The sequence below is a fragment of the Chiloscyllium punctatum genome, chromosome 44 (genome assembly GCF_047496795.1).
Source record: "Chiloscyllium punctatum isolate Juve2018m chromosome 44, sChiPun1.3, whole genome shotgun sequence".
Taxonomy (NCBI): Eukaryota; Metazoa; Chordata; class Chondrichthyes; order Orectolobiformes; family Hemiscylliidae; genus Chiloscyllium; species Chiloscyllium punctatum.
In genome coordinates this window covers 59,528,378-59,651,979 of record NC_092782.1, presented here as the reverse complement: position 1 = coordinate 59,651,979, position 123,602 = coordinate 59,528,378, and the positions used below count along the sequence as shown (strand labels likewise).

Below are 123,602 nucleotides of genomic sequence, written 5' to 3'. Positions count from 1 at the left end.
CCCCCTCCCCCTCCATTCACCCCCCCCCCCCTCCCCCCCTCCCATTCACCCCCCCTCCCCCTCCATTCACCCCCCTCCCCCCTCCCCCCTCCCCCTCCATTCAACCCCCCTCCCCCCCCCCTCCATTCACCCCCCCCTCCCCCTCCATTCACCCCCCCTCCCCCTCCATTCACCCCCCCCCTCCCCCTCCTTCACCCCCCCCTCCCCCTCCCCCTCCATTCACCCCCCCCCCCTCCATTCACCCCACCCCTCCCCCCTCCCTTCACCCCCCTCCCCCCTCCATTCACCCCCCTCCCCCTCCATTCATCCCCCCCTCCCCCTCCATTCACCCCCCCCCCCCCCTCCATTCACCCCCCCTCCCCCTCCATTCACCCCCCCCTCCATCCCCCCTCCATTCACCCCCCCTCCCCCTCCCCCTCCATTCACCACCCCTCCCCCTCCATTCACCACCCCCTCCCCCTCCATTCACCCCCCCTCCCCCTCCATTCACCCCCCTCCCCCTCCATTCACCCCCCCTCCCCCTCCAATCACCCCCCCTCCCCCTCCATATTCACCCCCCTCCCCCTCCATTCACCACCCCACTCCCCCTCCCCCCTCCATTCACCACCCCACTCCCCCTCCCCCTCCATTCACCCCCCTCCCCCTCCATTCATCCCCCCTCCCCCTCCATTCACCCCCCCCGCCCTTCACCCCCCCCTCCCCCCTCCCTTCACCCCCCCTCCCCCTCCCTTCAACCCCCCCTCCCCCTCCCTTCAACCCCCCCTCCCCCTCCCTTCACCCCGCTCCCCCTCCCTTCACCCCCCCTCCCCCTCCATTCACCCCCCCTCCACCTCCCCCTCCCATTCCCCCCCCTCCCCCTCCATTCACCTCCCCCTCCCCCTCCATTCACCTCCCCCTCCCCCTCCCCCTCCCCCTCCATTCACCTCCCCCTCCCCCTCCCCCTCCCCCTCCATTCACCTCCCCCTCCATTCACCTCCCCCTCCCCCTCCCCCTCCATTCACCTCCCCCTCCCCCTCCCTTCACCTCCCCCTCCCTCTCCCCCTCCCTCTCCCCCTCCCCCTCCCCCTCTCCCTCTCCCTCCCTCTCCCCCTCCCCCTCCCCCTCCCTCCCTCTCCCCCTCCCCCTCCCTCTCCCCCTCCCTCTCCCCCACCCCCTCCCCTCTCCCCCTCCCCCTCCCTCTCCCTCTCCCCCTCCCTCTCCCTCTCCCCCTCCCCCTCCCTCTCCCTTCACCTCCCCCTCCCCCTCCCCTTCACCTCCCCCTCCCTCTCCCCCTCCCTCTCCCTTCACCTCCCCCTCCCCCCTCCCCTTCACCTCCCCCTCCCTCCCCCTCCATTCACCTCCCCCTCCCCCTCCATTCACCTCCCCCTCCCCCTCCCCCCCTCTCCCCCCCTCTTCCCTCCCCCCCCTCCCCCCCTCTCCCCCCCCTCCCCCTCCCCCCCCTCCCCCCCCCACCTCCCCCTCCCCCCCTCCCCCTCCCCCCCCTCCCCCTCCCCCTCCCCTCCCCCTCCCCCTCCCCCCCCTCCCCCCCCTCCCCCCCCTCCCCCTCCCCCCCCCTCCCCCCCCTCCCCCTCCCCCTCCCCCTCCCCCCCCCCCTCCTCCCTCCCCCTCCCCCCCCCCCCCTCCTCCCCCTCCCCCCCCTCCCCCCCCTCCCCCCCCCTCCCCCTCCCCCCCCTCCCCCTCCCCCTCCCCCCCTCCTCCCCCTCCCCCCCCCTCCCTCCTCCCCCTCCCCCCCTCCTCCCCCTCCCCCCCCTCCCTCCTCCCCCTCCCCTTCCCCCTCCCCCTCCCCCTCCCCTTCCCCCTCCCCCTCCCCTTCACCTCCCCCTCCCTCTCCCCCTCCCTCTCCCTTCACCTCCCCCTCCCCCTCCCCTTCACCTCCCCCTCCCTCCCCCTCCATTCACCTCCCCCTCCCCCCTCCATTCACCTCCCCCTCCCCCTCCCCCCCTCTCCCCCCCTCTTCCCTCCCCCCCCCTCCCCCCCTCTCCCCCCCCTCCCCCTCCCCCCCCCTCCCCCCCCACCTCCCCCTCCCCCCCCTCCCCCTCCCCCCCACCTCCCCCTCCCCCCCCTCCCCCTCCCCCCCCACCTCCCCCTCCCCCCCCTCCCCCCCCTCCCCCTCCCCCCCCCTCCCCCTCCCCCTCCCCCTCCCCCTCCCCCTCCCCTTCCCCCTCCCCCTCCCCCTCCCCTTCCCCCTCCCCCTCCCCCTCCCCTTCCCCCTCCCCTTCCCCCTCCCCCTCCCCTTCCCCCCTCCCCCTCCCCCTCCCTCTCCCTCTCCCCCTCCCCCTCCCCCTCCCCCTCCCTCTCCCCCTCCCTCTCCCCTCCCCCTCCCTCTCCCCCTGATGACGTCCATTGGGGGTGGGGCGAAGTGCGGGGACCTCTCTGACGCAGGGAGTCCGATCGAGCGCCTGTTTATCGCGGTGTGGGGGGGCGGAAAAGGAGAAAAATTACAAAGTAAACGGCGGCGGCTGTTCACCGGCCGTGAGCCTGCTCGCCGCAGGGAGTGGGCTGTGACATCCCACTGCCCTCAGATGTGACAGGAGTGGTTCCTGTTTTTGTTGTGACCGTGTGCGGGAGCTGATCAGGCGGTTGTTGGGTCAGCCCGTGCGGGTGGGGTCCTGACAGTGTCACTGGGGGAGGGGGGGGGGTCGCTGTCAGCCTCAGACCCGCCGCCGCCTCAGCGTCTCCGCGTTCACCGAGCCGCGGCCTGGCCTCTTCCATTACACCCGGGAAACCTCCGGGAACCGGTAACTGCGCCTTTCCGCCGCGGGGACCTCCCCCTCGGTCCATCACCCTCCCCCTGTCCCTCCGGCCCCGGGGCCTGTGTCATCCATCAGCCGGGGACCAGGCTCTCACCAAATCACCGGCCCCCTCCCCCCCCCCGACTCCCCATATCCCCCCCCCCCGACTCCCCATATCCCCCCCCGACTCCCCATATCCCCCCCCCCGACTCCCCATATCCCCCCCGACTCCCCATATCCCCCCCGACTCCCCATATCCCCCCCGACTCCCCATATCCCCCCCCCCCGACTCCCCATATCCCCCCCCCCGACTCCCCATATCCCCCCCCCCGACTCCCCATATCCCCCCCCCCGACTCCCCATATCCCCCCCCCGACTCCCCATATCCCCCCCCCCGACTCCCCATATCCCCCCCCCGACTCCCCATATCCCCCCCCCCGACTCCCCATATCCCCCCCCCCCGACTCCCCATATCCCCCCCCGACTCCCATATCCCCCCCGACTCCCCATATCCCCCCCCCGACTCCCCATATCCCCCCCCGACTCCCCATATCCCCCCCCGACTCCCCATATCCCCCCCCGACTCCCCATATCCCCCCCCGACTCCCCATATCCCCCCCCGACTCCCCATATCCCCCCCGACTCCCCATATCCCCCCCGACTCCCCATATCCCCCCTCCCCCGACTCCCCATATCCCCCCGACTCCCCATATCCCCCCGACTCCCCATATCCCGACTCCCCATATCCCCCCTCCCCCCGACTCCCCATATCCCCCCTCCCCCCGACTCCCCATATCCCCCCTCCCCCCGACTCCCCATATCCCCCCTCCCCCCGACTCCCCATATCCCCCCTCCCCCCGACTCCCCATATCCCCCCTCCCCCCGACTCCCCATATCCCCCCCTCCCCCCGACTCCCCATATCCCCCCTCCCCCCCGACTCCCCATATCCCCCCTCCCCCCGACTCCCCATATCCCCCCTCCCCCCGACTCCCATATCCCCCCCTCCCCCCGACTCCCCATATCCCCCCCTCCCCCCGACTCCCCATATCCCCCCTCCCCCCCGACTCCCCATATCCCCCCTCCCCCCCGACTCCCCATATCCCCCCTCCCCCCGACTCCCCATATCCCCCCGACTCCCCATATCCCCCGACTCCCCATATCCCCCCTCCCCCCGACTCCCCATATCCCCCCTCCCCCCCGACTCCCCATATCCCCCCTCCCCCCGACTCCCCATATCCCCCCTCCCCCCGACTCCCCATATCCCCCCGACTCCCCCAACTCCCCATATCCCCCCGACTCCCCCAACTCCCCATATCCCCCCGACTCTCCCAACTCCCCATGCCTCCCTACATCCCTCTCCTTCATCCCCTCCATCTCTCCCTTCTCTCTCTCCCTCTTCTCCGGATCTCGCCCCTCCAGCACCTTCTAACCTATTACTCCAGCTCTCCTACCTCCCCAAGCTTTCTCTACCTCCCAGCTCCCCTAGTCCCTCCCCATCAGCTTTCCCTACCCCTACACCCAGCTCCTCGATATTTCAATATCGACTTCTTCCTCTTCATTCTAGATTTTTCCAGGCAAATGCCACCATCACTTGGCTGATTGACAGCATGTCTGTTTAATAAATGCTGCGGTTTATGGACTTTGAAAAACATGTACAGGGAAATATCGTAGTTTATGATCTCTACCCACCCCCACCTTTGGTTTTATATCAGCCATGACCGAATAGTCTAATTCTGATCCAGGGCTTTTGGTCTCCAAACAGAAACTGGCCCCATTCTGAAATCATTGATATTGATTTTTGGATATAGTGTAACTTGTTTATGTTATGGTGTTTTGTAGTAAATATTTAGGTAATAAACACATCCTATGTTTCCAGTTTCTCATATAATGAAGAAAAGTCAAATGAAACCAACTGTTAAATGTTTTCACTAAATTATAGCACAGAACTACTGCTACTGAAGATCAGGTTTGTGAGTGTCTGTGAAAAGAAACAGTTAATTTTTCGAGGGCCACAGGACTCAAAAGTTAACCTTATTTCTCTTTCCACAGTTTCAGACCTGCTCAGTTACTCCAGTACTTTCTGTTTTCTTTGTCTTAGTATTACTCATTGTAGTTTTAATGTAGTTATGACTGATCTGGGATTTTGCAGTAAAGTAGAAGTAAGGTTTAATTGAGCTAGCTTTAACTTTGAAATTAAAGTATAAACAGGAGATTTTGTTGAAAAAGTAATGTTGATAGAGATACATGGGCAGCTATATTCATTGTTCTGTGAGCAAATTTGTATTACTATTTATTTTAATCTATTTGTTGTATTTTGTATTCAAATGATAGTTATTTTGTGTGTTGAGGAAACAACGCATTAATCTTTCTATTAAAGTAGGATAACATTCTGAATTAAACAAAAGTAACATAATTTCTTGTCCTTGCAGAATTACAGTGAGCTACGCTGAGACGGCCATTTGAGCTATTGAGTTTCTTCTGAGGCTAATCTTGCGACTTAGTAGATACGCCTATATAAGGTATGATTTGATACCACAATAGTTGATGAGAAAACAAAAGTTGGGATCAATTGGAATTGACTCTGTTGTATTTCTGACCTCGTATCTGCGGTTAGTATAGCTGCCTTACAATGCCAGGGACCCAGTTCGATTCCAACCTTGGGTGACTGTCTGTGTGGAGTTTATATGTTCTGCCCATGTCTGTGTGGATTTCTGTTGGGTGCTCCGGTTTCCTCCCGCAGTCCAAAGATGTGCACGTTTGGTGGATCGAACATGTTAAATTGCCCATAGTGTCCAGTGATATGTAGGTTAGGTACACTGGCCACAGGAAATGCAGGGTTAGGTAGGGGGATGGGTGGGGTGGGATGCTTTTGGCCGGGGTGGGGGGGGGGGGGGTCAGTGTGGAATTGTTGGGCCTGTTGGCCTGTTTCCACACTGTGGGGATTCTATGATTTCTATTATACTTGGAAAACATCACTTACCTGGTGGTTGGTTAAAAAATGTGAAGTATCCCATTTGTTTTTAGAATTACAGAATTTTACTAAGCCTGGGAGGCTGTTCAGCCTGGTGTGCTGACAGTAGGAACTTGCCAACTGGTTCCATTTCTGCATACATCAAATGTTTTTCCTCATCTCTTTCAAATGCCAGTATGGATTTGGGTTCCACATTGTTTCTGGTCAGGCATTGTATTTCCTTACAATCCTCTACCTAAAATTTTACTCCTGACCTCCTCTGTTTTATTTGTGATGATTTTGAATTTGAGGCCTTTATGTTAAACTCACCAGTCGAAAAGGATGGCTCTGGAAAAGCAGAGCGGGTCAGGCAGCATCTGAGAAGCAGTAGAGTCGACATTTCGTCCATAAGCTCTTCATCAGGAATGCGGAAGGGGATGAGAGTTAAATAGGGGCTGGGGCTGGGAGAGGCAATAGATGGATGCGGATGGGGGATGATAAACTCACCAACCAATGGAAATTGTTCCCAGTCGTCCAAGTAAGACCTTTTTGAATTTTATGCATTTTAAAATTCTTCTGGGCTAATATTCTCTGGTTATAGGTATCCTTGATTTCTGAGAGATTTTTCTTTAATTACCAGGCGTTGCTTTTATAACATAAAATTATCCAACAACTGGAATGGTCTCAAAATTGAGTTCTTTGCATCATCACCACATTAAAGCAATTCTACTAAGTTATAACAACCAGAATCAACAGCCCTTTCTGCGTTTGGTTTGTTCTGATGCTAATTTTTAATATACCTAGAAATTTGTTTTGTCAAAGTTTGTGCTCAAAAACATTTTTGTGATTTCATAATGTGCATCACTGTGATTTTGCCTGTTTCCATATATGGTACCAATGATGTGACTATACATTGAAATTAAACTGTATTTTATAGTTTTAGAGCGCATTGGACTCCCTTGGATTTGGCAGCAGGCATCGTTACCTAATGAAGTGTATCTAGTTTACTGGAATGTGGAATTGAACATTTGAAGCTTTCTACCTTCTCCTGGTGAGTTATCTTCCAGATCAGATTCAATCCATACATTGACCTCGCAGTTAAGTTTGAAAAGTTAGTGGTCACAGCAATGTTCCCCATGTATCTAGCACAATTAAAGATGATTTTCATGGCATCTACTTCACATCTGCTTCCTTTACATTTAGGTGGAAGTGCAACTTGTTTCAGAAATAAATTGCTAAAATGTAGGACTATATCACGCCAGAATGTATGTCCTTTGAAAGCACTGGCATCTGGAACATAGAGTCAGGTGATGTGAAGTTGTGTAGTAATGAAAGTCAGTCTTTTTTTCCTTCTCTGATGTTTCAATTATGTGTTTTTCAGGGATAAACTGAAGACAATATGCTTAGGCCAGTAACTTCTATAATTGAATTGTGTCCTGCATTCCACTATTAGGAACTGTCTGGTTCAGTATGACTAATGAACTAACACTATTGCAACTGGCAGTGAGAGATCGCAGCTGCTGCACCCAAAAGAAAACATTCTTGTTTGCATCTAATGCTGACCCCAAAGTTAGAAGAAATTGCCAAACAGTTTAGAACATCTAACTTGATTTTTCTACACCATAATGTTTGTCCTAATTGCTGTTTAATGCACTTGTTATTCAATGCTATTGCAGAAACAGTGATATGCAGATGGAATATGACAGCTTAGTGAGGCCTCATTAAAAATGATTCAATGAAAACGTGAGAAAACAGGATGAATGAAAGGGAGAAAAAAGGCAAAAGGTAAGCAAGTGGTAGAAAATGATAGGAAGAACAAAGGCTAATGTACAGATAGTATGATGGCTCTGTGATTAGGTAATTTGAGATAGCATATGTTAAAACCTTTATCTAAATTACACACTCTTTAAATTAGCATTCTTTGCTATGATCCCTCAATTGTAATGAATTGGCATTCACACATGACATGCAAGACTACAGGGAATTTGTAGGTGTGAATTTTCTACTTTTTGTGAAAAATTAAGAAAAACTGAAGCAAATAAAATGTTTTATTTTGGGAAGTGGAAGAAATGAAGGGAATTTCTACTTCTGCTTCATTCATAATCTCATCTTGCCTTTACCAAAACAAAAGACATTCGGTTGATCAAGCCCACTCGCACAGATGGAACCTCTATAGGCATTAGTTTTCTACTGTGCTCACACTACCTCCCCCACTTTTGCTGTCTTTGCAAAAGATAAAATGAGATGGCTGATTTTGGAGGGGTGGGTGGAATCTGCCTTTTGGTGTTCAGAGAAGATGCCAACCAATGAAAAAACTTCGGGAGTCTGTAGCAACCCAAGCTGATTTTTAGCTATTCTACATCTAATACAATTGAAGATGTTCTCTACTCTCGAGCTTGCACTGAACCCCTTTGAAGGTCGGAACATTGCTTTAACCCTTTCAGATTCTCTGTGATAAAAATACTTTGCTATCTAACCTGCAAAAGGAATGGCTTTTGCCTTTTATTTTCTAATTTTCCCAATCTTCTGTTCCCGTCAATTTCAAGTATCTTATTGGAAAAGTGGTTTACTTTGGCAGGTTTTTACTTAAATGGACAATGACTGCACTCTTTCAGGTGCAAAGGTGTTTATATGTTCTAATGCACGAACAATGAATATGCAGGTTCAGCAAGTAAAAGGGAAAGAAATGCTGTGCTTTATTATGGGAGGAATTGAACATATTATCCTTTTTATGCTTTGATAAACAGGATTTGGAGGTGCCGGTGTTGGACTGGGGTGTACAAAGTTAAAAATCACACAACATCAGGTTATAGTCCAACAGGTTTATTTGGAAGCACTAGCTTTTAGAACCCTGCTCCTTCATCAGGTGGTTGTGGAGTATACGATAGTAAGACCCAGAATTATAGCAAAAGTTTACAGTGTGATGCAACTGAAATTATATATTGAAAAATATAATATCGCCATTCAAGATTATCATTGATCTGTGTGTTACATATTCCCATTTGATCCCTTTGTTCTACAAGAATCTATCTTCCCCTTAAACCTATTCAATAACTCTGCCTCCATTGGTTTTTGAGTCAGAAAATTCCAAAGTCAATCAACCCTGAGAGGGAATATTTTAAATTGAGATCTAAAACGGCAATATTATATTTTTCAATATATAATTTCAGTTGAATCACACTCTAATCGTTTGTTATAACTTCTGTGTCTTACGATCTTATATTCTACAACCACCTGATGAAGGAGCAACGTTCCAAAAGCTAGTGCTTCCAAATAAACCTGTTGGACAATAATCTGATGTTGTGTGATTTTTAGCTTGGTTAAACATGGTGCTGGTGAGACGATATTTTGAATATTGTGCGCGGTTTTCATCTCCTTTTTTAAGAATGGATTAGTATCTGAAATGAGTGAGATTTCTTAGGAGTTAAGATTAAACATGCTGGGCTTGTTTTCACTAGAGTTTAGAAGAATGCTCAGTGATTTGCTTGATGTGTATAAGATCCTGAATAGTTTGAAAAGGCGGACGTAGAAATGATTAGATTAGATTCCTTACAGTGTGGAAACAGGCCCTTCAGCCCAACAAGTCCACACCGACCCTCCGAAGAGCAACCCACCCAGACCCATTCCCCTACATTTACCCCTGACTAATGCATCTCACACTAGGGGCAATTTAGCATGGCCAATTCACCTGCCCTAGACGTTTTGGACTGTGGGAGGAAACTGGAACACCCGGAGGAAACCCACACAGACATGGGGAAAATATGCAAGCTCCACACAGACAGTCACCTGAGGCAGGAATTGAACCTGGGTCCCTGGCACTGTGAGGCAGCAGTGCTAACCACTGAGCCACATGATTACTCTTGTAGATGATCCCAAAAATGGCAGACAGCTTAGCGGCTTTTAGACCCTTTTTAGAATTAATATTCTCTCTCTCAGGGTTGATTGGCTTTGGAATTTTGTGAGTCAAAAGCCAATGGAGGCAGAGTTATTGAATAGGTTTAAGGGGAAGATAGATTCTTGTCGAACAAAGGGATCAAATGGGAATATGGAATACATGGATCAATGATGATCTTGAATGGCAAGCAGGCTTGAAGAGTTAAATGGCTGGCTTCTGCTCTGAATTTGCCTGATTATATGTATGGCACTGGTCAAGAAGCCATATGAGATGTTGCAATACACCTTTATAGATGGTATACAGTAGTTCATAAATCGAAAGTTAATTATTCATCCTGCATCTCGACTGTTTCTGTAGATGCTTTCTGGAGTCTAGCTCATTGCAATTTTGATATTGGATGAAAAATAGCCCTCCACTGGGAACAATTGGGCCCTGTTTGTGTTTGCTGCTTGCAATTGAATCATTTCCTCCAGAATTTCTTTTAGCTTCCTTGGGAGATACGTTCCATCAGAAAACTGAGTAAGGTCTCACAAAACAATCCTTTATATTAACAGCACACTGTATACAGTATAATCTTGACTAAAACAATTACTAGCAGTATCATCACTTAGGTTGGAGAAAGTGGGAGCAGATCTCGAGCAAAACTGGGCTAATAATGTAAATGAGAAAGTTGGAATTGTCACAGAAGAATGAGCTGAAAATTTATAAACCTCCCAGAAATCAACCTGCTTTGTTTTCCAAATCTCTGCCCAAGTCTGTTTTGCTTTATTTATTGAATTTGATGAGAAACTACAGTTGAATCCATTTTCAATATTTGTTTTGAAGTTAGTGGGATATCTTAATTTCAGGTAATAAGTCATTTTGATGTTTAGTTTGTATAATTTAGTTTTGTTCATATATAATAGAGTCATAGATTTGGCACAGTATAATTTCAGCCATTTGATCCATTGTGTTTCTGCTGGCTCTGCTAAGGTACAGTTTCATACTGCTCCTCCATTATGAACTCCCACATTCCTGCATATTTCTCCCTATCTCACATTTGGGGTATTTAGAAAAAGTGGGAAAAAAAATCACAACACGGAAGGAGGCCACTCAGCTCATTGTTTCTGGACTGGCTGAAACATGAACCATCCAGTCCCATCATGTTTTTCAGCACTTATCACTGGAGATTGTGATTTAAGGGGCATATGCAGGCATTTTTAAATGAATTCAGGCGATGTGTTTAGCTCAGGTCCTGTTTAATGTTTCGACCAATTACTGCAAATCTTGCCCATTCCCCACTCGGTACTGACCCATTGCTAAAGAAAATGGGACTGTCTCATCCAGGGCCCTCACGTCCTTGTACATCGCAATTAAGTGTCGTCTCAGCCTTCCCTGATCAAAGGAAAACAACTGCAGCGTATCCACTCTTTGCTAGCTGCAGTGATTTAGCCCTGGCAACATCTTGAAGCTTGAGAACTTTAATTCCTTTTTTGCTGATCATGATGTTGCTTCTATAGCCCACAAGTTTTCAAATAATGGTCCCTGAATTGTAAGCATCATTGGATTTCTGCATTTGCAGTTCAATTACTTTTAATTAGTGTTAGTCCTTTTTAGGATCACACCAACTCCAAGGTGGTGCATGTTCAAATGGAAAATTACAGCTGCTTTAATACCACTCCTGAACCAAGCAGGTCCATTGCACTCTTAAGATGCTGTTGATTGGCCAAATAGCCTGTCCAGTTTAACTGTGGTGATAATTCTGTAACATTTACTGTGAGTGATACTCATTTTTAGTTGGTCTGAAACCTGCAATATCCCTGAACACATTTGATGTCTTGTGAAGAGACGTGATGAAAAGTAATTGATTTAAAATGTTAAACTGTGTTTCTCTGCCAACAAATGTTGCCGAACTGGAGTATTTTCAGCATCTTTGCTTTAATTTTGTGTTTGCAGTGTCTGCTGTATTTTGTTTTTTCTAATCATAAATTCTATATAAATATAATCTTACTCCATATTAATAGCTCAGTTTAGAGATTATATACGTTGATGAACTTGTGCACATCAGACATTAGAGAAGAGCAGCATTTGCGTGGTTGACTTTTTTGTGTGTGTGTGTGTGTGTGTGTGTGTGTTTGTTTGTTTGTTTGCAGGGGACATCCCTATAGAAGAATTTGAAAGTCAGTTGACATTCCCCTTAGCTTCTGCAAACACACGCTAGCATCTTTCGAATTGTCAATATATAAAATGCTGCATCCTGTTTTTTAAAAATGATTTTAAACAAAATGTGGTTTCAATATATTAAGTGCAAAGATTCTTCAAAATTGAGGTATATTAAACAATCTCATACTTGAAAACTTGATAAATTTATATGAAAGACTATCAACAGCACAAGGATTATCATAGAATTATAGAGTTCCTACAGTATTTGGCCTAACAAGTCCATACCGACCCTTTGAAGAGTATCCCACCCAGACCCATTCCCCTACCTTATTACTCTACGTTTCCTCTGACTAATGCACCGAGCCTATACATCCCTGATCACTATGGGCAATTTACTTAACCTGCACTCCAGTGGATTAGGCCTAGTTTTGAGGAAGTTAGGAAGTTGGAAATGAGTTACATAATCTTCTTATTCTTGAGAAGGCTCATATCTCTCAACCAGCCTAAATTTACAGCCTTTTGTTTTTGTTTTGCTGCACATGTTGGATTGGATGTTGAACGGAGTATTGCATGCTGTCTCAGCTTTTTAGGCACTTTATTTGTCCTTATACATGGAACAAGGTTTATATATTTCTCACATGTCTGAGTTACTTTGAGGGTATACTTTACATTATTGACCAGTTGATTTGAAAATATGACAGTTAACCAATTCAGAGAAATTTGCCAAGTTTTATTTTTGCATTTGGAATATTTGGGGATCTACACATATGCAATGATGTCTTAGTGCATCATAAAATTGGTGTGCAATCACATGGGTGCGAGCATGTGATGATGCCTGTGTTTCTTGCAGACTCAGTGACATTGTGACCATGCAGGTACCAAGGTGCATGTGCGCAAATTGATCCTGGAAGGCTGGCAAATTTGTGGATCTGTTTTGGTGTTGGCCATTGCTGTGCATACATGGTGAGGTTGCGTATGCACAGAACACACTTGCCTGTGCTGGCATGGTGCATGTCGGAGAAATTAGCTCAACCATGCAGAGACTACACAAACCAGATCGGGTGAAATTGACAAGCTGTTTATTACAAGTGATATCCCTGGAAGAGAAGTTGACTAGGCTGACGTCGAACTGACAGCCTGTACAGGTAGATCAAGGGTACTCTTTCCCCAAGCTGAGGATGAAGCCAGGTTTTATAGCAATCTTGGACAATGAGGTTAATTAAAATGGGGAAAGATACAATGTAGTTGGAAATTAAGTAATCCAGTTACAATGATGATAATTAAAAATCAGTTATCGGAAGAATGTCCTGATTGCTGATGCAATGTAACATCCTGACAGTTTCAATGAGCTTTTCATGGCTCAGGAGACTTTTAAAATTTCTGTGCAGGTAGGTGAAGAAGTCTCTTTTGAAACAGTAAGGTGCTTCCATTGTTCCTGTCCTGGGAGCAGGGTCCTTTGGTACCTCTCTGTCTGACCTGTCCTTTGTGTGGCTTTGGTATTACTGTGTTATGAGGCTGCCCTCGGGGCTTCGGGACTGCTGTACTGATCTGGTATTGTTAGTGGGTTTTGGGAAGTGTATTCCCTTGTCTGCAAGTGCTGACTGGTTTCACTTGTCAGCCTATTTGGTTCCTGCTGTGGCATTCTGGATGTTTCTGGTATAGTTTGGCCAAGTTTGCTTTCCTATGTTCTGTGTGGGCCTACGATGGGTAGGCAGGATGGCAGATCTTTTCCCACAGTACACTTTATCAGTATTGGTGGTAGTCTGTAGGTCCCCTGCTTCACTCCTCCAAATCTGAGGTTACCAGGAAGGACACCATCAGAAATATACTAAGTTCACTTTTTTGTTCCACTCCTTCAAGCTGAAACAGATATGTTTGTGCATTTTTCAAATTGATGAACTATATTTGCAGATCACAGTACTCCAATTTGAAAAGAACAAATGCAGATTGGGTGATTGCTTAGCTGAACACTTTAGCAGGCATGCCTGCCGTTTGTTTTTTGTGCTGACATCCTTTGCCTTTCCAGTGAACCTTGAGGAACAATACCTCTTTTGATTAAGTACTTAATAACTTGGACTCAATTTAATTGAGTAGTTTTCAGATCATGATCACCACTCCCATTTTATGCCCCCAAAGGGGTGCTGGTAATGTTTCTGACTCTTCCAGACCCATGTTGGTTTCTTTATCCTGTCCTATTGCTACTCATTTTACTGTGATCATCTTTTTGACATTTAATCTCTCCTACCTTCAAGAAGTTAAAGAAGTGTTATTGGACTTGAAATGTTAACTTTGTTTCTCTCTCAACAGATGCTTGGAAACTTGCTGAGTTTGTCCAGCACTTTGTTTTTATATCACAGCAGACACCTTTCACCACCCACCACCCTTTAATCCTTGGCTTGCACATACTTAAAAAACAATTCTCATTTCTGCCCTTTGGCCAGATTTATATTTACTTTTTCTCTTGTCACAGATATTACCGGAGGGCTGAGTTTATGCAATATCTTCTGTTTTTATTCCTTATTTCATATTTTCTTTGTTTTTGACATCAGGCCATCGGGAGAGCACAAGAAGTCTGTGAGCATGGAAGAAAAAGATGCCACAGTTTTCAGCAATGAGACCAGAGGCATTAAAGACAAAGAATCTACTGACAGAAGGCTCGTCTCTAGTAGGGAGAAAGGGCGGGATGAACTTAAAGCCAGTAGCAGAAGGGAAACCATAAAAGCAGCCGAGGAGAAAAAGAAGAGGCAAGAGGATGAAAAGCGCAAAAAGGAGGATGAGAAACGAAAGAAAAAGGAAGAGGAGAAGTTAAAAGCAGAGGAAGAACAAAGGAAGAAGGAAGAGGAAGAAAAGAAGAAACTAGAAGAGGAGGAAAGGAAGAAACAGGAGGAGGAGGATAAAAGGCAGAGAGAAGAAGCAGCAGCTAAGCAGAGGCAAGATTTTGGTTTCAAAGATAACTGTAGTATTAACTTGAATTCTGAACAAACTTTTTTTTCTTGAATATGTAATTATTCTTCCTCCTTTTAATATTTTTATTGTATTAACCAGGTTTTCTAATCCTGAGTAGTTTTGGGTTATACTGAAACTCGGAGGAACAACTCTTGGGTGCAGAGTACCTGAGGCTGGAACTTCATTGCAGCAATGAGTGACTTGTGCAGTTGAACAAGCCATTTTGCAGGTGCAATGTTGTTCTTACAGTACAGCACAGGAATAGAACCTTCGGCCCAACACACGATACTTTTCTGAACTAAAAACCTTTTTGCCTCTACTTGGTCCATATCCCTCTCTTCCCTGCCTATTCGTGTATCTGTTAAGATACCTCTTAAATGTTGGTATTGTATCCATCTCCACCACCATGCTTACCACTCTCTGTAAAAACAAAACCTGCTTCTCTCACCTCCCTTAAACTTACCCTCACTTACCTTAAGCTCATGTCCCTGAGTAATTTACATTTCATCCATGGAAAAAAAAGACTCCATCAGTCCATTCTATCCATGCGGCTCATAATTTTGTAAACTTGATAGAAGTTACCCCTCATTTTTTCATGTTCAAGTAAAAGCCATCTGAGTTTGTCCAATCTCTCCTCGTAGCTAATATCCTCCAAACCAGGCAACATCCTCGTAAACCCATTCTATACCCTCTCCTGCCTCCTGTCGGTAATATTCCAAATGTGACCTAACTAAAATTCTGTGCAGTTGCAACATGACTTGTCAATATTTATACTATTTGCCCCAACTGATAAAGGCACACATACCAGGGGCCTTCTTGACCACCTTTATCCACTTGTGTTGCCACTTGCAGGGAACTGTGTGGGCTTGTGCACCCAGATCCCTCTGTATGTTATACTTTAAAGCATTCTACCATTTGTGCTTCTGTCCTGCATTAAATCTTCCAAAATGCATCACCTCCGATTTATCCAGATTAAACTGCATCTGCCATATTTCTGCCCAAATCTCCAGCCTTTCCAAATCCTGCGATATACTCTGGCAATCCTCCTCATTATCCATAGCTCCCCCAACCTTTGTGTCATCTGCAGACTTACTAATCAGGCTATCCATGTTCGCCTCCAAGTCATTTATATAAACTACAGACAGTAGGGGTCTGAGCACAAATCCCTGCAGAACACCACTGGTATTAGATTGAAAAAAAACACTCTTCCATCACTACTTCTGGGTCCAAGTCAGCTCTATGTTCATCTTAATATTTTGTTTGAAATGTACCATTCCCCTGTTTTAGGAATCAGTGTCTCTGAATGGACTGAAGAGCGACCTCCTTGCATCAGTCATGTGAATCTTTTATTTGTTCATATCTGCTTACATGAAGCATGTGATCAGGACCAATATCATGAAATAACATTCCAGTTTTGGATAACGAAATGCCATAAGCATTAAGGCAATAGTATGGTGATGGAGTTCAGATGAATAGAACTTTGAAATGATAGACCTCGGTCTCAGTCTTGTTTTTCTTCTATTTATTCTGTAGAGAGATGGAGGAAGCATATCAGTTGCATCAAGAGGCCTGGGAACGTCATCAAACAAGATTAGAACTCCGTAGTAAGAATCAGATAGCGCATGAGAACCGTCCAGAGGAGAGTTTCTTTACCAGACTGGACTCGAGTCTAAAGAAAAATACAGCATTTGTCAAGAAGCTCCGAACTATTACTGAGCAGCAAAGAGACACACTTTCCAGCGATTTCAATATGCTCAACTTGAGCAAATATATTGCAGAAGCTGTTGCATCCATAGTAGAAGCCAAACTGAAATTATCTGATGTGAACTGTGCTGTTCACCTTTGCTGCCTGTTTCACTTGCGATACGCTGACTTTTCACCATTGCTCCTACAAGGCTGGCGAAAGCACTTTGAAGCCAGGAAGGAAGAAAAAACTCCAAACATTAGCAAGCTGAGGACTGACATGCGCTTCATTGCAGAACTGACCATTTGTGGAATCTTCACTGACAAAGAAGGCTTGTCACTCATCTATGAGCAACTGAAGAATATCATTTGTGCCGATCGTGAAACTCACACTCATGTCTCTGTGATTATCAGCTTTTGTCGCCACTGTGGAGATGATGTGGCCAGTCTGGTGACCAGGAAGATGAAGCTTGCTTCAGAGAAATACAACCTGAGCTTCCCTCCCAGTGAGATCATCAGCTGTGAGAAGCAGCAGCCCTTCATGAACCTGTTGAGGGAGTACTTTACCTCTCTGACCAAACATCTTAAAAAAGATCATCGTGAATTACAGAATCTGGAGAGACAGAACAGGTGATTTTATTCTGTTTATTTTCAGAAGCTTTTGCAGTGATGTACTTTTTGCTGTAATATGTAATCAAGGTTGTGGACCTATATTGGTATTGATGCACGGTCTATAAATGTGAATTAACAAAGCTCGCAAAGCAGTTAATGGTACACTTAATGGTAAGGTCCTAGGGAACAAAGAGACCTTGGAGTGCAGGTCCTTGAAGTGGAGTCGCGGGTAGATAGGATAGTGAAGAAGGCGTTTGGTATGCTTTTCTTTATTGGTCAGAGTATTGAGTACAGGAGTTGGGAGGTCATGTTGCGGCTGTACAGGACATTGGTTAGGCCACTGTTGGAATATTACGTGCAGTTCTGGTCTCATTCCTATCAGAAAGATGTTGTGAAACTTGAAAGGTTTCAGAAAAGGTTTACAAGGATGTTGCCAGACTAGAGGATTTGAGCTATGAGGAGAGGCTGAACAGGCTGGGGCTGTTTTCCCTGGAGCGTCAGAGGCTGAGGGGTGACCTCCTTGAGGTTTACAAAATTGAGGGGTATCGATGGGGTAAATAGGCAAAATCTTTTCCTGGGGTGGGGGAGTCCAGAATAAGAGGGCATAGGCTTATGGTGAGAGGGGAAAGATATAAATGAGATCTGAGGGACAATGTTTTCACGCAGAGGGTGTTACGTATTTGGAATGAGCTGCCAGAGGAAGTGGTGGAGACTGGTACAATTGCAACATTTAAAAGACGTCTGGTTGGGTATATGACTAGGAAGGGTTTGGAGGGGTCTGCGCCGGGCGCTGGCAGGTGGCAGTAGATTGGGTTGGGCTATCTGGTCAACATGGATGGGTTGGACCAAAGGGTCTGTTTCCATGCTGTACATCTGTATGACTCTATGACTCAGTGAGAAATGGAGGAAACAAAGCTAAATTTTAGTTTCATTATGTTGTCATTGCCCTTTGCCTGGCCAAAGTTAAGAATCTCACAACACCGGGTTATAATCCAACAGGTTTATTTGGAAGCAAAAAATAATTTGGAAGCAATAAACCTGTTGGACTATAAGCTGGTGTTGTGTGAATTCTAACTTTATCCATCCCAGTCCAACACCAGCTCCTCCACACCATCCCTTTACCCGGTGACAGTAATTTTCTTAAAGTGACAGAAATTAACTTGATCTTTTTTTTCTATTTCTGATGTAATGATTAGTGCTTAAGCAACATTATTTACAATGACAAAAAAGTCACTGCACGCATGTTCTTGGCATAAGCATTGATACAGGCTACTGTTGGATTGTAGCTTCACTAATCTTATTGAAGATCAGTCTGTGTGGTCACCAATACACTCCATTGTGAATGGTGTCTACAGAGCAGAATCATGACAGAAAAGGTAGACTTATGGGCAATTGGTGTAAACTGCTGTGATCCAGTTTCCCCCGCCTTTTTTTCCATACATTCATCCAATTCCTTTATAAAATGTGTTTTCATCTTCACCTTGGTAACCATTTGTGATAAAAGTTGCATATTGTAATAACTCTTTATAGAAACAATCTTCACACTTGTCCTTTTTTAACTGTTGAATTTGAATTGTCAGTTCTTTTAATGTAGACTGGGCTTAGTACAACCAAAATTTCACTAATTTTGGCCTGGTGTTTACAATCAGTTGCAAATAATGGGTGCTTGCTACTGATTCAGAGTAAGCCTTGCTGAAAAATTGAGAAATCTCTGGGAATTTCAGCTCCCTCTCTGCAGTGCTGCAGTAACTCATGGCAGTGTTCATGACCGGGGGTTTCCAGTGCTTGAGCCGTACTGATCTTCTAAGTCTAAACAGCTGATCACGATAAAGAATTTTCACAAACACACAAACAGAACAAAGTAGTAACAAAATCACTTCTCTCAAAATATGACATACATGTGCAGTATAGGCAGAAGTTAAACTGCTTTTTCTTTTTACAAAGCAAGTTGTGTTTTTTTTCTGAATTTATTAATTAATCATTTAACAAGGTTCCACAAATATAAAATCTTTCAGGGGCAGTTCTGTTTATCACATTTTACTAATTACATTGCTGTTTGAAATCTCGTCTACCTGACTAAGTGTTAAATGTTTTGATACTTTTTAAATAATAATGTGAAGAGAGGGAACCCAAAAATCCTCACCCTGTTTTCTCATTCCTTCTGTTCAGTTATCAAATATTACGTCTGCTAAGTTCCAAACTGGGCTACCTCATTCAGTTTGGCTATCTAAATCTCGTTCTTGAAAACCTCTTTGGGTTCTCTTGATTTGACTGGGCAGGCCTAAAGTAGATATACTCAATGCCTCATTGTGCCATTACTTTGCACTACACTCAGTCACAACAGACATTCTCATTCTTTTGCAATAAAATGGTTGCAATTTTTAAAAAAAAATTTAGAATAATCAACTTCTTTCTAGAGAGAAATTCAGCTTTAGTTAATTTTGTTACAAAAACAGAAAGTGCTGGAGGAATTCAGCAGGCCTGACAGCATCTGCAGACAGATAAGCAAAGGTGATGCTTTGAGTCCAGTAACCAACAATAGACTAGATTCCCTACAGTGTGGAAACAGGCCATTTGGCCCAACAAGTCCACACTGACCCTCCAAAGAGCAACCCACCCAGACCCATTCTCCTACATTTACCCTTGACTAATGCACCTAACACTGCAGGCAATTTAGCATGGCCAATCCACTTGACCTGCACATCTTTGGACTGTGGGAGGAAACTGGAACACCCACACACACTGGGAGAATGTGCAAACTCCACACAGACAATGATCTGAGGCTGGAATCGAACCTGGGTCCCTGGCACTGTGAGGCAGCAGTGTTAACCACTGAGCCACCATGTCGAACTGTTCTGATGAAGGGTCACTGGGCTCGAAATGTCATTTCTGCTTATCTCTTAAATACAGGTGCTGCCAGACCTGCTGAGTTTCTCCAGCACTTTGTTTTTGTTTCAGATTTCCAGCATTCACAGTCTTGTTTTAACTTTAGTTTAAGTTTATTTGATTTGAAATTTTGGGATGATTTTCAATTTTTCTTGATGTCCTGATGTATATGTTCCCCATTTGTTATGCAACATAATAAGCACTATTCAATTCTAGGGTAGAGCTAGTCAAATATGATATCTTTATAGCTAAACTTACCAGCGTAAAGGTTTAAATCAGCCAAAGCTGTGATTTTTACTTGATGAATTTGCAGCTATCCCAGTCAGGAAATGTTGTAGTCTACTTCAGATCCTCTAAAATTTGTTCAATTTAAAATTGATTGGAACCTGGTTTCTTTATCAGCAAGATCTATATCTCTCATGGATATTTGCAGTGCTTCTAATGTCCATTAATTTGCCCCGTTCATTATGTACTGCCATGAGGAATTTAGCTTTTTACTAATGGCTAACTAAAATTACTTAGGCACTGCTATCTAATTGGAAACTGTGGTTTTGCAAGAATATGTATGTAGAAATCGACATTGAGAATTCATAATTGATCAAATGATTTAGCAATAAAAGTTTATGTTCCACACATAATTAACAAGGCAGTAGATTTGAGCCAGACTCCCTTTTAACTTCTCTATACATTGCTTTTTCTGGTAGGCGAATTTTACATTCAAAAGGAGAACTGAGTGAAGACCGGCACAAGCAGTATGAGGAATTTGCTACCTCCTATCAGAAGCTGTTAGCGAACACACACAGCCTGGCTGACTTGTTGGATGAGAACATGCCTGAACTTCCCCAGGATAAAACTGCCCAGGAAGGTAAAGTAACCACCTAGTTTTTATTTTAATCCACGTGTGACATGGACATCACTGGCTGGGCTAGCATTTATTGCCTGTTCCTAGTTGCCCTTGGTGAGCTGCCTTCTTGAACTGCTGCAGTCTATGTGCTGTAGATAGACCCATAATGCCATTAGGGAGGGAATTCTAGGATTCTGACCAAATGACCAAAATTCCACCTCTGACATGGCTAAAGCCCAGAGGAATCTCAACCTGGAAACTAAGTTCTAGTAGCAAGGCTGAAAGAAGGATCTAGGTGATCTGCTATTTTATCATCTTGGGACTGCCGTTATTTTGGAAAACTCCCATTTCTGCTGGTCACTTGATGGGTCTGCTGGTTCTAGCAGGCCCACCTGAAGGAATTGGTACAATGGTGTTCAAGACTCTGGAATTGGCAGGCCTGTGGTTGAGAGAACAGCGGAGCCTGAGTCTCCTTGGGGTTCAGCATTGGGCATTGGGTTGGTAGTCTGTTGAGCGAATAAAGGATGGTGCACATCTGTGAGTGGGAGAGGACCGTCGATCAATCTGTCATCATAGAGCCTGGCTGAAGCCAAATGAGTATATAAAATAGTAACACATTTCCAAGCTATTTGAAAATGCAAGTTTTAATATTTATTTGATGTATAATACTCAATTATTATATTGTGGGTATCGTTGTGTTGCCTTATTGCTATTTGATTTTATTGGAGTTAATTTTCAGGTGTTTATTAATATGTTCAGTCTGGGTGTTGCTATCAAGGACAGCATTTGTTGCCCATCTCTACCTGAGGAGGTAGTGACTTATTAAAAATAAATGACTCATCTGAAAATAGTTCATAAAGCATTGCCATTACCCTTTGCATTACTTCATGTTTTCAATCCAGCACTGGAATCCCCAGTGAAGTCTATTCATACCACTCATTGGAAGTGCCTTAGATGTATTTACACTTGACTGCAGATCGTTCTCCCTTGTCACAAAAATTTCCAGGCCTTTTTGTCTTCAACCATGTTCCTCCTTGGGGCCCACCAGACTGTCAGGGTTTTAGTGGAAGGGGATAAAATAAGAACACAATCATGTATTCCAGAATGCCGTGGGAAATAAGGGAGGAAATTGCGGGGCCCTTGCAGGAATGTTTATATCATCCATGACACCAGGTGAGGTACCTGACGATTGGAGGGTAATGTTATGTCTTTGTTTAAGAAGGGTTGTAAGGACAAACTGGGGAACTATTCCTGTCAGTCTGACTTCAGTTGTGGGTAAGTTTTTGGAGGGGATTACAAATGAAGAAATATTTATATATTTATAAATATTTAGAGGCAAAAATTGATAGCATGGAAAATCATGAATCAGAAACTTGATTGAGTTTTTTTGAGGAAGTTACGATAAAAATTGAGGGCAGAGCAGTAGATGTTTACCTGGGCGTTCATAAAGCCTTTGACAAGGTTCCTTATGGTCGACTAGTTAGTAAAGTTGGGTCACATGGGATTCGGGGAGAAAGTGAGGACTGCAGATGCTGGAGATCAGAGCTAAAAATGTGTTGCTGGAAAAGCACAGCAGGTCAGGCAGCGTCCAAGGAACAGGAGAATTGACGTTTCGAGAAGGGCTTATGCCCGAAACGTCGATTCTCCTGTTCCTTGGATGCTGCCTGACCTGCTGAGCTTTTCCAGCAACACATTTTCAGCTCACATGGGATTCAGGATGAGCTTGCCAATTGGATACATAATTGACTTAATGGTAGGAGACAGAGAGTGATGGTAGAAGTTACTTTTTGGATTGAAGGCCTGTGACCAGCGGTGTTTCACAGGGATTGGTTCTGGGTCCTCTTTTATCATTTATTTAACTGATTCGGATGAGCATGTAGAAAGCATGGTTAGTAATTTTTTGGGATGATGCCAAAATTGGCAGCATAGTGGACAGTGAAGAAAGTTTTATAAGATTACAAAGAGATCTTGATCAAAAGGGTCAATGGACTGAGAAATGGCAGATGGAGTTCAGTTGGATTAAATGTGAAATCCCCACGTACCCACGGGAGGGAGGGTGGGGGGGAATACGTTCCAAGACCTACTGCGGAAGGCCAAAACCATAGACAATACGGACAATAGCAAACCCATTCATTTAAATGGGAAACTTACCTCCTCGTCTGCCCCCAGTCCCTGGTTCTGGAATGCTCTATGTAATATGTTCAGGCTGTGGTAAACCACGGGTAACTGAAACCGCAGTAACCAACTCTGCAGGTATGACAGTCTCCCTGCATTATGTTTGGTACAACAATCAGGAGCAGCACCTATATGGTCGGGCCTTGGGTAGTGTTGTAGAACGGAGGGACCTAGGGGTTTAGGTACATAATTCTTTGAAGTTTGTGTAGTACAGACAGGGTGCTTAAAAGGCATTTAGCAAACTTTTATTGTTTAGTCCTTTTGAGTATAGGAGTTGGGAAGTCATGTTGAGGTTGTACAAGACATTGGTGAGACCTCTTCTGGAGTACTATAAATGCAGTTCTGGTCACCTGTTATAGGAAGGATGTTATCAAGCTAAAGAGGGTTCAGAAGAGATTTACCAGGATGTTGCTGGGTATGGAAGGTTTGAGTTATAAAGAAAGGCTGGATAGGCTGGGACGTTTTACACTGGAACGTAGGAGGTTGAGAGGTAACATGATAGAGATTTATAAAATAATGAGAGATATAGAAAGGGTTAATGGTAGATGTCTTTTCCCTAGGATGGGGGATTTCAAAGCTGGAGGTACAGTTTTAAGGTGAGAGGAGAAAGATTTTAAAAAGACATGAAGCAAATGTTTTCTACAGAGGATGGTTTGCGTGTGGAGTGAAGATCCTGAGGAAGTGGTGGAGGTGGGCATAGTTGCAATGTTGAAAAGGCATTGGATAAGTACATGAAAAGAAAAGTTTTAGAGGGATTTGGGCTCAGGAACAGGCAGGTGGGACTAGTTTAGTTTGGGATTATGTTCGGCATTGACTGGTTGGGCATGGATTGAAGCGTCTGTTTCCGTGTTGTATGACTCTGTGATCGTTCTCTAGTTCCTTCCACAATTCATATTCTTTTATATTTGGATAAGAGAAAAATTTGCAGGTCTTTTCCTTGGAAGATGTTTGTGTTAAAGTGTGTCTGTTATACTATTAATTAGTTCAATCAAAAATGTGTATTAAACAGTGAAGAATATGAATCTTGAGATCTAATACAAAAAGCTTGAGCGTCATAAATGTATTAAGTAAATTTGCATGAGTAGGCATGAAGTATTACTAGAGGATCGCTGTTCCGTATCATCCAACAAGATTCTGTAATTCTGTTTCAACAGAACATGGCACTGGCATAGACATCTTCACACCAGGGAAGCCTGGAGAATATGACCTCGATGGAGGAATTTGGGAGGATGAAGATGCACGCAACTTCTATGAAAACCTAATTGACCTGAAAGCATTTGTACCTGCCATATTGTTTAAAGATAATGAGAAGAACTCGCAGAACAAAGATTCGAGTAAAGAAGATTCAAAAGGTAACAATGTTTAGGTGTTAAATGGAAAATCCCTATCTACGTAGAGCATCTGGATTAAATTGGAAAGTGATGGCTGTATGTGTTTGAAGCTTGGAGTTTTATTGCATAGTCTGGCAATCTGGTTTGCTTTTGCATTTCAGAAATTGGAAAAGTAAAATGTATTTTTGGAAATTTTGGCAACATGCAGAGATTCACAATTCATGGGGTGACTTCTCTCCAAGTCCTTAAGTAACTTTTATATTCATAAACTGCATAATTCAGATGCTGATACTTTTTCAGTGAAATCTGGACTGTTGACCAAATTTCACCATCAACTTACTGTACATTCATGACTGATATATCTCAAGGACAAATGCACTCACTGTTACTTAATTGTAATGGATCTCTGTAGGATGTAAATAAGCTAAAACCACAGGAGGCTTCTACTTTGCATGGACTTGTTGGAATCGTAGTTGAAAAGATAAAACATCATGGATGTAACGAAAATTATGGTGTTCCACTCTGTCTTGATGACAATCTGCTGGTCCAAATATAAGTTACAAATCTTTTTGCTTAATTGCAAAAAAAAAGACATTTATTTTATTATTGAGATTTAAATTATCTAAAATATCTGGTAAAAACATATAGAAATAATACAAACAGAAGTAACCTTTGTAAGTAAATGTTGCAAGCTGGACTCCTTTATTTCATGCACTCATATAGTTGTTTTATATTCCTGGGGAGGCATGGGGAGTGTGAAGATGAGAGAACTAATGTGTGGACATTTTGGCCTCTTGCAAGTTTCACACCTAATACATGTAAATTCGCAGACCATTTTCAGTAAGAATGCCTATCTTGGTTTCTCAATACCATATTCCAGCTCTGAGCAGTGCAAAGGCCACGTCTAAATCTCAAACCCCTGTGTACAGAGGAGCGTTGATTATCCGGCATTCCATTATCTGAACATTGGATTATCCAGCAAGATCGCAAGGTCCCAATACTTGACTGAACTATGTTATCCGACACTCAGTTTTCTGGAATTCGATTAACCGATCGAAATACTCCCTGCCTGCATCCTTTGGATAATCGAGGTTCCTTTGTGTACTGACACACACGCACCCAATCTTAGCTTTTTTAGCCCATGCCAATTCTGTACTCTGTGTATCCTTAATGCCCTGTAGGATAATCTCTGTGCTCTCCCCTCTCCCAATGTTTCCATGGCCACTCACCGAATCTACACACTATTTCCTGAAAATTATCTACAGTCCATGAGGGTGGGGGAGTCTTCTCATCGTCTAATAAAAGTCTCATTTCATTGATAGAAAAAATAATTTTCTGGCATGTGAAAATAAATGACTGGACTCCTTCTCAAAGACACAGTTATTTTAATATAGAATCCCAACAGTATGGAAGCAGGCTATTCAGCTTGTCAAGTCCACACAGACCTTCCAAAGTGCATCTCACCCAGGCCTACCCCTACATTTCCCATGACTAATCCACCTAACCTGCACATCCCTGGACACTATGGGCAATTTAGCATGGTGAAACACTCTTGTTTTCCAAAGACTGACACATTTTGCTGAAATCAGTTAGCGTTTGAAACTCAGTTGAGCATTAATAACTGTCTGTAGCTCTTCAAACAATAAACTATTATCTAGGTAGAAAAGAACAAGTGTTTATAAGCAGATGGCCTGTCAATGTTGGGGGGCAGATGGTTAGAATTCTTCATGTGTCAAAACTGTCCATTTTTTTTTATTCAGGCAAAGCCATTTAAATCCCACAAAAAAAGCACATACTGACAGGATATTTTGATAAATTCCTAACTTTGTGATGCTACTTTGTCCACTTGAAGTACTGGTGAACAAATATACCAAGTTAGTCATTATAAGAATCAATGTAACCTTGAAATGACAAATCCTAGTGCTGAGTTCTGACATGGTCCATCACTTTTAATTGTGACACTTGGGTAAACAAATACATTTCTACTCTTATCAGAATATCCCTCAGCAGGTTTGCCATTTGCTTCTCAAACCTGGTGAGGTTTTAATCTATTTCCAAAATCTGTGTGATTAGCAAAAAGAATCTTCCTGCAATGAAATGTGCCTTCAGACATTGACCGAAATTCAGCATTAGAAGCAGCAACAGCAGTTTGCCATAGTACCTCCAAATGTATTAACACCTTGTTAAACTACAGAGAATTGTTTTGATGCTCTTTAAAGAGTGTTTTCTTTGCTCTTTTCTTCAAGTGATTTAGATCTAATCTCTACTGACAGTAATTTGGAGCAATGGTTCCTGAAAGATTGAGAGCAACAATCAATGCCAGTGTTGTCCTAAAAGAATAATTTTGCCCTATTGCAGAGTCGTATTACACAGTGGAGATTTCTCAAGTTCACAAATATTCTGGCATATTTTTGACTTGAATAATATTTTATCCCCACTTGGGCTAAGGTTATTTATGTTAATGAAATTTATGTTATAGTTCAGTGTTTAATTCTCCTAAGGGCATTCTCATAGTGGAGTACGGTTGAATTGATTGTTTTTGTAAGTAAAGGTTGCCTCAATGTAAATGTTTTCTGTTGAGGTTAGAGACCTAGCTCTCAGGAGATTGAATGAGTGGGATTAAATTATCTAGGTAAGGAAGTACAAACTCTGATTTCTGGATAATTCTGAATTTGCTGCTGTCGTAGGGAACAGTGCAGACGGCACCCATGTTCCAAGATTGGGCAAAAATAATTCAGTTTACTTATCTGACCACTATTCAGTACTCCTTCAGTTTTATGCAGCTCATCTGAACATATTTATTGGATTTAGCTTACCTGTAACACCTTGCAGTTGAATAACTTGTTAATAGATGAAGGGCAGATAAAGTTTTAAAGGATTGTGGATAGCTCACAGCTATGCCTAAATTGACATCCCCTGCCTTCAGGAAGAAGGAGAAAATGATGATATTCTGGTCTGTGACAGATTGCGGAAGGTGAAATAGAAACTGTGCAATCTGCTTGTTCCTACCTTGCTGTCTTAGATCATCAAATAAAGCACGGATGGTTAATTAGATATGCGAAGACTGATCTGTGCGCAGTTGGGAGTTTAGGCTGAAATGTCATGCAGCATGGGTCTTATGCCATGAGCAGGAGATCAATCGGTCACCATTCCAAATTTCAAGGCTTGCCACTGTCTGGATCTGCCTTTTTTATTCAGGCTCCAAGAAGTCAAAAACTGAAAACAAATTAATTTTCTGCCATAAAATCCAGCCCTGTGTTGCTATGGGAAATGTAGTAGATTTTCTCAAAAGCCAGAATTTGTAACAGTTGAAGCAATATGGAGGAATGTCTAAATAGGACTGTCACTGTTTTGAGTTTCTTCTCCACTTTGTACAATGAGTAATTGTTTTAGGGAAAAAAAAACAAGTCGATAGTTTTGAATGTCCAGATATGGGTCACATAAGAAGCTTGCAAAATCCACTGCAGATCTTAATTTATTGTAATTCACCTGTTTGTACCAGATTCCAAAGATGGGAAAGAATCCAAAGAGTTGGTTGCTACAGAGGAATTGGAACTAGAACTAGAGAATCTGGACATTAATGATGAAATATTAGATGAAGAAGGAACAGAAGAAACAGAAGACCTCAGTCAAAAACTGCTAGAGGAGCATGGTAACACTGTATTTTTAACTACTGGAACTAAACTGTCCAGTTTGATACTTTCACTGTGTCGTTGAGCTGCATCCAACCTCTACAACTTACTAGACTGCCTTGTTGCATTTTTATATTTTCTTTTCTATTTTTAGGAATTTGGAAAATACTAATGGGCTTAAAACAGTAGTCTGTTGTTGGCTGTATTGACAGTATACGATTACTAGTCATTAATTGTTTATGTACTGATAAATTATCAAATAGAATCGCTCTGAAGTTTTAATGTTCCTGTTCTGAAACTGGTCTAACAGAGGGCTGAATAACTTGTGCTGTACTTCCCCCAAATTAAAATATAAATGTCAGTCAGGTTGAATGTGTTTTCAGCTTTAAGGGAGAAAACATTGGGCAGTAGCTGTGAATTCTGAAATCATGATTCACTGTGGATTACTAAAACAAAAGCAACATCCGAAACCTTGGAGGACACAATGACTGGGGTTTCTTAAAAAAAAAACTACTTTTGTTTAAATTTACTTTTGCACCCAGCTATTGCCAAATTTAAATTTGGCAGCAGGATCGAGGAGATTTCACTGAGACTACTGCAACTGCATTTAGTAATAATAGGCTGTGCAAAAGTGAATGAACTAGATGACGTCCCTGGTTGGTAGTGCTTTTGTAGTCAAGTGTAAAATGACACATTATGTCCCAGTAGCTATCTAGATCAAAATGGAATGCTAACCTCAAAATTTAGTGAAATTTGACAACTTTTCAACAACTTGACATCATAATATCAAATCAAAATCCACTTACTTTGGTTATGGTATGTTTCCATGAGATGATTGAGATTTTATATCTCTTCACTTCTATTATAACTGGGCAACCCCTTACTCTGATCAGTATCTGATGCCTCTGATTGTAGAATCTCCCACGTGGGGGGACACCCTCTCAGCGTGCACTCTGTAAAGCTTCTTAAGAATCTTTTCCAGTAAAGTCTCTCGTTCTTCAAACTTCAAGTACCAACCCAACCTACTCAGCATCTCCTCATGAGAAATCCCTCCATACCTGAGATCAACCTTTGGACTGCCTCTAATACCAAGCTGCCTTTCCTGAGGTAGACTGTTCACAGTATTCTCGATGTGGTCTCATTTGTACCTTGTCTAGTTTTTGTAACACATCCCTAGTTTAGATTAGATTAGATTCCCTACAGTGTGGAAACCGGCCCTTTGGTCCAACAAGTCCACACCGACCCTCTGAAGAGTAACTCACCCAGACCTATTTTCCTTTGACTATGGGCAATTTAGCATGGCCAGTTCACCTGACCTGCACATCTTTGTGACTGTGGGAGGAAACGGAAGCACCCAGAGGAAACCCACGCAGACACAGGGAGAATGTGCAAACTCCACACAGTCACCCAAGGAGGGAATTGAACCTGGGACCCTGGTGCTGTGAGGCAGCAGTGCTAACCACTGAGCCACTGTTGCCATTTCCTTTGAAATAAAGGCCAGCATCAAATTTGTTTTCCCTATTACCCACTGATCTTGCATGCTCGCTTTTTGTGAACCGTGCACCACGGCCCCATATCCCTGTGCTTTAGCTTTCTGCAGTCTCCTTCCATTTAAAAGATGTTCAGCTCCTCTACTCTTTCTGTCAATGTGCATAACCTTATATTTTCCACACATTATGTTCCATCTGTCAAGTTTTTGCCCACTCACTTAACCTGTTTTTATTCCTTTGTAGATTTTCTATGTCACCCTCACCAGTTGCTTTACCATCTACATTTGTGACATCCATGTACTTGCTGATAATACATTCACTTTTGTCATCCAAACTATTATTATATTGGTAAATAATTGTGGCTCCATTATTGATCTCTGTGGCACTCATTACAGGTTCTCACCATCCTGAAAACTTTCTCCTTATCCTAATTCTAACTTCCAATAGTTAGCCAATCCTCTATCATACTACTCCAATACCATGAGCTCTTGCCTTGTTAAGAATGTCATGAAAATCAAAGTGACTTTACCTGGGGCTACCTTTTATGGAAATGCTGGCTTGGAAAGTTTGCTGTAATGTGATTGTGTTGGGGAAAAAGCCAGTAAGGTGCTCTTGGAACCCAACTGCACCCCCTGGCACGACTCCTGTTTGATGGGTTTCTTTCAATATGTTTGTGTTGTATTCAAGAGAATAAGCACAACATATTTGCTCACTTGCTGGTGGATATTGTTATTCCACAACAGTCTTCTCATATTGTTCTGACAACTTGCTGAGAGCTTGAGCTTGAAATTCGTCGATTGGCTGTTCTTGTGGGACAGGCTGGACAAAATTTGATTTTTGTTTGGGTTAAAGTAACTCTGGAATGGTGCACCTGGATTGAATACAAGTCACTTCCTTTGTGATGAGCTCTACAAATTTAAATCCAGGTCAGGGTACTGTTAATGATTGACCATCCTATCAGACTTATGAATTACACCTGGTGCTGTTGAACTGCTGCTATGAGCTGGAGTTCCTTCCACTTGCTCTTTGGTAATGGTGAAAGTCAGTGTCTGAGTGAGTAATTTTGGGCCTGGTTGGATGAAGTCTAATGATGAAGGTGATTGCCCAAAGTCTTGCTGGCACGGTTAGCCATGGAGATGGATATTCCCCAGGGCAAGATACTGAGCTGGTGAAAAGAATAGTTTTCTGGTTACAGAATAGTGTTGTCAGAGTTTTCACAATGTTAGTCCGACTGACCGTGGCTTGGTATTTTTGAACATCATTGAACAGCAAACTTTTGCCCCCTCCTTCAGCTAATGCTAAGCACCAGAGTTTTGTCAGTCTGATTTGCATTGTTAATAGTGTGTTACTTGTCAGCCATAAAGACACATCTGCTCTGACTTTTCTTAAGTCATTTAGCCAAAATTGGAGCTTCCAGTTAGTTTTGAGCATTAAGCTATGTCCTACTACCCAATGATTCACCTCCAAATCTGGTAAATCTGTCAAGAATGACTTTTATTCACTGGTGTATGTGGGTACAATGTTTTGGACTAAGTAACCTTAATCTTATTGTGGCGAATTACTGTGGGCCTGATGGGATATTAAACACCGAGTTGTAAGTCAGGATAACTGACATGGAGTTACAATCTGACTTGTCGTCATGGATCTCTTGCGTGGCTAAGAGGTGTTATTGTGGAGAACTGGAGATGTTTGTTCTCTTGCACCAGTAATGCTGATAGAAGAGATATTTATAACTTTGAATAAAATAACATTATATAATACATTGTCCCAAGACTGAGTTTCTATCTTGTGCAATAACTGATAAAATGTCACATAGAAGGTTATTGCATAAGATAGGAGCTCATGGTGTTGGGGTAATGTATTAGCATGGATTGAGGATTGGTTACCACACCAAATGTAGTCAGAATTAATGGGTCTTTTTCATGTTGGGAAAGACTAAACTAGTGGAGTGTGGCAAGGATCAATGAGTTTCTAGTTAATGGTAACCCTAAGGATAAAGTGAGGACTGCAGATGCTGGAGATCAGAGCTTAAAAATGTGTTGCTGGAAAAGCGCAGCAGGTCAGGCAGCACCAAAGGAACAAGAGAATCGATGTTTCGGGCATAAGCCCTTCTTCAGGAATGAGGGTGTGCCAAGCAGGCTAAGATAAAAGGTAGGGAGGAGGGACTTGGGGGAGGGGTGTAGGGAATACGATAGGTGGACGGAGGTTAAGGTGAGGGTGATAGTAGACAGGTGCTGAGGAAGGAGATGTGGCTGTGGTAGCGAATCTGTTTGAGGACCCTAAGGATGTTGATAATTGGGGATTGAGTGATGGAAGCACCATTGAATGTCAAGGGGTAGTAGTTCAATTTATCTCTTCATGGAGATGGACGCAGTCTGGCATTTGTGTGGTGCGAATGTTACTTGGCACTTGTCAGCCCAAGCCTCTGTATTCTCCAGGTCTTGCTGCATCTGAACATGAACTGCTTCATTATCTCAGGAGTAATGAATGGTGCAAAACATTGTGCAGTTATTGGCGAACATTCCCAATTCTGCCATTAAGATGGAGGGAGGGTTATTTTTGAAGCAAGTGAAGGTGGTTAGCCCGACAATACTACCCTGAGAAACTTCTGCAGAGATATCCTGATGCTGAGATGACTGACCTCCAACAATGACAACCATCTTACAATGTGCTAGGTATGACTCCAACCAGTGGAGAGTTTGCCCCCCAATACCCACTGATGTTAGTTTTACTGTGATGCCTTGATGGCACATTTGGTTGACTGGTCGTAGTCATTCTCACCTCATCTCTAGAGTTCAGCTTTTTTTTTCCATCTTTGAACCAAGGCTGTAATAAGGTCAGGAGTTGAATAGACCTGGCGGAACCCAAACTGGGCATCACTGAGAAGGTGCTGCCTGTTGCACTGTTGGTGACACTTTACTAATAATTGAGAGTAGACTGATGTGGCTAGGTTGGATTTGTTCTGCTTTTTGTGTAGATGCCACAATCTGGGCAGTTTTTCACATCGTTGTAACTGTACTTGAAGAGCCTAGAGTACTGTGTACAGTTTTGGCTCCTGTATTTAAAAAGAGATACGTTGACTTTGGAGGCCATTCAAGAAATTCACTAACCAGCACAAAGAATGCTGGAGGAACTCAGCAGGCCTGATGGAATCATTGGAGAGAGAAACATAGTGAAAGTTTTTTCACTGCACTGATTCCTGGGATATAAAAGGGTCAATTTAGCAACTACAGATTAGGTCTTTATTCAATTGAGTTTAGAAGAAAGAAGGGTGATCTCATTGAAACTATTTTATTGAGATGTGTGAGGAAAGGCTTTTACACAGAGGGTGATAGGTGCCTGGAAGATACTGCCAGGAGAAGTGGTAGATCACGGTTGCTCACAACATTTAAGACACATGTGGGCAGATACATAAACAGGCAGAGAATAGAGGGGTATGTTTCATGTGCAGGTAGATGGGATTAGTTTAGAAAGACATCACTGTCAGCACAGACAGTGATTGGAAGGGCTTGTTCCAGTCCTGTACTGTTCTATAAAACAAGATTTTGAGGGGACTTGACAGGGGATATAAAGATGTTTGAACTAGTGGACATAGTCACATAATAAGGGGACACTGATTTTAAAATGGAGATGCAAAGAAATTCCTTCTCTGAGGGTCACGAATGGCTGGAATTCCCTACCTCCCAGAGAGCTCTGGAGGTTGTATCACTGAAAGTAATCAGAAAAGAGTTAGATTTTCTAAAATACTGGTGAGCTATAGGCGAGGAAGTGCTGGCATGAAAGAGGAGTTGAGACCTGGGGCAAATTGAGACATGATCTCATTGAATGGCAGGGCAGGCTTGAGGAGCCAGAATGCCTACTTGTGCTCTGATTTGTTTTTTATTAATGCCTTGTGTCCTCACTGAAATGTAGCAAAGTTTAGATATAGACTCAATAAAATTACTTTACTCCTCCTTTCACTGATCCAATTTCTATATAAGACAGTACCTTTTTCCTCGCTGATATTTGGTAATTATATCGCAGAGCAAGATGAAGAAGAAGCCAGCACTGGTTCTCATCTGAAACTAATCGTGGATGCTTTCCTACAGCAGCTGCCTAACTGTGTCAACCGGGACCTTATAGACAAGGTACTTTCTGAGTCTCATTTCACTTCAAAGCTTCTGCAGAATTGTGCAGCTTCCATTTCTTTGTATGCAAGACTTCACTTATCTGCTGTTAACCATGTGGAATATGTAGGTGGTTCTTTGCAGTCCAAGAATCCAAAATTAACCTCTATCCTGCTTCGGTCTTGTTTATCAATTGTCAATTAAATTTTCTCTTCAAAGATCCTATAGTCCCTGCCTCATGCGCTCTCTGAACCAAGGTGTGCGATGCCCCATGACTGAAATTTATCCCCTCCCTGAATGATGGGGACTCCTATAAATTATCCATATTCTGTTTTAGTGGAATTAAATCATCTTGGTAACAATGGACCTAGAGGATGAATGAATTGCAATCATTTTTTAATGATCGCTGAATGTAAAAGAACTTGTGAATCATCAAATCTTTTTATTTCTTTTTACTCAGGCTGCAATGGATTTCTGCATGAACATGAATACGAAAGCCAATCGAAGGAAGTTGGTCCGAGCCCTGTTCACTGTGCCTCGGCAGAGGTTGGTGTTTGTTTGTTGTGGCACTTTTTGATGGATTTACATGGGAAGAAAGTTTTGCGTTTTTCTTGATCTTGGGATGTGGATGTCATGGGCAAAGACTACTTCTAATAACCAACTTAGTTGCCTTGAGAAAGTGGACGTGAATCTTTCTCCATGCCCTACTGCAGTTCTGCTGCTGCTGCTGCTGATATTCCCACACTGGCATTTGGAAGGAATTCTAGGCTGTTGTCAGTATCCTGTAAGGAACGACCATTATTCATCCAAGTCTAAGAAGGGAGTTTGGACGTAATGTTATTTGCATGGCATTGCTGTTCCTGTCCTTCTAGGTGGTGGATGCTTGTGTACGTTTTTAAAGAAAGGGAAAATGTAATGTGTTTTAAATTGCCCTAACTGTTTACAGCCACGGTTGGCTTGTGGAGTTCAATGAAAGCAGTCAAGGCTAAAACATTGAAGAAGTTGAATATAGCCCTTGGCTAAAGGGATGAAAGGATATGAGGTAAAAGTGGTAACAGACCATTGAGTTGGATGAGCAAACATGATCATAATGAATTGCATGGCAGGGTCGAAGGCTGAATGACTACATCTGTTCTCATTCTCTGTACCTGTATAATACAATTACTGAAGGAGTGCTAATTTGGAGGTGCTGTCTTTCAGATGATAAATTAGTCTATGATGGATGTGAAAGATCCTATGGCACTATTTCAAGGAACAGTAGGGGAGTTATCCCCTACTATCCTAGCCAATATTCCTTCTTCAACCAACATTACTGAAGCAGATGATCTGGCCATTTTCACGTTGCTGCTTGTGGGTTTTGCTGTATGTAACTTGTCCCGTGCTTTAAAAAGATGACTACACTTCATAGATTACAAAGTCTTTTGGGGTTATCTGAGGCCATGAAACATTATTATAAATGCAAGAGTTTCATTCTTTTAAAATACCTGAATAATGGTGTTCATTACTGCAGTTTGTTACTCATAGATGCAATATTCTTCTCTCAGCCAATTGGAAAGTTGCATGTACACGATACAATTCAGCAACTTACCCATACTCCTTCAAAAATACCATCCATACCCATACTGTCTTGAAGGACATGGGCAACAGACACATGGGAACACCACGACCTGCAATATTCCTTCAAGCTGTACACCATCCTGACTTGAAATTACATTGTTGTTCATTCACTGTTACAGTGTCAAAATTATGAAAATCCCTCTCTCATACCATATTAAGAGTAGCAGTTCAAGAAGGCAGTTCACCATCACTTTCTCAAAGGAAATTAGGGATGTTCAATGAATCTTGGTACAGTAAGTGATGTCCACATCCTAGGAATGAATTGACGAAATGCTCTGAATGACTACAACCTTATTTCATGTGATGCATTCTGACTTTAGAGACTCCTCCACCTAGTGCATCAGAAGTTATATGCTATAAGTGGGTGAGCTTCCTATTGGGTCAGTCAGTTCTGTGCAATTATCATGAGACCCGGTGTTGAGACCAGTTTTTGGTAGAAATAATGAGTTTAAAACAAAACCAAAACCCACCCAAAACCAATGCACAGTGGCCAGCGATTTCTTTATAGTTGCCTTTAAGGTGAGCTTTAGTTTGTTCTAACAAGAAATTGCGTATTGTAAATTACATGGTCTTGTATTTATAGTTTATGTGCCTTGCTGAGTATCAGAACATTTATTTGATTGTAACCAGCTGCATTTTACAGTAGAGGGCACAAGAGGCCATCTTTTTGCCGTGAGCATAATGTATGCTGTCCTTCATCTGAATTTGTATGTATTATATCATAGAACAATTTATTTCTGTGCTACAACTACGCGGCCTATTTCTTCTGGAATATATTTTTCCAGTATTCTGTGTGCAATTCAACATCTTGTTTAGGCTTTGATTTGAGTAGAACTGGAGGAAATAAGGGCTACCTTACCAAAAAATTATGGGAATTTGATTGAATACTGCATTTCATATTATAAAGTTTCATTCTACTTTTGATGTTCCATAGTTGGGGCATAGGAATTCCATCCTGACTTAGTGATCCAACTATTGATATGATGTTCTGATACTCTAGTGAGATTGTACCACAGGCCCTTTTGTGGTACATGCAAGGACATGCAAGAGGAAATTTATGGATGGATCATGGCAATGAATAAGATTAACACAATTACCCAGTTCTTATTCGCACAGTGAGGAACAATTAGGAGAAAAGGGACACAAACAAAGTGCTGGAGAAACTCTAGTCTGGCAGCAACTGTGGAGAGAGATGAGAGTGGAAAATCTCTGTGGCAGTATTTTAAGAAACAGTAGGGAAGTTATTCCTGATATTCTGTCCAATGTATAACCTTCAACCAACATCACAGAAGATGATGAAAAGGTAATTTTCACTTTTCCGCTTCACTTTGCGGACCACACTGTGTGTAAGTGCTCTCCTGCTTTAAAACAATGACGATGCTTGTTTTAAAAAAAACCTCAAGAACCAGTGAGATGGTTAGTCACTCTTTTTGGGGATTGCCTTTGGGTGGCACTTAGTTTGTGTGATTGTGACTTGCTACCTATCAACCCAAATTGGATGTTGTTCAGATCTTGCTACATATGAACTTGGACTGCTTCATCTTCTGACAAGTGGCAAATGTTGCTAAATGTTGTCTAATCATCAATGACCATCCCCACTCCTGACCTTCTGATGGAGGGAAAGTCATTGTTGAAGCAGATGATGATGGTTGGGCCTAGGACATGACCCTGAAGAAATGTCCTGGGACTGAGATGATTATCCTCTGACAGCCACAGCCAACCTCTTTCTGCTCGATATGACTCCAACTACTGGAGGATTGTTTCCTTGATTTCAACGGATTTCTAGTTTTGCTAAGGATACTGCCAATGTTGCCTTTATGTTAAAGGCAATCACTCTCACCTCCCTCCTGGATTTCAGTGCGTTTGTCCATGTTTGGACCATGACGTTAATGATGTTAGCAGTCTAGTGGCCCTGTTGGAATCAAAACTGGAAGCAGTGAGTAGGTCATTCCTTTGCAAGTGCTGCTTGATAGCGCTATTGGCCACCCCTTTCATCATTTTATTTATGATAGTGTGGCGATTAATTGGATTGGAATTTTTCTTTTTTTTTGTCGGCAAACTGTACGTGAATGGTTTGAATGCCGGTCAGATAGCAACTGGTTTTGTAGCTCTACAAGAACAGCTTGGCTGAGGGTAAGGCTCGTTCTGATCATAAGATGTAAGAGCAGGAAAAAGGTCCGTTCAGCCTGTTGAATGGTGAAACAGATTGAGTGAGAAAATGGCTCATCTGATAACCCTCAACTCCACTTTCCTGCCGCCTTCCCAAAGTCCTTGATTCCCTTACTGGTCAAAAATCTCTGTCTCAGCCTTGAATATACTTAACAACCCAACATCTACAGTCCTCAGAATTAAAGAATTCCACAGATTCACTACCCTCCCACTAAACTGAATACTAAATTCTACCGTGCTTCAAAGACCGCAATTTCCCCCCAGACATGATCGATGATGCCCTCCACTGCATCTCCTCCACTTTTCGCTCCTCCGCCCTTGAGCCCCGCCCCTCCAATTGCCACCAGGACAGAACCCCACTGGTCCTCACCTACCACCCCACCAACCTCCATATACATCGTATCATCCATCGTCATTTCCACCACCTCCAAACGGACCGCACCACCAGGGATATATTTCCCTCCCCTCCCCTATCAGCATACCGAAAAGACCACTCCCTCCGTGACTCCCTCATCAGGTCCACACCCCCCACCAACCCAACCTCCACTCCCTGCACCTTCCCCTGCAACCGCAAGAAATGCAAAACTTGCGCCCACACCTCCCCCCTTACTTCCCTCCAAAGCCCCAAGGGATCCTTCCATATCCGCCACAAATTCACCTGCACCTCCACGCACATCATTTACTGCATCCGCTGCACCCGATGTGGCCTCCTCTATATTGGGGAGTCAGGCCGTCTACTTGCGGAACGTTTCAGAGAACACCTCTGGACACCCGGACCAACCAACCCAACCACCCCGTGGCTCAACACTTCAACTCCCCCTTCTACTCCACCAAGGACATGCAGGTCCTTGGACTCCTCCATCGCCAGACCATAGCAACATGACGATTGGAGGAAGAGTGCCTCATCTTCCGCCTAGGAACCTCCAACCCCAAGGGATGAACTCAGATTTCTCCTGTTTCCTCATTCCCCCTCCCCCCACCTTGTCTCAGTCAAATCTCTCGAACTCAGCACCGCCTTCCTAACCTGCAATCTTCTTCCTGACCTCTCTTTCCCCCCCCCCCCCCCACCACTCCGGCCTATCACCCTCACCTTGACCTCCTTCCACCTATTGCATTTCCAACGCCCCTCCCCCAAGTCCCTCACCTTTTATCTTAGCCTGCTGGACACACTTTCCTCATTCCTGAAGAAGGGCTCATGCCTGAAACGTCGATTCTCCTGCTCCTTGGATGCTGCCTGACTTGCTGTGCTTTTCCAGCAACACATTTTCAGCTCTGATCTCCAGCATCTGCAGTCCTCACTTTCTCCTCTACTATGCTGTGGTCACTGTTCTCTTCCAACCCCGTACTGGGGTCAGTACCCATGAATCAAAATCCATTTCACCCACTTTTACCTGAAGATGGCACTGATGTGCTGGGCTCATGGGTCAGACTGGGATATTTGTGAGACTGCCTCCTGCCAGTCAGACAGTGTACTCAGGTGGTGATGGTGGTCTTTGATTTTGTGCAGTGTTGAATGTCTTAGTCTGTCGCACTGCTTCTTGACTGATCTGTGGAACAGCTTTCCCAATTTTGGTACAGAATGTTTATAAGGTGGATGTTTAATGGTTAGTGGGGCTGGTTCTGCTGGTGTAATTTCCAATGCCTTAAGCAATGCTGATGGTCTGTCTGGATTCATCCTTTCGCTTAGTTGTGGCGAATAGCCTTGTCAGGCTGTTGAAAGGTTAACCACACTGGGAGTCAGAAGACCAGATAAGGGCTTCTTGCCTGAAAGAAATGAATGAATATGATAGTTATTTCAATTTTTAATTGCAGAAATGTCCAGTCATTCAAATTCCATCATCTGCCAGTGTGAGATTCAATCTTCTACCGCAAAACTTCAGCCTGACACTCAATTAATTTCTTCAGGACCCAGCCCTGAAGAAGGGTTGCACCCAAAACGTCGATTTCTACACCTCCTGATGCTGCCTGGCTTGCTGTGTTCTTGCCTGTCTGTGCTCAATTAAATTCGACAGATATTACCATTGCACACAGATTTCCCCTGAGTAATTGGAATAGTGCCTATAGAAGAGGAGAGGAAATTGAAAAATAGTAATTCCTGAATTGTAGAAAACATAAATGTGCAATTTTTTTTAACAAACTGTTAGAATAGTTAATTAGGTTGAAGGAGGGCAGAGTGCCTGTGTGGGATTAATTACATCCAGCATTCTGTGATAAAGTAATTTTGAATTGCTCAGTTATATTACAGGGTTCTCATAGAGAAATGCATTCTATGTGCCTGGCATGAGGCCAATGAACCACCTGTTTGGAGAAAGAGAGCTAATCGACATGTGACAGGGCAGCCTTTGAAATGTTTGAAGATTAAATTACTAAATATCTAGATGAATAGAAAATATTTGGAAGCAGCCAACAAGGATTTCTACAAGGAAGGTTGTACTTGGTGAGATGGTTGGTGGGTTTATGTGGGAAATGCAGTAGATGACCATATCAATAAGCTCTTGGCAAAATATGGAAGGACTCCATTGGCGAAGAAGTGTACAGAACTGTACTGGGGTGCAGACAAATAACAAATGAGGTTAAAGCTGTCTGAAAGGATGAAAAGGTGACTGATAGATAAAAGGTTTCTCAGATGGTTTTGTCCCAGTACTACATCACTGGTTTCAGATATCTAACTTTGTGAGAGTGGCAGGGGGTGTAAAATATGAGGTGAAATGCAATGGTGAGTCAGTGTAAATCCTGGGTAAAAATGCAGTGGATTACTATCACATTGCAACTTTTCATTCCATACTATAGGAATTGTCTTCAATTAGTTGTGAAGGTAGAGTGCATTCACTTGAATGTACTTGGTGTGAGAAACCACCAATATGAAATGAGACTTAGAATAATAGAAAGATGGATATTCACAGTCACTGAAGAACTTTTAAAGTGAAGCCACTAATGTCATGCAGGAAATCTGGCAATTACCTTAGACAACAAGATCCCACAGACATTATCGAGATTAAAAACCAGAAAACCTGTTTTTTGTGTCAATTGAGGAATGAAAGCATGAATGACTATTTTCATTGCTAATGGTTACTTAGTATGGTTATTTTTCTAATCATGTCTTATTTGTATCTGTTTTGTAGTAGATTATTGTTTCTTTTATTTCCATACAGAACTAATCTTACATATTCACTTTGTGGGGAAGATTAATTTCTTTTGAAGGTTGGATGTTAACTCTGTTTCCTTTGTACAGATGCTACCAGACCAGATGAGCTTCCAGTGCTTTATGGCTTTCTTGAATAATATTGAGTTATTTCAGTTGTCCAGGACATATGGGATAAACTCCTTACCTCTTCTTCAAATAGTGACAAAGGAACTTTTACATCAATTTGTGTGTAAAGGGAGCCTTGCTTTTATTTCTCAATCAAAAAATTGTATCTCTAACAGTGTAGTATCCCAATAAAGTGTCAGCTTAAATTAGGTGCATAAGTTTCTGGGGGTGTACATCAACCCATATCCCTCTGGCTCAAAGCCAAGAGTGTGACCAGCTGGCCCATGGTTACTCTTGAGGCCTGTTCTTTTGAAACTGAGATTACAGTGCATATTTTAGAATTAAGAACATATTGACTGTAATTAAGTGGCCTAAAGTGAGGGAACATGGGTGCTGTAAAATTCACTGAAAGATTTTGCATTAAACAAGGAGTAAACTTTTTTCCAAAGAGAAATGTGTAGATGTGGAATATACGGTGAGTTGGTATTCGCAGCAAAGATATGACCTAGAGAAGTGGGATTAGGACTGATGCAGATACAGAACATGAACAGGGTAGAACAAATTCTATTTTGTGCTGCAGAATCTTTGTCCTGTACTGGAGAACTGTGTGAAATTACAATTTAAAAATTCTTCATGCACTTGCAAATAATTGAGGAATGCATTCAGTATATAATGAAACTAGTGTAGACATGGTTTTCTTTTATAGTCTTGCTGTTTAATGTGGTTAGTTCTCTAATGATGTGTTTCAGATCTGGTTTGTAATAAGTTTGTTTACTGCAATAATGGGGATTTTACATGTTTGGTAATACATCCCCATTGTTGGGTGATGTGAATAAATGAACTTCAGCTTTGAAAGTGAGGGCTATCATAGAGTTTATGCTGGTTTAGAATGAGTTAATGATTAATTACATCAAATGTGCAAAATCCACGGTTTTTTTGCGAATTGTTTTTAAAAGTGTACATAGGTTAAATTTTCTTGACTATGTTGTACTTCTAAGTCATTTTTAAGAATGGATTGGTTGGTCAGGAAAAGATCATTTCAGTACATGACAGATTGGTACTATTTTTAAAAGGCACCTGCAGTTGAAGCATCCTTAAAAAGCCTTGATCATCTGATGAGACCGGTAACTTTTTATAAATGTGGAATAATCTAGTTGAGAGAGTTAGTTGAAAGATTCTTTAATAGTGACATTTTTGTGCCAGAGTGACTGAAAATTGTGCTAAGCTTGTGTTCCTGACCATCAAATTCAGCTTCTTAACTGGAGTGATGCTTTCTATGTGCACGGACCGAAAACTCTTTTTTTAAAAAATTGCAAAATGTATCTGTGGAGCATTGCTGTGGCGTGCAGAACTTGCAGTAGTCCACTTGTACAATCTTAATCACTTAAGTACTCTCCTTTTATCTGAGAAAACTGCCTGCGTTTGGAAAACAGTATTAACTGTTTACCCTTGCTGCAGATATACATTGCAAAGGCTGGCTAACTTGAGCATCTCACTTTGTTTGGAATCGATTTTATTCTGTCTGTCCATTTGACCTTAAGCACACTCTTAATGTATTTATGTCACCACACAAGTCAAAGTTGCTTTCTGAAAGATTCAGGATGTTGAAAATTGACCACAGCTGTTGCTGGCAGTTCTGAACGACATTGGCGATCAAGACGTTAGATTGAACTGTATTCCCAAATCTGCCTTTTCAAAGAAAAAAGTAATAAAAACTTTTCTGTTGGCCAGAATTCATTCTGTTTTGCACTCACTTAGTAGTGGCTTTATGGTCAATATTACTTGTAAATATCGTGGTCTTCATAAAGCTATGCAAATAATTCTTCTTACTTGTAAGACCATCTTACTAATAATGCCAACCCAGACATTATTTTGGGAGTTCATCTGGGATCTAATCAAATGTTGCACCAGCCATCATGTTGGTGGGCAAATCACATGCAGGCAACGTGACAATAAAACTGTTTTTGACATTTGAAAAGTAGGTTGGCAGAAACTCTATGATAGCCCTCACTTTCAATGCTGAAGTTCATTTATTCACATCTGTAGACTTTGGATCTGTAGACTTTGTTTGTCAATAGTGAAAGTAAATTAGCTGTGGAGTGAAGCTGTAGACAAAAGATCTAACTACGAGGGAATTGAGTCATTTTGACCTTTGGGATAAGGGTGCTGTTACTTATAGGATTTTCTTTGAGTTGGGTCTAGACCTCCCACATCTGACGTGGTCTCAACATAGACCTCCTTCACCTTTTGAATTTATGCCAAAAAGAATTGTTTTTTAATTAAAGAGACAAACTAGAGTTAACAACTTCTAAGATTACCGTTGAACTGATAATCAAGGTGTGATTTTTGTTTTGACTGCCTTGTTAAATCAGTCACTTTTTTTCAGTTAATCTACACATATTTACAGTCTGTGCATTTGTTGAATGATCAGGTCATCTGGTTTCAAGTCAGGTTTAATTGTGCTCTAAACTCTTCATATGTTTTATTAATGTTGAATGTTTCAAATAATAGTTTAGGAACAAGAAATGTGTTTTTTAAGAAATTCTTACAGTATTTAGCATTAATAGTCTGTTCCTGGTATATAGAATGCTTCATTTTAGTTAATTATTTAACAACTTCCTACCCCCTTTAGGTTGGACTTACTTCCATTTTATGCCCGTTTGGTTGGCACTTTATATCCATGTATGACGGATGTGGCAGAAGACCTTTGCGCCATGTTAAAAGGAGACTTCAGATTCCATGTAGGTTTTAGATTTTTTTTGGGAGAATACTGCTTTGCATTCTTCTTTAATTATTTGGTACAAAAGAACTGTTTGTTTCAAATTAATTTTGCTCTTGTGAGGTAAGAGCATTGTAATAGTATTCAGTATGTAATGGACTGGACGATAAAATACTGATTACCTTTGTTAGTATAGTATAACAATAGTATTGTAAGCGCCTGAGGGTCATTAGTATTCATATATAGTTTAACACATGTTTCATAATGCACTTTAGGTCAGGAAGAAGGATCAGATCAATATTGAAACTAAAAACAAAACTGTACGGTTCATCGGAGAATTAACAAAGTTTAAAATGTTCTTGAAGAACGACTCACTTCATTGTCTAAAGGTCAGTCTGGAATGATTGTATCCATATGTTATCCATCTGTGTGATCTTTAGTTGAACAAAACTTTGATAGAATAATGAACCGTTTCTGAGCATATCTTCTTGTTTATAAAGTAGTGTCGAGTGGAATCTATTATCTTAAGGTTACTTTGTCCTAGCACTGACATGGGTAGTAAGGTCAAAATTTTGTGACACATGAGATCAAATACTGCAAAGTGAAAAGAAATTATAACTCATGCTCTGCTATGTACAAGAATCTTAACTGTTGGAAACATAGCTTGTGATTAATCTGCAATTTTTGCTCTAAACCTTGAATTTTTGGTGAACAAAAGTCTAGATTCAGATAAAAATGAACAATTAATTGCCATTTGCAGAAGAGTGTTCTAAACATCAACTGCCTCTTACATTTGAGAAGTGTTTCACAATTTTGCTCCTGAAGCTTGTTAGACAATTTCCCCCTCTCCAAACCAAAACTCTCCAACCAATGAAAATAGTTGTTCTACTTACCCTGTCTGTATCCCTTAACATCTTAAAAAAATTCAGTCAAATCACCCTTCAACTGACTGAATTCCAAAGAATTCAACACTAGTTTGCATAATCTGTCTTGAAACTTAACTATTACAGTTCAGATATCATTCTAGTCAGTCAATGATTTATGCTCCTTTAGTGTTGCTAACCTTCTGAAGTGTAGCGCTCTGAGTTTCTCTTAGTACTCAAGACATGATTCAAGGTATTGCATAACTCCCCCTTCCTTGATTTGTAGTTCTCTGCCTATAGAAAGTATTCTCTGTATTCGTTCATGTCATTTTTAAAAAAAAAATCTACATTCCTGGCTTCCAAAGTGACTTTGGACCTCCCCTGTTTTTAGATTATACCATTTAGGAAGTATCCTTTCTTTCAGAATAGATGAACTATTTGTCTACGTTGAAATTCTTTTGCCTTAGTTGCACCCTCACAATCTACCGATTTCTCTCTCCTAATGTTGTTTCATTAAGGTACATTAATTGCAGTGCACTATCCATGCATTGCCAGCAAACATGGATATGTAGATTTCTGTTCAATCATCTGAACCATTAATTAATTAGCTATGTAGTTGAGACCCCAACCCAGATCCTTGCAGCATCCCACTTGTCATAGTCTGCCTGCTACAATAGCTGCAGTTATTCCTACTTTGTTGCTCTGCTAATGTCATAACTAGGTCAATAACCTGTATTTAGCTCTGAGCTTTAATTTTAGCTAGCAAGCTCTCATGAACATCTACAAAACAGTAGATCCAAGTTTCTCTGATCAAATGCAGATTTCTCTACCGTTCATTCTCTCTATCCACAATTATAAATTCTAGAAACTTTCTGACAAAGTTAAACTAAGTTAGTCTATAATTCCCTAGTTCTCCCTCATCTTTCTTTTTAAATGTTTATAGTGGTAATTTCATAAATGCAACAGTTTATTATTTTTATACAATAATGCAATAAACTAAATCAAAGACTCTTCACTTGATGAGAGAAAAGATCCATGTTCTTTATTCTCTACAATGAATAGATGCTCTTGGCTGATTTTTCCCACCACCATATTGAAATGGCCTGCACACTCCTGGAGACAACTGGTCGTTTTCTTTTCCGGTCACCTGATTCCCATTTGAGGACAAGTGTTCTTTTGGTAAGATGTGAGAATACGAATCAGCAACATACTTTTGCTGACCCTTATTTTCTGTGGAATGCACAGGTTACATTTTACTCTACATATTTAAGTCTGTGTTTGAACTGTCTTCAAGTGAGTTTGTGATTTGATCACTGCTTTTGTAACTGGCTGTGTTGACGATGGTGAATGAATTTATGGGTTTTTTTTAAAAGCTGTCTATGTCCAAGTTTTTATGGTTCTATTTGTATGTTGTAAATTGCTCTCAAGTTTAAAGAAGTCGGTTTTATGGTAAGATGATGCTCAAATCCTGTGTATTCTTTTGAGGTGTTAGAAGTGCTTACTTTGCATTTTGGTTTGAGTAATTAATCCTGTTCACACAAATTCTCAAAATATGTTTACTGTCAAAATGAGGGTATTTTTAAAATAGAATATATATTTCTTGAAAAAAATTCTTCTTTGTTGTTTTCCACAATAGAATGATGACCCTCACTGCTAATTTCAAGATTGGCTCTATTCTATATGTGAGGGTTGGTAATTTAAACTTGCATTCAACTTCTATATTGAACATTCTGGATATTGGTGAATTTTTCAATTTGAGATCAAAAATGTTTGATTTGGAAATATAATCTTTTGCCAGCTTTTGTTCTCAGTGTAAGCGTCAGGCATGGCTACACACAGAAAATTTGTTTTCTACTCTGCCACTTCCTAATATTTGAAAAGTACATTTAGAGTTTCTTCCACCAGCCAGACGTAAAGCTTCATCAATCTAAAGTGGATGTCAGCCCAAATTACAGAGATTAGGTTAGATTCCCGACAGTATGGAAACAGGCTGCTCGGCCCAACAAGTCCACACCAACCCTCCGAAGAGAAACCCACCCAGGCCCATTCCCCCACCCTATATTTCCCTCTGACTAATGCATCTAACATTATGGGCAATTTAGCATGGCCAATTCACCTGACCTGCACATCTTTGGATTCTGGGAGGGAACACATGCAGACACTGGGAGAATGTGCAAACTTCACACGCAGTCCCTGGCACTGTGAAGCAGCAGTGCTAACCACTGAGCCACCCATGCTGCCCCGAGATGAAAGGATAGGCTTCACTTTCAATCATGACACTGTTTACTACCATAAATACTCATTTGCACTCATGGTACAGTTAAACATGTCTTCAAGGCAAGAGTAAGGACTGCAGGTGCTGGAGGTTAAAGTCGAGAGTGTGGTACTGGGAAAGCACAGCAGGTCAGGCAGCATCTGAGGAGCAGAAGAATTGACGTTTCAGGCAAAAGAGAAGGGCTTTTGCCCAAAATGTCAATTCTCCTTCTCCTCGAATGCTGCCTGACCTGCTGTGCTTTTTCAGAACTCTACTCTAAACATGTCTTCAAGTCATTCTTTATTCCTTAATAAGATTTGCTGTTTGCGTCAATAATGCTGAGCACTTTTAATGCAATCTCTTTAGGAGCAAATGATGCGCAAGAAACAAGCAATGCATTTAGATGCTCGTTATGTTACAATGGTGGAAAATGCATACTATTACTGTAATCCACCCCCTGTCGAGAAAACAGTGAGGAAGAAGCGCCCTCCCCTTCAAGAATATATCCGCAAACTTCTCTACAAGGACTTGTCCAAGGTCACGACTGAAAAGGTAACTACCAGTTGATTAATTAAAGTTAATGGTTCACTCCATTAACCGTATTTATTTCCCAAAAGCAGGTTTGCAAAAATGCCTACCTAGCACAAATAAAAATGGCCTGGCTGCTGGGAGGCCAATTTGTTTAACCACAGCACATCACTGCAGCTCCTTGGGAAAGTGCCATTGACCCAGTCATCTTCACCTGCTTCGTGTATTACTTCTCATGTAACGTAGAGACAGAAGTGGGAATGTTTGCTGGTGATTCCATGGTATTTTGTTCCATTTGCAATTCATCACATCAGGAAGAAGTCTGAATTGCAACCAACAAGGACAGGACAATAATCAAGCTTTGATTAATAGCTGGCAAGAAACATTTGTTCCAGCCAGTATCCAAGTAATTACTATTTTCAACATGACAGAATCTGAGCATTTCCTGAAGCACTCAGTGGTGTTGCCATCATCAGGTCTCCTACTATTAACATTGTGGGGGTCAATACTGACCACAAACTGAATTGGACCTGCCACACACACGACTACAATAGGAACTCAAAGGCTGGAAGTGGTTTTGAGAATGTCTCACTTCCTGACTCCCCAAAGTGTGTCTGCCACCAATATGGCACAAGTCAAGAGTAAGATGAAATATTTATACTTGGCTTTATGTGAATGAGGCTAATAATACTTGAGGTTCAACAAAATAATTTGTTTGATCAACATCCTATCCACTATCTTAAACATTAAACCCCCCCCCCCACTAACCCCTGTCAGCCCTCACTAATGCCCTGTGGACTATGGTGTGCTCCAACTAACCAAGTGCACTGCAAAAACTTGCTGAGACCTCTTCAGCAGCACTTTCTAAACCTGCAACGTTTACCACCCAAAAGTATGGTGCCTGCATCACCGTTATTATGCCCTACTCCTTGTACCATCCTGATTTGGACACCCACCACTATTCCTCCTTTTCAGGGTCAAAATCTCAGAACTCCCTATAAAACAATAAGTGTGGAAGTTCCTTGACAGCATTGCCTATGGTCGTTAAAGCAGATGGTTCATGACCACCTTTGCAAGGGCGATTCTGGGCTGGCAATAGATGTTGACTTTGTTTGGATCCGAAGAATGAACGAATAATTTTTAAGAATGCAAATTTATTCTGTGTTGATTCCAACAATATGCCTGACATTGTTATATTGTTTGTTGTCTTATGTTATTCCACTAGTAGTGTTACAATCCTCCACACTCCGTTGACTTGAGTTTATCCAAAACACATTCTATAATTTGCAGCTGTCACTTTCAATTATCATCCCTGTGCTCACTAATTGACATTGGCTCTCTGTTCTACTGATACTTTGATTTTTAATATTCTTATCTTCATGTTGAAAATTCTTCTGAGCATCACCCCTTGAGATCTGTGCTCCAGATCAGATCTAATCTGTATCCGACAAGAACGACCTTGTCCAGGGGCAATCCTCGTGCGAACAAAAGATGCAGAAGGTGCAACAGCCAAAACGAAACGCTGGCACACATATCGGGCCACTGTCTATACGTTAAGAACAAGAGAATCAAAAGGCACAACGTGGTCCTCGAACAGCTGAGGAAACATGTTGGCAAGTATGGTTGGACATCATACTTGGAGCCGAGGTTGGTAACCTCAGACGGTAAACTGTGGAAACCGGACATCATCTTCAAGAAGGAGAACAGCTCGAAAGTGGCGGTTGTAGATGTCACGGTCCGGTTCGAAAACAATGACCAGTCCTTAGAACAAGCGTGGACTGAAAAGACCCAGAAATATCAACATCTGAGCAAGGAAGTGGAGCGCCTCACAGGAGGTACCAAGCCACAATTCTTCGGCTTCGTTATCGGAGCTAGAGGGAAATGGTTTGGAAAGAATGATTCCCTCATGAAATTTCTGGGCATAAAGAGGTTTAAGACCTTTGCCTCTAAGGTCTCGCGGGAGACACTTCTCATGACTCTGCAACTCTTGCAGATATTTAACGATTATTAACTTATTTTAACACAAAAAGGGAGCAAGTGTGACTCTCGATATTATTTACGTTTAAAAGGGAGAACTTCGACTCTCTTAACAAAGCATGTACTTAAGTTAAATAAGGGAGAACTTCGACTCTCTTAACAAATGCATGGACTAACGTTAAAGAAGAGAGAACTTCGACTCTCTTAACAAATGCATGTACTTATGTTAAAAAGAGAGAACTTCGACTCTCTTTACAATGTTATGTATATAGTTACAATGTTGCAAGTGCTGCATTCTCTAAATTTAGATAGTCAGTTCTGCTTTAACGCAGCAGTTCCACTCTCATGCAATCCTGTGTTATAAGAAAATCACGTGAAAGCAGCACCATTTAAACTAATGGGACCAGAATCACGTTATAGCCCGTGCACACCTGAAAAGTTTGCGCTATAAACAGTGTCCCCAATTTATCAATTCAAATTAATGAAAAACACATTATAGTAAAATGACTTGTATCAGAATACAATAGACTTTAACTTGGGTAATTAAACAGTGGTCACTTTGTTAATGAAATCAAATCATTAATTAGAAACAGTACAATTCATCCTTTTGCTTTTGTACCATGGAACAATTATACTGTTTTTAAGCTGATTTGCTGTCTGCAAATCTGTAGGTCAGCTCTCAAAATACTTTACACTTGTCACAGTGACCAAAAGTTAAATTCTGGGAAGAATAATATTCTTCCATTTTTGTCTTTTTCTCCTATCTGACCCTTTCGCAGGAAGCCTGGCAGTTACTTGTCGGTCATTATTAACTAATTAATTCTCCATTGCAGCACCTCTACCAGTCACAGTTTGATTGAAAAACCAATCAACACACTCCCCTCAGTTTTTAAATATTTTCCCCTTAAATCCATATTATTATGAATTATCCTGATGAGCTTCAACAAAATGTCATTTTCCTTCCCCAGCAGTGCTGAAGGAATGAATCTTGTTTTCCCACACAGTCCTGTGGATGCCTCCCATGTGGTCATTCTTCATTCATCAATAGTGAATGTCAGTGAGGTTCAGCCTGATTGACCTCAAAGTTTCCAAGCTTGTCTCAATCTCTTGCTTCTCTCTAACCCACCTCATTATTTGCTGCTGAACTGTTAAGTTCAACTGCAAGAAGAAAATGTTTTCATTGGACTAAACCTACATTTCGATCTTTAACAGGGTGTTCTAGTTAATGCCAAAGACTAAGGTCTCCTCAGTATTCCCAAAGCAACCTGCAGGACCAAGTTTTACTACATTTATAGTTGTTAGCTTTAAGAAGTGCCAAATATTCTTGGCATCAGAAGTGGCAGGAATATTATGAGCAGTGCCAGGTTGACCTATTAGTTAAATATGTATAAACTGTGTGCCACTTATACTCTGGTTGTTAAGGATAGGAAGCATTTTTTGAATAAAAAGTAAGCATTTCACTCTAATTGGAATTGTTCTGATTAGAGAAGAGAAAGTTTGAGTAAGATATATTGGAGCAAAAAGTGTGCTTCAAAAAAGAATTGAACTTTACTTTGAGGAAAACAATTGCAGTACTGTTGGAAAAGAGCAGTGGAATATGATTAATTTTTCAGAGCTGAAGAAGGGCTGAATAATCTCCTGTCATTCTATAGTCAGCCCACTTAATATGAACTTTAGAAGCATTTGCAAAGTGCCATGTTCCTTAGCCAATCAGCAATTAAACATTGATCTAAGCTTTAGATTTTGTACCAAAATGTCCCCCTCTGAATTTTTTGAACTGCTGTCCTTTTCATTTTTGGCATTAAATGCTCTGTGGTCTGCTGTGCACTATTTTCAAACTTTAAATGAAACTTGATCTGTGGCTGAGAGGCAGAGCGTACTGGTGTCATACTGGAACTGTAGGATGTAGTTGTACTTATTACTCTCTACATTGGGTATTCTTGATTTTAACTTCTGTTATAGCAGAATGCTGTTTTTGATACAGTTGGCTTTCTGGTGAAAAGGAGAAAGCCATAATAATTTAGTCCGTTCCTTTTTCAGCAAATCACTGGTACATCTAATGGTTAACTTGAGTTAAGGATTTTAGAATGAGGTGATATCAAACAAATTCGTGTGGAGAGATATGATATTCTAAGACCATGGAGGAAAAATGACAAAGGCGCCCCATTATGGTATGGTCAATGCTTATGACATGACTGAACAAAGAAAAAGCAATTTTACATCTACAAATAATGACTCTACTTTGCATATTTTGTTTCTATTTCACAATTCAATCCTAATCTGACTGTTGATATGCAATGTGCATTTTTTCTTTAAAATTGACAATTTTCGTATTGCAGGTGTTGAGACAGATGCGGAAATTGGCATGGCATGATCCAGAGGTGAAGGAATATGTTATTAATTGCATGATCAACATCTGGAATGTCAAATATAACAGTATTCACTGTGTTGCTAACCTATTGGCGGGTTTAGTGCCATACCAAGAAGATGTGGGAATTCACGTTGTGGATGGAGTGCTGGAAGACATCCGTCTGGGAATGGAGGTAATATTATTTTAGCAGAAATATTAAACAATTAAAAGATATGAAACATAGCTATCTGCAAAATTGATGCTTAGAAAAACTTTGTTTTGTAAGAAGCATAATGGTTGTCCTAATTAAATGTAACTATTTATAATGATGTATGGGGAACTTTGGTGCAAATAGTCATATTCTTTGGATGTCTCTCTCCATAATGTGCTGATAAATACTGGGGTATGTTCCTGCAGATGCCAGAATCTCTCTAATAACTTCAAGCTGTGTTTAATTACATTGACTCAGCATCGGAAGCAATCAGAAGCTGATCCAAACCTCATGTACTCTCCATAGTCATCACCCTCCACCACTACCACAACACCCTCACCAAACATATCTCAGCATAAAGGCCAATGTTCCCGTTGCTTTCCTAACTACACATTATACTTGTATACAACTTTGTGACTCGTTTGCAATGACACCCAGCTCCTCTGTGGTTCCTTAATTTAAATCTATTTTTAATCATCGTACCAAAGTGGTTAACATATTTTCCCAAATTATACTCCATTTGCCATTTTTTCTGCCCACGCATTTAATCATAGAATCACCACGGTGTGAAAGCAGACCATTTGGCCCATCGAGTCTACATCGACTCTCCGAAGAGCATCCCACCCAAACCCACCCCTGCCATGTCTATAACCAGGCATTTCCCATGGCTAATTCACCTAACCTATGCATTTTTGGACATTGGGAGAAATTAGGAGAATGTGCAAACTCTGCACAGACAGTTGCCTGAGGGTGGAATTGAACTCAGGTCCCCGATAACCACTGAGCCACTGTGCTGCCCAGTTTGTTATTTTACATGTCACTGCAGACTGTGTGTTCTGGCAAACTGCCTGTCCACTTCTTGCTGTATCATTAGCAAATTTGTTTGGAATGCACTCCGTCCTTGCACCCAAGCTGCTAATACAGATTACTAGTAGTAGAGGCTCCAGCATTGATCCCTCTTCCACTCCAATAGTTACAGTTTACCAACTTGAAAATGGCCCATTTGTCCTGGCTTCCCTTTAGTTAGCCAGCACTCTATCTTTGCTCATATGTTTCCCCTAACATCATGAGCTCTTGTTTTGTGCAGTGACATTTGTAATGTGGGACTTTTTCAAATACCTTTTGAAAATCCAACTGCAGGACACCTATTGGTCCCTCTTTATCTGTTTTGCTCGTTACATCTTCAAAAACCCTTTTTAGAAAGCATTTATTACTCTTACATCCAGTGGTGCTGATTAAATTGAAATTAAAATTGACCAAACTAAAGTTGAAAAGACTCCAGGTCTGTCATTCATTGCTGCCCCTATCTGTGGGTTTCACTGATGTCGTCTTGTAATGACTAGCTGCCTTTTGCTTTTCAGGTCAATCAACCCAAGTTCAACCAGAGGCGTATTAGCAGTGTTAAGTTCCTTGGGGAATTGTACAATTACAGGATGGTGGAATCTGCGGTCATCTTCCGAATTTTGTATTCCTTTATTACATTTGGTGTAAGCGCTGATGGCAGTGCGACACCTCTGGATCCACCAGAGCATTTATTCCGTATTCGACTAGTTTGTACACTGTTGGACACTTGTGGGCAGTACTTTGACAGAGGCTCCAGCAAACGAAAGTTGGACTGTTTTCTTGTATATTTTCAGGTAATTTTCAATTATTTTGAAGCTGTCCTTTCACAAGCTTTGCTTAAAACTAGCAATAGTGTGTATGTATAATACATACACACACACATTCTGGATCAAACCTTTTGAGACAGCATATTCTTCCCCACCATTCCCTTATGACCTCTTAAAATGTCACCACAGGATCACCAATCCGGTAAAGATCTCCTCTGTAATTGAGAGAAATAAGATTCTGTGTGGAGCTGCACTGCCAATCACCAGTCTCTCTCTCTCTCTCTCTCTCATCCCCTTTGCTTCAACTTCTCCAATCACCAGCCTCTCCTCTCCTGCAGTTTCAACTGCTCAAGTGACAGCACCTGTGATTGAAGGAACAGCAAGGGAGGAAGGAATCTGTGATTGGGCAAGTTTGGTTGAGTTACACTTTGGCAAGCCCTGGAGCTGCATGCAAAAGATTTCACAAAGCTTTAATGATAGGCTATTCAGATTGGTGACTACATAATAGAGCTGGGTCCCCATGTCAACTAGACAGAACAGGTCTAGGGAGCAAAGGCCCAGAGTGTCAGCTGGACAAGAGTTTGGGGTTTGAGTTTGATTTATTGTCACATGTACCAAGGCAGAGTTGTTTTGTCTGCTATACAGGTAGTTGTACCATACAAAGTCCATCAGTGTAGCAGGAGAGAGTGCAGGATGCAGTGTCACAGCTGCAGAAATGTTGTAGATGGAATAGAACTAACACTTGAGAGGACCAGTCAAAAGTCTGACAGTGGAGAAGAAGCTGGTCTTCAATCTGTTTGTAACATGTATTCAAACTTTTATATCTTCTCCCTGACGGAAGGTGGGGAGGGGGAGAGACAGTATAACAGGGGCGGGAGGAGTCTTTAATTATGTTGGTTGCTTTCCCAAGGCAGTGGAAATAAAGATGGAGTCAGTGGATGAAAGGTTGTTTGCATGATGGACTGGGCTGTGTTCACAGTTCTCTAGATTCTTGTGGTCTTGGATAGAGCAGTTGCCATACCATGCTGTGATTCACCCAGGCAGGATACTTTTTATGGTGCATCTGTAAAATTGGTAAGGGTCCTTCTGGGCAGAACAAATTTCCTTAGCCTCCTGAGGGTGTAGAGCCCTTTTTTATGCTTTCTTGACTATTGTGTTGACATAGTTGGACCAGGACAGATGGTTGGTGATCTTCACTCCCAGGAACTTGACATTCTACTATCTCTACCTCCAGAACCATTAATACAGACAGGGGCGTGCCCTCCAGTCCGCTTCCTGAAGTCATTGATCAGTTCTTTCATTTTGTTGACGTTGATGGAGAGGTGTCAGGTTTAGAAATGTTGATTAGGATCATGGAGTGCATGAAAGTCTGCAGAGAGCCTAAAAATATTCACAGAGGCTAGAAGTTGCTAATTCAAGGTTCAATCTGTTTGATGCAACCTTTTTAAAAACGTGTTTTAATGCTTTTAATGTTATCCATTATCAAACCTCTAAGATAAAATAATTATGGTTGAACTGTTGCACTCAAATCTGTGGCGTAGAGATGAGGTATTTTTTCAATTGTTTTTAAAATAGCTACTGCTGGGAAAGAATAGGGTACATGTGTTGATGGGACAGATGGAGATATTATGGCCTGAGTTAGAGGCTAGGACAGGGTTCAAGACTTTGCTTGGTAATGGAAGAGGGACTGATTTAAAATTAGGTGTTATGTTGCTCTTGATAAAGGATCCACGCAGTTATCACAAAATAGGAGAAACCTTGGACACGTCTTTTGATATTAACTCACATTATGAAGAACCGTGCCTCGTGTATTTTAAAGAAAGGCAAACTCAAATTTAAAGTGCGTGAACAGGAATTCAAATTCTGTCCAATAGATGCCTGTACAGTGTTAGATAAGGCTATTGATGGTGGTCTGAAGTTACAACATACTGCTGTTTCAAAGGATGCTGAAACAAATACTGCAAAGGAACTTTTTTTCCAAGGGGATGTAGTGTCACTGGCAAAGCCAGCATTTATTGCCTATTCCTAATTACCCACAGAGCACTTGAGGTTTTGTGTGTCTGGGTCACACGTAGGCCTGACAGTACATTTCATTCCCTCCCAGATATTATGAACCAAACAGATATTTTTCAAAATGGACAGTGGCTACATAGTTGCCATTAGGGCAGGGTTTTTTTTACTGAATTTAAATTTCACCATCTGTCATGAGGTATTTCAAATTAATGCCCTCAGAACATTAGCCTGGGATTGTGGACTCCTAGTCCAGTGACATTAACACTACCCCCACCAAATCCCATTATTGAACCAGTAGGGGAACCAGCTGAACAAACCCTGAATAGCATCAAGCACTAAAGAAAACTATTGCCAATACTAAGCTAACTGAGTTTTGATGATTGGTGATGTTTCTGTAAAAGATCAACTGGCTGCTTTGGAACAAGGACTGGATATTTTCTATACTGCACTGGGAAAAGAGTGCAGAATTGTACTGTATTTTGGAGTATGGTAAATATGTTTATCATAATAAACTGCATATGTCTTATTTATAGATTCCAAGATAAAATAATAACACGTATGCATACAATCTTTGAAATTTGTTCGATCGTACCTTTCTTAAAAAAAACCTGAGAAAAATACAAAGGATATGGTTACTGTGTGACTACATCATCCAATAAAGGGGTTAACTAGAATGAAAAGGTAGCCATCGAAAATGTCTTGCAAAAGCACTTAAGAGGAGAGCAGCAATTGATCCTTGATCTGAATAACAATTCTGGATTTAGTAATGCTGACACTTTAATTGAGGTCAGTGGATTATGTTGACTTGCTGCAGGGGATGTGCCATAATAGCTCTAAGCGTTTTACAAAAATAGCAACTAAATTGTTGACAATTTTCTCCACTGTCAGCAAAGCCAGGCGAAATTCAACATTGTATTTTTGAATGACTCAACAATGCACTTGGGGACAAGGATACAAAAAAAACAAACACCTGGTTACTGCAAAACCTCGAATTATGCACAAATTTTATTTGAATAGGATGTCTTTCTAGCTGTTACCCATTAGATGTCTGATTGTAATTTAGCAATCAAAAGGAACGTATGTCTACTTTGTGTCCCTCCACACTGCGTTAAGAATGCAAGCATAATGTCATTGTATGGGAGGAGAGAATTTTGCAAAAGCAAAATGTTGTAGATGCTGGAACTCTGAAATAAAGCAAGATGTTGGAAAGTAGCATCTGACAGGGAACAGAGTTCATGTGCAGGTCAGTGACCTTGCATCAAAGCTGAAGAAAGTTAGAAATTCAAGTTTTAAGTCAGTGGTAAGAAGCAGGAAGAGCAAAAGGACAGTTCTGTGATTGGGTGGAGAGCAGGAGAGATTAAATGACAAAAGATTTCATGATAAAGAGAGAAGGAATGGCTAACATAAACTAGGTTTATGGTCAATGTGAAATATTAGTTCATACCAACTATCTGATTCTGGCTTGAAGGATAAAGGCAAAAAACAAAGCAAAAATATAAGCAAAAACACAGCACAATGGAGGTGAAAATAATGATCTTGTAAAGGTTTACACCATGGAAAAAAAGCTCTTCAGGCCATCATGTTGTGCCTGTCATCAAACAGCTACCTGTCATACTCTACAGTATTTGTTCTACAGCCTAATATTCTCTAGTATTTCAAGTGTTCATCTAAATACTCTTTAAATGTTGATGGTTCCTGCTTTTTCCACCTATTCAGGCAGTGGGTTCCAGGTACCCCCACTATCTAGGTGAAATTTTCTCCCTCAAATCCCCTCTAAGCCAACTGTCCCTTGCCTTAAATCTGTGCTCCCTGGTTATTGAACCCTTTGCAAAAGGGAAAGTTTCTTCCTGTGCACCTACCCCTGCTCCTTATAATTTTGTACACCTGAATTGTGTACCCCCCCCCCCCCCCCCCCCCATAAACCTCTGTGCAATAAAGAAAATAACTCCTGTCCATCGAGTCTGTCTTCATAGCTGAAATGTTCCAGCTCATTCGATGTCCAGGTAAAACATAGAAACTCCTGTTTGTATTCCTTACTGTGGAGTCTCCTACCACTATTGCCCTTCCTGTCTTTTTTTTCCACCTTGTGCAGATGAGCTGTGGATATACTTTTTAGAAGAACCATCACTGGCATAATTTTCCAACACCCGAAAAACTGTTCTTGTGAGAGATCCACTTTGGGGCTTTCCTGAAAACCTATCTGACTGGTGATCACCCATTCCATTTCTGGCTGCACTTTATTAAGCTGCGGGATGAGTATGCCGAAAAATATCCTGTCCACATAATTGAACCTCGGGATGCAATGCCGGCCCTCTTCAAGCTAATCAGACTGGTTACACTTCTAGTCATCCAGGCTGCTAGCAGCCTCTTAAAACTTTGTGCAAAGTGCAGGCACTTCTAAAGTTATTGAACTCAGCAAGGAGTCCAAAGGCCACTGAGTATCAATACAAAGTGTTAGTTTATTTGTGTTAGTTTATTTGGGATACTGTATAAGGCTATGGAGAGAGAGTCTGAATGGGAGCAAAGTGGAGAACTAAAATGATAAGCAATAGAAAGTAACAATGACTAGGATAGTTTTAGTTCTTTTTAGCTCCCATTTCAAATTGTCTTTAAATTTTATTTTCTTGTGAAAAAGATTTGAAATCCATTTAAGCTGAACCATCCAGTCGAATGATTAAAAGAAGCCCTGAAAACGTTTTAAAAGCTACATGTTTTCAAATTAACAAGAAAGCTCAAAGTTTGGGAGAAGATTTGTAGCTCGGGTGCTCGTTGTTGTGGTTCTGTTCGCCGAGCTGGGAATTTGTCTTGCAAACACACACAGACGTCAAGCAACATGAATTCGACTGGGACAACACTACCATTATAGGGCAAGCCAAACAGAGAACAGCCAGGGAATTCCTAGAGGCATGGCACTCATCCACAGACTCTATCAACAAACACATCGACCTGGACCCAATATACCGGCCACTACAGCGGACAGCTCGAACTGACAACCGGAAGCGGCAGAGACAGGCCACTATAAATGCCGGAGGAAACAGCACAGAAGCGCTTCACAGGAGGCTCCCAAGCACTGAGGATGTCACCTAGACAGGGGACGAAACGTTTGCAAGACAAATTCCCAGCTCGGCGAACAGAACCACAAGAACAAGAAAGCTGCTAATCTGGTCAGACTGCCAAATCGGGTTAGACAAAATAGAGATCTGGTTTCTTAATAATATCTTGTTTGCATTAATAAAGACAATGACATGAAAAATAACTGGGATTTGACAAGTTAACTACAATTGTATATCTTAACATGGAGAGCATGAATAGGAACTGATAGGCATACATTTAATGGCGTCTGTTTTGGCATATTCTTGTAAGTGGCAGAGAACTGGTCTTGTCAAAGAAAGACTATATATCTTTGCATCTATTCACCTGATCATATCTCTGAAACAACCAAAAGAGTCTGCATGCAATATAATTTGCAGTTTCTACTGCATAAGTGAATGACTCTGCATAACAAGATTCGACACGCAGCAACGAGATAGTTATCTGTAGATCTCTGCCCTTGGTTTTAGATGGAAAGAGTTACTTAGAACACAGAGAACACTTTGTTCTTAAAATAGTACCATATTCGCTTCATATTTTACTGTCCCTTATCATTTTCTTGGTCCTCCTTGGCTGTATTCTTAAAAATCTATAAATTGTATGAATTTATTGCCACTTTTTGCAACTTCATAAGCCTTTTCTTTTAATCTCATACAATCCTTTCCTTTGTTCCCTAAGGTTGGCTGACTGTTTTTGAGTTTTGCATCTCAAAATTCTAAGGATGTAAACCGTGTAATAGATCTTTAAAGTCTGTCCATTGCCAATGTGCAGTCATGCTTTTTAATGTGTTTCCCAGTCCACCTTGGCCAATTTGTGCCTGAAACTTTTATAATTTACCTTAATTCAAATTTAACACCCTTGCCTTAGAATAAAGTATCCCACTGTCAAATCATGTGAAGTACCTAATGGTCCTTTAACAACAAGATTATTAATTAGTCCTTTTTATTCCATAGTACTAAATATAAAATAACATCCTCTAGTGGTTATAATCTGAGAAATTTTGTTTATTTCTTCTGTTGTTAGTTTCTTTTTTAAATTAATTAAAACTTTTTTTGAAATTATCACTGCAGAGATTCTTTACATGCTAACAAATTAGATTCTTATGCCATTTGCAGCGTTATATCTGGTGGAAGAAGAGTTTAGATGTGTGGACGAAAGATCACCCTTTCCCTATTGATGTCGACTATATGATTAGTGACATACTTGAGCTGCTTCGACCAAAGATGAAATTCTGTGGCTCCCTTGAAGAGGCCATAAAACAGGTTCAGGAACTCGAACGCGAGTTCTTGATTAAACTAGGTAAGGAACAGTTCCACTTATATCATTCTGAAGAAGAGTCATACTGAACTCAATGTTAATTCTGTTTCTCCGGCATTTTCTGTTTTAATTTCCTTAAAACATGACTTTACGTGTATGTTTAGAAACACAAAACGAATAAGCAAATTTTCTTCTCGCATATCATCTAGTTTCTGATGAAACAGTTTTGATTTCTTGCATAATCTTTACATATTAATGAAGTAAATCTCTGGTTCGAAAAGAAATCCGCAGAGACACTGTCCGTTAGAAGCATTTGCCAAGCAAACTAGTCCTCTTTGTCTGCAGCAGTTATCAGGAAGTGCGTGAAAGTAAAGCAGATGCTAATGAGTGACCTGGAAAAGAATCTTTTCTCCTGTTTAGCCCTACCGTTGTGTGGAGGTACCACCTGTAATGACCTTGTGAAAATCTGGAGTTGTTCTCCTTGGAGTAGAAGAAGCTTAATGAGAGATGTTTAAAATAATGAAGCACTTATGTAAAGTAAGTAGAAATAGACTGTTTCCAGTGGCAGAAGGGTGGATGAAAGAGGTTTGAGTCGCTAAAGAATCGGAAGAGATTCGTGGAGAAGCTTTCTTACACAACAAATTATTAAGATTTGGAATGCAGTGATACAGATTTAATAGTGGCCCTCAAAAAGAAGTTGTATAAATATTTGAAGGATAAAAAGATGCAACAATGTCAGGCAAAAAGGAGAATTAGTACTTGAGTTCTGAAGAAGGGCCACTGGTCTCGAAACATTAATGTTGTTTTCTCTCCACAGTACTAGACCTGCTGAGTTTCTCCAGCAATTTCTGTTTTTGTTTGTTTCAGATCTCCGGCATCAGCAGCTTTTTTTTTTGTATAGTGGAGTGGGATTTAATGAATTTCTATCTGAAAGAGCTAACACTGTCTTGATAAGCTACATAGCTACCTTCATTATGGTACTATTCCATAATTATTCCATCTCTGTTACCTGTACTTCTGTCACACCACTTTCTGCTTACTAATCTGGAGCAACAATGCATTTTAAAACCATTTCAGTACCTTCTGGTTTTCCTCGCTTAATCTTTTATGTTAACTCTCAACATAAGCATTCCAACGCACTTGTGGCCTCCTTTCCACCGTCCAAAATGAAAGCTTATTCAAAACTCCATTGCACTTGTCTGCTCGCTGACCTATGTTGTTCCAAATCCAGCAACAATTCCATTATAAAGCTGAGTTACAGTTCTGCTATTGTCTGAACATCTCAAGATATCACCTTGACGATTATTTCTGGCTAATAAAGCCGCCACTGAATATTCTGGCAGGGATGGATGTGTGTTGGTGTTTAGCAGGAGAAATTTATTTATGCTACTTTGAATTTCTCCGACTTGGAAGTTTAGCAAGCTAACATTATGCTGAATGACCTGGCAGTACAGTTTTTGTACGTCTTTGTTAATTTTGACACTTCATAAATGCTGACAGTGTAGTTTTGAAAGGGCTCTTGTTCTTTGTTTCATGGATTTAGCGAGGGTGGAGATGGAATGTCTCATTGGGTGGAATGTCTTCTGTTAACAACAAATTGGCAAGCCTGTTTCTATCCAGTATTGCATCCAGGATTATGGTACAGCAAAAAGTGAGAAATCTTTCAAATTCTTGTAATATGAGATTACATTTTGGTAATTTATGTTACTGATAACGTAATTTGATCAGTTTTTTTTAAGTTTTGCTTTGGAATGCGCTCCTTTCATTATTAATTTTAGATACAGGAGTGATTGCTTTACCTTTAAAAAGAAAGAAGTTTGTGGAACATGTTTATTGCTACTTTTCACATCAGTAGCAATTTACGAAAGAAAAGCCTTGCATTCCAGGCACTTCTAGGCTGAGGGAAAAAAATTATTTCAGGAAACAGGCATTGATGATACTATCTGACCATGTTTGGAGAAATTATATTTCAGTAAAATAGTTCCTCCTCTCCAGCTTGACATTCCTGTTTATACTGGGATGCCTAAGTGAAATTAGACCTGAAATTTCACAACTATTCATGGATTGAAATACCATAATAATTAGCAAAACCTGTGTTTCTGAACTTCAAGATTAAATTTTCTCTTAGAATCTTTCTTCTTACATTGTACATTTTATTCTGAGAGATACTGGATTTTATTTTAGATAATAGGTTTGTCTAATAATTTACCAAATAATCGAGCTCGTTAATCCAAATAGCTGATGTTTTTCAGTTTACTTTTGAGGAAAGTTTTAAATATAATGATGTGATATTAATTCTTAAAGCCATTGGTTTTGGGAGCTCACTCATTGTTGCTCTGTCAGATTGGGCAGAACAACTAGCAGCAGACATAGGGAATAGTCTAATTATGTTTCATATTTTTGAGGGCATTCGTAGCATTAACAATGGCCTAAAATATTTTTGAGATAGATAACTGTAAAATTGTATATCACCTTCCGATTTCTTGGCATTTCCTCATGATTGTTATTTTCTGCCTTTGAATTTGGAGTTTAATGAATGTAACTTCTGGTGCATTTCTGAAAAGAAAAATCATTGATTCCATTTGGGGAAGTTGTTATTACTTTGAATCAGTCAATTCATATTAATCGATAGGTTTTATGAACATTTGAAATAAGAACAGAAGGCTCCTTGCTTTTACAAGAAGCATATAGTCTTCAAAAATCTTATTCATTGTTATTCCATGATTATGATATTTGTGCAACAATCTGTTTATCTCCTGTAATAAAACCTAATATAACTAAAAAGTTATCAAATTGTACTCACATGATTGTTCCAATCCTGCATCTTGATTTTGGGGCTTTGACTCTTCATGTGATGGCTGTCGATGAGGATCTGAGTTAGCCAACCGTTCTTTCCCGTCATGTGAGCCACCCATGTATGTTAAAGCTAAAATATATAAAATGTTGTAAGACATGAAATGGGAATATCAAAACATTCAAAAGGCTTTGCCAAATTGCTGTAACTATATGTTTGCCACCTGCCCAGGTGGTTGATTGAAAAGCTGCAAGACTCGCTTTTAATATTGAAAGCTTAGCTCTGTAATCAATTCAAATCCAAATTCAATAAACTAAGTTTTTTGCCTGCATAAACTCCTAACATATATGAGTAGGTTCTGTCCTGACCAATTCCATGGTGTATGTTTCATTTTCAGACCAAATCTGAAGCAATAAAAGTTAACACTAGGTCCATGAATAAATCAACAGTTTGCAGCTTTACCTTCCTAAAGGTGAAAAACAGACCATTTCTGTAGTGAAGTGGCACAAGATGCTAGCCAAAATCTCAACGCTGTTATTTCAAGCCTCCTGCATGCACATACACACGAAAATGTGGTTCCTTGCAGTCAATCTGGTTATCTTTGTGAATCTCCCAATTGTTTGCAGTGAATTATATTGTCAGGCTGGCTGGGAGTCTTGCTACTGATTGGAGAACTGGTGAGGAATTACCATGATGAGGCCTGACTGAAACAAATGCCCTTCAAGACTTAATGGTTATTGTCGGGCCTACCCTACAATTGAGGTCCTAAGTTGTGGAAGTTCTTCTATCAGAGCTGCTGCTTAAACAGAAGCTGGCAGTGTCTCCTGCTGCTTACAAGAGTGGGATTGGGAGCTGCAGATGGTACTGCAACCATCCAAGGCCGCTGTTTGGGAAGTGACTCCGGGTCACAGATGAGGGAGGGCAGGATGAGATTCACGGGATTGGGAGGCCAGGAGAGGGGAATGGGAGCAAGGACAGAGGGTGGCTCTCAGTGGTTGCCACACACAACGCGCCCCCCCCCCCCCCCCAACTTCCTGCCTGCTCAGCCTCTGCCCAATACTGATCCTTCTGTGTGGGGCCCACTTCCAGGAGGCCACTAACAGAGATGGTAGGTTTTGTTGGGTAGCTGAGGATGCAGGGCAATTTAACCTCTGAGGCATCACTAAATTGCACTGGTCTTAGAGTTAACTATTGGCCTATTAATAATCCCAATCCGAATCCCACTGATGGAAGGGAAACTCACACCCATCCGATTTAGTCTGGCGATGATTTCTTGCTGCCAGAAGACTTGTACAGGGAGTTTCCCAAGATTCTGATGCATGGACTAGGAGGGATATGTGAACGGTACTCGAAATGGTAGAATATAATTGAGGTATCCAAGACGACAAAAATGACTTGGGTTTTATTTGCTGTTCATAAAGATGAGGAACCTCTGTGCTCGAGAACTAAGCATTTTGCCATTTAAGTAACCAGTGGCATGAAGCATACACCAGTCAAGTATCTTATTACTGGAATTATATTACAACTCCCTCTACTTTCCCACAATTTAAAAAAAAAATTAATTCATGGGATATGGATGTCACTAGCTAGACCAATATCTATTTGCCTATCCCTAATTGCCCAGAGGACAGTTAAGAGTCAGCCACATCACTAGGCCAGCCTTGGTAAGGACATCAATGAACCAGATGTCTTTTTCTGACAATCAACAATGGTTTCATGATCATCATTAAACCCTTAATTCCAGATTTTTATTGAATTCAGATTTCAGTGTCTGCCATGAATGTGATTCAAAATCTAGGTCCCCAGAACATTACCCAGATCTTTCGATGAAGTCTAGTCAAATAAAACTAGGCTGGCTCCCAATTTTGAAATAACATTTCCTACTCTACCATTGTGTTCTTTTTATTTGCAGGACATCGGTCCCCCCCCACCCAGGCCAAAATCTGTGTTCTCTCTAGGTCGTGGAAGTTATTTTGCTGTCAGTCCATGCTACAATGAATTCATACCTTAGAGCATAAAAGAGGACTGTTCAGTCTATCACGCTTGTAACAGCTCTCTGAACTGCATAAGGTACTCCCTCAGTCACTGAGCATCAACACCCTGTGTACTTGAGGTCTGAGTTGGGCTTGAACTTTGACTTAACCTGCTGCTGCTGCTGAGCAAAGACTTGAGTGATTGCCTTATTTTTCAACCTTTTGTTGCTATGTACTTGTAAACTCCATAAGGGAGTTTTGAAAAGAGGGTTGGTAAAATATAATTTATTGGGTCACAAAGAATAAAGTTTACATTCTTGACATTTTTTGTGATGCAAGTCCTCTTTTAACCTTCAACTGATCACATTATTGTTCAGTCTTACATTGTCTTAACTAATCACTCTTGTGATATTGCAATGTAATGAGTTATTACAAATATAATTAATGATTAAATGCTTATATCCATTTTACCTCTATTAACGGAACTTCCTAAATTAAACTGGCTGACATGTTTTCTAAGCATGCATTTTCAATCAGGCTGCACGTTAATGGACTGCAGTCCTTTAATTTCTTTGAAACTTGATCTTCAAACAAAAAGTAAGGAGTGTTATGTTCCCTATTTCATTTTTGTTTTAAAAGCTGAGGCATACATGGCTTAATTTGAGACCTTCAGCCTTGGCCATGTGAACTGTTAAACAACCTCCTTTTTAAAACGTGACGTTTATCTTTGATATTTTCTCCTTTATCAAAAGCATTATTGTCACAGGAACATGGTCAATTTTTTTTTACGCAAGCACGTTGGTGGACCTCATTTTGTTCTTGTTGTCAAGATTGCATCTCTGTCTTGAGTACATTGCAGAAATGTGATGATTTAGGTACTTTACAATTTCTAGTGATCCTTTTAGCAAAAACATAAGTTTGAGTTGTGTTCAAAACGGATGTGCAATGAAAGCAAAGCAAGATAATTAATGATTAAGGTTTAATTTAGTGAGAACTTTGTGCTTTGGCTTTTCTTCAGATTACCAGTGATCATGCATTTTCTTTTTGACTGTGTTTGTTGTCAGCACAGCTGTCAAGGCCATGCACACTGCTCAGATTGTCACAGTTCCAATGATGCCACTGCATGTCAATCTGGGTTTACCAGGAACCTACCTTTTCCTGTCAGACTTACAACTGTATTGGAAAGTTGAATAAACTGACTTTCATGACCTTTTTTAAAAAATCTCCCATTTATAAACTCTGTGCAAAACTGCTGACCCAGTGGATCACTCAGGAAGAACCCAAAGTGTGCTGCTCCTGAGAGGCAACAAACAATGAGTGCACAGAAGATATGTCAGCAGTGTAGATTTTTTGATCCAAAGCATTTGTAGGAGATGTGTGTTTCCATTTAAGCTGCACAACAAACATTCTCTCTTCCTCTTTCTTGCCTTTATCAAATTCTCTCACCTTGGGCTAACAACATGATGCAGGACATTGAAATATAACTGCTGCTGTTTGTAGTGAGCGAACTTCCTGATCTTCTCAATAATTCTCCCTTACTTATCTGGACTTAAATTTGACATTTTGCAAGGTGATCTCCTTTCCTCCGTGTAGAGTAGGTGCTGCAGCGTGCTTGAAATACTTTTTGCATTTAAATTGTGAAGAGTGAACCACTGGAATGACTTAGGATATGTGAAGTTCAGCATGTTTCAATATTGATAACCACAATGATTAACAATGTGCACCAAACATCAACTTGTTTATATCTTGATGTAACATAAATCAGAAGTATCCATTCCTACAAGTTATTTATTTAATCCATTAGTCTATTCCTAATGTGTAGCCAAGGGTCTGTAAGATGTTGGGGGGACTTGATAGAGTGGATACTTATTCAGGAATATTCTGGATTCGTGCTCTTGGCTGGCAAGGGGAGATTTGGAGATGGACTAGATGAAATTGAAAGAAAGGTAGAAACTAGAAACAAAATGGATTAATTTTTCCACTTGAGACCAAAATAAGAAGTGGCATGGTTGCAGTCATTGGTGTCCTGGAAAAGGTGTTGTGGGAAGGGTCCTGAATAGGTCTAGAACAAGGAATGTTCCACTTTTGCCTTAAAATGACTTGTGTAGCTAGGATCCACACAGGCGCATATGAAGTTCCCTTTAGAAGAAATGAGAGTAGTGAACAGAATCATCATTTAATGAGTGAGCAAGCTCAGCCAGGCTGAGGAGAGTGGTGCATATGGACTATTTGGACCAACATTCAGGGAAGGAACAGAGTCCTCAGGCAGTCCTGGTGAGGGATGGAGGTGTAGAATGGTTGGTGACCACTGAAGAACAGGTGGCTCGGGCCAGAACTATTGAAATGATGTACGGTGTCAGGAGATTGGTAAATGTAAGTGGGACTGACTCATCCAGGATGTTATTGAATAGTGGAGCAGGCTAAATGGTCTGTTTGTGTTTTTTATCTTTTTATCTGCAAAATCCATTTGATCTTTTGCTATGCAGTTGTCTCATTTTCTCTATTGAGTGCCCCATTTGTGCTGATGGAACCAGTGACCCTAACAGTAATGAAAATGAAGATATGTATATGTATTTATCTAGCTCCAAGCTTTACACCAGTACAAACATGTATAATGTTGAACTGACATTTCTGCTCCTCACTGAAGGGCTTTTGTCATTGACCTAGGTTTTAGCGTATGTAATATTGATCCTTTATTCTTCTGGTATCAGTGCTACATCTTTACTCTGTGTTTATTTATATTTTAATGTAACATGGTAAGACATCATTCATAGCTTTTGTTTCCCAAGCTTTGTGTGTATTGTAAATTTAATTTGTGGATCCCGATTTGGGAGTGATAAACTGCAGGTGGCATCTATTTCATAAAAAGCTGTGCTGTAAAGAATCTAGGGTATTGTTGTAATTCATCATGTCATGAAAAAGACAGAACTGTCAAGTGAGTCAGTTTCCATTGAACTAGTGGTTAGTTGGGAGAATTGACATCGGCAGAACACCTGCTTGCTCCTTTCAGCATGGTATTAGGGGCACACACCGATCTAGGAATGAAAGTGAACGAAAGCGTGAGGTTTGTGGTAGTCCACTGGAGGGAATTTAAGGAAACCTTTTGGCAAAGTAATTGCATTTGTATCTAATTGTAGGAAATTTTAGATGATCCTTGGTGAATGTAAACCTAATTCTGGTGCACCAATCTTTTATCCAAAATGCTCGATACCAGCTGGTTTTCAGAATTTAGAATTTTTCGAATTTCTACTGAGGCTAATCTTGCGACTTCGCCGATATGCCTATATAAGGTATGATTTGATACCACCATAGTTGATGAGGGATCAACTGGAATTGACTCTTTCTGTAGTTCTGACCTTGTATCTGTGGTTAGTACAGCTGCCTCAGTGCCAGGGACCCAGGTTCAATTCCAGCCTTGGGACCACTGTCTTTGTGGAGTTTGCATGTTTTGCTATTGTATGTGGGTTTCTGTTGGGGGCTCCGGTTTCCTCCCACAGTCCAAAGATGTGCACGTTGGGTGGATTGACCATGCTAAATTGCCTATCATGTCCAGTAATGTGTAGGTTAGGTACACTGGCCACAGGAAATAGTGTTAGGTAGCGGGATGGCTCTGGGTCGGTGTGGAATTGTTGGGCCTGTTGACCTGTTTCCACACCGTGGGGATTCTATGATTTCTAAGTGATAGTTTGGTGAAATTTTTAAAAAATCTTGCCAGACGGCAGATGCACTGAGAGTAAAATGGGCCTTGAAACAGAATTGAGGCCTGCCAGTACTGGCACACGCCCCCACATGTGGCATCTGAGTGATACGCATGGAGTGGGTGTAGAGTTGGGTTAACTGTTTGCATGCCAAACAACATTGTTAATGAGAGAGAATCTTCGCAAAAAGCCTTTGGATTTCGGAGCTTTTTGGATTTTTGGATTTTGAATAGGATTGTCTACCTGTATCTAGTTTGTAAAACTAAAGTTTTGCTTCATCTGAATTTATTTTTAAATTAATTTCGGGTTTCTTTCATAGGTCTTGTAATTGATGGGAAAGATTCCAAGTCGGACAAAATGTCTGGTCTGGGGGAAGGGGAAGAAAATCAGGATGATGATGACGATGATGAAGAGGAAGAGGGTGGAGCAGAAACAGAGGAACAGTCTGGGAATGAAAGTGAAATGAATGAACATGAAGAAGAGGTATGATTTCTATTAATTGTCTAAATTACCATTATCTTAAATGGCTGTTAGACTGGAATGAATGACATTTCCTAATGTCAAATAGGGTTTGTTGAGCATCACATTATTTTCATGTCATATAGGAGCTGAGCTTTAGCTTAAAAATGTAATAGAGGGAACCTTGATTGTCTGAAGGACATGGGTGGGGATATTTCGTTCGGCTAATTGAATTCCGGATAATTGAATGCCGAATAACATAGTGTAGCTGAGCACCAGACCATGCGATCTTGCCAGATAATCCGATATTTGGATATTCAAATGCCAGATAATTGAGGTTCCTCTGTAATTGTTAAATCATCCTCGAAGTTATGCATTTTTTAATCAAGCAAACAGGCGAATTTGAAAGGTGTTCTATTCGTTTCCTCTTCAGATACTCATCTTGAAAATTCCCTGGAAAGAAATAATTCATGAGAGTTTCTCAAGTTACTTCCTTTTGGAGTGTACTGACAAATTGTTTTTGAGGCCTATTTCTCATTGCAAGACTTGGTTCAATGACCTATGAAACTTAAGAATCTTACAGCATTATGACACCAAATTATCATAATTGGAAAGAAATGTTTCTGTGGGCATGTCCCTTTTACATTTGACTGTAACTAAGTTACTGTCCTCTGAGCATCCCCTGAAGTTTGCCCTCTTGTGTTGATATTTCAACGCTGTGGGGTGTTGTTGGAGGTATGAGCTCTGATGCTGAGTTCCCATTGCACAAGTTGAAGAGCGCTGTGACCTTTCTGTATTCCTTGATCCAGCCCAGTGAAAGTAGATGTAACTGGTCATTAATCTGATAGCGTGAAATAATTTATTTCACTTGCCAGTAACATGGTTTCGTGCACAAATGAAATTGGTTCAGTTGAAGCGTTTTAGAGGAATTAAAATAATAGCCTGTATCGCTGTAAAATTAGACTTTTTTAAAAGGTGAAAACGTTTAAACATGTATATCTTTCTTGCAACTAATTCCTATAATGGGAAGCATAATAGAAAACTGGAGAGCGTTCAGAAAAGATTTACCATGATGTTGCCAGCAATAGAGGATTTGAGATATAAAAATAGACTGGAAAGTCTGGGACTTTTTCACTGGAGAGTATAAGGTTGAGGAGTGACCTTATTATGGTTTATAAAATCAAGGGGCATAGATAAGTTCAATGGCAAGTGTTTTTTTCTCGCTAGGGTGGGGAATTCAAAACTAAATGACAATTTTAAGGTGAGAGGAGAAAGATTTAAAAAGGACATGAGGGGCAACATTTTAATGCAGAGAGTATTTTTTGTGTGTGGAATGAACTGTCAGAGAAAGTGGTGGATGCAGGTACAGTTAAAACGTTTAAAAAATATTTGGATCAGTTCATGAAGAGGAAAAGTTTGCTGGATACAAGCCAAGTGCAGGCAGGTAAGACTAGTTTAGTTTGGGAACGTGATCAGTGTGGACTGGTTGGTCTAACAGTCCATGTCCATTGCTGACCCTGGCATAATTCACTAACAACTTTACAGTCAATTGCTTTTGAAGCGCGGCCGCTGTTGTAATTTGGGAACCTAACCGTCAGTTTGCACTCTGTAAACTCCCACAAATAGCAGTGTAATACTGATCAAAGAGTATATTTTTGTGAAGTTGATTGATAGATAAATTTTGGCCAGAACACTGTAGATAACTCCATTGCTCTTCATTGAAATGGTGTTGTGGGATCTTTTAAATACACTTGAGAAGGAAGGCCAGACCCCTCATCTGAAATTCAGCAGATCAGACAGTGCTGTGATGAACTGTTAACCTGGGCTCATGCCCTGGAGTGGGATTGAACACTGAGTCTGCCAACTGAACTAAAGTTAAAGTCAGATGAAATTTTTAATTTTTAGTACCGGGTTCCCTTTGCATTTTCTACATAGCAAATTCAATGTTCAAATGCTTTTTCTAATTTAATTACTAATGGAAGTGTAATTGGACATTTTAACCCTTGAGTCCAGCCCACTAATGAGATGGTGTTTTGTGTGGCAATGTTATTACCTTGGCCTTTTTAAAAATATCATCATCCCAGATCTATACTGAGCCTTGAATAGCGTTCTGTACAATGGAAGCAACTCTCAAATAATCTGCTGATATTGGGCATTCTGCAGCCAAGTTCCAGAATGGCTAACGTGACCATGACTGTTCCAGAATAAACCATAAAGGAGCTTGAAAAGCCCAGTGAAGACAACCCACATGCTAATGTTTTTCCCACATTTCTTGAAGAGTTTCTTGAAGATAATTTAAAAACATCACAAACCATTACTCAGTGTCTTGTTCACTATTTAGTACTACTTTAACGTCCTTTTATGAAATTGGGTTAAAATATACCTTCTGGAACTCAAAGTTATACACCGACAGTGTTCAGATATGGCAATTGGTGATTTCTGAGCTACAACTATGGAAAAATCTCATTAAAAGGAAGCAAGTAATTTGCATTGTTTATGTAAGATTATAACGAGATGAGCACCTTTTGGTTGAGGAGTGCCGTAGAAGCAACCACACAACACCTTTTATAAAATCAGTGTCACAAATAAGGTATTGTATCCAATTCTGGTCATTACACGTCAGGAACAAATGTTACGGTGAAGAGGGGCTTCACCAGAATGGCTCCAGGCTTGGGGGAATTTTAACTACAAAATGAGGTATGAGAAACTGGAGTTGTTCTCTTGGCACAAAAGACATGAGGGTACATTTAGAATTATATGTATTATGACAGGTTTTGATAAGGTGTACAGGTGACAAAGGGCAAGAAATGCAGGAAGGATGTGAAGGAAAGCGTTTTTACACAAGTGGTGATGATCTGGTACTCAGCAGCAAGAGTGGTAGAATAAGACTTGAAAAATTGAGTCATGGAGATGTACAGCATGGAAACAGACCCTTTAGTCCAACCTGTCCATGCGGACCAGATATCCCAACCCAAACTAGTCCCACCTGCCAGCACCCGGCCCATATCCCTCCAAACCCTTCCTATTCATATACCCATCCAAATGCCTCTTAATTGTTGCAATTGTACCAGCCTCCACCACTTCCTCTGGCAGCTCATTCCATACATGTACCACCCTCTGCATGAAACAGTTGCCTGTTGGGTCTCTTTTATATCTTTCCCCTCTCACCCTAAACCTATGTCCTCTCGTTCTGGATTCCCTGACCGCAGGGAAAAGACTTTGTCAATTTATCCTATCCATGTCCCTCATAATTTTGTAAATCTCTATAAGGTTACCCCTCAGCCTCCGACACTCCAGGGAAAACAGCCCCAGCCTGTTCTGCCTCTCCCAGTAGCTCAGACTCTCCGACCCTGGCAACATCCTTGTAAATCTTTTCTGAACCTTTTCAAGTTTCACAACATCTTTCCGATAGGAAGGAGACCAGAACTGCATGCAATATTCCAACAGTGGCCTAACCAATGTCCTGTACAGCCGCAATATGACCTCCCAACTCCTGTACTCAATACTCTGACTAATAAAGGAAAGCATACCAAACGCCGCCTTCACTAAACTACCTACCTGTGACTCCACTCTCAAGGAGCTATGAACCTGCACACCAAGGTCTCTTTGTTCAACAGCACTCCCTAGGACCTTACCATTAAGTGTATAAGTCCTGCTAAGATTTACTTTCCCAAAATGCAGCACCTCGCATTTATCTGAATTAAACTTCTCAGCTCATTCACCCTTCTGGTCCAGATCCTGTTGTAATCTGAGGTAACCCTCTTCACTATCCACTACATCTCCGATTTTGGTGTCATCTGCAAACTTACTTAACTGTACCTCTTATGCTCGCATCCAAATCATTTATGTAAATGACAAAAAGTAGAGGGCCCAGCACTGATCCTTGTGGCACTCCACTGGTCACAGGCCTCCAGTCTGAAAAACAACCCTCCACCACCACCCTCTGTCTTCTACCTTTGAGTCAGTTCTGTATCCAAATGGCTAGTTCTCCCTGTATTCCGTGAGATCTAACCTTGCTAATCAGTCTCCCACGGGGAACCTTGTCGAACGCCTTACTGAAGTCCATATAGATCACTTCTACTGCTCTGCCCTCATCAATCTTCTTTGTTACTTCTTCAAAAAACTCAATCAAGTTTGTGAGACATGATTTCCCATGCACAAAGCCATGTTGACTCTCCCTAATCAATCCTTGCCTTTCCAAATACATGTACATCCTGTCCCTCAGGATTCCCTCCAATAACTTGCCCACCACCGAGGTCAGGCTCACTGGTTTATAGTTCCCTGGCTTGTCTTTACCACCCTTCTTAAACAGTGGCACCACGTTAGCCAACCTCCCGTCTTCGGGCACGTCACCTGTGACTATCGATGATACAAATATCTCAGTAAGAGGCCCAGCAATCACTTCTCTAGCTTCCCACAGAGTTCTCAGGTACACCTGATCAGGTCCTGGGGATTTATTCACCTTTAACCATTTCAAAACATCCAGCAATTCCTCCTCTATAATCTGGACATTTTGCAAGGTATCACCATCGATTTCCCCACAGTCTATATCTTCCATATCCTTTTCCACAGTAAATACTGATGCAAAATATTCATTTAGTATCTCCCCCATTTTCTGTGGCTCCACACAAAGGCCGCCTTGCTGATCTTTGAGGGGCCCTATTCTCTCCCTAGTTACCCGTTAGTCCTTAGTATATTTGTAAAACCCCCTTTGGATTCTCCTTAATTCTGTTTGCCAAAGCTATCTCATGTCCCCATTTTGCCCTCCTGATTCCCCTCTTAAGTCTACTCCTACTTCCTTTATACTCTTCTAAAGATTCACTCGGTCTATCCTGTCTATACCTGACATATGCTTCCTTCTTTTTCTCTAACATACTCTCTGGCTTTATCCTCTGTAGAATAAGTAGATAGAGGAATGTAAAAGCATGATCTATCCAAGAAATAAATAGGTTGAATTAACTGTATTCTCTTATTCTTTTGTAGAATTATTCATTTGAACATATAGTGATAATTTCATTTAGTTCACCTTCAACAGAAGAGAACTTGCTTTCTGCATGCTTCTGAATGAAATACAAATAATGTTCATGTAACCTAGCATGATTTTATTTTCTATACCTTTCAGAACATCTTCCCTTACTATAATCTTGTTATGGCAGCTAATTGAGATTATTCTCTGACAAAAACTTTTGAAGTAAGAATCTTTCCCATTTTAGGATGCTTCTGAGAATGAAGATGATGAAGAGGAGGAGGAGGAAAATACAGATTACTTGACTGACTCCAATAAGGAAAATGAAACTGATGAGGACAACAATGTAAGTATGATTAGTGAGTCGATAAAGAATTGTCTAATGTGCATGTTCCATCTTTTCAAGATAATTTAGTTTTGAACCCTTCCATCAAGAGCAACAGATTTACTTTTGGTTGCTTGGGTACATACGGGACATTCAGGACATATGGTATATGAGGATTTGTACAAGGCATTTGATCAAGTGTTGAGTAGAAGGCCAGCTACAAAAATTTCAGTTTGTGAGTTGGTTGACATGGGCAGAGAGAGAAAGGAATGATTGGCTGTTCGCTAAATTGGATGAAGGGTTGAGAAATCTGTATTTCAGTAATTGGTCCTGAGACCAATTTTGTTTTCAGTGTGTGTGACCAGTTTTGAATGTAAGAAATATCAACGTTCTGCACCCAACTATGCGTTAGTGTGAACTTGGCTCAGTTGATAATACATGTTGATGTCCCCCCCCCCCCCCCCCCCCCCCCCCTGCCATTCGAGTCTCAAGTTTCAGGATTCAAATCCCATTCAAGGGCTTGAACACAGATTCAGCACTGAGGTGTGCTATAGTATCAGATGCTGGCACCTTTCGGGCAAAATGCTATAAAAGGCCTTGCTCTGCAGGATGCAAAGGATCACATTTCAGAGAACTGCAGGGCCGTTGCAACATTGATCCAACATTCAACAAAAACAGACTTACTACAAAACAGGTCATCTGGTTATTGTTATGTTGCTTTTAGTAGGAGCTTGCTGTGCACACATTGCCTGGAGCATTAATAGTAACTACGTCTCAAAAAGTACTTGATTGTTGTAAACACCAAGAGATTACCAAAGGGATTATGAAAAGTGCTGTATAAATGAAAGTCTTCGCTTCCAAAATGTTTGGTTAAAAATTAGGCAAAGTGTTTAAAAGAAGTGTTCATGTGTTGAAGAAGAGAGTAGTGCACCTTTTGAGGTGGAGAAGAGTGCTTTAATACATTTTCAGAGGTAGAACAAGGAATGAGAAGATACAATTATTGGAACAACACCAGTGGATGAACTGAGTGACTTAGAAATTCAACTATATAATTGCTTGAATGTTTAGAGTGCAGGCAGCTAATACTAAGAGTTTTAATTTTTAAAGTTGCACATCACAGAATGATGCAGTACAAAGGTGGAACTCCAGATCCTCACGTTTGCACTTTTTTTTTTTGTAATCTGTAGAGTACAAGAGCAAGATATAAGGGCACTGCTTCAGAATTCCAATCTGCCTCACACGGCGTTATAAAGTTTATAATCTTGATTTAGGATCGGAATTTTAATAGAGAAATAAATGGTTTTAGTTCTGTAAGTGACTTCTTAAAAGTGAGTCAGTTTTTTTTAAGACTTAAGCATAATCAAACCAGCAAGCATGTGACCATAACTAACTGAATAGACAAACTTCCGGGAGAATTGATGAAATGTTTACAAAGTGGAACTTTTATGATGTATTAATAGACTGGCCAATCCACTCATCTGGGGCCATTTGGGCTTAGAACAGCAGTACGTCATTGCAACTTAATTTATGGCTGTTCAGGCTTTCAGAAGTGAAATAAGTCTAAAAAAGTGTTTTAGCTATTTAAGTAAATGGGATTTATCACAAAAGATAAGTTAGAAAAATTTCCATCAAGTAGCCATTGTCTGTATGTCTCTGGGAGAGACATCTGGTGAGTGTGTAGAAACTTGCCAAAATGAGCTGCTTACAACCTCATCAGTCAAGTAAAAAATTAAAATTAAGGTAGGAATGATAATCCACTTGTGGTGAGTCCGGTAAAGGATATTGCTGGAAAAGAAGGTTGATTACGTCTTTTTAAAAATGTAAATTCATAAAAATAACTTTTTTCTTTTGTAGAATAAAGTTTTGTTCCTTTGATAAAAAAATACTCGCAGCCTCATGAATAAGTTTAGTGACTGAGCAGTGCCAGCATCTGAAACTATATAGCACACTTCAGTACTGCACTGGAGTGCCACCCTGGATCTGTGTTCAGGCCCTCAAATGGGATTTGAATCCTGAAACTTGCGAGTAGAGGGGACATTAACGTGTTATCAACTGAGCCAAATTCACACTAATGCATAGTTGGGTGCACAAACTGCAAAAATGAATTGTGTGATCTGTCAAGTCAGGTTTCGTTCTGAGATCTGACTTGTCCAGTATTGCCATCAGCTGGGATCATAACACAACACAATTTTTGAAAAAGGTTTTAATAGCCCATTGGTTTTAATTTGTGTCGCTTGTGACTTTTTGTTTTAGGGATTTCCTGTTTTTTCTGCTCACCATATAATTATCTTTAAACAAGGAAATTTTCAGGCAAAACCCTTGAGTAATGGGAAGACTGACTGCTAATATCAGCAGCTTTGGGGGCAGCTGATACCATAAATGATTCCTGACTGTGAAAACTGCCCACTTCTCTTTCAATGCTGCCATCATTAGATTGTCCACAAACAAAATGCCTTTGTCCTTGTGCATTCACTAACTTGCTCTTCAAGATTGTTGAATATGGTTTGTTATTACCAGGTTTCTACATATTTCTCCGAAACTCCCTATTAGAATCCCACTAATCCCTTCCCCAGCCACTGAAACGCCCCTAACCACAATTATGTTTGGTACTTCGTTATAATGACCATAATATTTTATTCTTTGTCATCCTCCCCTCTCTGTGTGCAGCTTTTGAGAAAGTCAGTTACACCTTCCTTTCTTGTATGTTTTTCCTGCATTGTACAACTTACTCAACTTCATTCCATTCCCTTTATGATTCTCTTCCCATCACTGTACTGTGACCTTAAAATTGTCCATTCTTCATCTCTCTCTCTTCATTATTTTATTTGTGAATATTGTTACCAGGGGATAGAGAATAGGAACAGTTGCATAGGTGCACTGGCAACTGGCTGCAGTTTCTGATCTCTTTCTGTCTTTCCACTGCCACTTTTCTACTTAACTCATTCATTAACTTTCTCTAGCTACACATTACCAAGACTGAATTCAAAAAATTTAATTTGGATTATAAACTGTATTCCTTTGCCATGCAGTTGCCCAGCCCCCTTGCGACCCTGCTGTATCCTCAGTCTGATGAATCCAACTATTCACAGCTTGGCTTCCTACTTGAACACTGGAATTCCCATATACTCTTCATTACAAAGATTCTTTGAGATTTCCAGCATCTGCAATATTTTGCTTTTGTTAAATACAAAAATTGTCTAGTTGCATCTCTTTAGCATCTTTGTCCCTAACCAAGCTTACCTGCTTTTGAAATGCATGCTTTTGGCCAGTTCTAGCCTTATTGCTCCATTGTTTTAACAGAAATTCTCTTATCATTAACCCTATGTGCACTTTCAACTCACCAAAATCTCAACTACAATATTCTTCAATACAATATTGTTTTTCTTCTCTCAGCTAAACTGGTTTCTGCCCCTGCAACAACTCAAACTCAAAATTGTCCCTCTTGTGATTAAATTCCTCTGTGTCCTCATGCTGTCTCTGTAACTTATCGATCAGGTTTTTCTTCCACCACTGTAAAACATCTTGGTACATTTCTGTGTATTAAAATCACTGCATCGATCCAGGTTGCTATTGTTCAGGTCTCTATTTTGATTTTCTCATTATAGAGCACTTGGCAAATGAGCCAGTGTCTATTTTAAATTTCCTGGTATTTAGGATTGTGAAACTAGGCATTTCAAGATTTATAGCAGACCTAATCCAAACATTTGGGGGTATAGGTGGAGAAAAGTTCTGAAAGACGCGATTGGAGGTGGTGTGTATTTGTGGATTCTGTTTCACATGTTAAGAAGACTTTCAAATGTCCAGATTTAGGAAGGACTTTTAAACTAGATTTCTTTCTTTCAAAGTTTGAAAACCATGTATTTTTAGGAATTGTGTTGGGTTTCAGAATCTTATTACATATTTGGAATCAAATTTTTTGATTTTTTTTTATGGGATGCCAAAATTAAGCAATGTTCTCAAAACAGTGTTACATTTGTAATTTGGTTTTGCAGGAGGTGATGATCAAGGGCGGAGGCTTAAAGCATCTTCCTTGTGCAGAAGATGAAGAATTCATTCAGGCATTGGATAAAATGATGCTCGAAAATCTGCAGGTACCTCGTGCATGGAAGTTACAAGCTGTGATTTTACATTCAGAAACTTTGCACTGGAAATTTGGACTAAACTCTTTGTTCTAAATTCTAGTGTGAAGGTAACACTAACAGGAAATACAGAAAATTCATTTGCATTAGAAAGAGCGTTTTTAACATTTCTAGTGCAGATTAATTATGCTGTTTTAACTTAGACGACTGACAAGTGACCTCTTGGCAGCAAAGTTTAAAATTTCTAAAAATGTTTAGGAAGTACTTGCACCAAAATCATTCCTTGTGCATTCTTTATGCAGCAGCGATCTGGCGAGTCTGTCAAAGTGCACCAGTTAGACGTGGCTATTCCACTGCAACTAAAAAGCCAACTGAAGAAAGGTCCTCCACCCCAAGGAGGAGGAGAAGGCGATTCTGAAAATTCAGAAACCATGCAGTTTGTGATGCTCACCAGAAGAGGGAACAAACAACAGGTATTCTACAGCTGCAAATTGCAGATAATTGTCATGCAGAGACTTGGTTGGAAAGTCTGATCATTGCCTTGGCATCCGACTCAACCCCAAGTTCATTTTCTGAGTCTGTGATTGGCCTCTGTCATCATGTTTCATTAACGTAACCTGGAATGTTGTGGGGCTCTGATCCCTAAGAAAGGACCTGTCATAGAGGGAGGCAATGGAGATTCATTGGAATGATGAGACTGTCCGATGAGGAGAGTCTTAAGGACATTGGGCCTGTATTATCTGTAGTTTAGAATAATATGTGGTGATCTCACATAAATATACATTTTTTTAAAAAAAAACGCCTTGATAGGTAAGTGTGTCTTCCCTGGCTGTGCAGCCTATAATAGGGGACACAGTATTAAAATAAAAGGCCAGCCACTTAAGACTGAGATGACGGTAATGAAACTTTGGAGTTCTCCTTCCCAAAGGCCAGTAGTTGCTCAGACATTAAACAAGCTCAAAGTAGAGGTTAATAGAGTGAGTTCCAGTTACTAATGATATCAAGTATTATGGAGATAGTGTGGGAACATGTTGAAGGTAGAGCATGCTTGAGGAGCTGAGTAGTTGTCACCTCCTATGATCCTGAAGGTCATTCCAGTCTGACCCTGACCCTGCCTCAGCCTGAAACTGTCATTCCTGCTGTTGTCACCTCCAGACTTAACTACTTCAATATTGTCTTGTGAGCCCCCATTCCACGCCCTCTAACCTTCAGCACGTAAACAGTTCTACTGTTCATATGTTCTGTTCACCAGTAATTCCTACCTTTGCAGACTTGCATGGGTTCCCAGTCTCTCAGTGCTTCACATTTAAAGCACCCATTCTCATATTTGAAACCCATCATCATGATTCTCTCTATCTCTGCAATCTCCTACAATTTTAACAGACCCCTTTTCCTAAACTACCCATTCCTCTGACTTTGGACTTTTATACATTTTCACATGCCTTCAACCAACTTTTATTGGCCGTGTGTCCAGCTGTTGGGGGCCTATGCTGCAGTTATCTCTTTGGAGTTAGAGGAATGTAAGGCGGATGTGGGCGGCACGGTGGCACAGTGGTTAGCACTGCTGCCTCACAGTGCCAGAGACCCAGGTTCAATTCCCACCTCAGGCAACTGTCTGTGTGGAGTTTACAGATTCGCCCCATGTTTGCGTGGATTTCCTCTGAGTGCTCTGGTTTCCTCCCACAATCCAAATAAAACATGCCGGTTAGGTGAATTGGCCATGCTACATTGCCAGTGGTGTTGGGTGAAGGGATAAATGTAGGGGAATGGGTCTGGGTGGATTGCTCTTCGGAGGGTCGGTGTGGACTTGTTGGGCCGAAGGGCCTGTTTCCACACTGTAAGTAATCTAACCTAAGAATAGACATTATGTTGGACCTGTGAAAAATAATTTTCGTTAAGTGGACTATTGGTTGTTTGATCAGGGCTGAAAAGCTAGAGAGATCTCTTCCTGCTATCTTCCACTTTGCCTTCTGAAAGAGGCCTCAGCGTAGGTGTAGTTGGATGTTTCGGAATGCTTGTAGAGCTCTGCAGTGAAGATGTGAGAATGGCACAAAACTGAAAGCTATGGCATCATGATAGCGGATCTTCTGGCAGGAACAGTTGCCAGCAGGATTGCTGGAGTGACGTTGTCATTAAATCTGTGCCTAACTTGTTTTAAAGGTTGTGCTTACTGAATTGAGAATAGATATTGTATTTTTAGTATCAATACTCTGTAAACAATATGTGGCAAAAGTGCAAACTTACTAACCAAACTGTTATGAAGATGAGTGTACTTGTACCTTTAAGAGTAAACGCTCGCAGTGACAGCACCAAGTGTTTTCAATATTCGCAATGTAACATGTGCTCCAGCTACTGGGGTACTAGTTGCTGGGACATGACAAAGCAGATTTGAATTAGGCCAATCAGTTTAAATTATACCCAAAAAAATACCAAATTCCAATCGAGTTTGAATTGAGTATATTGACAGTCTTTAAAAGCCAATGACACAATCCGATGCTTTGTGGGAGACCAGAGAAAATTGAACAGTTGGAAGGAGAACTGCCACAGTTGTAAACTGCTGTAAACAGCTGTAAACTGCTAGTCAGAACTCTGAGAGGTACCTGTCTAGTGAAGGAGTTTGCACAGAAAAACCTCACCACTGACCTGGAGAGCCAAAACACCGATGTTTTAACATTTAGATTTTTCTGTAAATCTGAATTGGGAATTCTATTGGACTAGTATTACAGAAGGGAAGGTAAAAGATATGTTAGAGCAAGGAATTGTGAATAGTTGTTAGTTAATTATTCCCTGGTATACTTGAAGAAATAAAGTTAATTTTTACTTTAAATAGTTCTTGGCCACTCAGAAATTTACAGATTACTGCACAGGATAAATATTTTCTGTGTTGCTCGTTTTAAATTGAGCAGGAGGGTTTACACCGTGTTGTAACGATATCTCCTACATTGTCAACCAAGTCGTTTATGTAAAGGACGAAACGCAATGGACGCAGCACTAATCCTTGTGGCACAAAGCTGGTCACGAAATTCCAGCCCGACAAAGACCCTCCATCATCATCCTGTGTCTCTTACCTTCATGCCAATTTTGTATCAATCTGGCTAGCTCTCCCTGCATCCTATATGATCTAACTTTGCTAACCAGTCTACCATGCAAAGCCTTGTTGAACGCTTTGCAGAAGTCCATATAGACAATGTGTACCACTTTACCTTCATCAACCTTGTCATCTCTTTAAAAGCTTGGTCAAGTTAGTGAGACATGATTTCCCATGCACGAAGCCATGTTGACAATCCCTAATCGGTCCTTGCCTTTCCAAATGCATGTAAATCCTGTTCCTCAGAATCCCCTCCAACAACTTACTGATGTCAGGCTTATTGGTCTGTAGCTTCTTAGCTTTTCCTTACCACCTTTCTTAAATAATGGCCCCACGTTTGTCTCCCTCCAGTCTTCTGGCACCTCACCCAAAGCTGTCAATGATACAAATATCTCAGTAAGGGGTCCAGTAATCTCTTTCTTAGCTTCTGGGATATACCTGATCATATCCCAGCGATTTATCTATCATTACATGTTTTGAGACCTCCAGCACTTCCTTTTGTCATGAGGGCATTTTTGAAGACATCACTATTTATTTCCGTAAGTTCCCAGCTTTCAGATTTATTTTTGATTTTCTGTTCTGTTTTTCCCACTAGTTGATTTTGTTTTGTACATTTAAATTAATCTAGGAAATAAAACTCATGGATCTAAATCAGACGATACAATTTTATCCATTTGCAGCTGAAGACCAGATTACCTGATTTTATTCAGCTAAATCTTCTCATAAATAGTTCAAAAACAAAATCACAAGGTGATTATGGATAATAAAAATCATCCTACTCATATCGGCTCATTCCTCCAGAAGCCTCTTAATGGCAGTATCTGGTTTATCTTAACTAGTTACGGGATTTTTGTTTCCATGGTCTTTTTGGGTTTTTGAGATGAGAGAGAGAGATTAGCCCTGTGGTCTGCTATTTCCCTCTGTTTAAGACAACTTTTTAGATTTACCTCTTCTTTATTACATTTAAGAGGCATTTGGATGGGTATATGAATAGGAAGGGTTTGGAGGGTTATGGGCCAGGTGCTGGCAGGTGGGACTAGATTGGGTTGGAATATCTGGTCAGCATGGACTGGTTGGACCGAAGGGTCTGTTCCCATGCTGTATATCTCTATGACTCTATTTACAGTACCACATATTATCTTTAAATTAGTTTGCAGATTTTTTTTTCCAGTTCTCTGAAATGTTTCAGCATTTTCTAAACGTAATGGTGTTATGCAAATATTAATACCTTTCTAAAAGAGATGATGAGAACGCCAAGTTCTCCATTCTTCCTAACTGAGATCTGTAAAGTTGGAGATAAAGTTAAATACTGTTCTCTGTATTTTGACCAGCGTTTCAGTGTTTCATTTGCACCTTGGTGAACCAGAATTGACACTGTACTAGAGAGGTGTTCTAACCATAGAACTAAACAGTTATTGCAACTTCCTCTGGCTTGTAATTCATTAGTTTTGCTATATACATGCAGGTTTGTTCTATCATTCAGACATTTTATTAGCCATATTGATTGCTTTGCTGACGTACTAAGATTCCTAGTTCTTGCTTTAAAATGAACAGCGTGCAAAATATAATTTTGAAAATATTTGTCTTCTGAAACAAGTGGTTGGTTGTTCAGATTTTGACAGTTTGCTTCAGAGGCTGGTTAGTTACGTAATGAAGTTAAATACATGGGAGGTGTATTGTTTATAGTAGGTTAAAAATTGACCCACAATCACCAAAGAGGACAAAAAGGTTCAGTCATTACATCTGAACTGATTGTGACGCCTACTTTTCAGTGTTGTCATGACCAGTCTCCACTTATTATATTGAAGAATCAATCTGTGGGCTGGAAACTATCAGCACGATGCTGTTAACAACGAAGGATAGCATTGATTAAAAATAATCTGTGAATAGTGATACTTATTTTGCACTTTATACACTCAATTTAAATATTAGAAAAAACCTAGCAGACTGTTCATCTGAAACATAGGTGGTGTTTTGAAGCCTGTTGTAGGTTAAATTGTAACAAAAATGCATGCTTTGGGTTTGTGGTATTGGAGTAATGAATCTGTGCTTTGTTCTAAAGGAGGTTTCACTGTTTTCTAAAAGGGTGGATTCTTGTTGGCAATAATGAGAAAATTCCTGTGCAGATTCCAAAACATTGAACAACTCACATTGCGGATTAAATTATATTTTAACTGGACCAAAAAAAGGTCTTTTTGTCAACCACCAAGAAAGCTTTGAGAAACAACTTCTCTTTCTAGTATACTAGAAATTATGGATTGGGGTGGGTCTGCTCCTCAAGCTTTATCATGGAAATCTCAACATAAAATAAAGCCTGACATACTGCACGAGGTTGGCGTGCATTCCTTTGCATGCCAATGTCTCTTAAAAATAACTTCCTATTTAATCCAATAATGTATGAAGTATAAGGATAGGAGGCATCTGGCAAGACCGTCGTGTGTAAGTGCCTCTCTGAACCCCATACCATCCTGATTTGGAACTGGATTGTCGTTCCTTCATATTAGTGGGTCACAACTGGATATTGTACCTTCTTCTCATGAATTGCAGCAGTTCAACATGACAGCTGCACCTTCACCTTTTCTTTTATACAATCCCGACAGTGTGGAAATAGACCATTCAGCCCCATGAGTCCACACTGACCCACTGAAGAGCACCCCACCCAGACTCATCCCCATCCCCCTACCCTATCCCTGCATTTCCCATGGCTAACATACCTAACATACACATCCCTGAACACTATGGGTAATCTAGCATGGCCAATCCACCTAACTTGTACATCTTTGGAATGTGGGAGGAAACCGGAGCACCCTGAGGAAACCCACGCAGACACAGGGAGAATGTGCAAACGCCACACAGACAGTTGCCCAAGGGTGGAATCGAATCTGGGTCCCTTATGTTGTGAGGCAGCAGTGCTAACCACTGAGCACCTTCTCAATGGGTAATACAGAGGAACCTTGATTATCCAAAGGACAAAGTTGCGGAGTATTTTGTTCCGTTAATTGAATTCTGGATAATCGGATGCTGGATAATATAGATTAGCCAAGCATCAGGACCATGTGATCTTGCTGAATAATCCGATGTTCAGATAATCGAATGCTGGATACTCGAGATTCCTCTGTAAATCCTGAAGTACCCACACCCAGCAACAATTTTGAATCATCCATGGAACTGGATCACCCATATACTGAAGGAACTGAATAACTGTCAACATCATTGTTGTAGATTGGTACGATGTCATCTTACACCATGTATGTAGCTCCATATAGCCTCCTCTTAAAAAGCCCATTAAAATCAAATTCTTAAATTACATTTCTTGGATCCCCTCTAATTTCTATTCAGGCTGGCTGATGTTGTGGTGCATTAAAGGACCTGTGTGGACATACTTTTTTTTCAGGGTAATACATCCTGCAAGCAGTCATTATATTCTTGATTTGGAGATGCTGGTGTTGGACTGGGGTAGACAAAGGTTAAAAATCTCACAACACCAGGTCTTAGTCCAAAAGGTTTATTTGGAAGTGCTGGCTTTCGAAGCGCTGTTCCTTCATCAGGTGACACGAATTGTTAAAGCTCACTTGAGAATGTAACTGTAAAGAAGTTCTGGAATTTATATATGAAAGAACTGAAACTAACATGTTCATTCTAAAAGACGAGCGACTTGACAAACAATCCAATCTTTTTCAATGTATAATTTCAGTTACATCGCATTGTAAACTTTTGCTATAAATTCTGTGTCCGAAGATCTTATATTCCACAACCACCCGACGAAGGAGCAGCACTCCGAAAGCTAGTGCTTCCAATTAAACCTGTTGGACTATAACCAGGTGTTGTGTGTTTTTTAGCATTATATTCTTGCAGAGTCATTGTGGCTGTTAAGGAGGTTTCAACAATGTTTGCTATAAATGCACAAGCAGTGTACCAAAGAACAAGTCACAAGTTTGAGTGTTAGATTATTCGAATGTTGATGAAAGGTGGCAGTGTCTCAAGTCATGCCACTTGTTTACATCAAGTCAGGTGCTACAGATAGGATGGTTTGTTCTAAGTACTGGGGTGTATGCTGTTAAAAATCAAAGATCAGTTTATCAGGAATCTATAGACACAAGCTTCATTTTAAACTGCTCAATTTTCAGATGAAAATGGAGCAAAAATCAATAGAGGAGAATGTATACTACTAAGTTTCAACTGTCCGCATGTGGATTATCCGAATACATTCTAATGAAACTTAACTGAACGCCTACATACCATAAGGTGGAAGACAAATTATTTGTTTTTGCCACTTGAGCAGCTGCTGATAACGCAGACTGAAGTGCTTGATAGATTTATCATTCCGATTTCCCCCTCTCTTCATCTTCATTATTATCTTGCAATTGGCAACTGCTGCTGCCTCTGCTTCTGTAATCGTCCTTACCATCATTCAGATGTCTTTGTAATGTATTGGCCTATAGCAACTATCTCTGAGACATTGCTGCTGTCATTGCACTCCAACTGCGATTGTTCTCCCAATGCAAATGCACTTTTATTTAAACCAATTATATTTAAAGCTACAAGATTTATTTGAATGATGTAGGTCAGGAAGCTTTTATGTTCACCTAGTTCGCAAGTTGGCTAATGTGTAAAAGTCAGGGTGATGCTTGGGTGATGCCCCTCCTCTTCTGCAGCTATTATAAAGATTCATTAATTGCAAATTATCAAGGGCATCCAAAATAATGGAATTTTATCCCTGTAACAGAAAAGGAAAGGAAAAAACAGTTCTGGGGAAAATTACTGTCAGACATGATTATAATTTACAGATCACTTGGGAATCCAATTAAAACCAGAATAATCACTAACCTCAGCTATTAGACTACAGTATACACCATCAGTAAAACTCACTGACCTATTGGTGTAAAGTTTTCTCTATCTCTTACGAGCTTATTTTTGGCTGCTTTGAAGTAGACAAATCTGGACTCAATTCTAACAGAAATTGGGTTGTGATTTTTGCCAAATAAGTTTGATGTAAAACCTTGGCTGTGAAGGAAGAATAATTAAAATTGATTTGGCGATGCCAGTGTTGGACTGGGGTGTACAAAGTTACAAATCTCACAACACCAGGTTATAGTCCAACTGGTTTAATTGGAAGCACTGGCTTTCAGAGTGACGCTCCTTCAGGTGGTTGTCAACCACCTGATGAAGGAACAGCGCTCCGAAAACTAGTGCTTCCAATTAAACCTGTTGGACTATAACCTGGTGTTGTGAGATTTGTAACTAATTAAAATTATAACTAATTAATGTTGACTTTTAACCCAAGTTGAGTTATTTTTGCAGCAGATGTGACGGAGATGAAACACATCATTTGCCAAGAAACTGCTGGTAGTTGATTCATTTTACAGTTTCGGAACACGGGTTGTAATTCTGCAGAAAACGATTGTTAGGCTTTGCTATGTCATTAACCATCTGTGTAAAATCCATTTTCTGACCGTTTAAATTCTTTTTATCCAGTTTAAAATACTGAACGTACCAATGAATTCGCAACTTGCTGCAAATCACTGGAATCAGCAACAGGCAGAACAAGAAGAAAGAATGCGTATGAAGAAGCTGACACTCGATATTAATGAACGGCAAGAACAGGAAGATTACCAGGGTAAGCAAGTGGGAGGAAAGAGCTTGCAGTAATTCTGGAGTGTTTATCATTAAACTAGAAAGTTGCAGTCTTTCTGCAACTAAAAATAAATGTTTTGGTTTATAATCTGTTATGTATATTGGTACACCCAATATGTCTATGCTGCACTGTCAGCTGAGCTGAGATTTGGGACTGTGCTAACCTGTTGCCAGTTTGCAGTATTCACAACTTCAGGAGTTCAAGTGAATATAATCAGGGCTGATTTAGTCCAACTGGCACGCATGTATTTGCCAACTGGTTTACATGTTTCCCAATCTTGCTTTGAGATAAACTTTGATAAAACTGTTAGTGATGATTGTCTAGGAAGTAGGAATATGGCTAGAAGTTACTGAATTCTAGTCTTTGTATCATATAGTTATGCATGCAATTTTGTAGGAAAAAAGTCTGCATAGCTGAAAGCCTGTGATGGCGCATAATCATTAATAACTGTACAGGTCCCAAATGTAAGCTTTAATTGTTTGGAACTTCAGCTGGAGTCTATCAGCATAGGCAGGAGAAATTCTTAAAATCTGGGAGAAGATTATAATTTATAATATTGCCTGCATGTTAAAAGATTTGGCCAGGTGCCTTGTGTGATTGCAGCACAGGTTTGGAACGCAGATTTCTCAAACTGTGCTGTGGTTTCCTACAGTCAGGAAACTCTGGGAACACAAACAACCTGTTTGAAGTGGATGTGGATGTACAGGAACATTTTCTGCAGCTAATGCCATTGGAAAGTTCTAGCAAAATGGAAGACCTTGCTCTGTAGAATCGGAGTCATTCAGCACGAAAACAGACTCTTCTGTCCATCCCGTCCATGCTGAATATAATCCCAAATTAAGCTAGTCCCACCTGCTTGCTCCTGGCCCATATCCCTCCAAACCTTTCCTATTCATGTACTTATCCAGATGTTCATATTTTACCTGAAATAGTATTCTGTAAGGAATTTCCTCTTTAAGTATTTTGGTGAGGTTAGAAAAATACACTAAGTCCTTCGAAATTTGGAAACAATTTTCAAGTAAAATTTGTTTAAGGAACAAGTATGTTTCAGGTTCTTTAAATACTTTGTCAACATTTTGAATATAACTTTAGCATTTCTCTTTTTCTTGTGTTCAGTACACGGTTAGCGTGATCAATACCTATTTTTTAATCACTTCAGGTTGCCATCAGACTGTGTGCACATAGTATTAAATGTAAATGTAATTATTGTTATAATCTGAAAATAGATGTAATATTTGAAAAGTTTGAGAAAATGTTAACAGTTGCAATTTTGTACAGAACTTGATCTATACAATGAATTATGTATGTCCAAGTAGATTAACTTAAATTTTGTTTTCATTAATTCCTGGAATGTGAGCATTACTAGAAAGGCCAGTGTTTATTGTGCATTCATGGTTGCCCTTGAGAAGTTCTACAATCTGCTTCTCTTAGATCACAACACTGCCAAGTTTCTCCTTGTCAGCAAACTTTGAAATTGTTCCGTGTGTGTCAAGGTTTACTTCATTAATGTATATGAGAAAGAGCAAGATCAGTAATATGTTTGTTTTAATTTGAGTGCATTATGTGCAGTGCAGTGCTGTACCATGCTTCACTGATATTTGGGAATACCTAATACAATACACTACTCTAGGATTTATTTGCTCGTCATTGCATATTTCCACTATTCATGTCATTTCCAGTGTTACGACAAGCTGAGTGGGTAAAACTCACTCTTGTTGAAGCAGGGTTTACTCATTTGCTCAATCAGGGTAAAACTGCTAATTTAGATTTGATAGAGTAATCTCATACACCAATATGGCTGAAATCATTCCACTGTTTACACAAAGAAATGGTCACTTGGGAAGGGTGTCAGAAGCTGATACCTTTCACCTCAAGGAGCTTCGGCAGGGTTGGTAAGGTCCTAGGGAGTGTTGCTGAACAAAGACCTTGGAGTGCAGGTTCATAGCTCCTTGAAAGTGGAGTCACAAGTAGATAGGATAGTGAAAAAGGCGTTTGGTATGCTTTCCTTTATTGGTCAGAGTATTGAGTATGGGAGTTGGGAGGTCACGTTGCGGCTGTACAAGACATTGGTTAGGCCATTGTTGGAATATTGCGTGTATTTCTGGTCTCTTTCCTATCGGAACGATGTTGTGAAACTTGAAAGGATTCAGGAAAGATTTACAAGGATGTTGCCAGGATTGGAGGAGTTGAGCTATAGGGAGAGGCTGAACAGGCTGGGTCTGTTTTCCCTGAAGTGTCGGAGGCTGAGGGGTGACCTTAGAGGTTTACAAAATTGAGGGGCATGGATAGGACAAATAGACAAAGTCTTTTCCCTGGGGTCGGGGAGTCCAGAACTAGAGGGCATAGGTTTAGGGTGAGGGGAAAGATATAAAAGACACCCACGGGGCAACGTTTTCACACAGAGGGTGGTATGTGTATGGAATGAGCTGCCAGAGGAAGTGGTGGAGGCTGGTGCAATTGCAGCATTTAAGAGGCATTTGGATGGGTATATGAATAGGAAGGGTTTGGAGGGATATTGGCCGGGTGCTGGCAGGTGGGACTAGATTAGGTTGGGATATCTAGTTGGCATGGATGGTTTGGACCGGAGGGTCTGTTTCCATGTTGTACATCTCTATAACTCTATGACACACTGAATAAAATGAGGAAGAAAAGGAACTGAGACAAAACAGAGGAGGAATAAAGAATGAAATGCAAGGATATTTAAATGATCGATTTAAATAAGAACAGCAAAGTAATCTTTTAAAAATCAAGCACTTGTTTTCATGAACTTAAACATCCTGCATGTTGCCAGTCAATACTTTTAAGTTGGAGCCCGCAGAGCTTCTGCTTTGGTGTTTTGATGAACTCTTGTGCTATTAAAATTCTTCTGTGTTGGACTTGGAGGCACAGGGTCTTGTAAATAAGTAAGATCTCACATAATTTGAACTATTTTTGGCAGTGGTTAGATGAAACATTGCTCAGCTTATGGACATTTTTGAACATAGCATGTTACCAGTCTTGGCTTTGAGATAACAACTTAATGTTATTAAATGATTTTATTAAATTACTTGAATTATTGCACAATTAATTAGATAGACCGTTTCTTACAAGATTTCAAATTGCTCCTCTTTCACTTTGTTTCAGCATTCCTGCTTGGAAATGTTATTTATTTTTCCTTATTTGTTCATTAGGACACTAGAGGTGTGGAGAAACATATGCAAAAACAATGCTGAGAAATATGCTGCCTTGAACCAGTTTAGACAAATTGCTTTTTCCCCTCTCTCTGCATGTAGGTCCTTATTCCATTACACACCCTTAGTTTATTTACCTCAATCTATAATATTCTGAATCTTAACTGATGGATGCATAGCAAAACACACTTTGCCACTGAAATTATTGCAGTTCATAGTGTATGGTGCAGTTAGTTATCCTCCTGAAAGTTAGAGAGCAGTGAAACTTAGAAGGGATTTTCCAGCTCCTCAAAGTGACACTGGTAGCAAATCTCTTCCCTTCCTACCCACCATCTCTATTCCTCTTGCCTACTTGGATGGTGAGTGCTGTCAGGCAATTCAAATCTGCTGTAGATTTTTTTTTGCATAAAAATGGCATTATATTCACTAGCGCCCTGTGAGACTTGGAATTGGCCCAATTTACATCTCAATGAAGTAACAATATGCTTAGTCTCCCAAGATGTATTTTTGGATTTTTGCAGAGGCTGGTTGTGTTCAACCTGTCAACACCTTTCCCAAAACTATGTTGTATAGAGCAGTCCGAAGTCGTGGGAGCCAGAGACTTTTAATCACTAATCGTAGAATCCTCTGTTTGGACAGGCCACAGGAAGAGTGCCACTTGTGTTACATCATCGACTCCTTTCTTAAAGGAAAAGGGGAATTTCTCAACCACTACTGAGCACAAGCTTAAAATTCAAAGTTATATCGTTATAAATTATTTATTCACCCCATTGGTTAATTTAGGCTTGAAAACAATTTGGTTTTAGCTTTGTACGTCACGCCTGCATTGAATTGGTTCAAACCTGTTTCAAATTGGCTGGAAAAAGTGTTCAAGCAGCCAACAGGATTGACACCACCATTGATCCAAAACTACAACCTTTTTGCTTTTGTTGGTGTGGAAAATTGGAAGAATTGATTTTAGCACAGGGGCCATTCACCACCTAGGTTTTGCCTTGGTTTCGACTTGCTCCGTGAAGCAATAATATTGTATTATTGATGACCATTCTGAATAGATACCGCACTACATGTTGTTAATGGAAATGCTTGAATGGTTAAAAAGCCTAGTGCTTCTCTGTTTCTTTTGCTGGGGTTTGAATAGACAAGAACATGAGCCCATAGCTTCTAGAGGAGAGAGGTAAAACAAAACTATTCAGTCGGTTCTACCATAACGCATGTTCTTTAATGTGAATTGCCTTTAATGCGATTGAAGAATTTAGACCATTACTTGTAGAATGCAAACTTTCCTAACCTGACTTGGCTGTACCATGATTCCTGCACGATTAGTTGACCTGGCATGGCTATTGTGCGGTTTTCATATAGCACAAGATCACACAAGAACAGGGCTATCACGTTATAACAGAACCAACTGCCTAATTTAATCCTTTCTGATTCAACAGCAGTAATTTACTTGTCCTTATCCTGAAAATCATAATTGAAATATAATTGAAGGAATCCTATAGTTAATACAAGGGTTAAAGTGAGAGGAACCTTTATTTATCAACTTTACATATTGAGCATTTTTCCTTTTTGGTGCCTTAACTTCCTTTGTCCCACAGTTTCAGCTAAATGAAAATTTTGGAAGCACTAGAAAATGAGAATAAACCTCTTAAGTTGCAATGTTTCTCCTAATAATTTTAAATTATTGTTACAGAGATGTTACAATCCCTGGCACAGCGTCCAGCTCCAGCAAATACCAATCGTGAGCGTCGACCGCGGTATCAGCATCCGAAAGGAGCACCAAATGCTGATCTCATCTTCAAGACAGGGGGGAGGTAAGGGTGTTACAACCCTCCAAGAACTCTGCGTTCCTCCCACTCTGGCCTCTTGTGCATCTCCCACTCCCTTCACCCCATCGTTGGCTGCCATGCCTTCAGCTGTCTAGGCGCTACGCTCTGGAAATTTGTTATTAGGCCTCTCCGCCTCCCTCTCTTCCTTTTAAGATCCTAAAAACCCAACTCTTTGACCAGGCTTTTACTCATCCTTCCAAATATCTCCTTTGAACATCATTTTTTCCCAGATTGCACATCTGTGAAGGGCTTTGGGACAATTTAATGTGCGAAAGACATTACAAAAATGCAAACAGTTATTGTTGGATATTATTGTATTAAAAATGAGCATGCTTCTCAACAGGTTACTCAGTGTATTTTCACCCTGGCATGCAGAAACTGTTGCTTCTTTGGGTGAATGATTTTATTTTTAAAGAAAATATATATTAAGGAGGTTCTGTAAAAGAGTATTAAATTATTGAGATTGATTCACTGAACACAACTGATAGACTAAATCTAAACACTTGATAACATGTCACTTTAGCTCATCATTCTGAGTTGTACAGAAGAAGTCTAAATTTCCCTCAAAGTTTCCTTCTGTCTGCAGGCAAACGTTTGTATTGCTTCTTGGCATTTTGCCCACGACAGAACCAATGTGGAACTGGTTTTGTCAAGTTATAGTTACGGATCTATCCATGGAGCACTTAGGTTAAGAGCTCTTTTAAAACTTACTCCACTACCCAGGAGTTCAAGGCAATGTTATAACAAAAATACTTCTTGCTAATTATGGTGAATTGGCCTTATTTTAAACTGTTCTGCAGGGGTGATAGAATGCATGTTATGAAGTAAGAAGTTCTTTGAATTTGCATTCATCAAACAATAAATATCCCAAGACAAGTGACTTGGCACTTCAGGTCATGTCCATTTTCACGAGCGCCCTTTTTAATGCCCTTGTTTAGATAGGATATAGTTATATTTTATTTAATGATTATGTTTGTAACATCTACTGCAGGTTCATTCAATTTTCGAAGTATTTTCAATCCTACTCAATCTGTCATGGGGTGCAGGGATGGTTGTGTATTCATGTTCATTTTGCTGCCACTTTACACTTAAGCTGTGCAAAAAGAGCTTGTGTCTGAATGCCAAACTTCATACAGGCATGGGAGAGAATGATTAGAACAGGCAATGGGTACTTTACTATCCTTGTCTGCTATTGTAAAGGATAAGCGAGCATTGACATTGTCTTAGATTGTGGGAGATATAGCAGTTTGTATCAGTAATTGGCTGGCTTGCTGAAAGAAAACAGAGGGTTGTAGCTGATGGAACATGTTCATCCTGGAGTCCAGTTACTAGCGGCGTACCGCAAGGGTCGGTGTTGGGTCCACTGCTGTTCGTCATTTTTATAAATTACCTCGATGAGGGCGTAGAAGGGTGGGTTAGTAAATTTGCGGATGACACTAAGGTCGGTGGAGTTGTGGATAGTGACGAAGGATGCAGTAGGTTGCAGAGAGACGTAGATAGGATGCAGAGCTGGGCTGAGAGTTGGCAAGTGGAATTTAATGTGGACAAGTGTGAGGTGATTCACTTTGGACGGAGTAATCGGAATGCAAAGTACTGGGCTAATGGTAAGATTTTTGAGAGTACAGATGAGCAGAGAGATCTCAGTGTCCATGTACACAGATCCCTGAAAGTTGTCACCCAGATTGACAGGGTTGTTAAGAAGGCATACAGTGTTTTGGCCTTTATTAATAGAGGGATTGAGTTATCCTGCAGGAGAAGGTTATCCTGCAGCTGTACAAAGCTCTGGTACAGCCACACTTGGAGTATTGTGTACACTTCTGGTCACCCCGTTATAAGAAGGATGTGGAAACTTTGGAAAGGGTGCAGAGGAGATTAACTAGGATGTTGCCTGGTACGGAAGGAATGTCTTACAAGGAAAGGCTGAGGGCCTTGAGGCTGTTCTCGTTAGAGAGAAGAAAGTTGAGAGGTGACTTAATAGAGACATACAAATTAATCAGAGGGTTAGATAGGGTGAACAGGGAGAGCCTTTTTCCAAGTATGGGGACTGCAAACACGAGGGGACACAACTTTATAAGTGAGGGGAGAGGAGATGTCAGAGGTAGTTTCTTTACTCAGAGAGTAGTAAGGATATGGAATGCTTTGCCTGCAACGGTAGTAGATTTGCCAAGTTTAAATTCATTTAAGTCGTCATTGGACAGACATATGGATGTACATGGAGTAGTGTAGGTGGGATGGGCTTCAAATTAGTATGACAGGGCAGCACAACATCGAGGGCCGAATGGCCTGTACTGAGCTGTAATGTTCTATGTTCAGAGGTTTAATAGATTTTGGATCACCTTTACTGAGTCTCTTCAGATTTGGGCAGTGGCTCTTGCAAAGTTATAATGTGACAACTCAAACATACCACATGAGGTGTCAATTTTCAGGACCGACCATTATCATTAAGAAGAAGCAGGTTCAAGAGGTAACAGCATATACTTCATATGTGCAGTCGCTATATAGAGCAAATCATTTTGGTGAGACTGAAAGTCATCAGGTGCTAGTAAACAGTATTTCAGCATGAGGGAAGAAGTGAGCTAAGGAAGAGGGAAAGTAGGATTTCAAGGTAGAAAGCAATTGTTTTGATGCTACTCTGCACTGATTTAGTCAAGCTTTATACTTTAATTTGGAGTGTGGATTTATGCTGTATCTCTGTACACAAATATACAATGTAATTAGGGGAAGCAGAAGTATGAGAGAATGTCTTCTGTGCCACTTTGCCTTATTTTGGGCAGTAAATTATAGAGTGGTCATTCCAAAGATTAGCAGGTCATTTGCCTAGTACTTTGAGGGAAGAGTGTGACATAAGAGGCTACAGAGACCCCCAGAATGTTGGTGGGGTGACTAAGGCTTGTGTGGTTTCGATCTCTTTGCGGAAGTAATGTCCAGTTGAATTGTGTAGGTGTGCTTTAAAAGATGATTATTCTAGTGAAGAGTTTGCATTGTTCCTTATGAGAACAAATAGGCTCAACTTGATAAAAATAGTGGGGTAGACTGACTATAATTTCAAGTGGCAATAATGGAAATAATGATCTATGATAGTATTTGATTCACTGTGTTAAAATATTTCTAAGTATTAGTTCAATATGTATTTTGAAAAATAAAAATAACTTCGCATTTTTTTTCTTTAATTGTTTCAAGTTGTGTTGCATTGTCCCTTCAAGTCTGATTTTCAGTACCTCAATCAGAATATTAGCCAAATGTAATGGAAAAATAATTTGCTAAGCAGTGGCCATTATGGAGATATGAGAGTTGTGCCACACAGAATTGAACAACAACAAATGTTACACCGGTGTTCATTTTAAAAATTCCAATATGAAAACAATAAAAAATGTATTTGCGAATTCTTTTTGGTTTTGTTATAGATGAGTTTCTAGAATATGTAGAAAAGAATGAAATTAGTGAATGCTTGAAAAGTCATGACATAATCAAAGATATTCATTTGTGAAAGGCATGTTACATTGATTAATTTGAGACATCAAGTAATTCAGATAAATGTAACAATGTGAATATTTCATAAGAATTTTCAAAAGACACAGTAAGGTATTATCTAAGAGACCTGCTATAAATTAATTGTATACTAAAGACAGCATAATTGAAATGACAATTATTGGGGAACAGAAAGCAAAGAGTATGGATAAACTAATGTTTCTCAGATTGATAAGACATGGGTAATGGAATATCACAGATGTACCTGGAGCCTTTCCATATATAAAAGTTGCTTGATCTTGGATGCCCTGAATGATGATGCTGAAGTATTAAATTATTAAATATCAAATTTAATGGGGAATATGGCAAAATGAATAATGTATGCTAGTGCAGTGGTTAGCACTGCTGCCTCAAAGTACCAGGGACCTCGGCTCAATTCCAGCCTTGTGTGGAGTTTGCGCATTCTCCCCATGTCTGCGTGGGTTCCTCCAGATGCTCCAGTTTCCTATCATCCAAAGGTGTGCAGGTTAGGTGGATTAGCCATGGGGAAAATGCCTCGTCATTTCCAGAGATGTGCAGGTCAGGTGGATGAGCCATGGGAGATGCAAGGTTACAGGGATAGGATGGAATCTGGTGTTCAGAAGTTCGTTGCAGATTAGATGGGCTGAAAGGCCTCTATCTGAACTGTAGGGATTCTATAGTTCTATTTGTGGAGTAGTAGAAGTATTTAATATTGGGAAGAAGCATAGTAACAGGAAATATACTGTCAATATGCATGAGTGCAACAAAAACAGTGGGTACACACTTAATAAATCTTTTAAAGATAGAAGTCAGGTGCAAATGATCAAAAAAGGACAAGTGAAATTCTTGATTACAGGGAGATCTTGGAAATAAAACCAAGTAGAAATGAATTTATGCAAGGCTTATAACATGGGTATTGCCTTACTGCAAAATTGACTACAGTGGTGGGCAGAAGTATGAAATTATGCTTGTGAAAGTTGGTTGACAATTGAAAGCCATGGTTATGGGACATCTGGTATACACGTTTAAAACTAAAAGATACTTATGAGGTTAGATAACAAAATTTTGTTCTGCAAGCAAAATGGGCAAAGACTTGAGCTTATTAGTAGACGGAAAGTAACATAATCAATGCGCAATACTTTCCTGGTGTTCAAGAATTAGTACTGGAGATGATCCTGTAGTGTTGGATTATTTAGCATTATCTGGAACTTGATTTGTAGATTGACATGAACTTGCAAGCAGAAACATTGAATGCAGTTCTATTCAGGATGGACAACTCCAAAATCAACTTGAGCAAATTTCCTATGTTCCTCTGCTCTTTTTTTTTGATGATGGAACAGAACACTGGTTTGGATTTGCTTACAGCTTTGTACTTTTTATGATGTTGAGGAGTTGTGAAGAGTAGGAGAAGGGAAACTTGAGTTGTTACGTTTAAACATCAACTAGCAGAGGCACGTTTGTTTTTTTTTTCCCGAAATGGTATTTAGGGGAATTAGACCATTTGCAAATATAGTCAGACTGGGCTTTGTTTTTTTTTTAAAAAAAAAGCTAAAGCCACTGAATTAACATTTTTGTTTTGTCAGAAATGGATTTCAGAGGCTTTGCTTCCCTCAAAAAAAGCCAAGTTTACATTACTCGTTTTAACAATATAAGTTTACAGCATCAGGTTAATCATCTCTGGGTCAGCGAAAAAATCCTGCAGCAAAAACTGCAGGAAGTGTCTGGAAAGCTAAACCATAAATAACAGACAGACAAGTCTTTTGTTCAAGATGCTTACTTAGAGGTCTATGGATTTAATTTATGTGTTAATTTTTGTTTGATTCTTGCTGTAAAATGCAACAGAATTCAGTCCTGTTGTGTTTTGCACAGTCTTTGCACTAAACATATTGTAGCTACAAAGTATTTTCATGGAGGGAATTGTCTTTGTCTTTTTCTTTAGTATGTCTTGTAGTCGCACAAGATTGTTTCCTCATGTGCCTGTTGTCTTTTGACTTTTTCTTTCACTGTGAAGTTCTGCCTTACAATGAAGTCGTCTGACTATATGAAGTCAATACTCTTTCATCAACTTAATTTAATAAAGTTCCATCAAAAATTGAACATTGCCAAAATACTGTCTACATTGAAAAATCTTGATGGCTTTTATTTCGGTTCCTTTTCACCTCCTTACCTGTTTTCTACACAATTAAGCAGCTGTTTTCATTTAATGTTTAATTTTATATTGAATTGTTTTGAGTTGTGTGTTTTGTAACCTGGTCAAAATATCTGAAAACAGTTTTCTTTTGAAAATCATATCCAGTTGTGTAATTTAGGAAATTCTAAAGGATTATTTGAGCACTTGGAAGTATACAGGCACCACGTCTGTATTTATTGACCTGATCTTTGCACGTTTTTGCTGGTCAAATTCAAGTCTGGTTTCACACTATGGAAGGAAGTTATTGTAATAAAATGATTTGGTATCTGGTTTATCCTATTTCTGTTTCAAATGCAAATAATTTCAAGGAATGCAGTGTTGTAGTGGTAATAAACCAGAAGCCCAGCTAATTCTCTATGGAGATGGGAACAAATCCAATTTGTCAGGAATTTAAATTCAACTCCTAAAAATCTGGAGTTAAAAGCGAGTCTCAAAAATGCTGACTGTGAAACTTATCTTTGCCATTAAAAACCTATCTGAGTCATTAAGGTCCTTCAGGGGAAGAAAACAACCATCCTTACCCAGTCTGGTCCTGTACATAATTTCAGACTCAATAATGTGGTTGACTCCTTGCTGCCCTCTGAACGAGCTTACCAAACTACTTAGTTCAAGAGCAATTAGGGATGGGGAGCAAGTATTGGCATTGCCAGAAATACCTGTAAACCATGAAAGAATAATTCAGGATAAGCTAATGTCACTTGTTGAAATAGAGCTTTATGTTGTTTTCTTTCTAAACAATACACCATTTATTCCGGCATCTCTCGTTCTTGAATATGTGTAATATCAGAGTAGCTTTAATGTGCTGAAAATTCAGAAGCGAGCATGGTATGTGTCCATTTTTGAAATTGGCATGATGAATGCTACTGGAGAATACAGTTCTCTTAAGTTAATTAGACCAGTTCACAAGCCATTCACTTTTCTGATAAGATATATCCAATCTGTATGATAAAATGGGAGTCTAGTTAATTTATGATACTAAGGTTTTGCAAGACTGCAGTCCTTAGTTGCATTGCATGTCCTGTTAATAATGTCAAAAATGCCAAGGAGCATGCTATCTTTGCATTTGATGTTTTTTTTTGTGACAGCATCATCCAACTAATTTTAGAAGTCTAATAAAAAGACAGGGAAAGATTCAATGGCTACATATTGAAGTACTGATTCAAGTTGTGCTGTTTATTAGAATTGTTTGTTTTCTTCCTGTCCCCCTCCAAAAAAGAATTTTTTGTTGACTATAGATGTGTACCTTGACCATGAATAGCTTCTCATTTTGATGCTGGTTGTGATTTTTCTTTAAGTATTGGCTGCAGGTGATGTTTCCTCAATAACTCAGCTCTCTCTCCGTAGCTTTATACTCGGGTTCTCTTGTTTTAATAAATTAATAGACTCCCATTGATTAAAATTATGAAGGTGCTTTTTCTCCCCCCACAGTTGAAGAACAGACCCTTTTAGTTTGCACAATGAAATGCTCCAACGATAGCAAAATGACATCTACGCCATCAGGCATCATGATGAATTTTACAAGATGAATCACTAGTTTGGTTTTATGTATGTTATTATTTAGGTTCAGTCGCAAAGAAATGCTTGCTATAGTGATAATGAATGGCCAGGTTCATAAAATTCCCAATAGGTTCTAATTCTCTATTTTTGAAAATAATACAGTAACCATCATATAACACTGCATTGCAGGGTCTATAAAATATCTATTTCTGGAAGCTTTATGGATAGATATATGGTATAGTGATAGGAGCAATTCCATATGCAGGATTTCCCTTTGACCGATTTTTGGAACGTTTAAAAAATCAAAGAAAATGGGACCTGCTTCTGGAAATAGACAGTAGGCTCTAGTAAGCAGAAATAACATTAGCTTTTCAGTTTAGATCAGTTATTTGACTGTAATTGATTCCCACCTGTGAATATATGACAAATAAAACCGACGTTTTTGGATGCCTGAAGGACCCCATACACAAAGGTCATTAAAAGATCTCAAATCCTTTACTTTGGCTTGGAAATAACTTTAGCGATGTTATTACGGTGTCTCAGTCTTCTCTTTCTAGTACATTAGGATCCGAAGAACAGTCACCAATAGAACTTGCTTTTAATTGTCTTGCATGTTAAGATGGCTTCTAACTTCTTGATTGAGTATTGCTTCCTGCAACGTGAGAAATCGTTGAACTTAATTATAAAAATAATTTGTGGAATAATGGATAGATGACAATACAATATTGTTGAGGGTGCAACAACAAAACCATTAAAGCTTCACAATTATTATTTGAATTTTGTTAAATAACCAGCTGTTATAAATGTTTGCTTTTTAATTTCAGTTTTAGAAGCAAAAGTATTTGTTGATGAACTCTATCTTATTATTGACTGATATCTGCTTCCAGGATCTTGCAGTCAATTTTTCCATTATTAAATAGCTCTGAATCTTGATTTAAATATTATAATTTAACTTACAGAACTTAGTTGAATATAAACAGAAGTGTGATGCAAAAAAAAATCCACCTTGGGTGCACAGTCACTATAATTGACAAAATGCTAAAACATCTGTGGAGAAGTCAGATGAGTTAATATATCAGCTATGATATGTTTCACAGCTAAAATGTTTGCTCATCTCTCCATTGACACTGCCTACTGAGAGTGTTTCCTGCTTCATTCTGTGAGCATTTCTTTGGGTCTATAATTGGTGAGTTTATACCTGTGTACTGATAATTGCCATACTTGATTCCTCATACTTCAATCATGAATGTCACATGCACAATGTGGGATTCTGGCCAAGCAACACCAACATTCTGTCTCTTGTGAAGGCCAGTCCTTTTATCTTCTGGCAGAGCTGGTGAACCAACATTATAATAAACACCATAGGAGGTTATGCGATACCCTGTCTAGTTGTTACTAATGCTAAGCAGTAGCTGGTGCAAATTAGAACATAGAACAATACAGCACAGAACAGGCCCTTTGGCCCACGATGTTGTGCCAAACATTTGTGCTAGCTTAAGCACCTATCCATGTACATATCCAATTGCCGCTTAAAGGTCACCAATGATTCTGACTCTGCCACTCCCACAGGCAGTACATTCCATGCCCCCATCACACTCTGGGTAAAGAACCTACCCCTGACAGCCCCCCTATACCTTCCATCCTTCACCTTAAATTTATGTCCCCTTGTAACACTCTGTTGTACCCGGGGAAAAAGTCTCTGACTGTCTACTCTATCTATTCCCCTGATCATCTTATAAACCTCTATCAAGTCACACCCTTCGCCATTCCAATGAGAAAAGGCCTAGCGCACTCAACCTATCCTCGTACGACCTATTCTCCATTCCAGGCAACATCCTGGTAAATCTCCTCTGCACCCTCTCCAAAGCTTCCACATCTTTCCTAAAGTGAGGTGACCAGAACTGCACACAGTACTCCAAATGTGGCCTTACCAAGGTCCTGTACAGCTGCAACATCACCTCATGACTCTTGAATTCAATCCCTCTGCTAATGAACGCTAATACACCATAGGCCTTCTTACAAGCTCTATCCACCTGAGTGGCAACTTTCAAAGAGCTATGGACATAGACCCCAAGATCCCTTTGCTCCTCCACCTTACTAAGAATCCTACCGTTAACCCTGTATTCCGCATTCTTACTTGTCCTTCCAAAATGGACAACCTCACACTTGACAGGGTTGAACTCCATCTGCCACTCCTCAGCCCAGCTGTACATCATATCTAAGTCCCTTTGCAGACGACAACAGTCCTCCTCACTATCCACGACTCCACCAATCTTTGTATCGTCTGCAAATTTACTGGCCCACCCTTCGACTCCCTCTTCCAAGTCATTAATAAAACTTACAAACAGCAGAGGACCCAGAACTGATCCCTGCGGAACTCCACTTGTAACTGGGCTCCACGCTGAATATTTACCATCTACCACCACTCTCTGACTTCGACCGGTTAGCCAGTTCTCTATCCAACTGGCCGAACTTCCCACTATCCCATGCCTCCTGACTTTCTGCACAAGCCTACCATGGGGAACCTTATCAAATGCCTGACTAAAATCCATGTACACTACATCCACTGCTCTACCCTCATCCACATGCTTGGTCACCTCCTCAAAGAATTCAATAAGACTTGTAAGGCAAGACCTACCCCTCTCAAATCCGTGCTGGCTGTCCCTAATTAGACAGTGTCTTTCCAGATACTCATAAATCCTATCCCTCACTACCCTTTCCATTACTTTGCCTACCACCGAAGTAAGACTAACTGGCCTGTAATTCCCGGGGTTATCCCTATTCCCTTTTTTGAACAGGGGCACAACATTCGCCACTCTCCAGTCCCCTGGCACCACCCCCATTGACAGTGAAGACGAAAAGATCATTGCCAACGGCTCTGCAATTTCCTCTCTTGCTTCCCACATAATCCTAGGATATATCCCATCAGGCCTGGGGGACTTGTCTATCCTCAAGTTTTTCAAAATGCCCAACACATCTTCCTTCCTAACAAGTATCTCCCCTCGCTTACCAGTCCATTTCATACTCTCCTCTTCAACAATACGGTCCCTCTCATTTGTAAATACTGAAGAAAAGTACTCATTCAAGACCTCTCCTATCTCTTCCGACTCAATGCACAGTCTCTGATTACTGTCCTTGATCGGACCTACCCTCGTTCTCGTCGTTCTCATGTTTCTCACATACGCATAAAAGGCCTTGGGGTTATCCTTGATCCTACCCGCCAAAGATTTTTCATGCCCTCTCTTAGCTCTCCTAATCCCTTTCTTCAGCTCCCTCCTGGCTATCCTGTATCCCTCCAACGCTCTGTCTGAACCTTGTTTCCTCAACCTTATGTAAGCCGCCTTCTTCCTCTTTACAAGACATTCAACCTCCCTCGTCAACCAAGGTTTCCTCACGCGACCATCTCTTTCTTGCCTGACAGGTACATGCATATCAAAGACACGTCGTATCTGTTCCTTGAAAAAGTTCCACATTTCAATGACATCCTTTCCTGACAGCCTATGCTCCCAACTTATGTTCCTCAGATCCTGTCTTGCAGCATCGTATTTACCCTTCCCCCAATTGTAAAACCTACCCTGTTGCATGCACCTATTTCTCTCCATAACCAAGGTGAAAGTCGCAGAATTGTGGTCACCATCACCAAAATACCCACCCACTTACAAGCCCATCACTTGTCCCAGTTCGTTACCGAGTACCAAATCCAATATGGCCTCCCCTCTGGCCAGACAATCTACATACTGAGTTAAAAAAGCTTCCTGGACACACTGCACAAACACCACCCCGTCCAATCTACTTGATCTAAAGAGCTTCCAATCAATATTTGGGAAGTTGAAATCGCCCATGACTACTACCCTGTGGCTTCTGCATCTTTCCAAAATCTGTTTCCCAATCTGTTTCTCCACATCTCTGCTGCTATTGGGGGGCCTATAGTAAACACCCAACAAGGTGACTGCTCCTTTCCTATTTCTGACTTCAGCCCATACTACCTCCAAAGGCAGATCCCCCTCGAACTGCCTTTCTGCAGCCGTTATACCACTTCTAATTAGCAACGCCACCCCCCCCCTCCTTTTTTACCACCCTCCCTAATCTTACTGAAACATCTGTAACCAGGAACCTCCAACAACCATTCCTGACCCCCCTCTATCCACGTTTCCGTGATGGCCACAACATCGTAGTCCCAAGTACCGATCCACGCCTTAAGTTCACCCACCTTATTTCTGATACTCCTTGCGTTGAAGTATATACACTTGAACCCATCTCTGTGTCCGCAAGTATTCCCTGTCAGTGCTACCTTCTCCACAGTCTCCCTACTTTCTTGGACATCCTAAAAAACAGGTAACCTACTTGCTGGACTACAAGTCCAGATCCCATCCCCCTGCCAAATTAGTTTAAACCCCCCCGAAGAGTGCTAGCAAACCTACTTCCCAGGATATTGGTGCCCTTCTGGTTCAGGTGCAACCTGTTCTGCAATACAATACAAGGATTGTACCTTGGTGAGAACATTTTATATCAATAGAGATAGCTTTGGAACTTTGCGGAACAAATCCCACAGATGATCACATGGAAGGTTTAGATAGTAGGACTTTGTTCCTTGTAAGCGTCAATGGTGTAAAAGCAATGAGAAAGCTGCAAGAATTTCTAGTGAGGAAAGTTTTTTTGCAAAGTCTTTTGCTAGATATAATTGACCTCATAATACGGACTTTGTGGTAAATCTATATTGTCAATTTATTTTATTTAAAGATTGACTTGATATCTGTTTTATTAAATGGTGTAGCAGGAAATTTGGGGATCTGGTTAGTGCTTCTTAGAAGCCCTACAGTGTGGAAACATGCCATTTGGCCTAACAGGTCCACACTGACCCTCCGAAGAGTAACCCACCCAAACCCATTCCCCTACTACTCTACATTTACCTTAATCTACACATCCCTGAATACTACGGGCAATTTAGCATGGCCAATTCACCTAATCTGCACATCTTTGGACTGTGGGAGGAAATTGGAGCACCCAGAGGAAACCCAGGCAGATGTGGGAGAAATTGCAAATTCCATACAGTTGCCTGAGGTTGGAATCGAACTTGGGACCCTGGTGCTGTGAGGCAGCAGTGCTAGCCACTGAGCCGCCCCATTCATTCTGCCAACAATGTTTTTATGCTCATTATTTCCCAGATAATGGGAACCCAATTTCGACTATACTTTTGAAAACACCAGCATGGCATACCGATTGTTCCTTACGAATGCTTCACCTATTGAACCAAAGTGACACAGAAAAGCACGCAGCTTACCTCTTTGTTGGATCTGCAGGATTTTAAATGAAGTGGCTTGGTCCTTGGTTTTTATGCTCGTCACCCAAGAGCTGTAGCCCAAACTCAGTACTCCGACAGAGAAAAACACCAAGGGTTCCCATTTAGTCATCTCAGTGCCCAAAATTTCCTGTTGAAAATACATGATTGTCTGCTGGGGAAGAGAAAATCAAGCTTTGCTGTGACATCAAATGATTTGCCAGTGCTTCTTTTTGAGGCAGTCCTATTAACATTTCAACCCCAGGGCATCAATGTGGACTTCACCAGTTTCCTCATTTCCCCTTCCCCTACCTCACCCCAGTTCCAAACTTCCAGCTCAGCACTGTCCCCATGGCTTGTCCTACCTGCCTATCTTCTTTTCCACTTATCCACTCCACCCTCCTCTCTTACCTATCACCTTCATCCCCTCCCCCACTCACCTATTGTACTCTATGCTACTTTCTCCCCACCCCCACCCTCCTCTCATTTATCTCTCCACCCCTCAGGCTCTCTGCCTGTATTCCTGATGAAGGACTTTTGCCCGAAACGTCGATTTTCCTGCTCCTCGGATGCTGCCGAACTGCTGTGCTTTTCCAGCACCACTCTAATCTAGACTCTGGTTGCCAGCATCTGCAGTCATTGTTTTTACCTATTGACAATATATGCTTGCTGTGCCAGAGGGTAGCTACATTGTTTGAAAGTGTAATCCAAAAGTTTTCAAATACAAATATTGACACATAGTCAAGAAGCATCGATTGTAACTTCTGGAAGGCTCCTAGCTGTTTAAAGGAAATACAACTATATGGCAACATAATGTCACTTCAGTAAATTACAGCAAAAGTGGATTCTAGTAGGTCAGCAAATATGGCAGCCTGATGACTGACAGACTGAAAACTCATCTTGGAATCTCCTGGGGTCTGGGCACCCTGATTGGAAGCATTTTCAAGGTTGTAGGAAAGGTGTGGAGTAATCTGGATGCAGAAAAGAATTATTTAAAAGTAGGGTAATGTTTACATGTATTGGATAACCTTTAGAAAAAGCACTAGTGTAAGCATTTTGCAAGTTCTTAACATTTTATGTTTCCTCAGTTTTCTTCAGTGCTTCCTATGCAACGTCCCTGGAAGGAAATCTGTGTGGACCACCCTGAACTTAAATTTAAGAACTGAAAGCACTTTTTCCTTGTCTTTGCTGGTTGATCTGACCTTTACAAGCTGCTGGTATATGAACCAGTGGTGCACATCAGTTAGTGTGCATTTTGTTGCATGATCACTACAGGGTCAGATTCTGATGGCCCAAAAAGCAACTCGGTTCACTGATGCTTGGCATCTGAGCTTGTGCACTTCTATGAGAAAATAGCCCAACAGCAATGAAACTGATTTTATTATTTGCAAGAGGTGGGGAGGAGGAAAGTATAAGAATATTAACAATAGTATTTTGTAATTGTTTCAAGGAATACATTTTTGAATTTTATCAAATCAGTACTTTATTGATCTTTTTTATTATTTACAGGCGACGTTGATGTTAGTGACAGGTGGCACTTTGACTTGCCCTCTGTATCTCTGATATCAAAGGTATCGGAGTCCTCCCATCGAGAGCAGTGGACACACCTCACCATGGCTGTCTAGAGATCAACACGTGCCTGGTATGTGCCAGGCCTTGGGCAGACATTGCAGCCTCCGACAATAGCGTAAAGTGGCTGGCAGGCTAAACAAAACGAGAATTGATAATGCATCTACAAGAACACTGCTAAGTGTTAATTCTTATACATCATTTGGCACCTTTTAGAATGAGAGTGAAATTGTGAGGTGGCCTGTGTGTCAGTAAGTAGTAAAACAAAAGAAAAATCCATTTAATTAAGGATGGGGATTACTTCTCAAGTCGAAGACATTTTGGCTTCATTCATCAGTATCTTCTGGTTTCAGAATTTTTAACTTTGTGCAAATGTAAACATTCTTCATATAAAAATATTGAAATTTGATATGAAATGGCAGAAGAGAAGGAAGGCAGTTTTTTTTTTGTTGAATGGAAAGTGAATCATAAAAAGGCAGTAATCCTTCCATGAGGGTCATATGGGTGGCGCTGAAGGGAGGGAGGGTGAGAGATGAGGGAAATGTTTTTCCCATAAACAATTTGGTTGGCACTTTCAGTGAAAACTTGGCTGTACTCCTGGATAATGGGGCAACGATATTGAGCTGAACATCCCAGATCCTATGTGGTTTCTGCTTATGGGTGCTACTTAAAAGTCAGTAATTTTTTTTTGCTGTCACTGATTAGAAGAGGTTTCAGTTTTATTCATAAAAAAAAGTTAGTCCCAGAATTGCAGATATAAAGCCAACCTTACAATTGCCATCCAATAGAACATGTTGGCCGTGGAAACCAATATTAGGGCAAAGGAGCATCTAATTCAGTTTTGTTTTTACATTCAGTTTTTGGAATTCTTTCAAATATTTGTAATCTTATAAAACCTTTGTTTATTTTCCACTCTTTTGGCGACGCCGATGAACACATGAACGTAGACTCGGGTGGGTTTGAATTTTTTTTGCACAAAAATTGTCATCTGGTTGTCAGTTCAACTGCAGTTGTGAGCAAACCCATTTGCTTAAATGTGTTTATGAAGGTACAGCTATATGCATCAAACAGATGTCACTTTAGCAAATTTATTTGTAATAGCACTGTAATTTCAGTTTAATGCTTGCCATTGTTTGTTTCTTCTGTTTGTAGTATCTGCTTGTATAATACTTAGTGGAAGCTAAGTGTAGAAGTATATGTTTGGCTTTAAGACACTGCATGGTCTAATTCATGAGTTGCTAAACTTTTGGCTGTTGCCAGTCTTGCAGTAAAAAAGAAAGTTGTTGACCTAATTAAGTTTCTGCTCAGAGTTTTTGTGCACACAGGCACGCGTGTATTTTAAATGATGCAGAATGAGGAGGACTAAAAGTAATGGTGATGCTGTGTATAAGGCATTAAAGTTCATTTCATCAATGTTTTCCAAAATCATCCTAGCTTTTGGCTCTTGAAGGCCTCTCTGGTTGCTATCTGACTTTGATGGATTTCTGAAACTACATGTGTAACATTATCACATCCAGAAAAGGCAAATTTGTTAATATATAGAATGCAGATTCAAGCTCTTCGCTGCACGAACTGCTTAAGTTCCAATTTACTGCTTAAGAGCAGATAATGTTTGGGGGGGGGGATGGAAAATATTAAATCATTGTTTATCCCTGTACACCCACATGACTAACTTCTCCATAGTCGAATCATTAATAACCATGAATTTCAAAAGATTTTGGGAACTTCAATTATTGCATGTCCCAAATCCATTGGGTTAGAAGCAAAATTACCTAATGAGTTATTGAGAGACTGCACACTAGTATTTCAAATTTGGAACCAAAACCAGCCCAATCTGTTGGAATTAAAGTCTCCTTTGTCAGTCCTTGGCCGGCTTCATGTCTGCTTCATATGGAAACCCTTCAAAATGCTGAAGACTTTCCAAAACAAACTATTGAGAAATCCAGACAGGTAAAGCTTTCCTGATAGCTATGCATCCTGCTGCATGGATACCGTCTCTCACTTCGATCAACTGAGCTTGAAGAGTCTAGGTCTAGAGTTCTTTACATGTCCATGGGTATTGCTGGAATTTATTGTTATAGATCCACTGTTTGCAGACTATAGAAACAAGCTTCTTGCTCTGCCACCTGGGACCAACTAATCTGATGTAGCAGGATTGCTTGAAGCTGAGAAAAAAGATTCCAAGATTCCCAGGTAGGTCCATTCCTTCAAGGCTTCAGTAATAAACCAGGATGATCAGTCTGTCATTAATAAATCCTGGGATACAGCTAAACCTCTCAACTTTGGTGTCTGACTGCCTGATCTACTTTACAAAATTGTAGTATTCTATCACTTGGCACGATTAACTTTCATACCCTCTGCCCAGAGAATGGAAATTAGACAGCTGATGGCATGGGTTTCAGCACCTTGTTATGTGAATGGAAAATGTCAGTAACACAACAAGTGCATGATGAATAGCCCAGCATATAATGGCTGCTTGGGTTTCAGGATTATTTGTGAAATGGATTTCAACTTTGTTCCTGGTGAGGATAGAAGAATTGCAGAAAATGGCTCCTAATTTGGCCAAAACTTGGCAATCAAGGGGCAGGCTGACATGGCAACTGTGAGAGGGATACAAGAGGAATGTTCCTTTTTAAGCTGAGGATCAGAATATGTCATGAGACAGAGTAGAAGAAAGTTTCAGTCTATACCTGACCCTAAAACAATATGGTGCTGATCCTGGGTGATTGAAATTGGAAAATTATTCAGAAATTACATTTCCCAAAGGCTACACCAGTCACTCTGATGTTTAGTTTAAACTGCATGTGGAAGTATGTGGAAGTCAGGTAAGTACAAGAAATGGATTCACTGTGTCAACTGCCATGATCCATTCACCTTATTGACACTCCCAAGGCTGAAATAAGAAGACTTGCATATGGATATGGTGATGGACTGCCACAGGCATCATTCCTCACAAGGACTCAGGACTTCCAGGGAGAGGGGTGGGAAGAGTATTATGTTATGCATCATGCTGTACAACAAAGGTTATTTTTGACTGTAAAATGAGCAGCACGGCTAGGTTGGCTAAATTGGTGGACATTTTTGTACATGTTCGTATGCTCCTGTTCAGTAGCTCCTTGTATTAAAACAAATTGCATTTTCAGAAATGTTCTTTGACTGTGAAATGTTTTAGGGTGAAATGAGTTCATGAAAAATCCTGTATAAATGCAAGCTCTTTAATTGTATAGTATTGAAGTGTTCCTTTCTGCCTCTGTTGTGAATCACAAATTCCTAACAATTTCAGTGTTTTAAATTTTAAAAGCTAATGGTTTGCTTTGTTAACAATTCATTGTTTCGTGATATGTTGTGAAATTCATATTTTGGGATTTGAATGTTGCGCAGATTGAATCTCAACTGTTTGTGTGGTCAACATAATTCCTGTTCTACTGGAACAGTTAATAAAAAAAAAAATGAGAGGCATGTAATGCTAGCAACATTAAACTAATGAATTAGTACTTCTCTCTGTGTTCTAGTATGATCTATTTGCTGTTATTCAGAATGAATGGTTGCGTTTGATCAATATCTGATTGAACAATATGGCAGGAATTGCGAATCAGGATATGTGGATATCTTTTATTGTTTCACCAAAAATTCAAAATAGTAATTTCACATGAGCTAGTCCAACAGATTATACTTTTGTCAGATGGTTGAATGTGAGCTGTAAAATGAGAAGTTTGTGTAGTTATCTTTTATTTTTGTCTTTAATATTTTGGTTAAAGTTGTGGTATGGTACAAAGTTTAAGCTTGTAAGCCACTTTTCTTTTATTCGTTAATGGGACATGGATGTTAGTGAAAAGGCCAGCAGTTATCGGTCACCAGTTAGGTGCCACCTTAAGCTGGTGCAGCTCTCATGCACAGTTCCATTGAAGAGGGAGTTTCAGCATTTTGACCACAGTGCCATGAAAGAATAGCAATATAGTTCCAATGGTGACCATACCGTGACATTCAATGGTGAGAGATTTGAAGGGGAATTTGCAGGTAGTAGTGCTGATATGTATCTGTTGATCTCCTAAATGCTAGAGGTTGTAGATTTGGAAGCTGCTCAGTGACATTTTATTTTACAATGCTCTGGTGCCGCCCCTTGGAGCACATTACATTAAAAACAATACATAAATATAACCCTATTGTTCTATCTTCAGATTCTTCACATTGCAGAGATATGATCTGCGGTCAAAATCTCTGCTAACCCACCTGGTTTAACCCATGCCTGTTAAAAGCTGCCTTCAGTTGTAACAAAAGTAAAGATACATTAGAATTTACTAATAGGTTAGCAATAGCAACCAAACCTTTGTGGTTGTAATATTGAAATTGACAGGTTTACTATTGCTACTCCATCTGTATACGATGTTAACCATGGGAATCCAGAAGATGCAGTCTGATTTGTTTCAGCTGTCATAAATTTTAATTTTAAATCAATTGATGTGAACCTTCACATTCTAGTCCTGTTAGTATTCATGTAAAAGAAAAACACTTTTGTGGTGAAACTGCATTTTTAGCACATACTTAATTTTATAACTATTAATCAACCTAGGTCCTGAAAACCTAATTACACATTTGTGGAATTGCAGAATTTCTCCATTTAGTGAAAGTCTAGATTTTTGAAATTTACCTCAAGTTTGGTCTTTGCATTTCAGCTTCTATCTTGGTCCTGTGTGGATCTCCCTTTTTAAAAATACTTCCTGTAAAACAAAATTTTAAAATTGATTGGTAGTTACTTTTACTTCCTGGTTAGGTGCCTAAGAATTTAATGTTGATTTGACTACTTAACCCACTAGTTGCTGGGCATTTGAGATCCTTACAGTTGGTGCCTTGACTAAATTAATGGTGAAACCTGCATTTCATCATGTGCTCATTTTGAACAGCTTTGTTCTCAGTCAGTGGTAACCACAAATTCCAGACCACCATGATTTGGATTATAGGATCATTCTGACGGTTATACATCCTTTCTGTACCTTTTTATTATTGTGTAATGTGTAGGTACTACGCCAAACATGCCCTTCCCTCTTCAGCTCATCAAGGTCTTCTTGAATGACAAGTATCAGTTGCCTTGAAAATAAAACAAAGAATTGCAGAGTTTGGAAACTTGAATCAAAAACTCAGCAGTTGTGGTGGTAGTCATAGAGAGAAAGTATATTGACTCTTCAGAGCTAATGGTGCCAGTCCTGCTCTGTTCCTCCAGCAATTTCTGTTTCTGTATTAGTTACCCCTGTTAGCTCTAGTTAAAAATTAAACTATATAGCAATGTATTAGATCTTGATCTTATTCAAAATAAGTTTTTCCAACTTGCCCAGACAGCTCTTAAATAAAGAAATATTTGCATTCATGCCAAGTATCTCATTAACCCCACAAGTGTTTCAAAGACTGGGAGGCCAATATGTCAGCATTTAAAGCAGCCAGTGTGGGGTGGGGGTGAAGAGTTTGCCAAATATACTAATTTACTTTGCAGATTAGATTTGGACAACTGTTAAGAGTGTGGTGCTGGAAAAGCACACAGCAGGTCAGGCAGCATTCGAGAAGCAGGAGGGTCGATGTTTTGTGCAAAAGCCCATCATCAGGAATGAGGCTGTGAGCTGAGGCGGTGGTGAGATGGATTTGGGGGGGGGGGGGCGCAAAGGGGGTGAAGGTAGCTGAGTGTGTGATGGGTAGATGGAGGTGGGGGCGGGGGTGAAGGTAGCTGAGTGTGTGATAGGTAGATGGAGGTAAAGGTGATAGGTCGGAGGGGTGGGTGGAGCATACAGATGGGAAGGAAGGTGGACATTCAGAACAGGTCACGAGGACTACAAGGTTTAGTATTTGCGTATGACATCAATCAGCAAGATTGACTGTAAAAACATTGGTCTTAAGATAGCAATTAGGAAGATGAGAGAAGCAGAGGGATTTGGAGAGAATTGCAGGAACTTGTTTAGCTGAAGATGTAGCTTGTTGGGGCAGAAGCAGGAGGATAGGCATCAGATTAAATGAGAAGGAATGAAGCTGTGAAGAGGTTCAAGCAGGTGTTGAATTTTGTATTTTGTTGAATTTTGAAGTGTTGGGATACCAGGAGGTGGCAGTAGGTAGTCTTTCTGTCAGAAGTATGTGGTTGTAAGTTTAATTTGAGGCCTAATAGGCTGCAAAGATTGTCAGCAGCCAAAGACAAGAGTGGGTGGGAGTTGCAGTGAAAGTGCAAAATTTATCCAGTTGTTGCTGTTCATTAACCGAATATGGCTGTTTTTAGACCAATATTGTAGCAGGTATCTTGAAATATTCAGTACCTCTAGCACTATTGTGTGAAAAGGAAAAAAATGATAATGCTACTGATTAAAGCATTACCACAGTTTTGATTTTTATTTAAGGTCTCTTACTCTAGGGCAGTTCTCTTCAGATTTTTTGCCCAGTTTCATGGGCTTGAAAATTGCATCAAACTCAGTGAGAACTTCGAGGGGACAGTGTTCAATCTCTCTGAGATTTCCTTTTTGCTGAGGATTGTTATAGTCGAATTCAGCCTTCAAAGATTGGCTGATACGGCCATGTTGCTCATTAAAAAGAAACATGTGGCATTAAATGGACCTAGTGTTGTTGTTAAAACTCACCAGGAGCTCCCCTGTAGCCATTGCTGGCTTGGACATTGTCCCCACACTGTGGGTTGCGATCCACAGTTTGAGAGGTCCTGCACCAGGATATCCGCTGATGCAAGGAGTTGTCTGGTGTTCAAATTTTCTTCATTTGAAAGTCTAGGTGACACATCAGCTGAAATCCACTAACTCAATGCTGATTTGCACTGTGAACTTTTTTTTGGGGTTAAATTAAGCCGAGAGGAAGTCTTGTGACTCAGTGGTCATCTCCCTATGTCAGGTCCAGAGGCTCTGGGCTCAATACCCTCTGCAAATCTGATAGTTAATGGAAGTGCATGTTTATTTTGCAGCCCAATTGATTGATTACCAACTTGTAAATTCTTCATATCTGCCTATCATAGGTGGTTTGAGCAGGAGTCCTTCATTGTCAACCTAAACTCTGAAGTAGCTAAAATGTCAAAGCCTTCCCACATTACCAGACTCTGGGAAGATTCCTGCCAGCATTACTTGTCATCCTCATTCAGAGCATTCATACCAAGCATTGGTATGCACGTTTACCCAGTATACATCAGGAGGATTTTTCACACAAAGTTTCTGGTTCAAGATAACGAACACACAGTCATTCCAAATGATGACAAAAACAATTAGCTTCTGTCAATCTACATCTTCAAGGCTTCAGTGATTGAAGCTCTTGTCTTAACTTAAATAATCTGGTTGTCGTGTTCTGAGGAGTGCTGGGTACCTTCCACAAGCTGCTTTGAGCCATGCATTTTACTCTAATTTACTTAGTAACCAGAGCCCTGCTCTTAATGAAACAACCATGTGAACTGACATAACTTAATTGCCTTCTACGTTAAGACTGAAGTCCAGACTAAAAATTCACATCAGTCAATATCTGGTTTTTGGCATACTGGACGGAAATGGTATTCTGTACAAATGTCTGTCCTAGTTATGTGACCTCTGCCATGAAGCACAGACTCTGGAGGCAGCCATCTTTAGCTTCACTTCAATAAAGTCCTCATGTTGAACACCCTGCTGTGTTATACATTCCAAACACAGTGTGAGAAGTGGTGTCAAGAACTTAAAAAGCACAGCTGTGAACCTGCCAGTGAAAAAAATTTCTTAAAGAAAAATGAAAAATCACAGTAGAAACATTGCTTAAGGGATGATGACTACAGATTTTTCTCTTCCAGCTCCTGTCCAAATGATGGGACTGAGAGTCAAAACTGGGCAGTCTTCCATCAACAATGGCAGGATAATGCAGTGGCAACCGATTTGTTCACTATGTTTTTAATCGGTGTTGGGAAGGGGCTGTTTCAAAATATATTCCACATGAAATCTGAGTAGAAAAAGATCCAACAGAAACTTTAAAACTGTTGAAGGCATGTTTTGAGCCCCGTGTTAGCATTACTTATTAGGGTATAAAGTGAAAGAGAGTCCACTTATTAATATGTAGCACCATGAACTGAGCTTGCAGAAATCTATAAATTAACACAATTAAAGGATGAGCTGATTAGATACAGGATTATAGTAGAATAAGGTATCCTAGAGTGAAACAGCACTCAGAGAAAAAACAAAATTAGACTCAGGAGGGCAGCTGAGCTTCATTCGGAGGCTCACTGAAGATGTTACCTTGTGTGGTGACAAAACGTCTGAAAACGAACCTTCCAGCTCAGTGAGCAAATCTACATCCAGAATCTCAACCTGAGCTACAAATCTTCTCAAAACTCGCTAACAGCTGAGCTGTACAGAAATCCCCAGGCTGAGAGTCAGTAGTTGTGGCAGAGTGTCCCAGGTTTTGCTTTCTGCTGATATTCCAGGCACACTGAGCAGAACGATCATGGACAAAGAACGCACTGCAGAAGAAATTGTGCAAAGGAGAAGGCAGTGCCTCCAGAGGTGAGGGAACCTGTGTTCTCTCTGCAAAAAGCTAAGTCAAGTTGCACATAAAGATATAGCAAGAAAGAACAACAATAAGGTGGCAACTGGAGGGAGCGCCTGAAGATTCTGGCAAGTCATCTCATGCTAAGTGCCAGATCTGTTAAGTCATTCACTTTTTCTTTAATATGTTCAGTCACCTCAATAGGTGAGGCATGGTTTAGAATGAGGATTATAGAAGGAGAATATCGGGACAATATAAAGTGTTAAATAGACACTGGTGCAATGTGCAGCATCATAACCTCCATAGAGTTAGGCAAAGTGGTTCAACACAGAGATTCTGAAAACAAAGCCTTTGATAGTAAGGTATGCACTGGAACCACGAAAGTTAAAAGGACAGATTACTCTGAGCCCATTGAAATGGTATGAAGAAGGATCTGCAGTTCCAGATCTAAGATGGCAGGCAAATGTCACTGATCTCAGCTGAACCCAGGAGCAGGATCCGACCATTCAGTTGGTCTCAGGATTTTGAGACTATTCGCCATTTGATGTGATCATGGATCATCCTTTGTCTTGACACCATGTTCTCACTGTCTCCCCATACATCTTGATGACTTTAAAATCTAAAAGAAAATCTTTCTTTTTCTTGAATATATTCAGTTACTTGTCCTCTGCTACTTCCTGCGGTAAAGAATTTTGCAGGTTCCCTATCCTGAATGAAGGTATTTTTCCTCTGAATCCTAAATTGTCGACCCTGTATCCTAAGACTATTTTCTCTAGTTCCCACTTCCCCAACCAGGGGAAACAACCTCCCTTCATCCAGTCTGTCCAGCCCTGTTAGAATTGTATACATTTCAGTCAAATCTTCACTCACTCTCCTAAACCTGGTTGCGCCAATCTCTCCTGTGGGCATTTGTTTCCCGTTTCTAATTGCCTTTGAACTGAGTTGCTTGTTGGGCTATTTCAGAAGTCAGTTCAGAAGGAACAAAGTTGTTGTGGATCCAGAGTGACATAGGCCAGACCAGGTAAAGATGGCAGATTTCCTGTCTTTATGGCCACCATAAAGGCTAGCCTATAATTCCAGATGCTTTTTTTCCCCTCAGATTCAAATTTTGTTATCTGCCATGGTGGGATTTGAATCGATGTTAGGTAAAAACAATGACTGCAGATGCTGGAAGCCAGATTCTGGACTAGTGGTGCTGGAAGAGCACAGCAGTTCAGGCAGCATCCAAGTAGCTTCGAAATCGACGTTTCGGGCAAAAGCCCTTCATCAGGAATAAAGGCAGCGCTTCAGGCTCACTGCCTTTATTCCTGATGAAGGGCTTTTGCCCGAAACGTCGATTTCGAAGCTACTTCGAATCTGCCTGAACTGCTGTGCTCTTCCAGCACCACTAATCCAGAATTTGAATCCATGTTCCCAAAGCATTAGCCTGGTACTCTGGATCACTCATCCATACCTTTCCTGAAGATACCAATCATAATTCTCTTAAGGACTTTGCCAATTTTACAATGTGTTACTTTCCCGTACTGTTTGTTACACTTAAAGTAATTTTGAGAGAGCAATAATCATTTGTTAGTACAGAACTTGAGGTATTACTAAAAATAAACACTTTTGGTGAAGCAATTATCCAGAAAATTCTCCTTGAATTTGCATTTTTGTGAAACCCGCATTTATATTATGTGAGTGGAGAGCACTGATTGGTTTCACAATAATGTGCTAGAGAATGGATTGTCAACTTCTTTCTTAAGCTGCTAATCAGAAGCTGTAAAATTTATCACCACTATAAGAGATGAAAAGAATGTTTTGTAGGCTCATTCCCTGGTGGATGGTTTATAGTCCTTTGAGAAATAAAAAGAAATTCACTTTTCATGTGTTGGTCAATATAATTTACTTCGATTACCTGCTGAACATGTTTACTTATTTTAAAAAAAGGTAAAGTTGCTGCAATCCTACCTGACCATGGAGCTGTGAGAGAGACAATTGGTGGTGGTTTAACCTGAGGGTTAGCACTCCTTGGTGAGGGGAGAGTGGAGGAGAGTCTTTCATGGTAACCCCAGCCAATGTAGGACTTGAACCCATGCTGTTGGCATCACTGAGCTAATATCTGCCAATTGAAAGAACATTGTGCGCCAAAGTAATGGTATGTGCCTGACTCGGTTTCAATTTATTTCATAGATTGGCTTTAACCAAAATTATCATTGGACCGAAAAGCATTCATTCTTGCTTCAAAAGACCAGCTGGACTGAGGCATGTCCACCTATCTCTTATCTGTTTTACAACAGAACAAAAATTCCTTATTGGCTGAAATAATAATTCCATAATGAATCTTGCCTTGAGAATAATTCTTACTCATTCCCTGGATTCCAGTTTAGAATGACTGTTCAGTAAGGTACGTTTGTATTTGTTATAACCTCAATGTGTTTAAAAACCAAACTGAGATATTTCTTGTTAATGATGTTTTATTGCCTTTGAAGAATTCCAATGCATGAGAATTTTTTTCATTTTTTTCTTATAGGTTAAAAGAGAACATTATAAGACTTTAATATGTCTGAGCAGAAATAGGCCGTTCAGCCCATTGAGTTTGTTCCAATATTCAATGAGACAATTTGCAACTCTACTTCCCAATCTTGTTGTTTGCTAGTTTACCCTCATAGTTTATTTTCTTCCTCTTTTAATTTTTTCATCTTTTTTAAAAAATGTTTTCCAATCTTTTGGCTTACCATTAATCTTTGTCATATTGTATGCTTTTGTTTTCCTTTCAGTTTGAAAGTATCTTTAACTTCTCTGGTTAACATAGTCAGTGTAACCCTACCTACAATCCTCCATCCTTACTGGAATGCATCTTTGCTGGCAGTCACAAACTATTCTCTTAAATGTCTGCTGTTGTCCCTCAACTATCTTTTTTTTTGTTGAAATCCTTTCCCAGTTGACTACAGCGAACTCTGACCTCCATGGCTATATAATTGCCTTTCTTTAGGTTTAGTACAGTTGTTTTTAATCCAAACTTCTCTCTCTCAAACTAAGTGTTACATACTACCATGTTATGGTCACTATTCCCTACCCTGAGACCAAAGCTGCCTCATTGTGCATGACCAGATCCCAAATAGCCACAATGTATTCTTCTAGGTAAGTGTCTCAAATACATTTTATGAATTTTTCCTCGTGGCATCATGAGGAATTCCTGATGAAGGGGTTATGCCTGAAACGTTGATTCTCCTGTTCCTTGGATGCCGCCTGACCTGCTGTGTCTTTCCAGCACCACACACAGTCGACAGCACTGTGGCTCAGTGGTTCGCACTGCTGCCTCGCAGTGCCAGGGACCCCGGTTGATTCCAGCCTCTGGCGACTGCGTGGAGTTTACACATTCTCCCTGTATCTGCGTGGGTTTCCTCTAGATGCTCTGGTTTCCTCCCACAGTTCAAAGATGTGCAGGTCAGGTGAATTGGCCATGCTACATTGCTCATAGTGATAGGTGCATTAGTAGGAAATTGGTCTGGGTGGGTTACTCTTCGGAGGGTCACTGTGGACTTGTTGGGCCAAAGGGCCTGTTTCCACACTGTAGGGAATCTAATCTAATCATAAATTATTGGTGAGTCAGACACTGAGGTGTTTGCCACCTTTTTGATCTAATCTACCATCACGGTGGGTCAGCAAATGCTGATTCATATAAATTCCTGGCGATCTCCTGTTAGTCATCACTTTAGAGAACTGTGAGCTGAATAAGATAGATGTTATGCTGTGTTTCCCAATTACATTTACTTTCCCAGGAGATTATTCAGAAAGTGGGTTATTTGGACAAATCAGGCTGAGATCACTTTTGTCCTGCACGGAGCGTTTGGAATAAATAAACAACAGCTGTTCCCCCAAGTCTACACGAGGCGGTTTTGGCTGCACCAGGATCTTTTCAAAGTACCTCTAATGTTACTGGCTTGACAGGAGAAATACTGAGAGGCTAATCTTTTCAATTTCGCCTCATAAGATGTTTGGTTATATTATGTATTCATAAATACTCTGCTGTTATATCCTTTGTTAACAGACTGTAATATTTTCCCAGAGACTGTTGTTAAGCTTACTAGCGTATAGATACCTACTTTTGGGCTGCTTTTCTTTATAGGTAAAGGTTGCAGGTTTCCAATCCCCTGGGACTTTGCCTGGTCCAAGAATTCTTGGAAGATTACCAGTGCATCCACTATCTCCATAATTACTGAGGGCTGTTTCAGAGTCTGGAGCTAGAGTTATGGGTGCCAGTTAGGGATCCTTTTAAATTCATCGATGTTACAACACAACCTCTTGAGCAACGAGAAATGGGCAATAGATGCTGGCCCAGCCTGGGCAATCCCCGTACCATGAATAAATAAAAAGAATTAGTATTGAGAGCGTGTTCTGATTGCAATGTTCCAATGATCTCAGATGTTCCCGTATACACTGAATTCTGTCAGTAATGTAGAAAAGTTGCAGCACAGCTGAAGGCCATTGAGATCATTGTCTCTGTCAAGGATGAGTAAAGGTGTTATCCAGCTTGAAACCATTTTCCATCTCCATAGTTGGAGCCCTGTAGCACTTCAGGGATGTATTCAAGTATTTTTCTCAGTGTGATGAAAGTTTCCACTTCTACCACCTTTTCAGATGGTGCATTTCGGACACCAGTACTTTTTTTTATTCACTAAGGTGATTTGGGTGTCACTGGCTGGGCCAGCATTCCTCGCCAACCCCAATTGCCCTTTGAGAAGCTGTTAGTGGTGAGCTGCCTTCTTGAATCATTGCAGTCTGAGTTTAGGGAGACTGCCTTGATGGAAGAAATTTTGACCCAGCAACAATGAAGGTAGGGCAGTATATTCTTAAGTCAGGATGGTGAGTGGCTAGGAGGTGAACCTGTAGGGGGGTGGTGTTCTATTTATCTGCTGCCCTTGTCCTTCTAGATGGAAGTGGTTGTGGGTTTGGAAGGTGCTGTCTAAGGATCTTTCGTGAATTTCTGCACTGCTTCTTGTAGATGGTACACACTGCTGCTACTGAGTGTCATTTGTGGAAGGGATGGATGTTTGTGGAAATGGTGCCAATCAAACAGGGTGTTTGATCCTGACTGGCGCAAAATCACTGTGATCTCCCACAAAACAGTAATTCAACAATGGCTACATAATCTGTAAATTTTTGTGTGTGCTCTATTAATTGACAGACTAGCATTAGCTGGACCATTGAGAATATCACCCATGCGCTTTGAAACAGACTGTGGGATCTACTCTGAAAGACAGCACTGTTGACAGTGTGGCACTCCTTCAGCACTGCACTAGATTGGATATTTAGAGACTCTCACATCTAAAGAGTTAAATGCACTTAAAAAAAAAATCCCGAAACACTCCGATTACCTCATGTTGATATCACTGAAAGTAAACTGAAATGCTTATGTGTGCTTAAGTAATTTTTCAGTGTTCATGGGACGTTCCAGAGATCAGTGAGATTTCATGTGGCTAACGTAGCTTTTTTTTTTGTTGACTTTGTTCCCTCTGCCTTTCAGGGAGAAATAACTGTTTTTAAAAATATGAAACACAGAGCTGTGGATGCTGGAAATATGAAACAAAAACAAGTTGCTGGAGAAACTCAGCAGGATCAAAATTACTTAGGATCTGGTCTGGATGACACATTCCATTTTCACACAAATATTTAGCACTTGATTCTCTTGAGCTCCCACAATACTCTTATAAAATTACACAGTGTTGTCATGAGTGTGATATAAGGAATGATTTGGACCTTGGAAAGCGCGAAGTTAAACAACAACAACTGATCCCTAGAGTCAGAAAAATGATTTTTTTCAGCCAGTTACATAAATATTTAATTAGCTCTGGGATGAGGCTGAAAACAAAGATCCTTCAAGTTAATTCCTATGGGAATTAAATCTTTCATAGACTTTTTTTCCAAGAAAGAACAGGGAGTTTAACCTTAGCAAACAAAAGGAGAAAAAAAACAACTTGTTATTGCCCTTCTCTTTGTATTTTTGGGCATTGCTGTGCAGATGAAGGCTGTTGCATCGTTGGGTGCCGCACATCAAAGCAGTTGGCTGAAAAAATAATTTTAGTAAAGTCTTACCTTGCACTCATCAAGTTAATTTGCAAGAAATAGTAATGTAAAGGGAAAACAATCTTTCTGCTATATGAGGAGAGAGTGAGGATTGTTTGGCAGGTAGACTCTGGTAGAAACATTGTTATGGGGAATGCACCATTGATGATAATTGTCAGGTTCTGTTTAGAGTTCAAACCAGATGGGTTGAGTATATAAAGTCAAACACATGCATCACCCTCTGGTGAAAAGGTTTCTCCTCGGGTCCCATTTAAATCTTGGCCTCTCACCTTAAACCTACCTCCCTCTGGTTTGAGTTCCTCTGTCCTGGAGAAAAGGCCAGTGCCGTTGACCTTATCTACGCTCGTCATGATTTTATAACCTCTATATGCTCACCCCCTACCCTTCTACACTCCAGGGGAAAAAAGTCCCAACCTATCCAGCCTCTCATATATCAAACCTTCCTGTTTCAGTAATGTTCTTGTAAATCTTTTTTGCACCCTTCACAGTTTAATAACATCCTTCCTATAGTAGGATGACCAGAATTGTAAGCAGTATTCCAAATGTGGCCTCAACGATGTCTTGTACAGCTGGACAGTGATGTCCCAACTCCTCTGGTCAATGCTTTGACCAATAAAGGCAAGCATGCCAAACACCACCTTCACCACCCTTGTCCACCAGTGATGCCACTTTCAAGGAACTGTGTACCTACACATCTCTGTTCAACCAGAGTCCCCTACCATTAACTATGTAAGTCTTGCCCTGATATATCTTACCAAAATGCAACACCTTGCATTTATCTGAATTGAACTCCATCTGCCACTCCTCAGTCCACTGGTCCTATTGATCAAGATCCCGTTATACTCTTCAAGAACCTCCTTCACTGTCCATTGTGCCACCACAATTTTGGTGTCATTTGTAAACTTTTACAAACCATGCCTCCTATATTCACATCCAAATCATTTAGATAAATGACTGACAACAGTGGACCTAGCACCAATCCTTACGGCACACTCCTAGTCGCAGCCTCCAGTCCGAACACCACCTTTCTCCCACTACTGTCTCCTACCATCAAGCCAATTTTGTATCTAATTGGCCAGCTCTTCCTGGATCCCATTGATCTAACCTTACTAAGCAGTGTACTGTGCCGAATCCTGTTGAAGGCCTGACTATAGTCCATTTAGAAAACATCTATCACTCTCCGTCTATTTTCTTGGTCACCTCTTCAAAAAACTCAATCAAGTTTGTGATGCAATTTCTCACAGACAAAGCCATATTGACTATTCCAGTTCAGTCCTTGTCTTTCCAGATGCAGGTCGGTCTTGGTCTCTCAGAATCTCGTCCGCTCTGACTGGCCAGGGTATTCCCTGTGAAATGAACCAATCAATGGCTTTCACTTATTTTGGTGCAAGAGCAAATGTGAAAAGGGTAGAGAGACTCAGTTTGAAGGTTTGTGCATATGGGAAGCAGATTATAATTTAGTCTGCAATTAAGATGAGTTGATTCTCTCCTTCCCATTGAAATATTGAGGAGAGGGTAAACACCCATCACCTGCTGACAATTGTATCATGAAAACACGCAAACTAATTCAGATACAGGTGAAGGTTTCGGGACAGAGATGAAGTCTCTCAGTTGCTATTTCAGGTTTGTTATAAAGTGATGATTCTTTCTGGTAATGCACCGAAACTGAACTGGGAGAAATTCTTTATGCAGCTCGAGGTTAAATTTAGCTTTCTAAGCCCTCCAGTATGGGGGGTTCAATTAAAGGTGGCTTAAGTTTCTTATGCTGGTCCTGAGTCTCAATCGCAGAAAGAAATAAGTTTTCTCCAAAATATGTTGATGCGATACATTTTATGGCTCTTAATATTTAAAAATCAGTGCACAATTTTGAGAACCAAAATTTGCATGGTGGAGTGGGAGAGTGTCGAGAACATTGAACACAAAACAATACAGCGCAGAACAGGCCCTTCGGTCCTCGATATTGCGCCGACCTGTGAACTATTCTCAGCTCGTTCCCCCTACATTATCCCATCATCAAACATGTGCTTATCCAAGGATTGTTTAAATCTCCCTGTCTCTTCAGTGCAGTACTGAGGGAGTGCTACGCTGTTAGCAGTGCTGTGTCTCTAGAATTAGATTAGATTCCCTACATTGTGGAAACCGGTCCTTCGGCCCTCCCAGTCTACACTGACCCTCCGAAGAGTTACCCAACCAGACCCACTTCCTTCTGACTAATGCTCTTAACACTACGGGCAATTTAGTGTGGCCAATTCACCTGACCTACACATCTTTGGACTGTGGAAGGAAACCAAAGCACCCAGAGGAAATCCACGCAGACACTGGGAGAATATGCAAACTCCACACACACACACTGTCACCCAAGGCTGCAATCGAACCTGGGACCGTGGTGCTGTGAGGCAGCGGTGCTAACCACTGAGCCACTATGCAACCGGTTACCCATTGCATGAACAGAAAGGATGGATTTGATTGAAGGTTCTTGATGGGTTGGATCTGAAAAGGCTATTTACTTTAATAGGATAAGCGAGGATTAAGGATTGTTGCTTAAAAATAAGGGATCACTCTTTCAAGACAGTGATGAGGTGATTTTTTTTCTGGCATCTTTGGAACTCTTCTTGAAAAGCAGGTTGGAGCAGATGCCTCAAATGTTTTGGAGGTGGAGGCAGGTAGGTTCTTGTTAAGCGAGAGGTTATTGGGACGGGCAGGAGCATGGGTTTGAGGTCACAATTAAAATCAATTAGTCTTTCTACATAACAGCAGGCTCGAAGACCGAATGGCCTACACATTGTACCCCCACCATCAAAAATGAATTGTGAACTTTCCCATTGCTATTCTCCTAAGTAATCAGTTTGCTGATGGTGAGACTGAATTGGGTGATTCCAGCTCCTGGAAGGCTCGCTGTGAGTGTAAGGGCGGGTTAGAGTTGGCTGCTGAGTTGTAGTGCCTCCGATAAGATGCCAGAAGATGTTCTTTACCAGTGGCTGCACATCAGCAAAGGAGCATCAGCCTACAGGAGAGGGAGGGAGGAAATATATTTGGATTGTAACCGTGGCCTGGAAAAATGCTCTTGGCAATTCGAGCGGATGAATGCTTTATATGTTCATATCCGATTCCTCTGCTATTGCAGTGGAGGTGTTTAACTACCCACATGAGGCAGCAGCCAGGTTATAAAGACAGTGGAATGTTTCATAAGCTGCAGTGTCACAAACTCATACTGACACCATTATCTTAGCTCGGAAAAGAAGCAGGAAAACTGGGGTTACTAACAAGTGGCCATTATTTTAAAGCGAAAGGCAGGAGGATTAGAGGGGATTTGAGGGAAACCTTTCCCCCTCCTCCCTGCTGAGGGTGGGTGGTGCTCTGGAATGCATTGCCTGGGAGGGTAGTTGAGGCAGGAACCTCACAACCTTTTAAGAAATACTCGGGTGACCACGAAATGTCATAGCATACAAGGTTTATCGGCCTCGTGCTGGGATGTGGGTTTTGTGTAGATAGGTCAGCACAGACCTAATAGGCCAAAGGGCATCTTCTGTGCTTTTCTGGATGTATAACTCTTTATCATTTAACGTTTTCTGGCTGTGTAAAGTTTATCAGTTTGTAAATGGAGTTGTCACTGGGGTAGCACGCTGGAAATTAAGTTATGCTGTTCAGAGTCATCCCTAAACTCAAGATTTCAGAGGAAAATGCACAGAAT

The 123,602-nt window shown here is 40.8% G+C and overlaps 1 protein-coding gene and 1 long non-coding RNA gene across 3 annotated transcripts; one reads left to right on the top strand and one right to left on the bottom strand.

Annotated features, from left to right (window-relative positions):
- The first annotated feature begins 2,433 nt into the window (after positions 1–2,433).
- On the top strand, positions 2,434–108,868 carry upf2 (UPF2 regulator of nonsense mediated mRNA decay). 2 transcript variants are annotated; one of them, XM_072563026.1, is made up of 25 exons: positions 2,434–2,738; positions 5,163–5,252; positions 6,621–6,734; positions 7,360–7,468; positions 14,270–14,650; positions 16,200–16,979; positions 20,552–20,712; positions 24,021–24,218; positions 27,700–27,849; positions 33,343–33,446; positions 33,886–33,971; positions 43,094–43,202; positions 43,456–43,569; positions 45,106–45,222; positions 46,664–46,849; positions 51,142–51,345; positions 52,725–53,000; positions 59,192–59,375; positions 68,118–68,281; positions 73,471–73,569; positions 77,541–77,639; positions 77,930–78,100; positions 86,191–86,332; positions 91,211–91,331; positions 105,311–108,868. In XM_072563026.1, exons 4-25 carry the CDS (start codon positions 7,440–7,442, stop codon positions 105,318–105,320), a joined length of 3,885 nt encoding a protein of 1,294 aa, XP_072419127.1. In that variant the 5' UTR covers positions 2,434–2,738; positions 5,163–5,252; positions 6,621–6,734; positions 7,360–7,439; the 3' UTR covers positions 105,321–108,868. The 2 variants fall into 2 exon arrangements, with proteins under 2 accessions (XP_072419127.1, XP_072419128.1); XM_072563027.1 differs by lacking the exon at positions 7,360–7,468 and having other exon boundaries at positions 2,435–2,738.
- On the bottom strand, positions 97,751–110,083 carry LOC140467011 (uncharacterized). Its single transcript, XR_011955324.1, has 3 exons — positions 110,019–110,083; positions 103,805–103,976; positions 97,751–99,175 (listed from the first exon to the last, which is right to left on the bottom strand). It is a non-coding gene; the product is annotated as an uncharacterized lncRNA (long non-coding RNA).
- Between the last annotated feature and the right edge of the window lie 13,519 nt (positions 110,084–123,602).

Coding starts and splice junctions, on each gene's coding strand:
- upf2 (XM_072563026.1), top strand. CDS start 7,440: ATGAATGAAAGGGAGAAAAAAGGCAAAAG. Junction 53,001..59,191: donor GTTTTCTTGTATATTTTCAG/GTAATTTTCAAT, acceptor TGCCATTTGCAG/CGTTATATCTGGTGGAAGAA. Junction 78,101..86,190: donor GAAGAGGGAACAAACAACAG/GTATTCTACAGC, acceptor CTTTTTATCCAG/TTTAAAATACTGAACGTACC.